Genomic DNA, 144,179 nt, shown 5'->3' on the forward strand with positions numbered 1-144,179 from the left:
CATCCCTTGCGACTCTGAGCAAGTCACTTAATCCCTCCAGGTATCCAGGTATCACAGATTGTGAGCCTGCTGGGACAGATAGGGAAAATACTTATGAGGACCTAATTTCGCCACTTTGGGCGAATCTCTTCATGAAAAATGCAGTTAATAAATTCAAATAAATCTAAAAAATTAAAATTGATTTGATGAGTGCATTTATGCATATAGGCATGTGGTTACATTTACATGGGCCTTTGAACCTTTGCATGCTCTGCATATCATTAACTTATGTGTACTAAGACATGTGTGATAATTTTAGTGTACCAATCTTTAGCACACTTTTAGTACATGGGCCCCATAATAAGTCAAGATAGGCAAATTTTGTTTAAGGACCATGATTGCTCTAAACCCCCCCCAAAAAAAACAGCAATATATCGGGGAGCTGTCCATTCAGCACCATCCTAGAGGCCAGCTGCCCCATCACAAAGCAAAACATCCAGAGTATGATATTCACAAACCCTTATGTAGTTGGTAGTGGTCCTGGCTACTTACATGATTTTTAGAAAAACATTGCCAGTAGATCTATATATAACATTAATCATTTTAATAAACAACAAACAAACAGCCAGAGTTATGTACTGCAAAAAGGGAGAGTGTTTAATCACAGGCTGAGGGTGAAATATTCCCAGCAGAATATCCTTCCGTTAAAATTCAGTCCACAGCAGGCTAAATTAGTCCTCAGTTTTCAGTGCTGTGTCATATCCAGTTCTGTCACTGAATATTTAGGATCTGTTGCGGCTTCCAGAAGATATCCAGGTACCACATATTGTGACAAACCCAGCACCAGCACTAGTCCGGTCCCTGATAGGATCGGATGCAGAAGAGCAGACCAGATCGATTCTGGCACTCACCTTGAGGCTGACCTCCCTTGCCCCCATAACCAAAGAGATAGTGAACTGGAACAGAGGCAGGCAGATTGGCAACAACAGCCTCCTGTCTTTAGAGCAGCTAGAGAAGCCACGAGGAAGGTAGCTGCAGTAGAAAAACCTAGGCAGAGAAAAACTGCTGTAGAGCCAAAACCCATCCCCCGCTACAGGCTGAAGGGGATTGGCTCTGATCTGTTTAAAAGCAGGCTGAGTCAAGCAGGAGGAGGAGGAGCGAGTGAACAGGGCGAGTCACTCCCACAGCTCAAGGCAGGTGAAGAGCTGTGGAACAGAGCAGGAGAGGAAAACGTGCTGGATTATTCCATGCAGGATTTGGAGGAAATCCTGCCTACTTCAAACTACCAGGTTCTAGATCGTGTGGAAGGCATGGAGATAGAACTGGCTGGCCCTATGTTAGAAAGCCAGACGGAAGGTATGGAAGTTGCATGAAAGAATGCAGCAACTGAGAAACCATTAGTGGTTTGTGTTTCTTTCTTTCTTTTGCTGATGTTTGGTTTGTTTCTGCTGTGCAAACTATGCCTGCAGAAGTTAGGATATGTTTGAACTTTATAAGTATTTTGAGAGTAAGAATAATACTTGCTTCAAACTGAGGAATGGATTTAAAAGCAAGTTTATGAACCTGAAGCTCAAACTGACATAGTTAAGTTTGGTTTTTGGAACTTTAGAAATCCTGCTGTGACTCCCGTTCTTGAAGCTAATTAGATTATCTGTCTCAGCTGTGTGATTTTGCCTGCATGTGGGAGCTGAGAGAAAAGCTGAACTGTTACCAGAGTTTGCTGTGGCTATGTTTGCCTAAGGAGTTTTGATTTATTTTGAATTTGCAGTAAAGCTTTATTTTTGCAAATCTACTATTTTTGGTGAATGACCTGCAAAAGTGATGTTTGTTTTCTGTTGCATACTTTTGACCTGTGGGTCAGAATAAACAACTTATTCTTTCCTAAAGAACTTGTGTTGGCTGGTGATATGGTGAAACCTTGTTACTTACCTTGCATCTCTTAGGCCCAGGCAATTGCCTAGGGCCACCTGAAAAAGTCCTGAAGGTACCCCTGGTTGTAGGGGACACGCCAGAATCCCTGTGTTTGTCACCCGGCAGCCCTACACTACGGAGGGTTGGTGACAATTTGGTATCAGGAGTGCGGATCTGGTACCTCTTCAGGTGAAGATTAGGGAGTGCAAAGGTGGAAAAATTTTTTTTTTTACTTACTTTCTACAATTGTGTGGTTCAACGGAACCAGGATTACAACTGCTGTTGAAGGGAAGCGGCTTAAACAGTGCAAGGATATCGGTTCCAGTGTCCTGAGTTTGGCGGCTGCAGGAGGTGCGGATAGCAGACCGGGAGACGAGGCCATCGTCCGGAGCTGGCGAGGAACAAAAGGGGGACCAAGAGGTCTCTGAAGAAGGGTGGTGCACCCTGTAATGAGCACGCAGGCGATGATTCATCAGTACCTCTGGTAAGCATATTTTACAGAGGGTCTGGTGAAGATAGTTCTGGGGGGAAAGAAACTGAGTGGTATCGCACTTGGATTGTGTGTTTGTGATTCCCCTACAGAGCCTACATGGAGCCGGCGGCGTTAGCAGTGGTGGCTGGAGAACGACAGCGGCAAAATGAGGACTTAAAGAAGGTCCTGGAGACTAGTCACGGACTATGGCAGGCAAGCCAGAAGGCTAGTGAACGTCATCACAGTGACTTTATGCGAGCCATGGAGCAGCAGTCTCAGTTAATGGCGCAACTATTGAAGCCTACGGCTGGTGGACAGATACATATACCGGTATTGGGGACTGGTGGTACTCTACCCACGGTAGGACAAAACTCTCTAAATTTATTGAATTTGAGTAAAATTACACCACAGGATGCCCCAGATGACTTTTTAAACTCTTTTGAGAGAGTTGCTGCTGCAGCAGGTTGGCCTCCAGAGCAGTGGGCGGTTCGCCTTCTGCCATGTTTGGCTGGCGAGACCCTTGCGGCTTTTCAGACCATTGCTGCGGATCAGGCCAGTAGTTACCCAGCTGTGAAAGCACATATCCTAGACTTTCTGGGGTATACAAGAGAATATTACAGGCAAACCTTTCGTGCTCTCCAGTTAAAGGTTAGAGAAAGACCTAAGGCGCTGTTACAACGCCTAACGAAAGCTGCAGAGAGGTGGTTACAGCCTTTCTTGGCAGACCCACGAGCGATGTTCGCTGAGTTAGTCAGGGAACAATTCCTAGAAGCTCTGCCCCAGAACATAAAGGGGTGGACCCAGAAACAAGGATGCCAGGATCTGACACAGACATTATCTGTGGCAGAAGCTTATCTGGACGCCCAGGGACTTCCCGAGAAACCAGGCCCAAGTTATAGACCCCAGACACAGTTCCAGAGGGACACTACACTTCAGGCTCCTACTAATAATAACATGCCACCCAGGAACCCTCAGAATCGTATACAGAAACCCTTTAATCCAGCTCCCATCTATTGCTTCAGGTGTGGGGGAAAAGGTCACCGACAGGGGGAGTGTGTTGAAAGAAAAGGTTTTACGGTAACCTGTGACCTAGAAAAGGGTAAGATTACACCAGGGGGGAGATATCTGGTGGTGGTATCAATAGGAGGCAAGGACATGGAGGCCTTACTTGATACAGGGGCGGACCAGTCAATGTTAGCCCACCGGTGCTGGAACACAGTATTTCCTAGGGAAAAGGGGCATGATTTTATCGGGAGAGTAAGAATCAAGTGTATTCATGGGGACACGAAACAATACCCATTGAGGCCTACCACAGTGAAGTATAAAGATAGAGTGTATCAAACTTCCTTTGCGTTAGTGCCGGAGGCACCTTATGATGTGATACTGGGGAAAGATTGGAAAGGGTTCCCTGTAGCATTACAGGAAAAACAGTGTTTAGTTAACACAAGATCACAGGGATCCTCTAATCCTGAACCTGAAGGGAGGTTAGGCAGGATATTTCCCTTTACGGGAGAAGCCTTTCAGGAATATGAACAAAGGCAGGAGCGTAGGACCCGGGCCCAGAACAAGAGACAACAGCAAGGAAGAAGTAGAGCCATGAATAGGGCGGGTGAAACTAGAGAAGTCCCATGGCTCCCCAAGGATGTTATGGATACTTTTCCTACATTTCGGGAGGAGCAGAAAACTGACCCAACCCTGAAAGAAGAATGGCAGAGAGTAGGAAAGGAGCGTACAGAAGGTAAACGCTGGGTCGAGAAACAGGGCTTGTTGTATAGAGAAGGCCCGGGTGACCTAGAAGGGGAAATGGTACAACAGTTATTGATTCCCCAAGGGTTTAGAAAACTGATACTCAGGATAGCCCATGATCACCCGTTATCGGGTCACAAAGGAGCAGAAGCCACTATCAAACAGATAGAAAGACGGTTTTTCTGGCCGGGATTAAGGCAGGCGGTGATAAATTTTTGTCAGTCCTGTTCCACGTGCCAAAAACTGTCTTTGGCGAAACCGGCCAGGGCACCCCTCATTCCTGTACCTGTGGTGGAGGAACCATTAAGGCGGTTGGCCATGGATATTGTGGGACCCTTGGAGAAAACACCTAGGGGAAATAATTTCATTTTGGTAGTCATGGACGTAGCCACACGGTTCCCTTGGGCTTTTCCATTAAAGAAGGCCACATCTACCATTATTATGAAAGAACTGTTAGGATTGTTTTGCATGGTAGGGTTTCCCCGGGAGATTCTTACGGACCAGGGTAGTAATTTTTTATCTAGCGAAATGAGGATGTTTTATGAGGGATTTGGCATCCGTCATATTAAAACGTCTGCCTACCACCCTCAAGCTAATGGTATGGTGGAACGTTTTAATCAGACAATTAAGCAAATGCTGAAAAAGGGCATAGAAGGAGACTCTAAGAACTGGGATAGGTTTATTCCTTTTGCGCTCTTTGCGGCGCGTGAGAAGGTGCAGAATTCTTTGGGACTTAGTCCTTACGAATTATTGTTTGGGAGACCACCTAGGGGGGTGCTGGACATGTTGAAAGAGAAGTGGGTGTTTCCCGAGGAATCGGGGAGTAATGTTATCACATATTTAGCTCAGCTTAAGGATAGGTTGCAGAGGTCCCTGGAATTCGGAAAAGAAAACTTGGAGTGGAGTCAGAAACAGCAAAAGACTTACTATGACAGAAGGGCTAAAGAACGTGAATTACAGATAGGTGATCAAGTCCTTATATTAGTACCCACTGATCCGCACAAATTCTTGGCACAATGGAAGGGCCCAGCCACCATTGTGGAAAGGATAGGTGAGGTGGATTATCGGGTCAAGGATGATAAAGGGAGACTGCAGACCTATCATGTCAACCTATTGAAACCATGGAAAGATCGGGAGGTGTTGGCCTTGGTGGCACAACAAGGGCAGGAAGATGACCTAGGACCTCAGGTTACGGACTTCAAGGCTGAGGGGGAAGTTAATGTAGGAACTGCCCTCACACAGATACAAGTTCATCAGGTGAAGGAAGTAGTCCGACAGTTTGGGGATGTGTTCTCTTCGGTGCCAGGGAAAACGGGGGTAGTATCCCATGATATTATAACAGTACCAGGGAAGGTGATACGGGTACGCCCCTATAGACTGTCAGAGGAAAAGAAAGCTCTGGTGGAGGAGTTAGTACAAGAGATGCTGACTTTAGGGGTTATAGAAACCTCGCAAAGCCCATGGTGTAGCCCTATTGTGATTGTTCCTAAAGCTGATGGGACACCACGTTTTTGTATTGACTTTCGCCAGGTAAACGAGGTGTCTCAGTTTGATGCATTTCCAATGCCACGGGTAGAGGAATTACTGGATAGATTAGGATCAGCCCAGTTTTTAACTACCATTGACCTTACAAAAGGCTACTGGCAAATACCGCTTACCGAATCGGCTAAGCCTAAAACTGCATTCAGCACGCCACGGGGCCTATTCCAATTTAGGCGCATGCCATTTGGCTTACATGGGGCGGCGGCTACTTGCCAGCGCCTAGTCCGCGAGGTGCTACGGGATCACCATGGGTACGCGGACGCTTACATTGACGACATAGTGATCCATTCGGGTACATGGGAACAGCATGTGCAACACCTTAAGGCGGTCCTGGAAGCTCTGAGGGGAGCCGGCCTCACAATAAATCCAAAAAAATGTTTTATAGGTCAACAAGAAGTAAAGTACTTGGGATATATTGTGGGAAAGGGGCAGATAAAGCCTATAGTGGATAAAGTGCAATGCATTCGGGGATACCCGGCTCCTAACAACAAAAAACAACTCAGGGCTTTCTTAGGATTGGTAGGATACTACAGGAGGTTTATCCCGCACTTTTCGTCCCAGGCAGGACCCTTGACTGACATGTTGAAAAAAGGGAGCCCAGAGACACTGTGTTGGGACAATGTGAGTAAACAGGCTTTTCAAAGATTGAGGGCTAGTTTGTGTGAAAGGCCCGTGCTCAAAGCTATTGATTTTGACCAACCATTGATCTTACAAACTGATGCTTCTGGCACTGGATTAGGAGCAGTCCTAAGTCAAGAAAGCCAAGGATTAGAACATCCCATTATGTATCTGAGTCGGAAGCTCCATCCTAATGAACAAAATTATGCAACGGTGGAGCAGGAGTGCTTAGCGGTAAAATGGGCTGTTCAGACTCTTGAGCATTATTTACAGGACAGGGAGTTTACACTGGTGACGGACCACGCAGCCCTGAAATGGTTAAATACCATGCGAAACAATAACGCTAGACTTACACGATGGTATTTAGCCCTTCAGGTGTTCAAATTTAAGGTGGTGCATCGGCCAGGAAAACTTAACACCAATGTAGATATTCTGTCACGCATCCCCGAGAATATAGGGACTCCTCAGGGTACAAGCGAGGGTCATCCTTTAAGGGTGGGGGAATGTGACAAACCCAGCACCAGCACTAGTCCGGTCCCTGATAGGATCGGATGCAGAAGAGCAGACCAGATCGATTCTGGCACTCACCTTGAGGCTGACCTCCCTTGCCCCCATAACCAAAGAGATAGTGAACTGGAACAGAGGCAGGCAGATTGGCAACAACAGCCTCCTGTCTTTAGAGCAGCTAGAGAAGCCACGAGGAAGGTAGCTGCAGTAGAAAAACCTAGGCAGAGAAAAACTGCTGTAGAGCCAAAACCCATCCCCCGCTACAGGCTGAAGGGGATTGGCTCTGATCTGTTTAAAAGCAGGCTGAGTCAAGCAGGAGGAGGAGGAGCGAGTGAACAGGGCGAGTCACTCCCACAGCTCAAGGCAGGTGAAGAGCTGTGGAACAGAGCAGGAGAGGAAAACGTGCTGGATTATTCCATGCAGGATTTGGAGGAAATCCTGCCTACTTCAAACTACCAGGTTCTAGATCGTGTGGAAGGCATGGAGATAGAACTGGCTGGCCCTATGTTAGAAAGCCAGACGGAAGGTATGGAAGTTGCATGAAAGAATGCAGCAACTGAGAAACCATTAGTGGTTTGTGTTTCTTTCTTTCTTTTGCTGATGTTTGGTTTGTTTCTGCTGTGCAAACTATGCCTGCAGAAGTTAGGATATGTTTGAACTTTATAAGTATTTTGAGAGTAAGAATAATACTTGCTTCAAACTGAGGAATGGATTTAAAAGCAAGTTTATGAACCTGAAGCTCAAACTGACATAGTTAAGTTTGGTTTTTGGAACTTTAGAAATCCTGCTGTGACTCCCGTTCTTGAAGCTAATTAGATTATCTGTCTCAGCTGTGTGATTTTGCCTGCATGTGGGAGCTGAGAGAAAAGCTGAACTGTTACCAGAGTTTGCTGTGGCTATGTTTGCCTAAGGAGTTTTGATTTATTTTGAATTTGCAGTAAAGCTTTATTTTTGCAAATCTACTATTTTTGGTGAATGACCTGCAAAAGTGATGTTTGTTTTCTGTTGCATACTTTTGACCTGTGGGTCAGAATAAACAACTTATTCTTTCCTAAAGAACTTGTGTTGGCTGGTGATATGGTGAAACCTTGTTACTTACCTTGCATCTCTTAGGCCCAGGCAATTGCCTAGGGCCACCTGAAAAAGTCCTGAAGGTACCCCTGGTTGTAGGGGACACGCCAGAATCCCTGTGTTTGTCACCCGGCAGCCCTACACTACGGAGGGTTGGTGACAATATTCAGAGCTGGTACCGGGACAGTAGTGTGGGTGAATTAGGAATGCTAATTAAGTCTGGCTCAAAGAGTTAACTAGGCCCTGCCATTGAATGCCAGCAGTTCCTAGGTAACTTCCAGCTCCTCCTTTGCTCTGCCTCCGGATTGCCCTGGCACTAATCACATATTTCTGTGGATGTCTGGTTGGATATTCAGTGGTATTGTCCATTTAAGAGCTGCTGAATATCATGTGAGGTGCAGGTCAAGAGCTTCTCCTGCCCAGATTGCCCTGGCACCAATCACATATTTCTGTGGATGTCTGGTTGGATATTCAGTGCTACTGTCCATTTAAGAGCTGCTGAATATCATGTGAGGTGCAGGTCAAGAGCTTCTCCTGCCCAGATTGCCCTGGCACCAATCACATATTTCTGTGGATGTCTGGTTGGATATTCAGTGCTACTGTCCATTTAAGAGCTGCTGAATATCATGTGAGGTGCAGGTCAAGAGCTTCTCCTGCCCAGATTGCCCTGGCACCAATCACATATTTCTGTGGATGTCTGGTTGGATATTCAGTGCTACTGTCCATTTAAGAGCTGATGAATATCATGTGAGGTGCAGGTCAAGAGCTTCTCCTGCCCAGATTGCCGTGGCACCAATCACATATTTTTGTGGATGTCTGGGTGGATATTCAGTGCTACTGTCCATTTAAAAGCTGCTGAATATCATGTGAGGTGCAGGTCAAGAGCTTCTCCTGCCCAGATTGCCCTGGCACCAATCACATATTTCTGTGGATGTCTGGGTGGATATTCAGTGCTACTGTCCATTTAAGAGCTGCTGAATATCATGTGAGGTGCAGGTCAAGAGCTTCTCCTGCCCAGATTGCCGTGGCACCAATCACATATTTCTGTGGATGTCTGGTTGGATATTCAGTGCTACTATCCATTTAAGAGCTGCTGAATATCATGTGAGATGCAGGTCAAGAGGAGTTATTAAGCAAGAGCTTCTCCTGCTCAGATAATGCCCACTGAATATCGATCCTCTAATTTATGCTTGTAAGGTATTGACATCTCCCTGAATACTATAAAGCTGCGATACGTTTCTGTGCGTGTTCCATAAACCCACCAATTTCTTGCTTTTGAATAAAAGTGAAATGCCTGCAAGGAGGGGGCATTAGTGTCAAAATTCAGCAAGATAAGGGGGTGAAAGGTCTGGTTCCAAACCCGCCAAATACTCATTTCACCACCCAGTGTTGCAAAGATATCCAGCAAGGAAAAAGAATAAAGGAAGCATGTATTAATGTCGGATCTTATAACAACCGTCAGGTCTTTAATAAAATTAACGTAAGCAAAGAATATCAAGCATTTCTTGATATCCTGAACAGCAAACATTAAACTGTGTTGTAAATTATTTTTCTTTGCCCTGTGACTGTACAACAGGTCTATTGCTCCTGTTAATATATTTTCCACATTGGATGCAGCTATTTAAGATAAATTCTTCATTTTACATGCTTTTTGATAACTGATTTTGCTGTGCATGCCTTTGGATTTGAGTAATACTTTTTAGGAAGGATATTTTTTTTCTGGTATGTCATTATTACGTTTAAAGGCCGGATGCTGTATCCGAATGTAATTCGCTTTGAGCTACAACTGATAAAAAAATTAATTAAGATTACTTGTTTGCATGTGTATTTTTCACTTTTCATTTGTTCAGGAGTTTATGATAGATCTTTATGTTTAGTGGAAAATTTATTTTTCTTTATTTCACTACAGATCCAATTTGTTGCTTGTATGACAGGTATAACAAATTAACGCATGCATCTGAGATCATATTGTATTGTCTAAAATGTTCTTGGATTTCAGACCTGTAGGACTCTTAACTGGATTCTTTCTTCAAAAGCAGAAAGATCACGTGTTGCACCGAATTACGTCAGGTTAGGGATTTGTAAAGAAGGTTATCATGCTGCTGTACCGGGCCATGGTGCGCCCTCACCTGGAGTACTGCGTCCAGCACTGGTCACCATACATGAAGAAGGACACGGTACTACTCGAAAGGGTCCAGAGAAGAGCAATTAAAATGGTTAAAGGGATGGAGGAGTTGACGTACAGTGAGAGATTGGAGAAACTGGGCCTCTTCTCCCTTGAAAAGAGGAGACTGAGAGGGGACATGATAGAAACATTCAAAATACTGAAGGGAATAGACTTAGCAGATAAAGACAGGTTGTTCACCCTCTCCAAGGTAGACAGAACGAGAAGGCACTTTCTAAAGTTGAAAGGGGATTGATTCTGTACAAACGTAAGGAAGTTCTTCAAGTTTATTTAAAATTTATTATACCGCCCACTCGAGCCTTCTAGGTGGTGTATAAAAATTCCATATCAATATACCAATTAAAATGTAATTTAATCAAAAACAAACCAGGGTAAAAGACAATTTAAGGAAACCCAGAAAGTGGTAGAACACTGGAACGCTCTTCCGGAGTCTGTTATAGGGGAAAACACCCTTCAGGGTTTCAAGACAAAGTTGGACAAGTTCCTGCTAAACTGGAACGTACGCAGGTGAGGCTGGACTCATTTAGAGCACTGGTCTTTGACCTGGAGCTGCCGCGTGAGTGGACTGGTGGGCACGATGGACCACTGGTCTGACCCAGCAATGGCAATTCTTATGTTCTTATGACACTTTGATTGTTGACTGTGGTCACCTGATTAAACATTCTTTTCAGTATTTAAAATGTATTTGCCTTTTCTGTTTCCGCCTTCTGCTCTATCCTCAGTCTGTACCCAGCACTGACCTCTGTATCTCATAGGCTTTGATGGGAATTCTAATAATGGTGCCGAAGGTTAGGAGCTAATTCTGGGCTCAGATTCTGGCATGGAAACGCATTCCGATGGATGCAAAGCACTGAAATGGGACACTGGTGCAGAAGTAAACTTACACTTAGCTCCGCTGTTGGGAATTCCTATTTTCATGGGCTATGGTTGTGCGCTCTTATTCAGGATTTTTGCTAGAGCCCTTGCCTCTTTTTTGGGGGGATAGGGGTGGGGGGGGTTCAGAAGCCGCTTGCGGTGGCTGCTCTTCCCATGTTATTTTCCCAGTTTTCTGCGTGGTCCATGCTCACCTCTTCTGAGAGCGTGTTCTTGGGCAAATGTTAAGTGCTCGGGAAGAAATGTATCTTAAATCATTGGATGTCCGGGGAGGCTCCCTCTATGTAGCATTGGAGGAATAAACTGGATGAATTGATGGGATGGGAGGCTAAGATGGCGTATCGATCTTGTAGGAGAAGTCGTGACGTTGTCAAGATTTGGAATCCATATTTACATATCTTGACTCCGAATGCCTGTGGTCGTATCGTCAACTGACTTCAGTTGACTGCACACTGACCTGGGGGTGGTTTGTTTTGTGGGTGAGGGGTGGGTTAGTCTTTGTGGCTGGTTACCTTTTATGTGTGGGTGGAGTGGAGGGGGGGGTTGTACCAGGGGAGGAGGAAGTTGGAATGGTTTACCTGTACAGTGGTACTTCGGTTTACGAGTGCAAGACGAGCAAAACATTTGCAAAATTGGTGCCTCGGAAACCGAGCATGGCTCGATTTACGAGTGCCCCCCCCACCCCCGCGATACGGCACCCTTCCCCCATGATCCAGCACCCCCCCGACGCGATTGGGCACCCCCCCGCCACAATCCACACCCCCCTCCACAATTGGGCACCCTCCCGCCAAGATCTGACACTCCCCTACACAATTGGGCACCCCCCTGCCGCTTCTTACCCTCATCTGGGCACCCCGAAGATCGGCCTCCTTGTCTGCTGGGCCTTGAGCATCTGCGCATGCTCAAGGCCTGCGAGTTCAAGAGGAGGCCGATCTTCGGGGTGCCCAGATGAGGGTAAGAAGCGGCGGGGGGGTGACCAATCGTGTCGGGGGGGTGGGGGGGTCTGGATCATGGTGGGGAGGTGACAGATCGCGTCGGGGGGGGGGGGGGGTGCCGGATCTCAGGGGGGGCCTTCGAGGAAAGCACTGCCGGTTCTCGGGGGGGGGGGGGGGGGAAACGCATCAAAGCAAGTTTCCATTATTTCCTATGGGGAAACTCACTTTGATAAACGAGCATTTTGGATTACGAGCATGCTCCTGGAATGGATTATGCTCGTAATCCAAGGTATTTTGTTACACTTGGTTTTTGTTATTACCTGTATTTGTTTTCTTGTGCTGTTGAGCTCTCATATCTTTGATTGTATGTATTACTTGGAGAGGGTGAACAACCTATCTTTATCTACTAAGTCTATTTCCTTCATTATCTTGAATGTTTTGATCATGTTCCCTTTTAGTCTTCCCCTTTTCAAGGGAGAAGAGGCCCATTTTCTCTAATCTCTCACTGTACGGCAACTCCTCCAGCCCCTTAACCATTCTAGTCGCTCTTCTCTAGACCCTTTTGAGTAGTACTGTGGCCTTCTTCATGTACGGCGACCAGTGCTGGACGCAGTATTCCAGGTGAGGGTGAGGGCGTATCATGGCCCGGTACAGCGACCTGTTCGTGATCCCCTTCTTAATCATTCCTAGCATTCTGTTTGCCCTTTTCACCGCCCACATTGCGCAGACGGCTTCATTGACTTGTCAACCAGTACTCCCAAGTCTCTTTCCTAGGGGGTCTCTCCAAATACTGCATCAGACATCCTGTATTCGTGCATAAGATTTTTGTTACTGACATGGATCACCTTATATGTGAAACTCACTGCAGGGCCCCCGCTGCTCTGCTGAGGTGTCTGTGTAGCCACTCTTATGTCCCAAAGGCTGGTTTCTGTTCGTTTTTCATTTGGACATTTTGTTTTTAGTAAATGGCTCTGTAAAATAGAAGCGCTGAGGACAAACTGAATTAAAAAATGGTCATTTTTGAAACAAAGAGTTGGATGTTTTTCTGATTTGAAAATGGCCATTTTCTCTGCTGGATTCGTGGACATTTTTTTTTCCCCCCAAATGCCCAAAATCGGATTTAGACGTCATATTGAAAATACCCCTCTACATTTCCTGGCAGAGATTCTTTGCTTTGAGTCTCCAAAGTCATAACCAGGTCTGCTTTTCAGATTATGCAAAATATGCAAATCGTTCCAGATCTTGGGTTAGGTCTATGCAAATAAGTCTGATAAATATTCATTCTAGATTAAATGGAATTTGAAACACCTTTTGTACAATGGGGCTCCCCAAACGAAACCCTGTGACTCCACAGCCATCTGGAGATCCAGTATGCAAATTTATCTCATGCATATTCATCATGGATATCCTAAACCTTCTCCTCTTCTCATTAACTGTGGTATTTAATAAGAAAAATTCGGCAAGCTTGAGGTAAAGCTGAAAGGCTAAGCTGCAATTGACAGTGGCTTTTTTATTGCACACTCATAAAATGTGCACACATGCCAACTGTGTTTAAGTAACAGATCTTTCTTTGCTTTTGAATGGTCTCTGTATTATTTTATTTAGAAACTAGTCTTTAAGCCCGTTACGTTAACGGGTGCTAGAATAGATGTGTCTGTCTGTCTGTCTATGTTTCTTTCTCTCTCTCTCTCTCTCCTTGGCCGCTGTCTGTATCCTTCTGTCTCCCCCCCCCCCTGAGCAAAGCTGTCTGCCCCCAGGACACACCTCCCCCCCCAAAGCAGGCCCCTTTCCCTCTCCCTCTCCCTAACTGTCTCTCCATGGCCCTCTTCTGTCTTCCCCCCCCACGAGCAAAGCTGTCTGTCCCCAGTACACCTCCCCCCAAAGCAGCCCCCTTTCCCTCTCCTTATCTCTCCTTGGCCCCTTCTGTCTCCCCCCCAGCACACCCCTCCTCCCAAAGCAGCCCCCTTTCCCTCTCCCTATCCATGGCCCCTTCTGTCTCCCCCCAGCACACCCCTCCCCCCAAAGCAGCTCCCTATCCATGGCTCCCGGTATTGATTCCCTTCTTACCCTCCCAACATCCAGGCGTCTTCTGGCCTGCTCCTCTTCACCAAAGCAGCCTGCGATCGTGGTGGCCGGCTTTAGCGAACCTCGCAGGCTGCTCTCCAACTCGGTAGCATGTTCCCTCTGACGCGATCCCGTGCGTCAGAGGGAGCGTGCTACTGAAGCTGGAGAGCGGCCTGCGAGGTTCTTTAAGGCCGGCCACGATCGCAGGCTGCTCTGAAGAGGAGGATCAGCGGCGGCAGCGGCGAGTGAGGGCGGGAGGTGACCCGGTGACTCCTTCTTCTGCACGGAGGTGGATAGCGGCTTGCGAGGTTCGCTACAGCGGCTGGCGAACCTCAGCAGGCCGCTTTGAAGAGGAGCGGGAGGGAGGAGTCGCTGGTGTCTTCTGCACAGTCACGCGCAGGCGCCGTGAGGACTGGCACAGAAGCACACCTCACGGCGCCACAGCTCATGAATTTTCAAGAGCGCACGCGCTTCTAGCATTTTATTATTATTGATGATCTGGCAGGAAGAGAACAGGGCTGGCTCATCTTCGCTAAAAGTAAATTTGACCATGTCTCCCCGCTCCTGGCCAAGCTCCACTGGCTTCCGATAATCGCCAGGGTCCACTATAAATGCGCCTGTTTAATTTTCAAAATCCTACATGGTATCCTCCCTCCCTTTATCCCTCTTTCTTGGAATTCCTCAAACCCTAATACCACCAGATCCTCCCACAAATTAAAACTATCCGTCCCCTCGCTAAAAGGCATTTCCCACACAGGAAAGCTAGGGACCTCCCTCCACTTCAAAATCACTGAGCTCTGGAACAACCTTACCTCCCCTCTTCGGAACTTGAGCTCTCTCCAAGTTTTCCGCAAACATCTGAAAACCTGGCTTTTCTCAAAAAATGTAAGTCTCCCTCCAATTTAGGAATCAAGGAAACTCTTATATCTTGGCTTCCCAAGTCCTCTAAATTTTCTTCACACTTTTACCTTTAACCCTCTGTTGTAGTTCCTTCCTATTTCTCCTACTGTAAACCGCGTCGAGCTCTACGAACGTGGAGATGATGCGGTATACAAACCTAAGGATTAGATTAGATTAGATTAGGTGTAAGGCTATAACCAGGGAGCAATTAGTCTTTGCTTTCTAATTAGCAGCTCTCACCTAGTGATAATTGGGTGAGGCAGTCCAGCTTTCAGCAGAGTTTGTGACTGCAACAGAATTAAAAAGGAATGAATTTGAACTCTAAAGTAAAAGGAGTATATGATATTCAAATTACTGGTAGCATTAAACTATCAAATATATCATTAGCATACCAGCTTCTATTCCTATGCTTTAAAGCTTATATCATTATCATCTATAAATGTATAAAAAACATTAAATAAGTTATAAACTAAATTTAAAGATGGCATTTACTATTCACTCAGGATGGGAAGTTCAAGTTTCAAGTTTATTATTTCTCTTGATTAATCGCTTAATCAAATTCTAAGCGATGAACATTTTAAAATACATTCAATAAGAGACAAACAATACAAACTTTAAATAATAACATCGGGTAAATAACTAATACATGTTCTCATTACATAAGGTAAGATAGGGTTTTGAAATACAATTGATTAAAGAAAAGCAAAACAAAGGAAAAGCACAATAGGGAAACATATAACGCTAAAACATAAAATAATAAAGTCACTGGCCTTAAAATTATTGAATTAAATATTAAAAGCATCATTAAAGAGAAATGTTTTTAGATTACTTTTAAATTTTCCTAAATCCTGCTCCTTTCGTAAATAAATTGGAAGAGCGTTCCAAGTCTGTGGAGTGGTTACCGAAAAGATAAACTGCCGTCTGGTATTAATAATTTTCAATGAGGGAATGGTCAATAGATTTTGCTCATTAGATCTTAAGGTTCTGCTTGGGTGATATGGTATTAATAGCTTGTATATGAATGCTGGAGTCTTATAGAAAAGAGATTTAAAGATAAGCAAACAAAGTTTATATGTTATCCGATGGATAACTGGAAGCCAATGTGCATTTTTTAAAAGGGGTGTAACGTGATCAAATTTTCTGGATTTAGTGATGAGTTTTATGGAGACATTTTGGATAATTTGTAGGCGTTTGAGTTCGGTTAGTGATATACCTTTAAAGAGAGCATTACAGTAGTCTAATTTAGAGATCACTAAAGAGTGAATAAGAATGTTTAACGATTTTGGACATAAAAATTTTGAGATAGATCGAATCCTACGTAATCTATAAAATGTGGTTTTAACAGTATTACTGATATGATCGTGGAAATTTAGTTTGGTGTCAAAAATCACCCCTAAAATTTTATCCCCACATTGCACACTTTTGCACCATTTTGAAATGATTTGAACAACTCTTTTTTCACTTATTATTTGAATTTTTATCTGCTGAGCCACTACAATAGACCGTCTTACAAAGATAAGTGCAATCAATAATAATAAAATGCTAGAGGCGCATGCGCTCTTGAAAATTCGTGAGCGGTGGCGCCGTGAGGTGTGCTTCTGTGCCAGTCCTCACGGCGCCTGCGTGTGACTGTGCAGAAGACACCAGCGACTCCTCCCTCCCGCTCCTCTTCAAAGCGGCCTGCTGAGGTTCGCCAGCCGCTGTAGCGAACCTCGCAAGCCGCTCTCCACCTCCGTGCAGAAGAAGGAGTCGCCGTGTCACCTCCTACCCTCACTCACCGCTGCCGCCGCTGATCCTCCTCTTCAGAGCAGCCTGCGATCGTGGCTGGCTTTAAAGAACCTCGCAGGCCGCTCTCCAGCTTCAGTAGCACGCTCCCTATGATGTATGGGATCGCGTCAGAGGGAACGTGCTACCGAGTTGGAGAGCAGCCTGCGGGGTTCGCTAAAGCCGGCCACCACGATTGCAGGCTGCTTTGGTGAAGAGGAGCAGGCCAGAAGACGCCTGGATGTTGGGAGGGTAAGAAGGGAATCAATACCTGTAGCCAGGGGGAAAGGGAAAGGGGGCTGCTTTGGGGGGAGGGGTGTGCTGGGGGGAGACAGAAGGGGCCATGGATAGGGAGAGGGAAAGGGGCTGCTTTGGGGTTGGGGTGTGCTGGGGGGGAGACAGAAGGGGCCATGGAGAGATAGGGAGAGGGAAAGGGGGCTGCTTTGGGGGGGAGGTGTGCTGGGGACATACATCTTTGCTCGGGGGGGATACAGAAGAGGGCCATGGAGAGACAGTTAGGGAGAGGGAAAGGGGCCTGCTTTGGGGGTTGTGTGTGCTGGGGGGGAGACAGAAGGGGCCATGGATAGGGAGAGGGAAAGGGGCCTGCTTTGGGGGGGAGGTGTGCTGGGGACAGACAGCTTTGCTCGGGGGGGGAGACAGAAGAGGACCATGGAGAGACAGTTAGGGAAAGGGGGCTGCTTTGGGGGGAAGGGTGTGCTGGGGGGAGACAGAAGGGGCCATGGATAGGGAGAGGGAAAGGGGCTGCTTTGGGGTTGGGGTGTGCTGGGGGGGAGACAGAAGGGGCCATGGAAAGATAGGGAGAGGGAAAGGGGGCTGCTTTGGGGGGGAGGTGTGCTGGGGACAGACATTTTTGCTCGGGGGGGGATACAGAAGAGGGCCATGGAGAGACAGTTAGGGAGAGGGAAAGGGGTCTGCTTTGGGGGTAGTGTGTGCTGGGGGGGAGACAGAAGGGGCCATGGATAGGGAGAGGGAAAGGGGCCTGCTTTGGGGGGGAGGTGTGTCCTGGGGGCAGACAGCTTTGCTCAGGAGGGGGGGGGGGGGTGGAGACAGAAGGATACAGACAGCGGCCAAGGAGAGAGAGAGAGAGAAAGAAACACAGACAGACAGACAGACACATCTATTCTAGCACCCGTTAATGTAAAGGGCTTAAAGACTAGTATATTCATATTTATATATTTAACATATTTAAGATATTTATCATTTTCTACTATTTAATATAAAGATTTCAGCAATATTTATTAGAAGGACAGAAAAGTGAAATGATGGTCCTGGTATGATCTTCATGTGGCTCGCATGCGAGACAAATGACACTGAACACTTTTCACCATCTTTAAATTTAGTTTATAACTTATTTAATGTTTTTATACATTTATAGATGATAATAATATAAGCTTTAAAGCACTGGTATACTAATGATATATTTGATGCACCTGAATTTGAAGCCACGAAACTGTGTACATGAAACTGCAAGATACACTTATTGTATGCAAGTACATTTAAGTGGAAATTAAAATAGATATGTCATCTCTGTAATGCAAGAATGTGTTCAATTAGATGACAATACAGTATGCTTTGTGTAGTTTAATTATCTGGTTACCATTATATATTGTTAATAAGATTATATTGTGCGTATTCAAAGAATAAATGGAAGAAATGGCGTTACAATTAGTACTATTGTTATGCGGATGGGGTCGGGGGAGAGCTTTTGGGCCCCCCACAGACCAGGTGAGGCCCTTGCCCAGGGCATTGGTGAGATAGGGCACCAAAAGCCCACTCTGAGCTACCTTCAAGCTCTAGTTGGCTCAGAGCCCCGCAATCCCTTGAGCTGCCCCGTTTTTCACAACCACTCATAGACCTGCTGCCCATTCAATAAGGAGACCTTCATTTGAACTTGTTTTCTCTGTGCGGTGTGGATTTCCTCCTGTAACGGAAGGGCCGTGGCTCCCTGGTAGAGGTTGTAAGATCAAATCCTGGTGCTGCTCCTTCTGACCCTGGGAAAGTCACTTAATCCCTTAATGACTTTAAAGATGGAAACAGTGAAAAGTACTCTTCCCTTAGACTTATCTCAGACTGGGTGACTACTTTTCACTGTTTCCATCTTTAAAGTCATTAAGAGTGTAACAGAGAGGTATTTTTGTTACTAACTCGAGTCTTGGAAAATTAATTAACCTTAAATTATTGCTACGTGAGTTATTCTCAAGCATTTCAATCTTCTTCCTTAGGTTAATATTGTCTTTAACTAAGATCTCTTGAATTTGTTTCGATGATTCAATTTCTTTTTCTATTTTTTGAATTGATGAATTAGAAGTATTTGTTTCTTCTCTTAAGTTCTTCAGTTCTTTATCATTTCCAAGACTCGAGTTAGTAACACCTAGAGATATGCTTAAGAGATATCTAATGGAAAATTTAGAGATATCTGAGGATTCATTACCACCATTTTCAAGGGTTTATTATTTGCCTGATAAAGAACAAAATCAACAACCAAAAGTAAAATCTTCAGATCAAGAACCTTTAAATATTTCACAGGTTTTAGAAACATCTGAGAAGGATTTAGCATCACCAGCCACTATGATTATCACTTTAGCTTTGCCAATTGACAAAACATGGTTGTTAAAACTTTACTTTAAAAATAGACAAAAAAGCTTTCTTGGTTATAAAATATTAATGTTCCCAGATCTGGCACAGGAGACGCAAAGGCGCCACCGTGAATTTCTTCTTTTGAAACCTGGGGTTTTATCTTTGGGGGCAACTTTTTATTTGAGACATCCGTGTAAGTGTATTGTATATTATCGTATGTTTAAATATTTGTTTTTTGAACCATCACAACTGACCAACTTCGTGGCTATGTCTCGTCTGAATGTTAACAATCTTTGAGCCCTATAATTTAGATATTGTGACCCCTATCTCAATGCTATAGCTCTCAGTTTTCTGTTATTATTACTGTTCTTTTTTTTTTTTTATTCGCCAAGTTTCTTTAATTCTTGGATCTTAATTTGTGGACTTGAGCATAAATAGTATATTTGTTAACTTAGGAATTATATTACTATTGTATTTGATATCCATTCTATTCTTGCTTTCTGTACAAGTGTAATACTTGAAATTTAAGTTGAAAATAATAAAAATATAATAAAAAAAAGAGAGGTATTTTTGTGAGATTATAGATTGATCTCTCTGCATCCTATATAATTTTCGATTGATAAAGTCACTTAATTCCCCCATTGCCCACCGCTTTGAAATTCCAAAGCCACAAAAGGGCGGTATACAAGTCTCCATTCCCTTCCCCTTTCATCAAGCCCAGTATTCAGTTTCCAACAGTGGCTAACCCAGGTCACAAGTACCTGTTAGAAGCCCAAAGAGTAGCAACATTCCAGAGCTGAGCTTGTGATGTCATAATGCCTCATTCCACCAATGCCTAAGAGCCAACCTCAGCAGTGATGTCACAATGGCTTAGTTATCCTATACTCAGCTCACATAAGAACATAAGATTTGCCATACTAGGACAGACTGAAGGTGTGGCTCACTGGTTGAGCTGCTGCCTCTGCACCCAGAGGTTGTGAGATCAAATCCCGGTGCTGCTCCTTGTGATCCTGGGCAAGTCACTTAATCCTCCAGTGCCCACTGCTTTCAATGCCAAAGCCACATAAAAAGTCCCTTTCCCTAAATGGCTGCTTCCTGAAATCAATATTTACATTTGTACGTGACATACATGTAGAAATGATACTATTTACATGTGAACTTGTATGTTTCTAGATCAATAGTGTTTACCAAGGTGCCAATTTACCCTCCCAAACCAGCACCCTCTCAATGATACATCGATGGGTGGCATTAACTGCGTCACACAGTCCCCTAAATTCTATAAATGGCTTGCCCAGTTAGAGTAGGGTCAATTAGCTAATTGGTATGAAATTTGCATTTAGTTGGAGACAAGTATCAGTAATTAGCCTGATCAAGCACTAATTAGCAGTTGCTCATAACTGATTTGCATCCCCTCTTCTACAAACTGACATCCTAACTTCTCTCGCATATAACTTCACAGGGGGAGTGGCCATGGGTGGGGCTTGGGCAGGTCAGAGACATTCCCAGGGTTTACGTATGATATAATAGGGCAATGTAACATAGTAATATAGTAGATGACGGCAGATAAAGACCCCAATGGTCCATCCAGTCTGCCCAACCTGATTCAATTTAAACTTTTTTAAATTTTTTCTTCTTAGCTATTTCTGGGCAAGAATCCAGAGCTCTGCCCGGTACTGTGCTTGGGTTCCTACTGCCGAAATCTCCATTAAAACCTACTCCAGCCCATCTACACCCTCCCAGCCACTGAAGCCCTCCCGAGCCCATCCCCCACCAAACGGCCATACACAGACACAGACCGTGCAAGTCTGCCCAGTACTGGCCTTATTACGCACCCATTAGTTAAGCACTTACAATTATACCCAAAGTTCGTAGAAATTAAGTGGGTACCGTCCCCCAACCTTTTGTTTCCTTACCCATCCTTTTTATTTATTTGTGAATTGTATTTAATCCATTTGTTTTTTTTCCCCCTCCTCTTCATCTGTGTTTTCACATCATAATTGTCTTTAATGTCCTGTTTGTTGGAAATTTTTTATTTTTTCTATTTTTTATTTTGTAAATCGCATTGGATTTGGATACTGCGATTATATCAAATATTTTAAATAAGCTTGAAACTTGAATAAACTTGAAATGTGCACTAAGCCAGTGTTCGGTTGTCCTGTATGGTGCATCCTACACAGAATACTGGCTTGGCACAGAACTTACGAGTACCTAATTCTGGCAACATTTACTCAGGGGGGGGAGAGGGGGCAAACAGGGCAGCCTCCCTGGGCTCCATAGCTCCAGGGGGACCCCCATGGCCTGGGATGTCCTTCCCTTCTCCTCACCCCATTCTGAAGTCCCCTCATCTTTTAAAACGCAAAGGTGCAGCAGCAAATTCTCTAGCTCTGCTCGCAGCCTCCTTGGTGCAATTCCTCTGCCGTGGTCCGCTCAAGTGGAATCAAAGGTGCGGTAGAGGGGGCTAGACCGCGGCAGAGGAACTACATCCAGGAAGCCGTGAGCAGTGCTGGAGATTTGCTGCTACGCTGACGACCCCTTTGCATTTTAAAAGATGAAGGGGGGCTTCATAGAAAGACATCTCGGCCCAAGGGGACCCCCCCAAGCAGCTGATTTTTAAATGAAGGGAGGGATGCTGGATGGGAAGACATATGGTGGACGTAGGGGGGGGGAGAGAAGGAGGGAAGATAGGGACAGATGCAAGATGGGAGGGCATTTAGTGGGTGAGGAAATTGGGGGGAAGGGCACGGAAGAGAGAACTTGGATCAAAAACTCTCCACTACCCACCAACCCAGCCAGCAGATTAACCCTTCCCCTTAACTGTATCCATGACGTCCTGTTTGTCTGTCTTGTCTGTTTAGATTATAAGCTCTTTTGAGGAGGGACTGTCTCCTTCCTGACTCTGTATGTCTGGTAGCGCTATAGAAATAATTCATAGTAGTAGTGTGAAGAGTTTCAGTCTTTGGGAAGCAGAGGTGAGATTGTGATGTCATAATGCCTCATTCTACCAATAAGAGCCAACCTCATCAGTGATGTCACAGTGGCTTGATTGTCTCTGCCCTCCAACCCAGCCAGCAGATTAACCCTTCCCCTTAACTGTATCCATGACATCCTGTTTGTCTGTCTTGTCTGTTTAGCTTGTAAGCTCTTTGAGCAGGGACTCTGTAGAGCACTGCATGAATCTGGTAGCACTATGGAAATAATTAATGGTAGTAGTAGTAGTAGTAGTAGTAGATTCTCTTCTTAATTTCTGCCCTTGGCCCCAGCATGTCTAACATCAGCCCTGCATTTACTGAATCTACCCCAGTACGTGGCAGTGAATTATTTCTGCATTAACTGGATGGGAAGATGTTGTGGATGTCCTGAGCAGGTAATACCGTGTGTTTATTTTGGCAAATTAATGTGCTGTACTGTCAAACGTTTTACACAGCGTAGAGAAAGAGAGAGAATTATCATCTTTAATCAACCACTTTTAGTTGTTCTTTCAACAAATTTGTTTCCGCGGCCTTCACTTCTGTTTACGTTTTCCCACTGCCGAATTCATTACATTTGCAACTGACACTTTAAATTAGCAGAAGTAAAAAGTAGAAAACCATCTCAACAAAATGCCCCTTCCCCATTTGCTGCCAAGACATGTACAAGGGGAAGTGATGCCTCATTAAAATTCTTCCTTCAGACCCTCCTCTCGGTAGCGGTGACAAGGGTGGTGATCGTTTCGCAAGTGAGAAGCTGCGGCCTTGGAAACATCATTTTCAGGCTTCGTTCATTTCCAATGTAGGAGAAGGAGACAATCAAAACATCTTTTCTCACTTCCTCACACTGTTTTATGTTTAATGACCTCAAGTTAATAGGAAGATTCTAGAAAGGAAAACACTCTCAGATGAAAAGGGCAGTCTAGGATCCTCGTCTGCTTTTCAGAACAGCTGCGGTGTGGTGCAGTCAGCGGTTACAGCGATAGCGTTGGCACCAGTGGTGTAGTAAAGTTAGGAGGTATTCGGGGTGGTGGCGCCCCCTGCGCCCTCCTCTCCTTGCCCCCCCCTGCTCCGTCCCACCCCACACTTGCGCTCTCTCTTCCCCCATACCTTTAAATCTTCGCTGGCGCGAGTGACTTTTCTCCAGCATGCTCCTCGCATCTATGTTGGATTTCCCTCTGATGTCACTTCCTGGCCCCCATGACCCAGAAGTGATTCAGAGGGGAACCAGGCTGGTGCGAGCAACAGGCAGGAGAAGTTGCTCGCGCTAGCAAAGATCTACAGAGGTACAGGCTGTGTGGGGGCGAAGGGATGGCGCGAGTGTGGTGTGGTGTGGCGAGGTGGGGCAGAGAGGTGCTGACGCGGCGACGCCCCCACTAACATGGTGCCCGGGGCAGTCTGCCCCCATGTCCCCCCCTTACTAAGCTACTGCTCAGCATCCTGAGGTTGTGGGTTCAAACCCACGCTGCTCCTTGCGACCCCCGGGCAAGTCACTTAATCCCCCCCATTGCCCCAGGTACATAAGATAGATTGTGAGCAAACCAGGACAGACAGGGGAAAATGCTTGCGTACCTGAATAAATTCATGTAAACAATTCTGAGCTCCCCTGGAAGAACAGTATAGATTAACATTGAATAAATAGTGTGCAAAGTTTCAGCCTCTGATAACCAGAGCTGGTATTGTGACATCATAATGCCTCATTCCACCAATAAGAGCCAACCTCATCAGTGATGTCACAATGGCTTGATTGTCCTAGACTTGGCTCACTTTTACTACACTTTGATTTCTAGAGTGGCGCAGTGGTTAAAGCTACAGCCTCAGCTGTAGGGTTGTGGGTTCAAACTCACACTGCTCCTTGTGACCCTGGGCAAATCACTTAATTGCCCCACGTATATTAAATAGATTGTGAGCCCACCGGGACAGGCAGGGAAAAATGCTTCAGTACCTGAATAAATTCATATAAACTATTCTGAGCTCCCCTGAACAAATAAAGAAAAGGTAGTTAAGCGGAAGGAGACAAAGGATAGTGGTAAATGGAGTTTGCTCGGAGGATAAGGATGTTATTAATGGAGTGCCACAGGGATCTGTCCTTGGGCCGGCTCTATTTAACATCTTTGTGAGTGATAGTGCAGAAGGACTGTCTGGTAAGGTTTGTCTTTTTGTAGATGATGCCAATACTGTATCTTTATTTTATATGCTGAAACTAGTTTTGTTGGCATTGTTGATTGTTGTGAAGTCATGATGTATGTTGTACTGGAATCCGTGCAGAATTGTATGTGGCGGGTAATAAATTGTGGTTCCTTCCCCCCTCCCCCCCGATAGCATTATTTCTTCAATGGGAAAGGATTTTTAAGAAAGGGGTTAGGGAATTATTTTGTAAATCCTTTATTATAGGTCAAAAATGTATTTTACCACATTGGTTGGAAGAAAGTCCACCCTGATTTTGGCATTGGAGGGCAGCGTTTCATGCTCTTATGATTATGGAAGCTAGGGCGACCCCCCCCCCCATCTTATAAAAAACAGAGTAAATTTGGGATGACCTGGGAACCTTATATACAGCAATTATCAGCCAGAGGAGGCAGTTTTGTAATCAGAAAGTGAAGCACTATTTATTAGTAATGTTTGGGAATGGGGGGATGGGAAGGGGGAGGGAGTGTTGGGAGGTACTTTATCGTGTCTGTATTGTGGTGATAATTGATTGTTGATTTCTTGGAATTTATATATCTTCAATGCATTAACTGAGTTGAGATGATATTCTTTGTAAGATTTTTGTTATGCATATTTTATTCTTAAAACTCAATAAAAAATGATTGAACATAAAAATAAATAAGAATGTTATAACAGAATGGCTTAACGTGGTCATGTAATACCCCTGGGGCTTAACGACCTTTAGTAAACATATCCCCACTTTACTTAACCTCAGGAATAAGCAGTGGCTTCCCCCAGGTCTAACTTGATAATGGTTTATGGACTTTTTCTCCAGGAATTTGTCCAAAAACCCCACTAGGTTAACTGATTGTACTACTTGCTCAGGGGTAGAGTTCCAGAGCTTAACTGTACATTGAGAGGAATTGCTATTGAGACAGACATGGGGATGGGGGGATGGGTAGCGTGGAATGTTGCTACTATTTGGGTTTTTGCCAGGTACTTGTGACCTGGATTAGCCACTGTGGAAACAAGGTACTCATTGGTTTGACCCACTAAGGCTATTCTTATGTGAGCCAAGTATAGGACAATCAAGCCATTGTGACATCACTGGTGAGGTTGGCTCTTAGGCATTGGTGGAATGAGGCATTATGACATCACAATCTCTGGAATGTTGCTACTCTTTGGGTTTCTGCCAGGTACTTCTTTTTTTTTAAGTTCAAATAGTTTTATTGAAATTTCACAAAAGTAGAATAAACTGTGAACAACAAGATCAATCATCCAAAAATGGCAAAGCAACCGTATAGACTAATACATAGTAAGTATTCTGAAATGAAACATTGCAATGCGCAATCTAATAATAGTAATAGCAACATAACATGTAACTAAAGAAGAAAATGAAGGAGAAAAAAAAAAGAAATAAGGGGACTGCTTGGCTATTATGTGCATGGTGCATCATCAATTCATAAGCATACTTTAATTTGAATTAAATCCATATCAATCAATACAATAGTCCAGGAACGGTTGCCAGATAGTGTTTGTTTTATGCAAAAATCCCTTCCTTTCAGCTGCCACTAATTCAAACTTAGCTGTGAGACATGCTTGATTCCACCACGCTGCATAGGATAAGGTAGATGAAGAATTCCAGTTGGATAATATCTGTTTAATAGCAATGGACAGTAAAGCTTGGAGCAACTTGGCTTGCGGTTCAACAAGAGGAGTCTGAAGTCCATGATGGCCATACATCACTATCGCCAGTGTGATGGGTTCCGAAATGTGTAGTACGGCACTGATAGTACGCCAAATTTGAGACCAATAATGTCTTATGATGTCACATTGAAAGATCATATGATCTAAAGTTCCAGGTGAAGAGCGACAAGACCAGCATTTACCATCCACTGAGCTGTCTTGGTGTGCAATCTTGGCAAGTTTTATTGGGGTCCAGAATGCCTTATGTATAAGGAAAAAAAGAGATTGAGTAATAGCAGATGAGGCAAGTGCTGAGTGGGACATTTTCCAAATGTCGTTCCAGTCTCTGACGTCAAGTTCAAGTCCTGTGTCTGTACTCCAGAGAGAATAAAGAGTAGTGAGTGAGAAAGTGTCATGTTTTCTCATAATTTTATACCATTGCGATGATTCGTGTCTGGCACGAGAGATCTGATTGCACAATATCAAAATGTTAGGGAGTTCATCTGTAACAGGTTGTTGCTTCAGGTGTGCCGTAATGGCAGATTTTAGTTGTATCCATTTGAAGAAATGTGATTTTGGCAAGTTGCAATTCTCCGCCAACCTCTGAAAAGGGGTCCAGGTAGAGTTTGAGTAGAGATGACACAATCGGTGTATTCCTTTAGTTTTCCATACAGAATTATAGGTCGGTGCATTTTGAATGCGAATTTTATTATTTCCCCAGATAGGTATTTGCGTAGTTTCACTCCATTCTGGTGAGAGCATAGCATCCACGTGTCGAATAGCTGTACGTGTGGATGCAAGAATTGGTTGCATTTGCAAGAGATCCGACTGTCCAATGAAAGGTAGATCCTCTAAAGGTATGGTTGTAGATAGAGAGCGTTCCAGCAGTAGCCAGCGAGGCGTAGAGCTATCATCAGTGGTATGGAGCCATCTAGAACCTTGTCGAAGCAAGAAGGCGATGTGGTAGTTTTTAAAATTAGGAAAGTTCACACCACCTGATTCTTTGTCATTCCTCAACTTTTGTAGGCTTATACGTGGTGGGTTTGTTATTCCAGAGGAAAGTAGTGAGAATTTTGTCCAATTTGGCATAGAATGAAGGTTTCATCAATACTGAGGGTATAATTGATGACAGGAGAGATCATCATTTTGACTGTATCCAGTCTGCCCCACCAGGATAATTTCAGTGGGGGACCAAGATGACGTTAACTGTCGAACTGAATCAAGAACATGATCCGTATTATGTTCCGAGGTCTCATCTAAATCCGGTGCAAAGTAAAGTCCAAGGTACTTCAATTTATTGGGCGACCATAAAAGTCCAAGCTCTTTAATGGATGGGCAGACTTCCGGACAGTTCAAAGGCATCGCCTCCGATTTAGAAAGGTTCAATTTGTATCCAGAGTGAATAGAGTATGTTGATAGCATTTGGAGCAATGGAGAAATGGAATCAGGAGTGAGGTACAGCAAGACGTCGTCTGCGTACGCTGAGAGTTTGATGTCCACACCAGCATATGAGAATCCCTGGATGTGGGGTGACGTACGAATTGCAATCAGGAGGGGTTCCAATGCTAAGTTAAAGAGTAAGGGAGATAGAGGACACCCCTGACGTGCGCCTCTACTAGGTTTAAAGGGCAAGGAAAAATATTGATTAGCATAAATTTTGTTAGTCGGTGATGTGTACAGTACTTTTACCATATTTATAAATATAGGGGACATTCCAAACCAAGATAGGACAGTAAACGAATATGGCCATTCCACCCGATCGAATGCTTTTTCTGCATCCAATCCGACTGCAACTACAGGATAATCAATAAGTTTGGCAAGTGAAATTACATGAGCAAAAAAGTTCTTGTGTTATCACTAGATAATCGATTGGCCATAAAGCCAGTTTGATCCGGATTAATCAATTTAGGTAAGATCAGTTGCAGCCGATTGGCCAAGATTTTAGCATATATTTTGGCATCTGAGTTAATCAGGGATAAAGGCCTGTAGTTGTTTACTTTAAGCGGATCTTTATTTGGTTTGGCCAGTACAATAGTAGTGGCCTCAGTGAAAGAGCCCCTAATATCTCCAGTGTTTTGCAAATATCGGGAAAACTCCAATAGGTAGGGAGAGAGCCATTTTCGAAACACTTGATAAAATTCAGTTGGTAGGCCATCTGGACCAGGTGCTTTCTTAGTGGACATAAGATTCATAGCTTCATCGATTTCCTCTATAGTAAAATCAGCATCTAACCCAATATTATCTGTTTCATGCAATATATTGTGAGTGAGGCCCTCAAGAAAAGGGATAGATGTACTGTCTGGTTGAATTTCGGACGTGTACAAGGTTGAGTAAAAGCTATGAAATTGTGTTAGGATCTCATCTGGCCCAGTAACTAAAGTGTCAGTATCAGTAAGAATGGCAGAAATTGTAGTCTTATTCCTCTTCCCTTTTAGATAGGAAGCAAGATGTTGGCCACATTTATTGCTATCAGAATAGTATTTAGCAGAGGTCATATATACTTGTGATGCAGCTGTTTTACTAAGGCAAGTGTTATATTGGAATCTAAGATGTTGAAGTTTCTTCAAAGTTTGCATGTCAGTAGGATTCGTTTGATGTAGTGTCTCTAAGTGTTTAAGTTTAGATTCATAAGTGTCTAATTCCTGTTTGTTAACTTTCTTTAAGTGAGCATTATAAGAAATAATGGTTCCCCTTATGTACGCTTTAAACGCATCCCACACTGATATCCAGTTACTGCCTTGGGGTGAGTTGAAAGCGCAATATTCCTGTATTGCAGTCGTTACATGGGTGCGGAAATTCTGATCCTGTAGAAGGGAGGAATTTAATCTCCGTGTGCTTTGTGGAGAAGTAGCAGGTAGGGTGTCCAGTGACAGTAGGGCAGCCGCATGATCAGACACACGGATTGATTTGATTTCAGAGGGAATAACTGATTTGACTAAAGAAGGGTCTATCAAGAAATAGTCAATCCTAGTATACGAGGAATGAGGTGCAGAGAAAAAGGTATAGTCTCTGTCTTCTAAGTGAGTTGTGCGCCATGGATCAGATAGGAGAAATTGGGCAATGATATCTTGAAGACATAACCATGTTTTTGAATTTTTGTGTTTATATACGGATTTTCTATCCTTTGAGGGATCAATAATCAGGTTAAAGTCTCCTCCTAGCACGAAGGGGGTATCCTGATAGCCATTAAGCTGAAAAAAGAGCAGTCTTCTGTATTTGGACCATATAAGTTTAATAGATATAAATTTTGGGCGTTAATACGTATTTTTGTGGACACCCATCTTCCCTGGTTGTCAGTAGTATGAGAGAGAAGTTTTATGTGATTTACATTTCTAATAAAAGTAAGAACACCATTGTTTCATATGTTAAATTTATCAAAAAAAATGGATGAACCGGCTTTTACAGTTTCATTAGATGCAGAAAAAGCGTTTGATAGAGTTGAATGGAATTTTATGTATCAAGCTTTAGAATGGTTTGGTATAGGTTCTGGATTTATACAAATGGTAAAAACATTGTATAGCTTCCCGATTGCAAGATTAAGTATTAATAATATAATATCTGAAGGTTTTAAATTGCAGAGGGGAGTTAGACAAGGTTGTCCATTATCTCCTTTGTTATTTGATGTTGTATTAGAACCCTTACTATTATCAATACAGCAAACAGGGGGAACACAGGGTATTCCATACTCTGATATGGAATATAAAGTTTCAGTATATGCGGATGATATTTTACTTTATTTGAGAAATCCAGAGTCTACCTTACCATGTCTATTAAAATTAATTGATATGTTTGGTAAATTTTCAGGTTATAAAATTAACTGGAGTAAGTTGGAAATTATACCTTTAAATGTTCACTGTGTAAAAGGACTATTTAAAGATTTTCCGTTCATATGGAAGGAAGAAGGATTTAAATATCTTGGCATTCAAGTTAAAAATACTATTGAAGATACCGTAAAAGAGAATGAAAAATTTGTAATAAAAGTAAGAACACCATTCTTTTTGTCAATGGCAGGTGAGAATAGAGGCGGATGTGCCCAGGGGAGAGATAGTTTGGAAGAGGAAACAGCGTCTAAATGTGTTTCTTGGAGAAATATTACATCTGCGGACAGAGAGGAAATGTAGTTTAGAATTTTCCTGGATTTGATGGGATTATTTAATCCTTTTACATTTAGAGTAGCACATGTAATAGGCATATAGTATAGAGATATATATAGGATCAGGTAAGTCTGTAATATCACACAGGTATAACCATAAGCATACAAACCATGTACTAGCAATGATATTATATAGAATAGCCAAGCAGTCAAAATAAAAAAGAAGGAAACAAAAAAAAGAAAAGTCATGTAAAGTGAGAAACTGGACAATTTACCACGGGTCAGTGAGCCAGGTGGAACTCCAAAGCAGCACTGCCCAGCAGAATCAAATATCCTTCAATAGGTTGAACCCCTGCAATATAAAGGCACAGTAGTATAACAAAAGACCAACTGTTTGATATGCTGTAATTTTCCTGTAGAGTAGGATAAAGCTGTTAGCTTATGGCTGGGTTCCTCTCTTACTCACATTGTTTATTTCCTCCCGTAATTCAGCGTTTAACTCTTGCATCCTGTTGAAATTTTAATATCCTGTATCTTTATGTAAAAATCCTGTACCGGTCCACTCTGTAAATCACTTTATCCTATGGTAAACCTCCCCGGTACCTGCTCACTTTGTATTAACCTGTATCGCATTGTAATCATCTCCTGTTCCTGTATCTCACAGGTGTCAAAGTCGGTCCTCGAGGGCCGGAATCCAGTCGGGTTTTCAGGATTTCCCCAATGAATCTGCATGAGATCTATTTGCATGCACTGCTTTCAATGCATATTCATTGGGGAAATCTTGAAAACCCGACTGGATTCCGGCCCTCGAGGACCGGAGTTGTTCATCTCTGCTCTAGATTTCCCCAATGAATCTGCATAAGATCTATTTGCATGCACTGCTTTCAATGCATATTCATTGGGGAAATCCAGAAAACCCGACTGGATTCCGGCCCTCGAGGAGGGACTTTGACACCCCTGCTGTATCTTGTTCCTGCTCTCTTTGCAATATCCTCTCCTCTCTGTAAACTTCCCCCATTATCGCTTCCAAATTGTAATTCCCTGTATATTATTCATTGTAATTCCGACTTATTATGCACACTCTTCAACTTAGCCTATGTATCTCAAATCCCTGGTTCCAATCCCTAGCTTATTTCCTGTTCCAAACATATGTATCTTGTTGTAAACATATGTCTCCTGCTGTAAACACTGCACGACCTTCTTTGTAAACCGCTTCGAACTTATGGTATAGCGGTATATAAGAAATAAAATTATTATTATTATTATTATTATTATTAATGAAGACAGAGATTAAGCCATTAGTGGAAAAGTCAGGTACAATCAATTGTACTCGGGCTCAGAGTTTCCAAGTATTCAGCCAATTCCGTAGGATTGGTAAAGTCTTTCGTGTGATTGTTATAAGTCACCCTCAGGCGAGCCGGGTACATCATGCCAAATTTCAGCTTAGGGCGGTATTCCAAAAGCTGCTTTCTTAGTTTGGCTCTTTGCTTTGCTAGGTCTGGTACAAATAAGAGTGTGTTACCCTCAAATTTGATCGGCACCTTAGCGCCTGCTTGCTGCATGATCTCCATAACTTGTGCATGTCTCAAGAGGCGCACTACCGTCGGTCTGGGATATTGCCCTGCTCTATTAGGGAGCGAGTTGGAGGGGACCCGGTGTGCCCGATCAATTTCGAATGGGAGATCAAATTTAAGATCAAGCAGTTTGGGCAAATTGGTTTGTAGAAATTCAGACATATTGCGCCCCTCACGGGGTTCCGGGATCCCGAGAATTCTAAAATTATTCCTCCTGGAGCGGTTACTATAATCCTCAATCAGCGTTTCTAATTGCTCTACTCGTTTTGTGTATCTGAGCAGCTCTTTTACATTATTTTCAGCCACAGACAGTCTAGTGTCTGCAGCCTGTACCTGGAGCTGTAGCTTCGCGAGTTCCTTTTTAAAGGTGGCAATCTCCTCTTTTAGTTCATCGTTGTCGGCCTTAACTTCCGACCGCATGGCTCTGATTTCATCCAGGATGGTCTGGGTTGAGGCCTCCTCTGTTTTGGAGGATGACGTTTTTTTTGCGGCGATACAGGGTCCGTGTTTCTTCTTTTTCCGGGCTTAGTAGAAGCCATCGCGCTTGAGACGCAATTTATCACCGCGTGTGCCGAATTTGGAGACTTAAATCCTGCAGGGGGATCGATACACAGAGTGATTCTGCAGGAGCTGTGTTGCTAAGCTTCCACCATAGATCACGCTCACTAGCGCCCCCTCTTCTGCCAGGTACTTCTGAACTGGGTTGGCCAATGTATGAAACCAGATACTGGGCTTGATGGACCTTCGGTCTGTCCCAGTATGGCAACTCTTATGCTCTTATGTGAGCCAAGTATGAGACAGTCCAGCCATTGTGACATCACTGCTGAGGTTGGCTCTTAGGCATTGGTGGAATGAGGCATTATGACATCACAATCTCCGCTCTGGAATGTTGCTACTCTTTGGGTTTCTAACTGGTACTTGGGACCTGGGTTGGCCACTGTTGGAAACAGAAGACTGGGCTTGATGGACCTTCGGTCTGTCCCAGTATGGCGACTCTTATGCTCTTATGTGAGCAAAGTATAAGACACTCAAGCCATTGTGACATCACTGCCGCAGCTGGGTCAGACCAGTGGTCCATCGTGCCCAGCAGTCCGCTCCCGCGGGTGGCCCTTAGGTCAAAGACCAGTGCCCTAACTGAGTCTAGCCTTACCTGCGTACGTTCTGGTTCAGCAGGAACTTGTCTAACTTTATTTTGAATCCCTGGAGGGTGTTTCCCCCTAGTTAAATCCCTGGAGGGTGTTTTCCCCTATAACAGCCTCCGGAAGAGCATTCCAGTTTTCCACCACTCTCTAGAACAAATTAAAATTAAGAAGGATAAAAAAAGAAAAAAGAGAGACAGAGAAGGGGGGAGGTGGAATAAGGGGTTGGGACTTATTCAACCACACTCAAAGCGGTTTTACATACAGGTACTTTAAGCATTTTCCCCATCTGTCCAGGGGGGCTCACAATCTCTCTAATGGACTTGGGGCCGCGGAGGATTAAGTGGCTTGCCCAGGGTCACAGGGAGCAGTACAGGATTTGAACTCACACCCTCAGGGTGCTGAGGCTGTAGCTCTAACCACTGTGCCAGTCAATATTCAAATACAAGACAAAGTCAAACGGACTTACACAATAGGGAAGGGTATTTGCCCACACTGTAACAAAATACGTATGATCCGTGCCTAAGGCAGGTGTAGGGAATTACACCAGATTTCAATTGGAATTGACATACTGGGACAGACTGAAGGTCCATGAAGCTCACCCACAGAAACCCAAAGAGTGAAACTTTCCAGAGCGGAGATTGTGATGTCATAATGCCTCATTCCACCAATGCCTAAGAGCCAACCTCAGCAGTGATGTCACAATAGCTTGATCCTATGCTTGGCTCACATAAAAACTGCCGTACTGGGAAGACGGAAGGTCCATCAAGCCCAGTATCCTGTTTCCACAGTGACCGTCCCAAGTACCAGTTAGAAACCCAAAGAGTAGCAACATTCCAGAGCGGAGATTGTGATGTCATAATGCCTCATTCCACCAATGCCTAAGAGCCAACCTCATCAGTGATGTCACAATAGCTTGATCCTATGCTTGGCTCACATAAAAACTGCCGTACTGGGAAGACGGAAGATCCATGAAGCCCAGTATCCTGTTTCCGCAGTGACCAACCCAGGTCACAGGTACCTGGCAAGATCCCAAGGAGTAAAATAGATTTTTTTGCTGCCTATCCTAGGAATAAGCAGTGGATTTTCCCCAAACCATCTCAATCATGGCCAATGGATCTCAGTGCTAAGCATAGTCTATAGATGGCATCCAACTTGGAGCATCATTTATAGACAAACACTTAGCGCCATCTATAAAATGCACCCCTTTGTGTGTTGGTAGCACCTGGTAAAAGCAAAGCCGGGAAGTACACGCAGGAGGCGTGGCCATCACTTGCCTTGCATTTACCACACACGGCAGACACCTAGGACCGGATTCAATAAAAGGTGCTCAGAGGTAGAAGCCATTAAGATCCATGCCAAGAACCCGTTTGGTAAGGTTCAGAGTCATAAGCGCGCGGGAGAAAGCTGCGCCGACATTTGAGAGCAGACAATTGAGCGCAAGACTCAAGCGCGCCGCCGTAAAAGTATATTTTAAAGAGCTCCGACGGGGGATGTGGGGTGAACCCCCCCCAGTTTACTTAATAGTGTTCGCACTGCCATTGTGGGTGGTTTTGGGGGTTGTAACCCCCCATTATAAAGGAAACTTAACTATTTCCTTATTTTTTAGGGGAAGAGTTAAGTTTTCGGTATAATGTGGGGGGTTGCACCCCCCACGCCCCCCCAATGGTAGCGCAAACACTACCCCCCCCCCGTCGGCGCCCTATAAAATAAACTTTTGCGGTGGCGCGATTGAGTCTTGCACTCAATTGTCTGTTCTCAAATGTCGGCGCAGCTTTGTCCCGCGCACTTTTGTCCCATCACCATTTGGTAAAGGTCGCTTAGTGCTAAGCAAGCATCCTAGAACAGCAGTTGGCGCAGATTCCCACGTCCTGCTCTGGGCGCAAAAACTTATGCCTGCTGAAAGCAGCAGCATCAATGGCAGTTGGGTGCATAAACGCCCCCCCCCCCCCTTTTGAATAAGAGACAATTTAGGTACGCAGTATTATAGTACAGCGTATCGTCAGATCTATATGTAAATCCTAATCAGTGCCAATTAAAGTTAGTAATTGATAGTTAATTGTTCATTGGCTAATTAGTTTGTGCATGGATCTGGGATCTGCGTTCAAATTTGGGCAGTCTTCAAAGAGTCTGGAGGTTACAGCTTGTGATTTAACAGTGTATATTACACAATATGGGCCAACTAAACCCCCCCCCCCATAAAACTAACCACAGAACTGTCTTAGTGGCACCCCCCTGAATCTGTCTTCCCATCAAAACCCTCTGATGCTTTGATTCATTCCCCCTGATCCAACCTCCCCAAGATCTGATCCCCCCAAAATTGCCTCCATCTGATCCTCCCAAGATCAAACTCCTCCCCCCCTCCCTCATCTGAACCATTAGCACCCAAGAAAAGGATCTGGGTACCATCATAGACAATACGATTATACTTTCTGCCAAATGTGTGGCGGTGGCCATAAAAGCAAACAGGATGCTATGAGTTATTTTAAAAAGGGATGGTTAACAAGACTAAGAATGTCATAATGCCCCTGTATCGCTCCATGAAGCGACCTCACCTGGAGTATTGCGTTCAATTCTGGCCTCCTTATCTCAAGAAAGATATAGCGGCGCTAGAAAAGGTTCAAAGAAGAGCGACCAAGATGGTAAAGGGGATGGAACTCCTCTCGTATGAGGAAAGACTAAAACGGTTAGGGCTCTTCAGCTTGGAAAAGAGACGGCTGAGGGGAGATAGAATTGAAGTCTACAAAATCCTGAGTGGAGTGGAACGGGTATAAGTGGATCGATTCTTCACTCCATCAAAAATTACAAAGACTAGGGGGCACTCGATGAAGTTATGGGGAAATACTTTTAAAACCAATAGGAGGAAATATTTGTTCACTCAGAGAATAGTTAAGCATTGCCAGAGGTTCTGGTAAGAGTAGATAGCGTAGCTGGTTTTAGGAAAGGTTTGGACAAGTTCCTGGAGGAAAAGTCCATAGGCTGTTATTGAGAAAGACACAGGGGAAGCCACTGCTTGCCCTGTATCACTAGCATGGAATATTGCTACACCTTGGGTTATGGCCAGGTACTAGTGACCTGGATTGGCCACCTTGAGAACGAGCCACTGGGCTTGATGGACCATTGGTCTGACCCAGTATGGCTATTCTTATGTTCTTATCAGATCAGCCACTCCTTTCTGATCCCTCAAGGTCCCCCCAGGTCCAGTCTGATCTCCCCCAAAAGACCCCACCCACCTGATCCATTTCCCTAAAGCGCCTCCCTTCCAAACAGCATGTTTAAACTTAGCTCTGCTCCCATCTCAAACTCCTTCCTCTACAAGCAAGGTGACCCTCCCACATCCAACCAGATCTCCAAGAACCCCAGGGATTTACCCTAGGTCACCTTTGATTGGATAGTGGGATGGGGTGGGAGTGGCCCACCTCTGCTTTTGCCCCTCCAGACTCTGGCAGCAAAATGGCCGGGGGTTTAATTCAGGAGACTCAGAAGGGGCTGATAGGGTGGCTGCACCCATCTACCAGCTCCTCTCGAGGTGATGGAAGGGCAGCTGTGTTATCAGCAGCCACGGCAGCTAGTGCAGGGTCCATCTACCTGTCACAGTAGGTAAATCCTTTGCTTTGCCCCTGCCATGCCCAACCCACTTTAAGCAACTAGCAAGGGAATTTTTAGCTTTCTGGCTGGTTTCAAAGGCTAGGGTTACTAGTCGTCCAGATTTCTACGGACGTGCCCGTCCTGGTTTTGAAAAGAAATCACATCAGGAGGGGGTATAAGCACATGTGTGGATGCAATGAGGTGATGTCACACGCGTGTGATGTCATCACATCAAATCCACGCATGCACGGATGCCTTTCTTCCTGACAAACAGGTAGTGGGGGGGGGGGGGGGCGTGTCTAGGGGGAGTCTGGATTTTACTAACGTAAAATCTGGTAACCCTAAGGCAGGGGTGTCCAATGTCGGTCCTCGAGGGCCGCAGTCCAGTCGGGTTTTCAAGATTTCCCCAATGAATATTCATGAGATCTATTTGCATGCACTGCTTTCATTGTATGCTAATAGATCTCATGCATATTCATTGTGGAAATCCTGAAAACCTGACTGGAATACGGCTCTCCAGGACCGGAGTTCCCTACCCCTGCCACAGGTAGTAGGCACGAGCAATTGTTCTGACACTGTAGCTCAGGGGTGTCCAATGTCGGTCCTCGAGGGCCGCAATCCAGTTGGGTTTTCAGGATTTCCCCAATGAATATACATGAGGTCTATTTGCATGCACTGCTTTCATTGTATGCTAATAGATCTCATGCATATTAATTGGGGAAATCCTGAAAACCCGACTGGATTGCGGCCCTCGAGGACCGACATTGGACACCCCTGCCCTAAGGCATTAGACTAGATCTGTGCTAATGTACCATGCAGTAAAACCTGAGCTGCCAGTTTAATATAAAAGGACTCCTTATGGGTTCACAGTCAGAAGCGCACGCCGACATTTGAGAGCGGACAATTGAGCGCAAGACTTCAGCACGCCGTTCTAAAAGCTTATTTTAAAGGGCTCCGACGGCTCCCCCACTTTACTTAATTACATTACATTAGTGATTTCTATTCGGCTATTACCTTGCGGTTCAAGGCGGATTACATCCAAACTAAAACAATAATTACATTCAAAATTTGAAGGAGTAGAATAAGCGATGACATAAAATTTTTAAGGTAATAAAACGTTTGGTAAAGAGTTACCAACGGGAAGTAGAGGTCTTTAGGAGATAAGAATAGGGTGAATTATGGGGTTTTACATAATGTTTGGTAAATAGAAGAATATTAGAGAGGTCTAAGGGTAAATAGAGTGTTGGATATTGGGTTGGGATTGGTTTTATGTGTTTTTTGAAGAGTATGGTTTTAATGTCTCTCCTGAAGGCTTTGTCGTCTGTAGTCGAAGATAACAGAGTGGTGATTTGTCTGTCCAGTTTAGCTGCTTTGGAGGCTATTAGGTTGTTGGCGCTGCCGTTGGGGGTGGTTTGGGGGGGTTGTAACCCCCCCATTATGCAGAAAACTTAACTTTTCCCCCCCTAAAATAGGTAAAAAGTTAAGTTTTCTGTATAATGTGGGGGGGGGGGGGGTTACACCTCCCACAGCCCCCCTACACGTCAGCGCGAACACCATTAAGTATTTGGAACCCTTTAAAATAAGCTTTTAGAGCGGTGCGCTGAAGTCTTGCGCTCAATTGTCCGCTCTCAAATGTCGGCGTGCGTTTGTCTCGCGCGCTTTTGTCCTGCCACCCTCCTCATGCGCTCCAACGTAAGTCACAAGTACAAGGAGAACAGGTTTGGTTCATTCATTTCTCTTTACACTGAGGAGCAGGTCCAGCAACCGTTACTGTCACTGAGCGGCCTTCCGCTGCGGCAGCGACTGCACGTCACCAACATTGCTGAAGCTTTTCTCCCTATTTCTCTTCAGAAATGCTGCTTTCTTGCATAATAAGAGCTGCAAGAAATAACCAGGAAACACAAAAACATACTTTATTTTTTTCTTCTTTATACAAAATAGGGAAACTTGAAGCAACTGACTTCCAAAACTATGATACATGAGGGCTTCGTAATCTTCTCCCAGTTTCCCAAAACCTTTGGGATGTGACTTCATATTTTCTAAGGACAAATGTTGCAAAGCTTGGTTCTCCTCAAATTATGCATCGGTGGTAGACATTAGATTTCTGTCAAGTGAAAATAAACCCTCAGTTTCCTTGTACAGTACTGTAGTCCTGGAAAGACCGAAGATACCACTAGAGGGCGCCTTGATACCAGGACAATTTTCTCCGCTGCCCTCCAAGCAATTCGTCCTCACCAAGGCATTACACCCTCATCCATCCCAAGCACATAGGATAAAATAAAAATAACAATGGAAAAAGGTCATTATTCTGACCAAGGGTAAAACCAAGACGCAAATCTGGCCGGAAAAATCAAGTCTTTCGAGAAGATCTGAAGATCATTGAACCTTAAAGAATGCAGTTTTGTTTTGACCCACACGACTTCAGCTTTGGTCCATCGGTGCTGTTTTCTGGCTCAGAAACACTTCTGCTCCAGTCCATCGGCACTGTGTCTGCTAGGAACCGACAGGAAGATGCGCCCTTTCCGACTTCTTTTCAGTCCCGACAGTTGGCGGCTTTAGAGGTCTAGGATCCCATTCGCTGAAGGGAGGAGCCAGACGGGCATGAAGAGTGAGTTTTGGTATCAGTGTTGGTCAATCTAGAATGCTTTTGGTTCTGGTTTCTAATCCAAAGGGAGGTGAATATAAGGGCAGACTACCATGGGCTTAAGGCATAAATGCCATGTTCAGTCAATATGCAATCCATACTTTACCATACGGCAGCCTCATTCATCTCCTGGTTTGGATGCGACAGGGGCCCACTGTAGCCGCTATTGCTGGACATAGAGAAGGGTGGGCTGGGGCCACCACTGAAGACCTCTCCTGGGATGGAGTGTAGGGAGCCTGTTATGCCCGGCTCTGGACTGGGGGTGTCAGGGTGCGAGATCATGTCTGTGTACCTTTGGTTTTCTGAAGAGTGGTGACCCGGAAGAGGAGGCTCGAGTGGGCCCAGAGGGGTGGAACCAGGTCCTGAATTCTGTAGGTAGCTGGAATCTGCTGGAGACTGAGCTTGAGAGGAAGGGGGCCCGTGAGGGAAAAAGTCATAATTTCCAGTAGGGCCATAATAATCCCCTTGATAATCTAGAGTTTTAAGAGGAAAAAGATGGGGGAGGGGGGAGAGAGAGAGAGAGAGAAAGAGGGTAAAATAAATACAGTTTTGCAAATCATTAATTCAAAGCCTGCATTCATTAGTAGCAAAATGAAAAAAAGTGTGAAGTCACGCTTTTTCACAGCCTTTCGAAACGCTACCTTCTTATTCAAATCCCACTTAAAGAGGTAAATTGTAAATCTTCCCTGGGTTAGAAAGTATAAATTTTGGGGAGGGGCTGGGGGGTAAATGCTGAGCCCGTCTAGAAGGAGTTTAATGTCCTTTGTAGCGTAAAGATGTCTGAATTTCTTTTCAACAACATATAGCATTTCAGAGAACACATGTAGTTCCAGTTTGCAAGAACGTAGTGCTCTCTTCTAAATCTTTTTTTCTTTTTTTTGCCATGAGCCCCTTAGAAAACACGGTAAAACAGATACGAATTATTTGAAATTGAACAGTAAAAATAAATAAACGTATCCCCCTCCCTTTTAGCAGACCTCAATAGCGGTTATTAGCGCAGGGAGCCGCGCTGCTCCCGACACTCATAAAGTTCTTATGAGCGTCGGGAGCAGCGTGGCGCATTCAGCGCGGCTCCGTACGCTAATAACCGCTATTGAGGTCTGCTAAAAGGGAGGGGGGGGGTTATTTTTTTATAGTAGCATACTAACTTCCCCTTTTACATAACTGTAACATGGTTTTTAGCGCCAGCCGCAGTCATAAGAGCTCCAACGCTCATAGAAGTTTAAGTTTGGTTGCTTCTGCTTTAACCCTTTCAGGACCAAGGGACCTATTTGTCCCATAACTTTAAAATCCTATCAATTTTGATTGGGATAGTCTACAGTTCTAAATTTGATATGTATGGATTCCATATGATACTGCCTTTATGTAAACAAACTGGTTCCGACATTCATTCATTAGCGTCATTGCTAGATTGACGAGAAGATTCACTTGCCACACTGTCCATAAGCCAGAAGTGTGATTTTTTAAATAAAAATAATGATATTTCACAAAAAAAATCAATTTTTTGGCATCTGCAAGCCCTTTTTACCATAAAAATGTCGTCAAAACCACAAAAATTGGCCTACGATCCTTATGGTCCTGAAAGGGTTAAGGCTTTGTGTGGTTTAGCTCCCAAATATATAATTGAGCTTTTCTCTTTTGCAACCAACAGACACAAGAGAAACTTACATCTGAATTTTGTTTTTCCGCCTGTTAGAGCAGTGGTTCCCCTCCCTGTCCTGAAGGACCACCAGGCCAATCGGGTTTTCAGGCTAGCCCTAATGAATATGCATGAGAGAGATTTGCATATGATGGAAGTGACAGGCATGCAAATCTGCTTCATGCATATTCATTAGGGATATCCTGAAAACCCGATTGGCCTGGTGGTCCTCCAGGACAGGGTTGGGAACCACTGCCCTAATGAATATGCATGAGAGAGATTTGCATATGATGGAAGTGACAGGCATGCAAATCTGCTTCATGCATATTCATTAGGGATATCCTGAAAACCCGATTGGCCTGGTGGTCCTCCAGGACAGGGTTGGGAACCACTGCCCTAATGAATATGCATGAGAGAGATTTGCATATGATGGAAGTGACAGGCATGCAAATCTGCTTCATGCATATTCATTAGGGATATCCTGAAAACCCGATTGGCCTGGTGGTCCTCCAGGACAGGGTTGGGAACCACTGCACTAAGGAACCCTCCACATCAGGGGTCTCAAAGTCCCTCCTTGAGGGCCGCAATCCAGTCGGGTTTTCAGGATTTCCCCAATGAATATGTATGAGATCGATGTGCATGCACTGCTTTCAATGCATATTCATTGGGGAAATCCTGAAAACCCGACTGGATTGCGGCCCTCAAGGAGGGACTTCGAGATCCCTGGCGTGGTCCGTCCGGTGATGCGTCCAAAGCGTGCGAGACAACGGCACGCCGACAATCCTGCACTGACACTTGAGCGCGGGACAAATGTGCGCCGGCATTTCCGCCGCTTTTAGGTCTCCGTTTTACGCTCTGAGGGGTGTGTGGAGGGGGGGGGGAACCCCCGCTATACTTAGAAGTTCTCGCGCTCCCATTGGGGAGGGGAACCCCCACTACACTGAAAACTCCCAAAGAGCGAAAACGCTGGAGTTTTCAGTGTTCTGGGGATCCCCCCAACCCCCCCCCCCACGGGAGTGCGAGCAGTTCTAACTGTAGTCGGTGGGGGTTCCCCATCCACATCCCCCTCAGAGCATAAAACGGAGGCCTAAAAGTAGTGGAAATGGCGGTGCGCCGTTGCCTCACGTGCTTTTGAAGGTGTAGCGGTCCATCCGGTCACATATTTAATAAATGTTTATTCCTATACAGGGCAAAGTAGTTGAAGATTGCTAAGGATCAAGTGTGCCAACAATTTCCCGTGAGACACGTAGGCCTGGATTCTCCAAAATCTGCCGCTGCCTAAAAAGCAGCCACCGGTTGCATGTTTTCCACACGAGAGCACCGTAGGCAGAATCACACCTCCAGGAAAGGTGGGTGCTGAAACGTAGGCCGGGGTTTTCCGGGCCTACATCTCTGTCACCTGTCTTTCCCCCACCCCCACCCCCTTTTACGAAACCACAGCTCTGTTTTTAGCGTCGGCCGCGGCGGTAACTGCTCCCACGCTCATAGAATTCCTATGAGCGTCGGAGCTGTTGTCGCTGCGGCCGGCACTAAAAACTGCACCGTGGCCCTCTTTTACAAAGGCGCGCTGACGCGTTTTAGTGCGCAATTAGCGCGTGCTAAATCAACACGCATGCGAAACGCTAGTTGGCATTTAGCGCGTGCATAGCGTGAGCTAATAGTTAACGCACGCTAAAAAGCATAGCGTACCTTTGTAAAAGAGGGGACTTCCCCCATAATGGGAAGGGGTCCCCAACTGCTAGACTTCAAGAAACATTATTCTTGGAAATTATAACTGCTTTTCTTTCTTAACTACTTATCCCGTCTTCTATTCAACTGCGCTAGCAGTGGGAGCCGCACTGAATGGCCCACGCTGCTCCCGACGCTCCTAGAAACTCTAAGAGCGTCGGGAGCAGCGCAGAAACTGCTAGCACATTTTAATAGAGGAGGAGGGGTTAGACAAGAAAAGAATACGTACGTTCACATTCATAACATCTAGATCTTAATTCATAGCAAGGGTTGCGAAGACGTAAACCATGTTTGACTTTTCAATGATGTTCCATAATTCTTATAGTTAATTTAATTGTACTAGAAATGAACATATATTGAAATTTAGCTTGCAAAGCCCTGCCCTATGTGTGCTAATCCATGCAGAAGATTGTTGCATTTGCTCTCTGTGATACCTATGCAGGTGTGAAAAACATTATTATTATTATTATTATTAATCTGAAGGCTGGGGAAAATTTATGTAATTAAAAGGAAACAGATTTTGCAGCCTTCTTCCTTGGGGACAAAGAGAAAAGAGGAATGACAAAGAATGGTTTGATGAAGAAAAAGTGAGCAGATGGGAAAATAATTGATTTTTAAGGACTTTTTGAATGCCAAAAAAAAAAAAAAAGATCTCCTGCAAATAGACCAACCAACATTTTAGATATTGTGTGATATGTATAAAACCATTTACCTGACTAATGCTAGGTTTTCTTCTCCCAGCCCCGATTATTTTACTAAAAAATCATAAAGCTCAAAATATTATTTTTTTCAAGATTCCAAATTTGGGAAGTCAAATATTTAAAAAAAAAAAAAATGGTAAAACTTTAAAAATCTTCTTTTAAAACAAAATCCTGAATGTAGGATGGTAAATGAAAAGACATTTTGTTTCTTGGCGTTTACTTGAGTCATTTTAGAATTTTTTAAAAAAATGTTTTTTTATTAGAAATACAGCAACATAGAAACACCAGATGTCTTTTATGTTACAGCAGTTATTTTGGAATATTTTAATACTTCTTCCTACAGACAATCAAACATGTCCCCTATCCGCTGCCCCTCGCCTTCCGCCATGTCCCAAAGAGAATTGACTTCAACATTGCACTTAAAAAAATGGAAAAACTAAATAGAAATACTGGTAGATTTTCTATGTCTGTTTGCATGTTATTAGCGTATGAATTTTCGGGGGCACGTGAAACAAATGGGAGAATTCGCAGTGGCTAATTGTGAATCGCAGAGGGGACTAAACAAATTGCAAACAGAGGGGACCCAGGTCTGTGACAGTGACCTTCCATATGCTACAGGAGTTTAGAGGTAATTGGAACAAATGCCGTCTGAATGAGGTACAAAAGGCTGCAGCTGCAGCTTTGTTCCCTCCAACAGAAGAGGGAGAGAGAAGGGGGCCGAGAGGCAGAGAGGTTTCTCTACAGACAGACAGCTTAATCACAAAAGTCTCTCTTTCTTACTTTCTGCAGGGGCGCAAACTTGGCCAAGGACCGGACGGAATGTTTTACAGCGAAGGGGAGGATTAAAGAGACCTCAACAAGCTAAGACTGCATTCAGGAGAGGAGAGAGGAAAGGGGGAGAGGTGGGGAGGGAAGGGGGGACCACTGAAAGGCTGGCAAAAAAAAAAAAAAAAATAATCATAGCAACCAAACACCTTTTTAAAACCCCTGCAGGAGTTCTTGCTACCTTCCAGGAATTAATTTCTATAGAAATTAAACAAGTGTTTCTTTTTTTTGTTTTTCTAAGAGGGGCCATTATACATCTATCTATCTATCTATATGAGGGGCTGCTGAAAAGTTCTCAGCCCAGCCATGAAACTTACAAGTTATTCTACACTTTTCTAGACACTTCTCATTTCAATGATATGAAGTGTAAAGTAGCAAGAAAAGTGTGGAATAATTTCTACGTCTCGTGGCTCCACTTCATTCTCTTCTTTGTTGGACTGAGAACTTTTCAGCGGTCCCTCGTCTATCAATCAACTACAACAGCAACAAATAGTTAGTGGATGAAAGAAAACAATCTGTTAATAGTTTAAAACTTTCTAGAAAAGGCTGGTTATATCCTGAAAAACTTTAAGCTGTTTGTTTTATAGAAAGAAGGGAGGACCAAGGATGGCATTTATTATTCTAGAGCCAGAATGAAAATAATGCTCTTTAAGTAGATGCATTTCAAATTATAAAGATAATACACCCTGCACAGTCAGTTACAGCAATCTGCAGGTTTTCTGCTAATCCAGTTTCTTCACTAAAAAAGTGTAAGACCAGCCTCCTCTTTTTTAAACATTCCTGTCTGGCTCCGCCTCACAGTAGGGTAAAAATGTGCAGTTTCCCCTTCCTCTCCCTGTCCGTTTGAATAAAGAAAAGATTCATTTAGCTCAAGAATAATTGCAAAGCAGAAGCTTTGATGCTGTAAGTCTGCTCATTTTTTTCTGTCCGTTGTAGCGTTTTGACTGTACAAAGGCTAAATACATTTTTTGTTAAAGAACATAAGAATTGCTATAGTGGAACCAACCGAAGGTTCATCAAGCCCAGATCCCAAGATCCTAAATAATAAAACAGATTTTATGCTGTTTATCCTAGTAATAAGCAAAAATGGCCTACAGACTTCTCTTTTAAGAAATTAGCCAAACCTTTTTTTTAAACCCTGCTAAGCTAACTGATTTCACCACATTCCAGTTCCAATGTGTTTATCATCACAATTTCTGAAATAGGTAAATGTGGATTGATAATAACACTTACAAGGGGTGAGAGGGACTCCAATTTGATGCCCATGGAAAAATCATTAGGAAATCCTGTCTTTTGGGGGCATATTCATATAACATCCATATAAAATGCTTTCTATATTAGATAGACCTCCCACCCTATTCCCTCATCAATCAGGAAATACATCCTAGAACTTTTTCCAATGGAACTTGATACAACTTGAGGAATTCCACAGAAATGTTTGTTGAATTGGAAAGTACCTAAAACCAATGACAGCATATAGGATCGTATGCAGTGGCAAAGTAAGTGGGGGTGGTCCACCCCGGGTGCCTTGTTGGTGGGGGCACTGGTACCCTCCTCTCCTCACTACACGTCTGCCCCCTTCCCTTCCCCTGAACCCTTAGTCGTTCACTGCCCCAAGCAACCGCCAACGTGTTCCTCGCAACCGCGTCATCCCTCCCGCTGACATCATTTCCGGGTGCCATACACAGGAAGTGACATCAGAGGGAAGGCCGACGAGGAGCACGATGAAGTTCTTGTTGCTCGTGGTGGTGAACTAGAGGGAAGGGGGAGCGCGTTGAAACAAGGGCAGAGGAGGGGCACCCCTACCCCAGGTGCCCCTCTGTATCAACTACTGTCCCTCTCTCTACCTTAGAGACCTTATGTGCATGTCCCAGGCTGTCTCAAAATCAGAGAGCGTCTTCATCTGCGCCACCTCCTCCGAGAGGCCTGTCTAGGCATCCACCACCCTTTCACCTTCATCCTAAGCCTTCCCCTTGTTCCAGAGAATCCTTTCAGTTGAAAGATACTCGCCTCCTGTTCATTTATGCTAGGGAGGTACTTAAAAGCCTCTGTCATGTCACCTCCATGCTCCTTGCTTCAGAAATAGGCATACCGAGATCTTTAAATCTGTCCCCTTTTGCTTTATGACAAAAAAACAGTGACCATTTTAGGAGCTAAGCTTGCACTAAGCATCGTTTTAATGGGAGAGTCACCTTCCCTCAGGCTGCAGAAATGAATTTTAAGTATTGGGGGGAGGGGGGCTTTACTATCTAAAGCTGTGACAGGAAATCATCTTTCTATTGTGCTTTATATCCTTAAAAAAAAAAAAAAAAAAAGAGTTGCTTGTCTATCACACTAATATCCTGAATATATCTGACTTCCAAACTTCTCTAATTTCCCCATAAAAAATCACCCTGCATTGGAAATATATCGTTTTACAGTTAAATGATTGGAAAAAATATTCCAAGGCAATCCAACCCATAAGCGCACTCAAGGGATGATTTCTCAAAGCCTGACTTCCTGTCTCTTCTTATGAAATTTCCTCCTTTCGTCTCTCCAATTTTAGAGACACATCCGTATTTTTGTCTGCATTTAAGAAACCCTGGCTTCCCCGTGCAAACGTTGTGCTGCATTTTCACAAGTCCATTCTATATAAACATTTAAACTTAGATTAAATGGGATCTCGCCAAATAAATTCAAAGTGGCATTTCAAAAGTCCGTCATTACCTCCATAGTAAGAGTAAGGTGCTGAGGCCAACATCTCCGACTCGTCCAGCCTCCCCCCCAGGGGGCGCATCCTCCTGGGACTTCGGAAGAAGGCGTGTCTCCGGGCCCCCAGAGCACTCAGCTGCTTCATCCGCCTCTCCTTGGACCTTCTGTTCTGGAACCAGACCTGAGGGAGGAACACATTGTCCAGATCACCAGCTGTCATTCGTCAAAGAGAAAACTTTGTCCCTCTCCCCCATTTATTTTTGAACTAAAAACAAATCCCAGGTGTTCAAATATCTCGGACACTTTGCACCTACTCAACACATAGGAACCAACCAACAACTTAGTAATTTTGGATGGCCAGCCTTTCAGGGAAAGTTAGTCTTTCGTGCGGATTTGATTCTGCTCAGCCTAGCTCATGCTTAAGTTTCGGCTTTTCTGTGCTTTGATGTTGACTTGTCTCTAAACATTGTAATACACTGTAACCCTAGAGCGCCACCTGGGTTTAGAATCAGTCAATGAGAAACGGGGGGAGGGGGGAGCTCGGTGTATCAGTACAATCTGTTGCCCCGCCCTGCACTTGGCTACGTCACTTCCTCTCCTGTGCAGTAGAAAAGCTATGCTAAGACCCCAGAGAGCATCTCTTAAGACTTTCAAGACCTGTCTTCCCTTCCCTTCCGCTCTTTTTGGGTACAAACATGACTTATCCGAGAAAGTTTTAATAATAATAATAATAACTTTATTTTGTATACCGCAGTACCACAAACAGTTCAGAGCAGTTTACAGTGTAAGAGACTGTACATTTACAGCGAAGAACAATGCAGATTTACCATGCAGGAGACTGTACATATACAGCAGAGATATTTATATAGTGGAAAAAAAAAACAGTGCGAGTGACTTATAGAGCAAAATGCAATGCAAGGGACAGAATAATGCGGTGAAGCGGTTTACTATGCAATGATAGTTACATATATGGCGTGGATGTAGGGATGGATTAAATCCTACGCTTGTCTAGTGAATCCGGTTCTTGTAGCAAAAAAAAGTGTAGCAATAAAAGCCATAATGGCATGCGTACAACCCCTCCCCCTAGAAGAACGTGAGACTCAAAGCAATACATTTCACAGAGAGATTGCAAATATGCATTTGAACGTGTGGCTGTCAATCTTGCACGGAATAATCTTCCGAGTGTTAATTAGAAGTCGGTCTCGTGGCAGGCAATCAAGGTGTTTTGCTAACAGAATCCTTTCACTCAGGGCTGCCCGAGTCCGGTCCTCGAGATCTACAGGCAGGCCAGGTTTTCAGGATCTCCACAATGAATATGCAGGAGAGAGATTTGCATGCCAAGAAGGCAGTGCAGGCCAATCTCTCTCACGCATATTCATTGTGGAGATCCTGAAAACCTGGACTGCCAGTCGACCTCGAGGACCGGACTCGGGCAGCCCTGCAACTTTCACTGATCATTTGCAAGCAGAACTTACACTTCATACCAGGGGTCTCAAAGTCCTTCCTTGAGGGCCACAATCCAGTCGGGTTTTCAGGATTTCCCCAATGACTATGCATGAGATCTATGTGCATGCACTGCTTTCAATGCATATTCATTGGGGAAATCCTGAAAACCCGACTGGATTGCGGCCCTCGAGGAGGGACTTTGAGATCCCTGCTTCATACCTGTAAGGTGGGGCGGGAATCAGGCAATAATTATGGCACATCATTTTCCCTCAAGGATTGTTTTAATGCTGAAATAGAACATCTTAGCCCGGCATTTCTTGAGCATCTCCTATGTTTATTCCTACTTTGAAAATTATTCTTATTTTCCAATTCTCCTTTGTTTTACTTCTCTCATTGGCTGAGTTAGGCCACTATATCTGCCTTCTTGGTATGCAAATCTCTCTCCTGCGTGTTCATTGTGGAGATCCTGAAATCGATTCACATTGCATGAGTTCATTTGGGTGTTTTATCAAATTGCTTAGAAATAAACTTGGACGCATGCCTGCGAAGCCGGAATAAAATCCCAGGGAAACGGAGGCCCAGAACCTTTTGGGAATTAAGAACGAGAATCAAAGGTGTGAAGGTGCCCTGGTGGCTTTAAGGCCCATGCTTTACTTCGATACAGATCTGTAAATATATAAAGCTGCGGTTAAAAATTTGCACATCACCAAGCACCCATATAGTGCAATATTTGGCTAGTCTTTTTCTTTTTAATTTTGCTCGATTGACATGGCTGGCTCGCATCTGGCTGAACTGTATTTCTTTCTTGCATTCAGTTGCAGGCTCGAGGCTACAGATGTGCAGCCTGGAGCATTGCAAAAGATTCTTAGACAGAGAGAGAGAAAAAAAAAAAATCCAAACAACGACTAAAAAAATAGCCTCCCTGAACGTGCAGATCTCGCTGCAAAACTTGGCTTAACTCTCAGTGAAAGAAGAAAGCAGGAGTCCAAAATTCATTTGTCTAAAAGCTTCACGACTTGAGAAGGAACTACGAATATTACCGGTTTTACGTACACCGAAGGGCTCTTGATGAGAACCGCCAGGCCTTTAAAATCCCTGTTTGGTCTAGTCACACTATTGGTGATAATTCAAGAACAGTAATGTGTGAAAAACGGGGGTGGGGTTATATTTAACCATAGAAAGTGAAAGTCCACAAGCTTTGTTTTAGGGTTAGAACCTTACGAATGAACAGATAGTAATTACACATACTAGTCAATCAATTACGCCCATCGCAATTGCTGCCTTCCCTTTAGGTCGGTTTTACGTTGTAAGTTTGTGTGAGCTCAGGAACGGCTGGATAAATTACGGCTATACTCACTCGAGGAACGCAGAGAGAGGGGAGACATGATCGAGACGTTCAAATACCTCACGGGCCGTATCGAGGTAGAAGAAGATATCTTCTTTTTCAAAGGTCCGACGGCGACAAGAGGACATCCATGGAAAATTAGGGGCGGGAAATTGCACGGCGACACCAGGAAATACTTTTTCACCGAAAGAGTGGTTGATCGCTGGAATAGACTTCCACTTCAGGTGATCGAGGCAAGCAGCGTGCCTGATTTTAAGAAGAAATGGGATCGTCAGTGGGATCTCTGCACAGAGCTAAATAGGGGAGGGTCATTAGGGTGGGCAGACTAGATGGGCCGCGGCCCTTATCTGCTGTCTTTTTCTTTGTTTCTATGTTTTGGAAGCGCAGAAATGCCAGCGGGATTTGGCTTTCGGGCTATTCCCCCCACGCAACCTTCCCGGCCCTTAAAGTTTCCCGTCTGAAAGGATCAACCTCTGTGGTACCTGAATAACTCTCATGTTGAGCCCCGTCTCCTGGGCTAGTTGCTCCCGGATGTGCCTGGTAGGTTTAGGGGTAGCCGCAAAGGCGGCTTTCAGGGTCTCCAGTTGCTTGGCTTTGATTGTGGTCCGGGGACCTCTTCTCTTGGTGCCTGAATTCTGCTCTTCGTTTTCATTGTTCGTTGTCTCTTTGTCCGAAGAGGTGGAATTGTCCGTCTCCTTGGTATCGTCTTGTATAGGGTCTTGTAAATCTGGAGATAAACTTCTGTCTGTACAGGAGGATACTGTGGAAAGAGGAAAAAGGCAAATCAGTAATGTTCCGAACTAGAAACAACACAGCACATAAGACACCCAAGAGCTACTTGGGTCTAGTTTATCCAACTCTGCAAAGACCAACTGGAAGGCTCAGAACTCCAAAGGGACGTGTCTTTAGTGTAGAAAGAATATATTTTGTGTTTCAAGATTCCCATTCCTCTGGGTTGACCCTCCCTTGTACAGGGAACCCTTCCCTAGAGAAAGAAGCTCAAAATGCCAACCATCTAAGTTGTCCTCCACACCTAAGGAATGAATTTTGGCGGTTCCACCCCTTGTCTGGGAGAAGTATTCGAGGGTTTTATTGTTTAGAGAGGATCTGGGATTTAAGAGGATTGCGGGAGCATATTTATGTTTAAAAGCCATATAAATAAAGTCACAGAGGCCAGTTCAATAATCACTGCAGTGCTGTTTCTGGTCTCCCTGGACTGGTGGTCATGTAGCTATGTAAATGGGATGCATTCCATCGAAGACTTACATTCAGTCCCAGGGAAAACTTAATGACTTTTGTGACTAAGTGTTTCTAAGTACAGAGGCTATTAGTTGAAGAAAGGATGGAGTTTTATTTAGCGATATAGCCAATAGTGGGACATAAGCTAAGTTCCCCCTCCTTCTGCCTTCCCAAAGCTTGATCCCATTTCGTGAGCTGTAAAATTCGTTTAAAAATTAGGTCTCTCTCTCCCTCAGCTTACCAAGAAACGTGTCTCTTTTGTGCAAATTATTAGGTCACGCTTAATTGCTATTTCAAGAGGAAATCCATTAAGTTACCCTACACTCGTTGGCAAAAAAAAAAAAAGTTGCATGCTTATTTAAAATTTCGGTACTTTTTGAGGGTCTGTGAAAAAACCCCAGAAGAGGTTCTGAGGAATTCCAGAGCTGCTCATAACCCCGCCAGACCAGCCTAACACAAGCCAGCTCGAGTTCTACAGTGAGGGAGATTTTAATGAGCTTTAATTAAGGTGGAAGCCGGAGTATAACCATCTAATAATCAGAAAGAACCTTATAGAAAAGGTCTGATAGACTTTGCAAACGACTTCCTCGCTCTTCTGCAAATGCAACCTCATTATTAAGATAATAACACCAGTAAACACTAGTAAGAGTTAATGATGTTTGAGTTGCAATAATAAAAGACACTTCAAGCATATAATGCGATTTTATAGTAAATAGAATTTATTCGCAGAAGATAAGCTCGGCACAATATGAACGAAAGAAAAAGAAAGAAAGACCAGGGAAGAAAAAAAAAAAACCCCAACACTTTTCAAACGTAATTATGTTTACATTTTTAGGCTTACACGCTCTAGTCAAAACGGTTTTCTTGTTATGAAAAGGTTAAAATCGAGGAAGCAGGCTCTGGACTATGTTTTAGGCAGATCGACTTTCAGTTAGTAATTAGAAAGAAAGGATTTGCGCGAGTTTTTGTTCTGTGCGAAGCAACGCCCCCTTCCAAAACAATCCCTTTCTTTCAATCGGGAAAGGTGCAAAAAAATAATAATTAATAGGATAACGGAAAAAGCAGTAAACAAACCAATGACAAGCACAAGAAACCAAAAACACACACATACATCAACCATGCTCCAGAAATGGCCCGAAAACAAGCACAGAAAACCTTTAAAAAAAAAAAAAATTCTTCCTAAATAATTCAGAGATTCATAAGTGCTCTAGACTAAGTAAACGATATCACTTCTTGTGAGGGTAGAAAAATCGCATACTGTGTTCATTTTTCGGTACAATAAATTCACATTCGAGGAGATCTGCAAACATTTTATTTTTAAGTCATTTATACGTAGTTAATCCATGTTGTAGTGAAGTGGGAGACCTTTGAACTGAGTTTTAAAAGGGTTCCAATTTGCGCGTAATGGCGGGTTCGGTCTTTGCCTGCTGACTTAAATGTCACACACGCCTTCCAGGTAGCAGCCCTCAGGCAGAATATTTATGCACTTAGGATTATGCTGATGTGTAAAACCGTTTTTATACTAATAATAAAAAAAAAGAGGACAATTTCAAAACTCTACCAACCAAAAGATACGAACTGCATTTGAATCGTAGCATTTCTTTGGGAACAACATATTGTTAAAACCCCCTAAAACGAAACAAACACAAAACAGTCTCAGTAGTAAACCCGCACGAATCAGACTTAAAATACTGTCTTAAAGAGGAAAAATTTTACAGTAAAAGTTTACAATAAAAGTTATGTCACTTAAAACTGAGCGTGGCCACAAAGTACAAGATAATTAGAGAAAAGCTCTTGTATAGAAGGGTTTGGCCTATTAATTGCTATAAAGGGGGAACGGGGGGAGGGGGGGGGCTCATACAAAGGATGTCCAAGAAAACGCACTTTATTTCTGTTATATTTATAGTGTTAATCATGAATTATCGTTTTCTAATAGTACAATGGAAGTTAACGTTCTGCGCCTATCAGGTCTCGCTTTTGGTTTCAATATAGCGCGAGTGTGCGCTCTTCTCTTTTAATGGGACTTCCCATTCACTCCTCCCCCTCCCCCGCCTCCCGTTTAGATGTTCACTGTAACCCTAATAGATTTAGCAAAGTTTATTCGAATTAAGCTAACTGCTAACCAAAACAAATAGTCGGAATTCTTATTTTTTTTTTTTTGTTTGAAATAATTTTTATTAATCAGAAAAGCATTGTACAGCCAAGATAAAACATTTCAAGACAAGCAGGACTGGGATTGGGCATGAACATCAAGTCAAAACAGACATTTGGCAAAGCTAAGTTTAATCTTAATGCAGCTTCTTTAAGAAGTAAAAGTTAGTGTAATAAAGACCCCCCCCTCCTTTTTCAGTGAAAATATTGAGTCTATTCCTTATTATTTGCGACTCTTTCAACAAATCAAGGATATTCCTTATCTATTTATCTTTCTGTCTATCCTTGTTCTATTTTATTTTCAACAAAATTGCAAGTTATCCAACTTGTTCAAGGAACAAAGAGTAAAAATCTCGAAAGGAAAACAAAACAACCCCCCCCCTCCAAATATCAACATTAAAAAGAAAACATACAGATGAGAACTTAATCTCTTTCTTAGACCACCACGTCAACAGGGAGAGGGCCTGGAAATAGAGGGAGGGGCTTGTAAATTGTGAGCGGCCATAATCCTGGAAGGACTGTACCGAATCTACTAAATCGACGTTTCGCACTTTGAACGTGTGTCACGCTTGTTTCAAATCGCGTGTATTACAACGCGTTCCACGCTCTCGGACTGTCAGCATTCCCAAATAGTCAGGCCTGATTGATCAGCGGTTTGATGGCTTCCGCTATTCCAGTTCAATGGAGGTTCTTGGATCGCTTCTAAATCTAAATCTAAATCTAAATCTAAATCTAAATCTTGGGTTTATATACCGCATCATCTCCGCAGATGGAGCTCGACACGGTTTACATGGTTAGGGAAGGAACGGAACTCCAGTGGAATTATATAAGTATGAGAGAAGAGAGGTTGGTGTGAGATTCGTCAAATATGGTTGGATGGGATCTTTTTATTACAGGGCCGCAGAAAAAGCTTAAATATGCGTCACCGTTTCCTGAAATTTTGGGGGACGTTTTCACCGTTTCATTGCGCTGCACATCCTGAGCTACCAGGAATACAGAGTAAAAAACATTTGTAGGAAGGAAAGTGCCTCTAATCTGAATATATACCCTGATATAGTATCCGCGCACATAGTTGAACGCCTTGGTATAAACTTTCCACCTGGAAAATATTATTTGGGGTGAACAAGAACAAGTAACGTGAAATCAGTGCTTTGTTGATTGTCTTATAGAATAATTAATTAAAAAAAAAAAACCAACACATATCGCCAGAAAAAAAAAAATCACTGGACACTTAAAATGTCCATTTGAATGTAGTTATGGAATAGAGAAAATATATTTTGGTATATATAGTTGTCTTTTCCGAATTTAATCGGTTATTAGACATTTGGGCAATGAAAACTGAACACAAGTGTGGCCTATGCCCGGGCAAACTCACCCCCATATACGCTTAATCTGGTCCCCTTCTAAACACCTGGATTTTGACAGCTTTATGAACTGGTAGCGTTGGCTTTAGAATGCATGGATTCCCCAAATGGAAGGGAAGGAAGCCGAGTAAAAGGTGGGACGGCCTTAACTGTCTATGAACCAAGTAGGACTGCACCTTCTTCTGTAGGGTTCAACCTGCAAGGGTCATCAGAAGACCTCCCCCCCCCCCCCCCCACATCTGAACATCTGGAATCGGGAACTGGACCCAGCTGTTGGAGGAACAGCCAGACTGGAACACATCAGAGCACAGAAGAACGCAAAAAACCCAAACACAATGGAAAAATCTAGGGTTCTCCCTCCCCCCCAGCCATAAAGGTGTATCATTATTCCTTTTTGAAAAGTGCACTTTAAATAATCCTAATATTATTAGGTGTTTATGCATTGTGAATTTAGCTGTTTGTTTTCCAGCTAAAGGGTTCTTTGTGGGTATAAAAAATGTATTCACACCACAAGCATTACTTTTTGGTACCTTTCGGCTGGAATCAAACATGGACCACTGTGTCACTTAGAAGTCCTCAGTACAGCAAAAACGCACCCATAAAAATTAACCTTACTTTGTTTTCTATCTGTGGTGTTTTAAGGAAGTTTATCCGTTTAAAATCTAGCCAGAAGCCCTAACTATACCTCCCTGCAAAACAGGGATGTCAAAGTCCCTCCTCGAGGGCCGCAATCCAGTCGGGTTTTCAGGATTTCTCCAATGAATATCCGTGAGATCTATTAGCATACAATGAAAGCAGTGCATGCAAATAGACCCCTAGGCCCTAGACCAGACATGGTCCTCACGGAATCCAGTCCTCGCGGAATCCAATCGGGTTTTCAGCAGTGCATGCAAATAGATCTCAGGCATATTCATTGGGGAAATCCTGAAAACCCGACTGGATTGCAGCCCTCGAGGAGGAACTTTGGCACCCCTAGGCCCTAGACCAGACATGGGCAACTCCAGTCCTCGCGGAATCCAATCGGGTTTTCAGGAGTTCCTCAATGAATATACATGAGATCTATTAGCATACAATGAAAGCAGTGCATGCAAATAGATCTCATGCATATTCATTGGGGAAATCCTGAAAACCTGACAGGATTGCGGCCCTCGAGGAGGGACTTTGACACCCCTGCTGTAAAACAACATTATTTCTACGTTTGCGTTTGGGTTTCTGAGTTTACCTCTTTAAGAAACTGAGGGTGAGTAGCAAAAGTCCTGTGGGCTACTGTGATCCAAATCCTTAGGTCCTGAAATTGTTACGGTTGATATAAATTACAATTTTCTAGAATCACTCTGTAATATGTGGTAAGGGTCTTACCTGAGTTTAAGCTTCCTTCTTTCAAACTGGAGGAGTTTACATAATCCTCTTTGCAAACAAATTTATTTTCATCTATGATGTAAAGTTCCTCTCCAGTGGAGAGCTGCTTGTTGCATACCATACAGGTAAAACAGTTCAGATGGAAAACTTTGCTTCTGGCTTTTCTAACGAGGTCGCTGGGACAGATGCCTTGGAAACAGCCGGCACATTTGGTACCAAACCTCCTAAAAAAAAACAAGAGAGAGCAAAGCAGAAATAACAACCCATCGTGTCCTTGTGATTACATGAAAACAAATGCCAACAAATCTCTAATTGCACCTCTCCCACTCCAGATTCATAGAGAAGGAGATGATGTCATTAAAGCTATAGCCAGATAGGGAGGGGTGGGGGGAGAATATCAATTTAAGGCCACCGATTTGGTTTAAGGCAACCGTGTGCAAAATGACCCCTCCTGTTCCTTGTTCCCAGAAAATAGGGTTTTAGGCAGCTGGATGGAAGGTCAAGAATTTGCATATAAATTACCTCTAGGTGGGTTGGCTTTGGTGAAAGTGATGCTTCTTCCAGGCCACTTCCCCAACCAGAACACCTTGAATTGTGGTTGCCCCCCCCCCAAATAAAAAGCGTTCCTCGTCATTATTATCCAGCAATTAGAAACTTTGGGGGAAAACTGTTCAGTTAGCCACATGGATTCGGGTCCATGCAAAAGTACTCTCCGCCACCGGTTTGTTTTCCATTTGGTAACCACAAAGCTGAATGTGTGTAAGAAGGTTGTGGTAAGAGCAGAGAGGGTAGCTGCTTTTAAGAAAGGTTTGGACAAGTTCCTGGAGGAAAAGTCCATAGTCTGTTATTAAGACATGGGAGAAGCCACTGCTTGCCCTGGATTGGTAGCATGGAATATTTTGCTACTCTTTCAGATTCTAGAATCATGTTACTCTCTGGGATTCCCGAATCTTGCTATTCCTTGGGATTCTGTATGGAATGTTGGGGTTTTGACCAGGTACTAGTGACTTGGATTGGCCACCGTGAGAACGGGCTACTGGGCTTGGTCTGACCCAGTAAGGCTAGTCTTATGTTCTTATGGTCTATTGAACTGCCTTTAGGAAATGCATATAAAGACCAGGTTGATTCAAACCCGTTCCAATTTTTTTTTTTTAAAAAAAACAACAGACTTAACACGGCCACCAATGAGCGCGCGCCAGCGTGCACGTGCACGGTATGAGCGACAATTGATAGCGACACAAAACTATGTTGCGTTGTGTTATCGCCCTGAGTCGCAAAGGTGTAAAGCCTGCAAAATGATTATTGCCGACAATTCGCTAGCCAAAAAAGAAGTAATTGCGATCATTTTCTAAATGAAAATCCTCTTTGGATCCTGCTGTTCAAGAACTTTTTGAGCCCGGGATCTCTTTGCCTTAAGTTTCCCTTTAAACGGGGTAAATGTCTCTTTGCAAACGGATTCCAAGTGCCTCGTCTTTTTGCCCATCTTGTTCTCCATCGACGCGTGGCTTGTGCCTAGTTGGGTTTTATTTCTTGTAATAATTCGATTGATTAATAAAAGCAAACGCTGCTTTCTTCCCTCCGCGTTAAGAAATGTGACGGCCAAGGAATCGTTTCCCTATCTTGATTAAAAAAAAAGTCCTTAGCAACTTGTAAAGTAATGACGTTGATTTAGTGAAAGCATTAGAGGTCATAAGTCATTTTTTGTCTTATCCCGAAGCCTAATTGACTCATCTGCGCCTTATCAAAAATCATTAAACGACTTTAAAGAGTCGCTACATTAGGGGAGCTGAATACAGCCGAGGTCATTAAAAGGAGTTTTTTTGCATGTGCAAAGTATCATACCTGACATTAAAACCTATTCAAATTCACCTTCGTTAGGGCCTAAAGGATCAGAAATACTTGCCCAGTCTCTCGGTAATGAAGAACTGCAAATGCAAAGGCTGCGTTAGCCCGATTTTCACACTTTATTAAAGCAACAGCTCGGGGTTAAGCTCCAGGCGGATTTTGTGGCCTTTATCAAAATATTGACAGGGGCGTGTTGAGACTTAGGGGCTGCAGGTACATTTAAGCATTCTAAGAAATGCACGTGCCATTTTGGGTTTGGAAATGTTCCAACTATTCTGGACAAGCAATACCGGATCTTTCTAAGCAAACACGTTTAAATGCTAATTCCAGGGTTTCCCCCCCCCCCCACCTCTGAATGCGGAATCCTGGTAACAGATATCTTTAAACATCTGGAATAGCTGATACATTTTCAGTGTTTTTTTTCAGCAGCCTCGTTAAGGGCATAAGTTTTTTTTAAACCAAGAAATATATAACGGTTCTGTTTTACAAAAAAAAAAAAAAAAAAAAAAGGTTCTTTTCGTTGTTTTCTCGGAATTTTTTAAGTCTAGAATCCCACAGATTTAAGGGGTAAAAATATATAATCCAGCCATGCCCAAATCTGGCCTAGGATGTATTTGGCAAGGCAGTGAAAATAAGAAAGATTTATCTGAATTGGACGATTGCTTCTATTTCGTGCTCCGCGGTGATGGTTCCAGGATGGAAAACCTTACACATAAACAATAGTTAAAATTCTGTTTAGCTGATGCTTCTGAAAATGTGGGTACTCGCAGGGCAGGCTTTTGGGGAACAACAAATTGGTTTGACATCAAAAACAGCCTCAGTAATTTTTTTTTTTTTAAAAATAAAAAGTGTAGTCATTGTAGTTATTTCTCCAGTTTGGCATAACGAAGAAAGTAGGACGGATGACCACTCTAGCTGATTTGCCTCCCACCCTCCCCTTCCCCCCCCATCCCAGGGTTTTCAGTTCTTGGAACATTTACCTGAAGAAGTCGTTTTTGCAATAAAGCTTGCCTTCTCTGGAGAAGCATTTCTCGGTTAGGTTGCATTTACACTCGCAGCACTGCACACATTTGATGTGCCATGCCCTGTCCAGCACATTTAAGAGGAACCGGTCCAGTATGGGCCTCTCACAGCCTGCACAATGCACCATCATGACCACCACCGGCAGAAGGCAAAAAATGGCAACACCTGCCCCCCCCAACTGTCAACTCCTTGCTCTTCTGCTGGGAGCCTTGAAGAACACACCCATTCACCGAAGAAGATGCAGCAGCAAAGCCCCAGATTCCACTCGCCCCGATCCGAATTTCATGCCAAGCTCCTGGGCCACTTTCCTTCGCCCCAAAGTGCAGGTGAGCAGCCAGGTGTGCGGCGTCTCCTTGCGGCCCCTCCCCCCGGGTGTTCAGAGTTGGAAACTCCAGGGTCGTGATGGAGGGGAGGGCAGGGGGGAGGAAGAGAGCCTCGGTGGTAGCCCGGGGAGCAAATCAAACGAGAAGCTCTTGCTTTCTCCGTCTCCCCGGCTGCATTGCACGTTGCCTTCCTTTCGTTCTATTCCCCATCCTCATCTTTGTCCGGCCGCCTAGTAATTCGCGCATCCTTATTCAGATTGGATGACGTCGCCGGCCACGTAGGAGAGGAGGAAGCCAATGGCGAGGCGGTAGCTATGGCGATCACTTAATTTATAGCATATCTACGTTGGCTGCCACATTGTGCCTGGCACAGAGGGGAAAAAAAAACAAGGGGATAGATGTATTGTTGAGTGGTAGGGTTTACCTGGTGCTGCTCACGAGTAAGTATTCACCTTTCATTTCTGTGCAATAAATGGTTATGACTTTTTAACTTACATGCATTTTCTCTCTCTTTTCGTTTTTATGTGGCTAAGTTAAAACTGGCATGGGGAGCTCTTCGCCTATAGGCATGTCTTGTTTCTCTTCGATGTCAACAGACAGTACATTAAGAAGACAATGGCCTGGTTTTTGCATCTCTATAAAGGTTAAATGCTGCCTCTTTGTAACGTGATATAGACGTTGAATAAAAATGGAAGAGAAAACCAACAACAAACAGAATGAGAGGTCAGGCCACCACCAAGTATGTAAGAGGAGGTAGCCCCCCCCCCCCCCAGGGAAGGGATCTCTTGCTTTTTAAACAACGTCTTTGAATGACTAGTTATCTGTTTCGAACTGAATCAATATACATCGGAAAGCGATGGCTTCCCTGTTGAGTTAGGTGGGCTTTCTTAGCCCGGGCTGGTGGCTTCATTCCAAACTATTTATTTTATAATTCCAATAGCCGGCTCGTGTAATGGGAGCATTGAGAAAGGAAGCGAAGGACCAATTTCAGAAAACATTAGCCTTTGTTGTTGTTGTTCTTTCTTGTTCAAGCGTATATTGCATCCTTAAGTTGGAAATAATGGCCTTATGGCCGTCTTCTACTGGTTTGGTGGGACTTTGGGTTTTGGTTTTCATGCCTTTGCTGTTTACATGAAAACAGGCCCCCCATTAAGAGCTGTTTCTTAGGCTATCTTGGGTCTCTTCCTACTCTGGATCTGTGCAAGGGCTTCTGTTGCCTTTGGTGTGGGGCGAGTAACTTGTTTTTTTAAATTCTTTATTAAATTAAGCCGAAGCTGTACCTGTACTTTTCAAGTTCCAAACACATTTCGAGGGTAAGAAAAAAACCCAAAACTGTATTTCATTCAGTCATTTGTAAAAAGTAAATGTACTAGGGTTTTTTTTTTTTTTTTTACAAAACTCATGAAAATGTGATGTGTAAAAAAAAAAATAAAATAAAAAATACCGTAAACACTCAGGGGTGAGATCATCCTTATCTTCCCTCCATTGTAAGGACAATTTAGATGGCTTTCAGACTGCAAACTTTTGACCAGGCTCCCTCATTATTTCCCCAACCCTATAGAATTGAAGCTGACACAGATTGGCCAAGCAATTGAAAATGGGAAAAAGTGTGCACGCCTTTGGCTAATTATTTCATAGAGTCTGGCAATGAATAGAAATATGAACCACGTTTTCCTTTCATGTTTTCTCTTCTTTGCTGGGAAACCTGGCAGACAAAAAAAAAATAATAATAATAATACACGGGAAAGAGGAGAACAGGGCAGGACAACACGATGAGCGCGATCCGTGGAAAATTTGGAAGAGAGGGAAAATCCGAAACAGTATCAACATGTTGCCCCTGAGTTTAAATGTTCTCAGCATTGTTTTGCAGAAATGCAAGCCCTACACCTGAGATGCTCCTGATCTGCCAAACGCAGAGCCATTCGGCATTTTCTCTCCAGTGCAACAGGGGTTGTTGCATTTTGTCGAAAGAGAGAGAGAGCGCGCCTTGCAATCACTTGCAAAGGCGAAGCGCATTTCATGCAGTTTTGAAAAGAATCTGCAACAGGGCATTCATTTGAGAACATTAACCTAAGGGATGCACCTCTCATTCGGTTATTAAAAATTTAAAAAGGTCACTTGATTGTCACTAATATATGTAAAGGGAACAAAAGATTAGCTAAATATTTTTTGGTTGTGGTATGTGAACTGGCAGAACTGTTATGTATTGCATATCAACCAGTGTGGGTGTGTGTGTGTGTGTGTGTGTGTGTGTGTGTGTAGGTTTGCTGGCCTATCTATTGATGTGTTTGTCTGCCTCTCTCTCTCTTTGTGTGGCCCAATGATACAGTATGTCTATTTACACCTCAAAAGCTTTAGCATAATGTGATATGATTAGGTATTTCTTTTTTTTCTCTCTCTCTCTCTCTCTCTAAACTTCCACTTTTTTCTTTAAATAGTCTGTCTCATTAGTAGAAGGTAAATTGTTATATGGAGTCCTGGTGGCATGGTTGAAATCGTAGGAGCCAGCGCTATGGCTGCTGGTGAGCCATGGGTGCAATATTGAGCAAGCTTCATCATTGCGTCTAGGGCGGGGTAATATATCGTGAAATGTTGGCGCCTATGGTTTTGGGCATTTTTATTTGGCCTAGTTCAGGCAAAATGAAAGAAAAGAGACCGAATCGAGGTCTTCATCTTCAGCAAAACGCCTAAAATTTCACACGAGGTACGACACTAGTAGGATGCCATAACTCGGTGGTTCCCAACCCTCTCCTGGAGGACCACCAGCCAGTCGGGTTTTCAGGATGGCCCTAACGAATATGCATGGAGCAGATTTGCATGCACGTCACCTCCATTATATGCAAATCTCTCTCATGCATATTCATTGAGGTTATCCCAAAAACCCGAGTGACTGGTGGTCTTCCAGGACAGGGTTGGGAACCACTGCCAGAATTGATTGGGGGGGGGATGAAAAAAAAGTGCTCTATTCCTATTAGCCATCGCTCATCTAGTATGCAAATTCAATTTTCAGTAGCCATGACGCGGGATATCCCTAGCAGGAAATGAATGGGTGCCATGAACACACTGATTGGGACCATGCCCTCAAAGAAGTAGACCTTTATTTTTGCATTTCGCCTAGGATAAACCTACCTAGCTTTAAATAAGGTGATATTGTAGCCGATAGCATTCTCAGTCTGAAAATTTGTCTAAAGACTAGAAAATTAATTAAAATGCTAGATATATACACAGAAAAACGATTCAACGCGTAAAAAGATGGAGTTGCCCAGCGAGAAGGGCAAGTGATGTCTTAAATGCAGTTCATTGAGAGAGATCATGTGGAAAGATCTAGAAAGATTCTTCACAGCCTCAGTGTTGTTGGTCTGTGGCCTTTTTTAATAGGGTTTGGAAAATTTGTCCGTTCTTAAGGGGGAATGTGTGGCTGAAGTGAGAGGAAAAGGAGCCCTGGTATATTGGGCTCAAGGGATCATCAGCCTCTTAATTTTTTAACGGTTTTTAGCCTAGAAAAAAAAAAAGTATTTAACAATTTTAAACCACTAGGTACTAAATTGTATTATTCAAGAAGTGAACAGAATAAAACACGGAGAACAAAGCTTTTAATTGAGCTGCTAACCATCCTCACCACACGATGACACTGAATTAAAACGAATATATTGTTTTAAAAGCAAACGAAAACAACGAAACAAACTGTAGTCCGGTATATCTATCTATCTCGTTTTCGTTCGCCCCATTCATAATCAGTAGACCCACGGTGCAGTTTGCGTGCGCGTGCAACACGCGCCGCTTTTTCGTTGTCCTTATCAGGTGTCGCTTCCGCCTCTTCACTTCTCACGTGCCAATTCCCGATCTCAGGTCCCAGGTCTGTTCCCTTTCTGGAAACCTAGGTAGGCTGGGGGGGTTCAGATGCAGTCCCTCTTGACTTGGGGGTGCTCCCGCTTCCCCCAACGCTTTCTCTTTCCCCAATGTTTATCCTGCGAGTGGAAACAGACATTACTTCAGATAATCATAAACTCTCTCTATACACCAGCATCCCTTCCGTTACATTCGGGTGGAATTTAGTTAATAAAATCTCTTTTTTTTGCAAGAGCCAGCGTACCACAAGGACATCAGAAAAATCAACAAAACCGAAAGAGAGAGAGAAAAAAAAAGACAAACAAAAGAATAATCTGTTTCCAATCAGTTAAGCCCTTTAGAATTTGCAATATGCGGCTTGCCTAGTCTCCCCCCCCCCCTTGTGTTTTGTAATTAATTAACTGTTAGCATGTGGTTGGATCAGATTCCAAACATTGTTTTCCAATAGGAATGGCTTACCGAAATAGTTCTAGTACAAACAGACCCGCCCGCGCGTGTGCGCGTCTCTGTGTACACCCTCACATTATATACAAATTTTAAATTGTAAAACTATTATTACAACATTAGAATAAATGAATAAAAATATGGGGGAGGGGGGTAGAGGATAAGGGGGGTTGGAAATTGAGGGAATATATTGAGAGATGTATTAGGTAATCTGAAAAATTTATTTTGAAGGAATTTAAATTTAAATGTAATGACTATTTTACTGTATTATATTATTATGCATTTATTGCATTTTTTCCATAAAATGTTATAAATTAAATTGTAAAACTAAGCAATCCTACTTTTACTTCCTGTTTAAAATATTGTGGCTTAAAACTATAAAACACTGGATCGAATTTAAGGTTAATTTATTCAGGGCTGAAAACCTGTCTGTTTGGGTTCAGAGGGCAAAATACAGTAATGGCTCTGGGGAACACTCATTTTTAAAAAGACGTTTATGTGTTGGGAATCTCTTTTTTTTATTTTTCGTTTTCAGTCAGCAGAAACGCGCCACATTTTTGCATGATTTTTAGACCATTAAAATATCCTATTCGCTCCCCCCTCCCCCCCTTAGAAAAAAGGGACGGTGCAGCTTTTTTTTTTTTTTTTTTTTAACATTAAACAAACCCAGCAAGCTTCTAGCTGGGCTCCTGACTCTTTCTGAGTGGCTGCATTACAAATTGTAAATTTAAATTGCTCACAGGATTCATTACCTCCCTCTTTGATTTCAGCCAGCCGTGAAAAATTGTGCTGGTGTACCACTGAGAAAGTGTTTTGCAGCACAGAGCCGGCGCCTAATCACCGGCTTTTTCTCTCCAACAAAAGTGTAATTATTTTGTTTTGGGTGTAAATATAACCCACGGTACAAAAAAAGATAAACCTCCAGCAGAGAAGGAATATATTACAGGAGAGATCTTTAGAGACGGTCGGAAAATGTAACCAAGGTCAAAGGAAATACCGTCTCAGAACAGAAAACTTTAGGTTTTAAAGGGTCATTTCGAGTGTGCAAATGCGCGCGCGGATGCGCGTGCATGTATATATTTACACACTCGTCTGAAACGATGCTTCACCCGTTCACTTGCAAATAACAAGAAACTTTTGGCATTAATAATATTTTAATAATATCTGAATAGCTTGGGACAGAGAGGGAAGTTTTATTTTTTCCCCATTGTGCCTTAAGACTATGCAATTTACACAACTTGTAATCCGCTTAGGTTATAAACGGAATAGAAATGTAATAAATAAATTTGAAAAATAGGCCAAAAGTTTTGCCTAGCATTTAAACCCTCTTTTATTCATTATAATAAAAACTCGCTTCCATTCCTTCACAAATTTGCTCTCCCCCCCCTCAATTGAGAGCCAGAGCGGTTTAACGAAAGCCCCCTCCCCCTTCTCCCAGTGTATTAATTATCTTATTGACCACACGGTGAAACCCGTCCAGCGCCACCCTTAAAGCAAACCACTGGGTTAGAGGCGCCGAGGAGAGATATTTTGGGGCGCAAGGAGGTGGTGTCTTTGCTTTCCCTTTTTTAAATATCACCTTCTGCCGGGCTTCCAGTTGAAAAGAAAAGGGTCTGATAGAATAACTGGAAATAGAAATAACTGAGTACACGTAGCAACCAGGAAGTGCAGCTCATCTGGTAAAAAACCCCACCCGTGGGCCACCACTTCTCTGCCTGGGGCAGGGAGCAAAACGTTTTCATCGAGGCTCGAGATCTCTAAATCAACGAAGTCGACAATATTTTGCCCATCCCCTTAATTTCTTACCACTGGAGCGAAAAACCTCATTCCTCCTGTGAAATTGCTAGCTAAGGTTTATCCTCAAAGCACTGAGGTACAGGTTTACAATCATTTATGAAATATTTTGCGGATTAATGAACATATTTTCCTACGAAGTGTCCGGCGTGAATTTTCTTTCTGCCAGCTGTGTGTACAGTGTAATGCATGCATGTTGGGGTTTTTTTGTGTGTGATAACCTTTCACCTTTTTAGAAATTCCTGTCCAATGGATATAGGGGGACGTTTTTATCCATCTATGAGCTGTCACGTTACCTTGTCCTCGCGGTCAGCCCTTCTCTCTTGCAGATGCCACTGGGCTGTAGCTGCAAGGATGGATATTTGATAGCAGAAAATGTATTCTAATACTCATGCTCAAGATTTTTGTGACTGGAATAGAAAGCATGATTTTGCCAGGAAAAAAGAGACAAGAAAAGGGGCTGGTACTCAAAATATATATACCTGAGTTTTTTTGTGTGGCTGGGTGTATGAGCGATAAAGCTTCCCCCCCCCTCCCTAAAGCATTGCAATGCTCTCTTGATTATTTCTTTCCCAGACGCTCCGGGCTTAACAAAGGCTTCCCCCCTTTCTCGACTGTCCTCATATCCGAGATCGCTTCGGTTTAGTTCTCCAATTAATGCAATTATCATTGTAACTAAGGAAACCTGGGCACATCCTTTCTGCTGGATGGGATAATTTAATACTTCCGAAGCTTCCAGTTTCATATCGTATTATAGAGATTTATTTTCACCGTCGTGAAAACAAGCACGAAGTAGGTGATCCGTTTTATTGGCACAACTCAAGTTGCACGAAGTAAAGGGAGAAAGAAAGAGCTCCAAAAGTTGAAAACAGAATCCCTAGACTTTTGTTTCCAGCTTGACTTTATTTGAGGCGGGCATGGCTTAAATTGCATTTTATTTTCATCGCTAGCGGTTGGATTATTATATTAAAGTAAACTCAGCCCAATAAGTCTTGAGAAGTTAAATGATTGTTTCATGAGTAACACCTATGGCACTGCCTAATTGAACTGCGTCTTAAGGAATGACACCCGAAACTCAGGATAACAACATATAATCGTTTCTGTAGAGGAGGCAGAGATGGGAGAGAGGCTGGTGTTGGCCTAAATGCTATTGAATTCTTCTCCTTCCGATCTCAATTGCTTAACTTAATTGTCCTCAATTGCTACCAACACTTTGTGGCAAATCTTATTTTTTTTGTTCATCTTCCTTTCATTTCTCCTTTCTTATTCATTTTTCTCCCCTCTGCCATCCATTTTTTCTTCTTCTTGCCTTCTTTCTTGCCTTCTCTCGCTGTCTTTCTTGGACTCCTTAGCTTCTTTCTTCTGCTAATGACTGTCTGTTGATATAGCAATGAAATGCCCTCATTTGCCTTTGTTTAGAAGGTGTTGAAAAGAAAATCTGCATCAGAAGGCAGCGGCTTACAACGAATCAAAGCTTAACACAACGTGAAGAAGACAAAATGCATGGGGCTAAGAATTCAACCTCCCCCCTCCCAGGCAAAGGCCACTAGAGTTGGGGGGGTGGGGGGGGGGAAGCGGAGTAGGAAGAAGAGACAGAAGCTTTGCATCCAGAAAACTGTTCCACCTCAATAGTGCCATTCCTTAGAAATACATTTTGACTCTATAAGGAGACAACTTTGCGTCCTTTCCGCTGGAAACGAGAAGACATGATCGCTTTGGAACATTCTTCCCCTAAACCAGGGGTGTCTGTCCCTCCTGGAGGGCCGCAATCCAGTCGGGTTTTCAGGATTTCCCCAATGAATATGCATGAGACCTATTTGTTTGCACTGCTTTCATTGTATGCTAATAGATCCCATGCATATTCATTGGGGAAAACCCGACTGGATTGCGGCCCTCGAGGAGGGACTTTGACACCCCTACCCTAAACGTTTCCTTACTTTTCAACAAGCCTATCCCTTCATATAGAACAATGGTTCCCAAACCTGTCCTGGGGACCCCCAGCCAGTCAGGTTTTCAAGATATCCCTATGCATGAGAGAGATTTGCATATAATGGAAGCGACAGGTATGCAAATCTCTCTCATGCATATTCATTAGGGATATCTCGAAAACCTGACTGGCTGGGGGTCCCCCAGGACAGGTTTGGGAACCACTGATATAGAACTTGGTGTAGTCCAACTTTTCCAATGGGGCAAAAATTAAGGGATGGAGCTATTTTCGTGTTTACAAATCACACCTTTTTAACCAGGAGCAGCATTCTGATTAATTTATAGCCAGATGTATTAAGGTTAAATTTTTTTAATGCAGGATCCTGCTCATGCAGGGTTTTCTCCTATTTCTATGAGAATAAAGGACCATGAAACATTCCCTTTGTGTTTACGGTACAAATAGAAAATCTCAGGCAGCCATTCAGACTCAAAATGATGCCAAATCTGTACTACGTTAATATTTGACTATAGTTCTTGAGCGAGGTTTGCGAATTCTGTTAATTCATCTACACATTTTAAGTCTTCTGTCTCCTCTTATAATGCATTCAAATTAAGTGAATACGTACATTTTTGGCCTTTGTCTGCTGTGTTGAAGGGGATACATGAGGTGTAAGAAAGCAGGATCCCATCAAGTCCTTTCTTGTTATTTAAAAATCTTAGCAATAAATTCTGGACATGTAAAAACATGTCTAGATGTAGAACTTGTAGAAAATCACAGGTTTGGGCGAGTGTTTTTTTCTGCTTTTCCCCTTTGCTATAAGAATCGCAAGGCAATAGCCTTAAAATTAGCACTAAATCTTTTTACTGCAAAATGCATATTTGTTTCTGAAGTTACAATTTTAAAACAGTTGAAGACGTATAACAAGCCATTTTTAAAATGATCATTCATTTTTAAAGGAATTCATGTCTTAATTAATTTTAATGGCGTTGCATGTTCTCTATTTATATCTATGTATAAAGTGAAGGTGGGATGGGAAATCTAAAAAAATTCGAAGAGCGGTAAAAAAAATTTTTTTAACCCAGTAGAAACTGAAATATATATATTTAAAAATAAACCGGAAAAAATGCTGCTAAAAAAATATGCCTTTTTTCCAGGATACCATTCTTCATTTTCTGTAATAATCTTCGTCGTGTAACATATACACGCTCATTTTTGAGACAATTAAAATGAGAAAAAGAGGAAATGGAGCAGAACTGTTAAACCCAAGATCATCTCCACAAAATCTTCTGCAACTAAAGCCTGCAAATCCGATACAGATCGCCTAATTTCCTTTTTCTACTTCATGAAAACGTTCGTTGATAGGCCGATCAAAATCGGTTGATCTTGTCTGCTAAGGGAAACATCAAACTTTTTTTTTTTTTTTTTGAGACGTAAAGTAAAACGGTATAGAAGAGGGTGGAGAGTCACCGAACAGTCCAATCCCGTGCATACGTCTTCGATTTTGCCATAGAAGAAAAAAAAGTCAGCTGGGCGATGGGGCTTACCGTTTCAGCACTAAGGAACTGTCCAGGGTGCTGAATTCTGCTCTAACTTTCCATCGATTGGATTGACGTTTTATTCTATACAAGGGGGGCCGCTGAAAAGTTCTCAGCCCAACCAAGAAGAGATTGACGTGGAGCCATGAAACTTCCACACTTTTCGTTTCAATGATATGAAATAAAACGAAAAGTAAACTTGTAAGTTTTATGGCTCCACATCATTCTCTCGTCTTCTATATGCCTATATAAGTTTGCTGTTATATGTATTCTTCTATCATCTTATCCCTTAAAGCATTAGTTTTGATATTTTTTCAATTTAATTTGCTTTTTTTTTTTTTTGCTATTTCCCTTCTTAGTCCATTCCCTTCTCTCCTGCCCTATGAATGTATATATTCTTTGCAATTATTACAGCAGAATTCTGACGTAGTATATGAGCGTTATATCGTTTATGCTACCAAAAAGTCTATCATCATCATCACCAAAATAATAATATACAAAAATATAAACAACAACCCCAAATAAACCACTGCTTTCTACCTTACCTGGTCAATAACTTTAAACACTTTAAAAATAGGTACGATATATTTATTTATTTAAAGATAAAATATATTTATAGCTCCCACCAGTTCAACAACGGTGGAAAAATAAATGAAACAAGCCGAAAGCAATGTAACTAAAAGCCATAAACGCAATTTATCAATTTCCAAGTGGTATTTTTACAGAACGACCTACGGAAGGAGAAATGTTAATTTCTGTAATATGAGAAACCTGGCAATTTAACTCTTTATCAACCTGAAGATCCCGGTGAAGGGCTTTACCCTCTGTTTTAGGAAGATTCTCGTGAACCTTGCCTATTTTATCATACTTGATGTGGAAGCTAGACAAATTCAATCTTTCAACCTTTCTAGTTCATAACATTTCACAGATATTAAGCATTGCTGGGGGATGGGGGGGGGGCTAAATGTTCCTCTGTCCCATTTCTTGGTATTAACTTGAGCAAAAGAGGAAACCACAGATTTCAATATCTTGCAACTGTGGAACAGTCAATTGATACAACTATTAGGAGAGCAAAAAAAAAAAACCCCCAAAAAACAGGCTTAAAGGGTTCTTTTGAAGATAAATGTAATTATGTCAAAATTAATCATTCTGCTTGCTTCTTCTGCTCCTTGCTCCTTGTTCCTTTGGACAACAGAAACTCAATATTTGTTCTTACCTAGTTGATGCCATCAGACAATAGGAGAGCCATTTCTTAATGAGCTCATCTAATTGCATGATGACATCAGCATTTGAAAGAGCAAGGCAGCCTGAGCTTTGCGTGGTATTACCGTCCAAGAACTGAGCTGTCTCGCACACAGCTAGTGACTTTTATCACCAGAAGATCTTTTTTTAAAAAAAAAACTATTGCTAATCCTTGTAATTTTTTGTTTTACCGATAGTATTGGATTTTTTTATGCAGTTGAATTGCTCCTTAATGACTCATGCAGTCTTTTACATGACAATTAAAGGCAAAAGAGAGAGCGAGAGAAAGGCAGCCTCTGTCATTTCCTTGTGGGACAAAAAAAAAAAAAAAAGGAAAACACAAGGGCACAAATCAGCACAAGCAAATATCAAAGGCAGCTTTGAACACAGATTTATTCTAATGACATTTTAGCAAATCAGCATACTTCAAAGTTTCCAGAATTTATACTGTAGATTAAAGAACTCTGATAATTTTTTATGCATAAAGCCCCGCCCACTTTTGCATACATTTTCTTCTCCATACAGAGGCACACATTCACCCATACACCATGTTCCCACACTTCAATCATCTCTTCTTTAATATGGTTTATTTTTTTAAATCAAAGAAAACATCCAAAATCTGTATGCCATTATCGGCTCTTTCTGACAAGAATAAAATACCAGCTACATTTTCTGATAAGATTATCCAAATTGAAGAAACATTAAATACTGCTTGGCACCGGTGTAACCACCCTGAGGCACAGGGCAGAGAAACTAAAAGGTGGGCCTAGCCTTTGCCAGGTACATGGAAGCTCTGATTGGGTAAAACAAAGAAAAATCCAACAAGACTGCCGTGAAAGGCGAGCACCAAAAAGAAAAAAAAGAGACTGCCGAGAGGAATGTACAAGGTGCAGGAACTTTTATTAAAAATCAATAAAATATTGCAATCCAGAAAATGGCCCTCATTAACATGGAGAATAGAAACATAGAAACATAGAAAGATGACGGCAGATAAGGGCTATAGCCCATCAAGTCTGCCCACACCATTTATCCACCCTCTTAAGTCTACTGACCCCCTAAAGTACAATTGTAATTATACTGTCACTCTACTGACCCGCTCATTCAAGTCCTAGTGACCCTATCCCTTGGCATGACCTCGTAGGGATCCCACATAGGTATCCCATTTGTTCTTGAAGTCTGGGATGCTGCGTGCCTCGACCACCTGTACTGGAAGCTTGTTCCAATGCTCAATCACTCTCTCCGTGAAGTACTTCCTGGCGTCTCCACGAAACTTCCCTCCCTTGAGTTTGAGCGGATGTCCTCTTGTGGTCGAGGGTCCCTTGAGAAGAAAGATATCATCTTCCACCTCGACCCGTCCTGTGATGTACTTAAATGTCTCAATCATGTCTCCCCTCTCCCTACGCTCTTCGAGAGTGTAGAGCTGCAATTTTCTCAGTCTTTCTTTGTACGGGAGACCCTTTAGCCCCGAGACCAACCTGGTGGCCATCCGCTGAACCGATTCAATTCTGAGCACATCCTTACGGTAATGTGGCCTCCAGAATTGCACACAGTATTCCAGATGAGGTCTCACCATGGCTCTGTACAATGGCATCATGACTTCAGGTTTCCTGTTGACGAAGCTTCTCTTGATACAACCTATCATCTGCCGTGCTTTAGATGAAGCCTTCTCCACTTGAGTGGCTGCTTTCATGTCAGCACTGATGATTACTCCTAAGTCTCGTTCTTCCGTAGTCCTGGTTAAAGTTTCTCCATTCAGGGTGTAGGTTCTGCAAGGATTTCCGTTACCGAGATGCATGACCTTACATTTCTTGGCGTTGAAGCCCAGCTGCCAGATCAAGGACCATCTTTCTAAAGTACACAGGTCTTGCTCCATAGCATCCTGTAGATTATAGCCGTTTACTATATTGCATAGTTTGGCGTCATCAGCGAATAAGGTTACCTTGCCTTGAAGCCCTTGAGTAAGATCCCCAATGAATATGTTGAAGAGGAGTGGGCCCAGGACTGAACCCTGTGGCACTTCGCTAGTCACCTCCGACATTTTAGAGAAGGTACCGTTAACCACCACCCTCTGAAGTCTACCACTAAGCAAATCTTTAACCCATGCAGTTAGAGTCTCTCCTAATCCCATCGATTTCATCTTGTTCAGCAGCCTGCGGTGTGGGATGCTGTCAAACGCTTTGCTGAAGTCCAGGTACACGACGTCCAAGGACTCTCTTGAGTCCAGTCTTCTTGTTACCCAGTCAAAGAAGCTGATTAGATTGGACTGGCATGACCTACCTTTGGTGAATCCATGTTGGCTGGGATCCCGGAGATTTCCCTCGTTCAGGATCGTATCTAATTTATATTTAATTAGTGTTTCCATGAGTTTGCACACTATTGAGGTGAGGCTTACCGGTCTATAGTTCGCAGCCTCAGCCTTGCAACCCTTTTTATGTAGAGGAACGACGTTGGCTGTTTTCCAGTCCAACGGAACTATCCCCGTACTTAGTGAGAGATTGAAGAGCACGGCCAACGGTTCCGCCAGAACATCTCTCAATTCTCTGAGCACTCTTGGGTGTAAATTGTCCGGTCCCATGGCCTTGTTTACCTTTAGCCTTGCCAGTTCGTTGTAGACGTCCCCAGGTGTGAACTCAAAATTCTGAAACGGGTCATCCACGTCTTGTTTTATCATCAACTGTGGTCCGTGTCCCGGTGCTTCGCAGGTGAAGACTGAGCAGAAATATTCATTTAGTAGTTCTGCTTTTTCTGAATCCGCCACCGCGTAGTTTCCGTCCGGTTGTCTAAGGCGTACTATACCGTCTGTGTTCCTTTTCCTATCACTGATATACCTAAAGAAGGATTTGTCCCCTTTTTTAATGTTTTTTGCCAGAGTTTCTTCCACTCGAAGTTTGGCCTCCCTAACTGCTGTTTTGACCACTGCAGATCTGGTCTTATATTCTACTTTAGTTTCTCTTCTCTGCGTACGTTTGTAGGAAAGAAATGCTTTTTTCTTCTCCTTTCGGAGAAACACTCCTTCTTCAGGGGTCCAAATTGTCCTATGTTTCATAAGAACATAAGAACATAAGAAGTTGCCTCCACTGAGGCAGACCAGAGGTCCATCTTGCCCAGCGGTCTGCACCCGCGGCGGCCCATCAGGTGTAATTGCCTGAACAGTGTCCCTGACTGATTATGTAACTGCCTCTAATCCTATCCCTATAACCTACCTCTACTCCTATCTGTACCCCTCTATCCCTTTGTCTTCCAAGTACCTATCCAAACCTTCTTTGAAGCCCTGTAGCATACTCCTGCTTATCACATCCTCCGGTAGCGCATTCCATGTATCCACCACCCTCTGGGTGAAAAAGAACTTCCTGGCGTTTGTTCTAAACCTTTCCCCTTTCAATTTCTCTGAGTGCCCCCTTGTACTTGTGGTTCCCCATAATTTAAAAAATCTGTCCCTGTCTACTCTTTCTATGCCCTTCATGATCTTGAAGGTTTCTATCATGTCCCCTCTGAGTCTCCGCTTCTCCAGGGAGAAAAGCCCCAGCTTTTTCAGTCTGTCAGTGTATGAGAGGTCATCCATACCCTTTATTAGCTTAGTTGCTCTTCTCTGGACTCTCTCAAGTACCGCCATGTCCTTCTTGAGGTACGGCGACCAGTACTGGACACAGTACTCCAGGTGCGGGCGCACCATTGCACAGTACAGTGGCATGATGACTTCCTTCGTCCTGGACGTGATACCCTTCTTAATGATGCCCAACATTTTGTTTGCCTTCCTTAAGGCTGTGGCGCACTGCGCCGACGCCTTCAATGATATGTCTACCATCACTCCCAGGTCTCTTTCAAGGTTACTCACCCCTAGCGGTGTTCCCCCCATTTTGTAAGTGAACATCGGGTTCTTTTTCCCTACATGCATGACTTTGCATTTCCCTATGTTGAAGCTCATTTGCCACTTTTTGGCCCACTCTTCCAGCGTTGTCAGATCTTTTTGGAGATCTTTGCAGTCCTCTGTGTTTCGCTAATAGAGAATCATATGGAATACAACAGTGTTGTATAAAGTCCTCAGAGTTCGTCAATTGTGGTAAAAGCTACAGACGTGAAGTGAAAGAAAGAACACCGCGGTGTCCCACATGGTTCTCTATTAGTGAAGCATTATTAAGTATATTAATGACTAAATCTCTCTGCTTTATCAATTTAATTCTCTCAATTTATTGTTTACCCCTCCTAATGTATTTCCCTTGAATTTTTAAACATAATAACTGTATGTAACCTTCGAATTAAATAACTTTCCTTATGTTTTAGTATTGTCAGTTAAATCCCATTTAAGGTTTAATTTTCCTTTATTGTGTTTGTTTTTATTGTAAATGATATATTAATTAATTTTTTGAACAATTTGTACATCGCCTAGAAATGTGAATAGGCGATAAATCAAGACATTTAATAAACTTGGAAACTTGGATAGGACAATTTGGACCACTGAAGGAGTGTTTCTCCGAAACACGGACCGTGTTGCATCCGTTCTCCATGTTAATGAGCGCCTTTTTCTGGATTGCAATATTTTATTGATTTTTAATAAAAATTCTTGCACCTTGTACATTCCTCTTGGCAGCTCTGATTGGGTTACATCGCTTGGCTTCAGGAGGGCTGCTGAACACTGGGGAAGCTAGGTTTCAAAGCCTGTCTCTCACCCATGCTCCTTTTGCCCTTGGTCAAGTTACTTTACTCTCAATTTATTTAGATACCGAATTAGATTGTAAGCCCTTTGTGGAAGGGTCCTATCTGCTATGTGGGCATCTCTTTCACTGATGGGGGGAGGGGGGTTCTTGATGGCAGCAACATTTTTTGACAGGTCTGAGCTGTCAAGGCTTACTTTCCTGTCAGTACCCGAGCCCACTGATCAGAAAGTAAGGCAACGACAGCTCAGACCTGTCCGCAAATTTTGGCCACAAATGTGGCACAACGAGGTTAGAGAATCACTCGGTGACGATAGAGCATCGCCTGGAGAGCTCATTTTAATATTAATGACCTCGTTTTACTACATTTAACTGGCAGTATCGGAGACTGCTAGAAAACTTGGAAAAGACCACGGTAAGCCATTTTGATAATCTGCCGCTAAAATACGTGCGTGCTAAACCAGCGAGCCCGTTAAAGACAGATTTTAGTTTTGAGAATCTGCCCCTGCAGGTGTGGAAAGGCGATAAACCCATGTCATTGTTTGTCCAGTAAAACTGTCCCTGGCATGCAGAGTTTTAAGCAGAAGCTGCTTCTACACCATAAGAATTAGAGACTTCCAGGAACTATAGAGTATATTATTTGGATTCTTTGTAGAATGTGTAAACATGTTCAGTTACATTTGCAATACTGCCCCTTGTGGTCGAGGCATGGTGCTGCAACTTTTGATTAGGAAAAAAAAAAATCCCAGGAAGTTTCAAAGAGATGTCCTGTTTTGTTTCTTTTCATTTAAAAACAAACAAACGAAAGAAAAACTGAAGGCAATTTTATTTGCTTTCATTTTGGTTCATTTAAAAGTCTAGTAGCACTGGCAGCCAACCTTGGGGCCTCCCTCCTCTCCATATGAGATGCTACTATAAAGCGTAACAAATCCCCACTTGAGCTTTTCCTCCTTCTCCCCAGCTTATCCACAATTACAGGTTTCTTCACAGGTTAGAGATGATCCCCAATTACTTCTGCCTTACCAGTGCTCTATCTGAAAATGGCTCTGATTCACCTTTGGGACCTCACCTGTGCTCTGTATAAAGGCAGTGGTGGGGTGGAATAACATGTCAGTTATATGGCTACATACAAGTGACACTCCCGACTACTCTTTCTAAAACAGGGGTAGGGAACTACAGTCCTCGAGAGCCGTATTCCAGTCGCGTTTTCAAGATTTCCCCAATGAATATGCATGAGATCTATTTGCATGCACTGCTTTCAATGCATATTCATTGGGGAAATCCTGAAAACCTGACTGGAATACGGCTCATGAGGACCGGAGTTCCCTACCCCTGCTCTAAAACAATGTTTCTCAAGTCGGTCCCTGAGTAGCCCCTTGCCAGTCAGGTTTTCAGGATATCCACAATGAATATGCATAAACTTGATTTGCATGCCCTGCCTTCATTATATGCAAATTTCTTTCATGTATATTCATTGTGGTTATCCTGAAAACCTGACTGGCAAGGGGGGACTCCAGGACTGACTTGAGAAACACTGCTTTAAAAACAAAAGAAGTCATAATACTGTCAGGAAAAAGGAAGTCTTAAAAATTCATATTGTAATAATAAAGAAAAACCTCAAAGAACAATAATACTGAGGACCAAGGAATTCAGAGATTTCAAAATTCATGCTTTAAAGCAATTCTCAAAGTCCCTCCTCGAGGGCCGCAATCCAGTCGGGTTTTCAGGATTTCCCCAATGAATATGCATTGAAAGCAGTGCATGCACATAGATCTCATGCATATTCATTGGGGAAATCCTGAAAACCCGATTGGATTGCAGCCCCCATGGTAGGACTTTGAGATCCCTGCTTTAAAATGACCCATTTTTAAAATTTATTTATTTAAAACATTTGTAACCCGCATATCAAACATCTATGCGGATAACACCATTACATGCATAATAAAACTAGACAGACTTAGACAGATCAAAATAAAACATCACCATACAATATACAATTCAAAAACATCTGCAAATAAATAAAGTAAAACATCTGCAAATAAATAAGGTAAAACAACCCAAATCCGAAAACGCCAGTCGAAAAAAGTGGGTTTTCAAATTTTTTTTCGAAAGGCCTAAAAGTCAGCGATCAAACGAACACAATCTGGGACTGAGTTCCACAACGAAGGTCCCGCTACTTGAAACATGCGATCACGAGTCGCAATTTTGGTCACAAAGGGCTAGATTCACTAACCTGCCCAAATTGGAACAATCTGTTTCCGATTCGAGCAGGTCTGACGAATTCAGGAACCTAAAATATGCAGATGGGGGCGATTGGAGGAATGCTCCCATCTGCCTGCATGGATCGCGCATGCACAGACTGCACAGACCCGTCCGAGCTGCAATTTTTTTTTTTTTTTTTAACTTTAAACTTTTGTGAGCCTATGAGTTTAACCTGCTTCGGGTTAAAACCACGGGCTTGCACAGGCAGTCGGGGCAGGCATGTTCGGGCCTGACTCTTCTGTTCCTATGCTGCGGCGGCAGTTTCTTCCCTCCTTCCCTTCAGTGCGAGCCCGCAGAGAGCTGGAGAGCCAGGATGAGCAGGCAGGAGAGATCAAGGCAGAGCAGGGCGGCATTCAGCTTGGTTCCGCATCCCCAAAGTTCATTGGAAATCTCCAGTGCGGGGAAGGGTGGGAGAGTTGGGGGAGGCAGGCAGGGGGTTCGGGTTCGGGGCAGGCAGGCAGGTGCATTTGGGGCTGCAGGAGATCAGGGCTGACAGGTTACGAAAGCAGGGCGGCAGAAGGCAGGGCAGTCACAAAGGGCTTCAGCAACTGATCCTCAGCAGTCACTTTTTTTTTTTATTGGCCAGCCCAATCGGTGTTGCAGGGTTTTGTTTAGTGAGTTGCATCCCTGCCTATTTTGCATGCCGTTGCCCTCATTTGCATGTTCGGATCGGAGGATGGTCGGCAGAGAGGTAAGTGAATCGGGCCGGGGACGCAAACCGATCGGTACACAATCGGTTTGCAATTTGTGAATCTAGCCCAAAGTGGATTGAAGGAATAACCAAATCGTCTCAGCCTAGTGATCTTAAACAATCATACGAGGGCACGTACAATTTATGAAATCTCCTAGAATCATGTGGTTTTATTCTCTTGACTTAATCTTGCTCAAGATGCCTCATTTAACCTGGGTGAGTGTCCATGTGATGGAGCCCTGTATATACTTTTAGTTTGTTTAATTATTGGGCTTTAAACTAGGTAAGTTGGGGGAGGGTACTTACTCATGTACTGGTGCGTAAAGGAGCTATCCTGATGGGATGAGTCGACACTCTGCTTCCAAGGTAAGGGCCCACATAGCAGACAGTTCTCTTCTAGGAGCCACACAGACTCAGGTGGAAAACGCCTTACAGCGACCTAGCAAACACAGTGTGTGGAGGGGCATGTATGTTTAGGCAATAAAATTCTAGAGCTGGAAACTGAAATAAGGGATGCCAACCTAGACGTGGTGGCAATAACCGAAACATGGTTTACGGACTCACATGGGTGGGATATGGCTATACCGGGGTACAATCTACTTCGTCGTGACAGAGAGGGCAGGTTAGGTGGTGGGGTAGCACTATGAAGACATAGAGAATATCACTCTACGGGGCGACACTGTACTACTAGGGGACTTCAACATGCCTGATGCAGACTGGAACACATGATCAGCAACCACCAGTAACAGCAAGAGGCTTTTGGCCTCCATAAATGGTGCACAACTAAAACAGATGGTAACGGAGCCCACTAGGGCCCAGGCGTTACTTGACCTGGTACTCACCAACGGGGACAGCGTCTCAGAGGTCTTGGTAGGAGATACGCTAGCCTCCAGCGATCATAACATGGTATGGTTCAACCTTAGGAAAGGATTCCCTAAATCAATCACAAAAACAAAGGTACTTAATTTCCGGGGCACCGACTTCACACGCATGGGAGATTTCGTCCATCAGACGCTGCGGGCCCAAGCAGAGACCGGTAGTGTAGATGCTATGTGGTTGTACCTGAAATCATCCATACACGAAGCTACTAATCGCTACATAAAATCGATAGACAAACGGCAAAGAAACAATAAACCCCAATGGTTCACTGAGGAGATCTCGCACCTCATTAAGGAGAAGAAAACAGCATTTCTTTCCTACAAACGTACGCAGCAAAGGGAAACTAAAATAGAATATAAGACCAGGTCTGCAGTGGTCAAAACAGCGGTTAGGGAGGCCAAACTTCGAGTGGAAGAAACTTTGGCAAAAAACATTAAAAAAGGGGACAAATCTTTCTTCAGGTATATTAGTGATAGGAAAAGGAACACAGATGGCATAGTACGCCTTAGAAGACTGGACGGAAACTACGCGGTGGCGGATTCTGAAAAAGCCGAAATACTAAATGAATATTTCTGCTCGGTCTTCACCTGTGAGGCACCAGGACACGGACCACAGTTGAAGACAAAACAAATTGCGGAAGACCCGTTTCAGAATTTTGAGTTCACACCTGAAGATGTCTACAGCGAACTAACAAGGCTCAAGGAGAACAAGGCCATGAGACCGGACAATTTACACCCAAGAGTGCTTAGAGAATTAAGAGATGTTCTGGCGGAACCGTTGGCCGTGCTCTTCAATCTCTCACTAAGCACGGGGAAAGTTCCGTTGGACTGGAAAACAGCCAACGTCGTTCCTCTGCATAAAAAGGGTTGCAAGGCTGAGGCTGCGAACTATAGACCGGTGAGTCTCACTTCAATAGTGTGTAAACTCATGGAATCACTAATTAAGCATAAATTAGATACAGTCTTGAATGAGGGGAATCTCCGGGACCCCAGTCAACATGGATTCACCAAGGGTAGGTCCTGCCAGTCCAATCTTATCAGCTTCTTTGACTGGGTAACAAGAAGGCTGGACTCGGGAGAGTCCTTAGACGTTGTATACCTTGATTTCAGCAAGGCTTTCGACAGCGTCCCACATCACAGACTGCTGAACAAGATGGAACCAATGGGGTTAGGAGTAACACTAACTGCATGGGTTAAAGATTGGCTAAGTGGCAGACTTCAGAGGGTGATGGTTAACGGTACCCTCTCTAAAACATCGGAAGTGACCAGCGGAGTGCCGCAGGGCTCAGTCCTGGGTCCACTCCTCTTCAACATATTCATTATGGATTTGACTCAAGGGCTTCAAGGCAAGGTAACCTTATTCGCTGATGACGCCAAACTATGCAATATCGTAAACGGCTACAATCTACAGGATACTATGGAACAGGACCTCCGTACTTTAGAAAGTTGGTCCTCTATCTGGCAGCTGGGCTTCAACGCCAAGAAATGTAAGGTCATGCATCTCGGAAATGGAAATCCATGCAGAACTTACACCTTGAATGGAGAAACTCTGACCAAGACTTCGGCAGAACGAGACTTGGGAGTGATCATCAGTGCAGACATGAAGACTGCCACTCAAGTGGAGAAGGCTGCATCTAAGGCACGGCAGATGATGGGGTGTATCAAGAGAAGTTTCATCAACAGGAAGCCTGAGGTCATGATGCCATTATACAGAGCCATGGTGAGACCTCATCTGGAATACTGTGTGCAATTCTGGAGGCCACATTACCGTAAAGATGTGCTCAGAATTGAGTCGGTTCAGCGGATGGCCACCAGGATGGTCTCAGGGCTAAAGGGTCTCTCGTATGAAGAAAGACTGAACAAATTGCAGCTCTATACTCTCGAGGAGCGTAGGGAGAGGGGAGACATGATTGAGACATTTAAGTACATCACGGGACGAGTCGAGGTGGAAGATGATATCTTTCTTCTCAAAGGACCCTCAAACACAAGAGGACATCCGCTCAAACTCAGGGGAGGGAAGTTTCGTGGAGACGTCAGGAAGTACTTCTTCACGGAACGAGTGATAGAGCATTGGAACAAGCTTCCAGTACAGGTGATCGAGGCCCGCAGTGTCCCAGACTTCAAGAATAAATGGGATACCTATGTGGGATCACTGCGAGGGTCATACCAATGAATAGGGTTGCTAGGATATAGACTTAATAGGGCAGGTCAGTAAAGTTTAGGGGCCAGTAGACTTAAAAGGGTGGGTCAATGGTATGGGTAGACTTGATGGGCTGTAGCCCTTATCTGCCGTCATCTTTCTATGTTTCTAATTAAGCACCTTTTTTTAATGAAGAGTTGGGTAGATGAGAACAGTTTTCAGATAGGTCAATCTACCAGGTTTAATGGCTTTGAAAATTGCATTCTGTCCTTTTGCAATGATTTTCATCATTGTTGTACATGAAATACATGTTATGTTAGATGAGGTTTTCTATTCCGTCTTTACCTACTCAATTCAAGGTCAGATTACATTAGAAGAGGTTGGGTCAATGGAAGTTACAATCGACACTTTGAGTTGCTAGTACAGGTAGATCAATACAATTATTAATACAGTTAGGGCATTGTTACCAATATATTACTTTCTCTCCCCCAAATTATTTATGACGTGCTGTAGAAACCCAGCAAGGATGAATTGGAAGATCCCATAGCTCAAAGCAAGGTAATGACATGAATGCAATATGCAAATGTTTCGGGTAAGTGTCACCAGTTTTGGTATTTCATTTCTCTACATGCAAGGACTGAGGGCATGGAACTCTGCATGCCATCCCAGGGCCCTGGATGCAGCCACTAAAATGTCAGATCTGTGCTTTGCGTCTTCATTGTGTTCATCATATTAATTCAGCCAACAGCTGGTTAGTAAATATTTGTTAAAAGCGCTTTGCTTCCCTTTGGGGAGAATGTTAGCAACAATTTTACTGTTAAGGAGAAGGGAAGGCCTAAAGAGGGCAAAGTGCTAACTGGCTGCTAATCACTTTTCACGTACTGTGATCACATTTTTCTGGTGTGAACTAGGTTCAAACTCAACACAAGTTGTTGGATTTATGGCAAACTCAAGTTTCTGTCATTCACACTTACATGATTTGCAAGATATTGAAATATACTACAAGGAGAAATCTATACATCTTTTTCTGAGATATGCAAATGGCGAAGAAAAGTCGGCAGAAATATGCCTGGAGATTTGCTGAAACTAATTGACAAAGCAGAAGCCAGGAACTATTAAGATGTTTCATACCATGCCTCTCATCTAAAGAAGATCTCAGGGTGTTGTACAATCAAAATACTCCAGAAGGTAACCCAGGCCACTTGTGGGCTGAGCACCTCAAAAGCTGGATGTGGAGAAGAAGTAGCTTAATGGTTAGTATAATGGGCAAGACCCTAGAGAGCTGGGTTCAATTCCCGCTGCAGCCAGGGCTGGTTTTAGACATGCTGGGGCCCGGGGCAGGAATTAAGGAGGGGGCCTCTCTTCTACCTGCCCATCTCCCAATTTCTTCACCCACCTGTAAAGGACTTCTTCACACACAAAACACAGACTGACAGTCCTGGTTTGAATTTGATTGGCTCAGCGGCATCTGCCTGTTGCCTGCTCAAACAATAAAATTCAGAGCAGTGCCCTCAGGGCCTTTAGGAGGAGGGGCGAATCCCTTGAAGGCCCTGATTGCACGCCACCTACCCTAGGTTGTCTTCTAAGATGTTTTAATGTGTATTGTGTTTCACGTTGTAAATAGCTTCACTGGAATGCGCTCCCGAGAGAGGTGGTGGAGAGGAAAACGGTGACGGAGTTCAAAGAAGCGTGGGATGAACACAGAGGATCTAGAATCAGAAAATAATAGTAAATATTGAACTAAGGCCAGTACTGGGCAGACTTGCACGGTCTGTGTCTGTATATGGCCGTTTGGGAGGGATGGGCTGAAGAGGGATTCAATGGCTTGGAGCATTTAGATGGGCTGGAGTAGGTTTTAACAGAGATTTCGGCAGTTGGAACCCAAGCACAGTACCAGGTAGAGCTTTGGAATCTTGCCCAGAAATAGCTAAGAAGAAAAAATAAAAAAAATTTAAACTGAATCAGGTTGGGCATTTGGGTCTTTATCTGCTGTCATCTACTATGTATGTTTCTATAACAATAATGCTCTATGACCTCACAATGCAGGTGTAAAGAGCCTTAGCCAATAGGGAGAGGAGGAGATAGTGGATGCTGTGGATGGGAAGACTAGATGGACCATTCGGGTCTTTATCTGCCGACATCTACTATGTTACTATGGAATGCTCTCCCAGAAGAGGTAATTGCGGAATCCACCGCATAGAGTGGCATAGAGTGATATGGGTAAGGGTAAACTAGAAGCACATCTCCTTATAAGAAGCACAGAGTGATATGGGGACTAAAACTATGCCAGGGTACACTTGGGTGTGTGGATCGCCGGACTTGATGGACCTAAGGTCTGATCCGGAGATGGCAATTCTTATGTTACTATGCCATAAAACCTTGGATTCTTTATATGTTTCTCCTGAGTGGGTACAAGTGGATCGATTTTTTACTCTGTCAAAAATTATAAAGACTAGGGGACAGTTGATGAAGTTACAAGAAATACTTTTCTGTTTAAATTCTTTATTCATTTTTGATATCAAATGCAAAGTGCAAACCCATGAACATTCAAGTAACGTACCACATTGCACTCTATTCTAACAATAAAATATAAAACTGTTTTATCCCCCCTTCCCACTCTAACCCCCCCCACCTAGATATGTATAATGTTCATTCATGAAACAAAGTAGTAATAATAATGATAATAGTTCATATTCATATCTTACAATATTTTGTTAACGGGCCCCAAATTTCCTTAAATTTACTATGATGTCCCAACTGTAAAGAATTAATATTTTCAAACTTATAAATCTGGCCTAGGGATTCCCACCAGAAACTATAATTTAATTTATCACACCTTTTCCAGTTTTTCATTATCAATTGCATGGCTATTCCTGTCATGATGAGGAGCAATTTGTTTTGATTTGCATTAATTGATTTTTTGGGTAATACAATCGTTCCAAATAATACTATATCATATGATAATGCTAGTGGAAAGTCCAATATTTCCCAGTAAGGCTATTCTTATGTTCTTATGTCTTATGAATTTATCTCGTATATATACTACTCCAAATACTTGGGTACAGAATTGCTTTTCACATGTATAAGATCCCTGGATATATATATATATATATATATATATATATATATATATATTTTTTTTTAAAAGCACAATACATAATGTACAACACTCGCCAGCACTCATTTTGGTGCTTCAAATGTTAGACCTGTTTCTGGATATATTTGACCTGCTGATTCAAAAAATGGCACCAGTTTTCTCCTATCAGCTCTAGTTTTTGAGGTACAGAACATTTGCCATATACCACTCTTCATTCTGCTCATCTATTAAAAAAATCAGGAAATTGTAATGCAGTGTTTAGATTAATATCTTTTAAGCATGAAGGAAACATATTAAAAATTAAAAGAAAATTGTATAACATGAAAATCTACTTATTTCATACGAAAAGCACAATTTTATGATACAAACTTTCGAGTCATTTGACACACAAGAAGGTCCTTTTGTAAGATTTCCGAGAGTGGGATCTGCCAGGACAATCCCGCATAAGATTCCAACAATAGTCTGCCATCATAAGAAAAACCTTCACAGACTCCAACGGATTCAGAATGCCGCGGCCAAGCTAATCTTCGCTAAAAGTAAATTTGACCATGTCTCCCCGCTCCTGGCCAAGCTCCACTGGCTTCCGATAATCGCCAGGGTCCACTATAAATGCGCCTGTTTAACTTTCAAAATCCTATATGGTATCCTCCCTCCCTTTATCCCTCTTTCTTGGAATTCCTCAAACCCTAATACCACCAGATCCTCCCACAAATTAAAACTATCCTTCCCCTCGCTAAAAGGCATTTCCCACACAGGAAAGCTAGGGACGTCCCTCCACTTCAAAATCACTGAGCTCTGGAACAACCTTACCTCCCCTCTTCGGAACTTGAGCTCTCTCCAAGTTTTCCGCAAACATCTGAAAACCTGGCTTTTCTCAAAAAATGTAAGTCTCCCTCCAACTTAGGAATCAAGGAAACTCTTATATCTTGGCATCCCAAGTCCTCTAAATTTTCTTCAAACTTCTACCTCTAACCCTCTGTTGTAGTTCCTTCCTATTTCTCCTGCTGTAAACCGCGTCGAGCTCTACGAACATGGAGATGATGCAGTACACAAACCTAAGGATTAGATTAGATTAGATTAGATAGCGGATGCTGCGGATGGGCAGACTGGATAGGCCATTTGTCCTTTATCTGCCATCATGTTTCTCTTTTTCTATAACCATAAAGCTCTATGACCTCACAATGCAGGTGGAAAGAGCCTTAGCCTATAGGAAGAGGAGATGCAAATGTTAAGAGCCTTAGCCAATAGGGAGAGGAGGAGATAGCACTTCTACCTCTAACCCTCTGTTGTAGTTCCTTCCTATTTCTCCTACTGTAAACCGCATCGAGCTCTACGAACGTGGAGATGATGCGGTATACAAACCTAAGGATTAGATTAGATTAGATCATGTGTGCCTCCACAGTCACTCCTGCTCCAGCTCCATTTTCGCTGCACAGATTTCTCTCTTTGTCCGATTTTGCCTTTATTTTTTTCAGTTACTTCCTTGGAAAAGCATATTGGTTTTCCTTCATCTGGCTTGTATTTGCTTTCCATACTTAAAGACCACCTGCCATTATTACAGCTTCTTTTGGCTTGACCCATTGTTCTACTTCTGATAAGAGGTATGGAAAACCTTTCATATGCTGAGAGACTGGAGAAACTGGGACTCTTTTCCCTGGAGAAGAGGAGACTTAGAGGGGATATGATAGAGACTTACAAGATCATGAAGGGCATAGAGAGAGTAGAGAGGGATAGAAAGAGAGAGAGAAAGGGAGACAGAGAGAAATATATATAGAGAGAGAGATAGAAAGGGAGACAGAAATAAAGACAGAGATAGAGAAAGATTGGCGAAACTGGGACTCTTTTTCCTGGAGAAGAGGAGACTTAGAGGGGATATGATAGAGACTTACAAGATCATGAAGGGCATAGAGAGAGTAGAGAGGGACAGAAAGAGAGAGAGAAAGGGAGACAGAGAGAGAGAGAGAAAGAAAGAAAGAGAGAGAGAAAGGGAGACAAAAATAGAGAGAGAGAGATAGAGAAAGATTGGAGAAACTGGGACTCTTTTTCCTGGAGAAGAGGAGACTTAGAGGGGATATGATAGAGACTTACAAGATCATGAAGGGCATAGAGAAAGTAGAGAGGGACAGATTATTCAAACTTTCGAATAATAAAAGAACAAGAGGGCATTCGGAAAAGTTGAAAGGGGACAGATTCAAAACGAATGCTAGGAAGTTCTTCTTTACCCAATGTGTGGTGGACACCTGGAATGCGCTTCCAGAGGACATAATAGGGCAGAGTACGATACTGGGGTTCAAGAAAGGATTGGACAATTTCCTGCTGGAAAAGGGGATAGAGGGGTATAGATAGAGGATTACTGCACAGGTCCTGGACCTGTTGGGACGCCGTGTGAGCGGACTGCTGGGCGCGATGGACCTCGGGTCTGACCCAGCGGAGGCATTCTTATGTTCTTATGGGAGAGGAGGAGATAGTGGATGCTGCGGATAGACCATTTGGCCTTTATCTGCCATCATGTTTCTATGTTACTAAAGTTCTGTGACATCACAATGCAGGTGCAAAGAGCCTTAGCCTATAGGAAGAGGAGATGCAAATGTTAAGAGCCTTAGCCAATGTGCTTCCAGAGTGTAATAGGGCAGAGTACGGTACTGGGGTTCAAGAAAGGATTGGACAATTTCCTGTTGAAAAGGGGATAGAGGGGTATAGATAGAGGATTACTGCTCAGGTCCTGGACCTGTTGGGCCACCGCGTGAGCGGACTGCTGGGCACGATGGACCTCAGGTCTGACCCAGCGGAGGTATTGCTTATGTTCTTATGTTCTTATCTGCCTCTTCCAATCTACCGGCTTTTCCATGAATAACACAGATATTCTGTTTACATCCTCCCTCCCCTGTGTTTACTAAGCCACGGTAGAGGTTTCTTCCGTGGCCCATAGCGCTAAATGCTCCAACGCTGCTCCGAAGCTCATAGACTTCTAAGAGCGTTGGAGCATTTAACGCCCTGGGCTGCAGTGAAAACCTCTACCGCGGATTAGTAAAAGGGAGCCATAGTGAGCTACTTTGCACGGAAAACATGTTAAGCCATTGGCAAAATACAGCTTTGTACATAGGGCCAGAAATTTGCACCAGAAGCAACTAAGGGTGAATCAACTTGCTCAAAGTCACAAAGAACGAAATTAGGCGATTCGAATCCTTGTCCCAAGCTGCCGCTCGATACGTCAGAAGACGATGATATTGTCTAAATTTACAGCCTTTAACAGATGGAAAAGTGAAGAGAGCATGTGAATGTCTGAAATGTTTTGAACTAGCAAATGTGAACGAATCCAGGAGATAGTTGGGTTTGAGGCCTGCGAACACCTTGAAGCGAATGCAACCAAACGTAAACTTTACACGGGCCTCGACCGGCAACCAAGTTGAAAATCAAATGAACAGCTGCGTTCCGGTGTAGTTCCTTGTGCCTAAATCAGGATTCTATAATATGTGCGTATCTTTCGGGAAAGTCCCTGATCCGCCCTTCCCTCCTATGTGTACCCCTCCTTTTCAGTTATGCCCTAAACAATGTACAGGTATATCTTTTTAGAATACCGCCTAGCAAGATGTACATGTCAATTCAAATTGTTGGCATTTATTGCCAGTAATTATCACCACCCAATATTTGGTGCTCGTTGGCCAAGTAATTCCATCAGCTCACATGTAGGCCACAGTTTTGAAGGCCGATTGGAAAGTAATGAGACAATTTCTGGTTTTCTTTCCAAGAAGTAGATGGGGCGATGCTGTGTCGGTTCTTATTATGCTCATACACTGATGTGTCTTGGACCTGCATTTGGACTGCCGTAGCCTTTGTATAAAGCGGGATATAAATGAAAAAAACCATAAACATGACCATATTACAGAAGCATACATCAACTCACATTGGCTACCAATCCAAGAAAGAATACTATTTAAATTCTACTGTATGTTATTTAAAACCTTAAACGGAGACAACCCAACCTACCTGAACAACCGCTTCATCCAAACCACCTCAATCAGACATAGAAAAACACACACCCCATTCACACACCCCTCGATCAAAGAAGTAAAATGGAAAAAACTATACGACGGCCTCCTGGCCACTCAAGCAGCTAAACTAGATAACCAAATCTCCAATCTACTGATAACGACACCAGACTACAATTCAGAAAAGAAATAAAAACTTACTCTTCAAGAAATTCCTGGAACAGCCCTAACTTCAAACTTACCGTCCTTCCCCCCTCCCTCTTCCTGCCACACTGAAACTACATAACCTCGGGGCTCAAGGGTCTCTCGAGGAACGTAGGGAGAGGGGAGACATGATCAAACATTTAAGTACCTCACGGGACGTGTCGAAGTGGAAGATGCTATTTTCTTTCTCAAGGGACCCTCGGCCACAAGAGGGCACCCGCTCAAACTCAGGGGCGGAAAATTTCATGGCGACACCAGAAAGTATTTCTTCACAGAGAGAGTGGTTGATCATTGGAACAAGCTTCCAGTGCAGGTGATCGAGGCAGACAGCGTGCCAGACTTTAAGAATAAATGGGATGCCCATGTGGGATCCCTACGAGGGTCAAGATAAGGGTCATTAGGGCATAGACAGGGGGTGGGTAAGCAGAGTGGGCAGACTTGATGGGCTGTAGCCCTTTTCTGCCGTCATCTTCTATGTTTCTATGTTTCTATGTTTCTATGATGGGTCATTTGGCCTTTATCTGCCATCATGTTTCTATGTTTCTATAATCAGAAAGTTCTATGACATCACAATGCAGGTGTAAAGAGCCTTAGCCTATAGGAAGAGGAGATGCAAATGTTAAGAGCCTTAGCCAATAGGGAGAGGAGGAGAGAGTGGCTGCTGCAGACACCAGAAAGTATTTCTTCACAGAGAGAGTGGTTGATCATTGGAACAAGCTTCCAGTGCAGGTGATCGAGGCAGACAGCGTGCCAGACTTTAAGAATAAATGGGATCCCCATGTGGGATCCCTACGAGGGTCAAGATAAGGAAATTGGGTCATTAGGGCATAGACAGGGGGTGGGTAAGCAGAGTGGGCAGACTTGATGGGCTGTAGCCCTTTTCTGCCGTCATCTTCTATGTTTCTATGTAACCTACTCTTTCCCTCTCTAGAAAGGACAAATGTTCTTCCATTGTAACCCTCCGTTTTTTAATCTCTTTTGTAACCCGCCTTGAACCGTAAGGTAATGGTGGAATAGAAATCTCAAATGTAATGTAAACCATAGCAAGAGGAAAATCTTTGTCCATTTTGTCGCGGCAGATGAGGAAGACGTGTCTGTGAGAGTACGCTAGAGGTGTGTGTTTGAATTTTGTGTTAAACTTGGAAATTGTGGTAACGAAACTCTTGAAAAATGTTATGGCAAGTGTGCCCAACTGTGCAGAAAGAAGTTCTCTTCAGATGATGAAGTGAAAAAACAAACAAACGCCACAGACGCGGCACTAAAAGTGATGTCGCAAAACAGCCTGTGGCACATTTTTGAATCATTTTTGAAACACTGCAAAAAAATGTATTGAATGTGAAAGACACCACTTTGAAAAAGAAAGATGTTCAGATCCTGTGGAGTCGTCTGATTCTAAATAAAATAATAATAAAAAAAAAGCTGACTCATTACTTTTCAGTCAGCCCTTGCAGAATTTGAGGGATAGGGTGGTGACTGCTACTGCTGGTACAAGCTGATTTTAGGTCAGCTATTCAGGAGCTAAATATCGCTCATATCTGGATCAATTTTCAGTACTTCCCATGCTCTACCTTGCTTAATTATGCAGTTAGAGTGATTTTCAAATGCTGCTGAAAATACATCGATAGTTGAATTATACATTTACCAGGTGTTATAAAAGATGATACAAGGAATTTCTTAAAGTGCAAATTGTAATGTAGATTCAGATTTTCCAAAGTATTAATGAATTAATTTTATTTAATTTCAACTTATTATTCTGCCTTACTCAAACTCAAAGCAGTATACAGGGAAGGGGTAAAACGCGGACCTCACGGATCTGACGGACCTCGCGGATCTAAACCCGTACGGCCTTAAAAATCTGAGGTCCGTGTCAGTCCGTGTCCCTGCCGCTTGTAGTTTCTGTCGCTGACAGATCTTGATTGAGATTTTAGCACTGACGGATCCGTCTCAGCCTAGGGAGGGAAAAGTGATAGGATCCGTCAGTGCTAAAAATCTCTTCGAGGTCTGTCAGAGCCAGAGACTAGTGCTGGAGTTTGGAGACTTCTTTTCCCCGCTATCTTGGCTTCTGCTCTGCCGCTCCAGCACTAGTCTCTGGCTCTGACAGACCTCGAAGAGATTTTTAGCGCTGACGGATCCTAACACTTTTCCCTCCCTAGGCTGAGACGGATCCGTCAGCGCTAAAATCTCATCAAGATCTGTCAGCGACAGAAACTACAAGCGCCACGGACACGGACCGACACGGACCTCAGATTTTTAAGGCCGTACGGGTTTAGATCTGCGAGGTCTGTCAGGTCCGTGTTTTACTCCTTCCCCAGTATACATAAGAATTATAAAAGCATTAAGAAATGGGAAGGGAAGAGGGGGGGAAGGGGGGACAGGAAGGGGGGAGGTACTTTATCGTGTTTGTGATAATCGATTGTTGATTTCTTTGAATTTATATATCTACAATGTATTAACTGAATTGAGATGATATTCTTTGTAAGATTTTTGTTATGTATAATTTATTTTTAAAACTCAATAAAAATTATTGAACATTAAAAAAATCCAATAAAAATGTACCCAGCAAAGATTAAATACATTTTAAGCAGCTTGTGCAAACAGCTGTATAGGAAAAATTGGCAAATTCATAATACAACGAATATAGGATGGCAACGTATTCCATACAAAGATGCCAGACAACTAAAAGGTGGACCAATTCCATGTCTTTAATTAAAACAATGCAGCAGGTCTGTACTTCAACCACCTAATACAAACTTGCTTTCACTTGGTCTTGAAGCAAATTTTCACTCTCTAGTACTTTGTCTAAAAACCTTGGGACATTCTCAACCATTCAGGTTGTCAGGAGAACCAGAATAAGAACATTAGAGCTGCCATACTGCGACAGATCAAAGGTCCATCAAGCCCGGGATCTCGTTTCCAGCAGAGGCCAATCCAGGTCCCAAGTACTGGACAGAAACCCAAAGAGGAGCAACATTCCAGAGCTGAGATTGTGATGTCATAATGCATCATTTCACCAATGCCTAAGAGCCAAACTCATCTGTGATGTCACAATGGTTTGATCCTATACTTGGCTCGCATTGAATTGCTGTACTAGGACGGATCAAAGGTCCGTCAAGCCCAGTGTCCTGTTTCCAACAGTAGGCAGCCCAGGTCACAAGTACCTGGCAAGATCCCATGGAAAAAACCAGATTTTATACTGCTTATCCTAGGAATAAGCAGTAGATTTTCCCAAGTCATCTTAATAATGAGATAGATTTGCATCCATCGAAAGTCGTACTCATAGACACACGATGGCAAATAAAGGCCAAATGTCCCATCCACTCTGCCCATCCGCAGTAACCATTATCTCTTCCTCTCTCTAAGAGATCCCATGTCCCTATCCCAAGCTTTCTTGAAATCAGACACAGTCTCTGTCTCCACCATCTCTTCTGGGAGACTGTTCCACGCATCTCCCACCCTTTCTGTAAAAAAGTATTTCCTTAGATGACTCCGGAGCCTATCACCTCTTAATTTCATCCTACGCCCTCTCATTCCAGAGCTTCCTTTCAAATGAAAGAGACTCGACTCATGCGCATTTACGCCATGTAGGTATTTATACATCTCTATCATATCTCCCCTCTCCTGTCTTTCCTCCAAAGTCTACAGATTGAGATCTTTAAGTCCGTCCCCATACGGCTTATGATGAAGACCACATACCATCCTCTGGACCGACTCCATCCTTTTTATGTCTTTTTGAAGGTGAGGCCTCCAGAATTGTACACAATATTCTAAATGAGGTCTCTCCAAAGTCTTATACAGAGGCATCAATACCTCCTTCTTCCTACTGGCCATACCTCTCCCTATGCACCCTAGCATCCTTCTAGCTTTCGCTGTCATCTTTTCATCCTGTTTGGCTACCTTAAGATCATCACATACAATCACACCCAAGCCCCGCTCTATTGTCGTGCTCATAAGTTCTTCACCCCCTAAACTGTACCGTTCCTTTGGATTTTTGCAGCCCAAAAGCATGACCTTGCATTTCATAGCATTAAATTTTAGCTGCCAAATTTCAGACCATCCTATCACTGATATATCTAAAAAAAATGAGCAGTGAATATTCCCAAGCCATCTTAATAATGGGATAGATTTGCATTCAATGAAAGTAGTACTCATACATGCAAAGTTTCAAGTTTCATCTTTATTTTGATTATACTATTGTATATTAAAATCAATAAAATCTTCGAACTTAAAAATAAACAAAATAGGGATTTGGGAACTCTCTCAATAAAGGAGAAACATAAAACATCCACAAAGAGAAATCTAGGTTATGTTGTCAAATAAAATGTTAATGTCATGATTTAATAAGTTAACAATAGTTTCTAAGACACAATAGATGATATTTCTTGTGAATGCCCTGAAATCTCAATGATTGGGTGTGTCTCAAGGACTTGAGAAGCCCTGGTCTAAATGATCAGCTAAGGATTTTTCCATTCTATCAAGGGTCCCTCTAATGTCACCAACTTGGAATCTATAGTCCATGCGATTTGATCTTCCATGTTGAATCAAGTTTATTTAAAAATTTGATTTGATCACAAAATCATAATCCAATGCGATTTACAAATAATGATAACATCGGGGAAAAAAAGGATTGACTACAATTTGTAAGCAGAATAAAAAGGTCATAGGTGATGAAACAATAGGATGGGAAAAGGTTGCCCACTGAATTTTCACTTATCAGCATTATTAGTCCTCTAACACAGTGTTCTTTAACCACTGGTCCATGGACCAGTGCCGGTCCACAGAAATTTCCTGCCGGTCCACAGGGCCAGCACGTGCATCAGGCCCAAAACAGTATTCTTCAACCACCGGTCCACGGTGCGATCGATGCGGCGTTATCTTCGAGCCAGCTCCCTCTTCCTAACTGATTCAGTGCACAAAGCCAGAGGCAGTGGCTCCTACGGGCATCCTGCGCCTGAACCGGAAGCCTTCTCTCTGACGTTGCAACGTCAAGGGAAGGCTTCCAGATGAGGCAACGGGACGTGCAAGGTGCAAATAGTACTATTATGGGGGCAGGGTCTGGGGTGCAGATTGGGTAGAGATGGGCGGGGTCCAGCCCACGACTTAACCCCGTGTTCTTCACCCGCTGGTCCACAGAATAATTCTTTTATTTCTGCCAGTCCATAGGTGTAAAAAGGTTGAAAAACACTGTTCTAACACGTCTCCTGATTATATAGAATTTGAATAACTCAGCCGAAGGTGTCCTTAAAAAGCCAGCTTTTCAGGAGACCATTGAACTTACTAAGTAATTTTTCTTCCCTTATATTGATTGGGAGCGAATTCCAAATTTGAGGGGCCGTGACAGAAAAGATCGTGTCCCTCCTTGAATAAATGAGTCTTAATGAAGGGACTAAGAGGAGAGATTTTTCTTCAGATTTTAAAGACCTTGTGGGGATATAAGGGATTAAAAGCCTTTCTAAAAATGCAGGAGCTTTGTTCGTTAACGTTTCGTGTGTAAGTAACGCTATTTTATATGTAATGCCATGATTTACAGGTAACCAATGCTTTTCCTTTAGGAGTGGAGTCACATGATCACATTTTTTCCTTTTGGTAATTATTTTTATTGCAGTTCCTAGTTCACTCAACCTACCACCCTAAACTCTTACTTATGTCCCAGCTATCATCCCGTGCAGTGGTAGTATTATCCACATCAGTGACCCGTGTTTTGCCATCTCAGCCACTTTACTGTTTCCTGGTCTACAAGGGGCCTTGTAAGGCTTCTGAGTTGCTCACACCAGACCCTTCTCCACCAAACTCCACCCTCAAAGCAAATAGGAACAAAAAACCTCATCACGGTCTTCTGAGAAAGGTCTGGGGAGGACTGCAAAGGCCTTTAAACACTGGCTTGGGATTAGGAGCTCATCTGTATAACTGACCTCACGACAATCAGGTCACATATAGGCCAGATTTTCAGGATATCCCTACTGAATATGCATGAGAGAGATCTGGGATCCTGCCTGATACTTGTGACATGGACTGGCCATTGTTGGAAACAGGATGCTAGATAGAGAATGACATGGAGACAAATTTTTCCCCTTCCCTGTAGGAACTCATTTTCCCTGCCCCATTCCTGAAAGTTCTGTCCTCATCTGCACAAGCCTCAAACGCTTTAAAATCCTAAGTGGCAACATTCTAGAGCTGAGATTGTGATGTCATAATGCCTCATTCCACCAATGCCTAAGCTCCGTCCTCATCCGCACAAGCCTCAAACGCTTTAAAATCCTAAGTAACAACATTCTAGAGCTCAGATTGTGATGTCATAATGCCTCATTCCACCAATGCCTAAGCTCCGTCTTCATCCGCACAAGCCTCAAACGCTTTAAAATCTTAAGTAGCAACATTCTAGAGCTGAGATTGTGATGTCATAATGCCTCATTCCACCAATGCCTAAGCTCCATCCTCATCCGCACAAGCCTCAAACCCTTTAAAATCCTAAGCAGCAACATTCTAGAGCTCAGATTGTGATGTCATAATGCCTCATTCCACCAATGCCTAAGCTCCGTCCTCATCCGCACAAGCCTCAAACACTTGAAAATCCTAAGTAGCAACATTCTAGAGCTCAGATTGTGATGTCATAATGCCTCATTCCACCAATGTCTAAGCTCCGCCCTCATCCGCACAAGCCTCAAACACTTTCAAATCCTAAGTAGCAACATTCTAGAGCTGAGATTGTGATGTCATAATATCTCATTCCACCAATGTCTAAGCTCCGCCCTCATCTGCACAAGCCTCAAACCCTTGAAAATCATAAGTGTTCAAGGCTTGTGCGGTTAAGGCCAAACTCACAGGGACGGGGACAAATATGTCAGTCTCTAATGCTGGACCTGATGAACCCTTAACCTGACCTAAGATGTCAAATCTTACATTCACATGGATCTTGCTGTCTGGGAGCTTATATTAATTTTAGTTAAGTTTATATAAAGCCAGAATCGGAATGGGTTGAATTTTAAGAATTGTCCCCTGTCTGACAGAAGAGGAGAAAATACATTTCTGCAAGCGAACAGTCTGGATGGTAAATGGCTTTATTTCAGCCAATTTGTTAAGTGGTTTGAAATCACTTTACATTCCATCTTACGTTTACAAACACACCTGGGACATGCAACGGTCGAACTGAAATGTGTAGAGCATTGAATAATAATAATAATATAATGATGGTAGTTATAATTATCCCAAGAATGCTGACTAAAGTCACAGTTGGCAGTGACAATTACACACCATAAGACCAAAAACAAAATGATTTGGGAATGTCATTTGAAGCTGGAGATGCTGATTAAAATTTTAATGATCTATATTTGTGTATAATTTTATTATTTACAGATAACTACATTTGCATGGGCAGCCACCCTTTTGTTCAGACCGCAACATTGTGTGCTGCGGCCGGGGGAGTCTTCATTGTAAAATGTGTCTGTTGAGGCAGGCTGGGGGGTCATTCCTGGGGAGGGATGGAAGGTAACTGACGCTCCGGTGGTGTCCTCTGCCAATCATACAGACTTCCTGGTATCATCTCGGCATAAGAACATAAGAATAGGCTTACTGGGTCAGACCAATGGTCCATCAAACCCAGTAGCCCGTTCTGACGGTGGCCAATCCAGGTCCCTAGTACCTGGCCCAAACCCAAGGAGTAGCAACATTCCAACATCTCAAGAAGTAAGCAAGATTCCGGAACCCCAAATAGTAGCAACGTTCCATGTGGAATCTCCGAGTGGCAACATTCTATGCTACCGATCCAATAACAGACTACGGGCTTTTCCTCCAGGAAATTGTCCAAACCTTTCTTAAAACCAGCTACGATATCTGCTCTTAGCACAACCTCTGGCAACGCGTTCCAGAGCTTAACTATTTTCTGAGTGAAAATTTTTTTCCTCCTATTGGTTTTAAAATTATTTCTCTGTAACTTCATCGAGTGTCCCCTAGTCTTTGTAAGAGTGAAAAATCGATCCACTTGTACCCGTTCTACTCCACTCAGAATTTTGTAGACTTCAATCCTATCTCCCCTCAGCCGACTCTTTTCCAAGGTGAAGAGCCCTAACCGCTTTCGTCTTTCTTCTTACGACAGGTGTTCCATCCCCTTTACCATCTTGGTCGCTCTTCTTTGAACCTTTTCTAATGTCGCTCTATCTTTCTTGAGAGAAGGAGACCAGAAGGTGGGCCTTCTGGCCGGCCAACTATGCCAGGTTAGGGGGTGGGGGTCCAACTGGAGTGAATGTACCTCTGCGAAACACTGGCTGCGTTGGTCATAGCGGCAAACCTGTACGTGTGAAAGAGAAAGAGATTCAAGAGCCAATTGAAAAAGAATCTAAGATAAGTCTAACTCTTTAATATAGCAACACAAAGGAATTTTTGTTTGCTTTTTGAAATTAGTGTTGTTCTTGGGGCAATAGTCGAAATGGGAGACGTTGCACCATTGTTATATTGACACAATTGAATGGAATCGAGGAATCGAGAATGCAGAGATGGTAAAAATGATTGTGGGGAGCAATAATAAATAATGGATGAACAAGAAATCCAAAAAAAGATAAAAAGAAAATATACTGTAGGTCATTTTTGCCTATGACGTGAGCAGGAGCAAAGTGAGTCATCATGATTAAAACCCAAACTGGGTACAACAGCTCCATATTCTGAGGCTTTTTCACCCCATTAACACTTGAGTATAAAACGCTAGTCTCTGTGCTTGTTACTCTATTAATCATTAAAATTGTAATTACAATTAGAATTTTAAAGGATCAAAGTAAATAATGACATCATAATACCATAATAGGGTGTGTTTCATTCTATGTTATCTATTTTTGGACCATGTGGTCAGACCAATATACAGTATTTTTGTTTTGTGAGATGAAAGGAATGCCATTTCCAACAGTACAAGGCAAGAGACATATAAAATGACCTGTTTGAATATTGCAGGAAGGACAGGACCTGGGAATATTCCTAGAGAATGACACGGGGACAATTTTTTCTCCATCCACGTGGGAACTCATTTCCCCATCCCAGCAAATTCTTTTCCTGTCCCTGCCCCATTCCTGCAAGCCTCAAACGCTTGAAAATCCTAAGTAGCAACATTCTAGAGCTCAGACTGTGATGTCATAATGCCACCAATACCTAAGCTCCGTCCTCACCTGCACAAGCCTGAAACACTATAAAATCCTAAGTAGCAACATTCTAGAGCTGAGATTGTGATGTCATAATGCCTCATTCCACCAATGCCTAAGCTCCGTCCTCATCTGCACAAGCCTCAAACGCTTTCAAATCCTAAGTAGCAACATTCTAGAGCTGAGATTGTGATGTCATAATGCCTCATTCCACTAATGTCTAAGCTCCGCCCTCATCTGCACAAGCCTCAAACACTTGAAAATCCTAAGTAGCAACATTCTAGAGCTGAGATTGTGATGTCATAATGCCTCATTCCACCAATGTCTAAGCTCCACCCTCATCTGCACAAGCCTCAAACACTTGAAAATCCTAAGTAGCAACATTCTAGAGCTGAGATTGTGATGTCATAATGCCTCATTCCACCAATGTCTAAGCTCCGCCCTCATCTGCACAAGCCTCAAACACTTGAAAATCCTAAGTAGCAACATTCTAGAGCTGAGATTGTGATGTCATAATACCTCATTCCACCAATGTCTAAGCTCCGCCCTCATCTGCACAAGCCTCAAACACTTGAAAATCCTAAGTAGCAACATTCTAGAGCTGAGATTGTGATGTCATAATGCCTCATTCCACCAATGCCTAAGCTCCGTCCTCATCTGCACAAGCCTCAAACTGTTTATAATCCTAAGTATCAACATTCTAGAGCTGAGATTGTGATGTCATAATACCTCATTCCACCAATGTCTAAGCTCCGCCCTCATCTGCACAAGCCTCAAACGCTTTAAAATCCTAAGTAGCAACATTCTAGAGCTGAGATTGTGATGTCATAATGCCTCATTCCACCAATGCCTAAGCTCCGTCCTCTTCTGCACAAGCCTCAAACACTTTCAAATCCTAAGTAGCAACATTCTAGAGCTGAGATTGTGATGTCATAATGCCTCATTCCACCAATGCCTAAGCTCCGTCCTCACCTGCACAAGCCTGAAACACTATAAAATCCTAAGTAGCAACATTCTAGAGCTGAGATTGTGATGTCATAATGCCTCATTCCACCAATGCCTAAGCTCCGTCCTCATCTGCACAAGCCTCAAACTGTTTAAAATCCTAAATAGCAACATTCTAGAGCTGAGATTGTGATGTCATAATACCTCATTCCACCAATGTCTAAGCTCCGCCCTCATCTGCACAAGCCTCAAACACTTGAAAATCCTAAGTAGCAACATTCTAGAGCTGAGATTGTGATGTCATAATGCCTCATTCCACCAATGTCTAAGCTCCGTCCTCATCTGCACAAGCCTCAAACGCTTGAAAATCCTAAGTAGCAACATTCTAGAGCTCAGATTGTGATGTCATAATGCCTCATTCCACCAATGCCTAAGCTCCGTGCTCATCCGCACAAGCCTTGAACACTTTAAAATTGTAAATGTTTGAGGCTTGTGCGGTTAAGGCAGAGCTTGCAGGAAAGGGGCAGGGATAGGGAGCGTGAGAAAAGTCGTGGGGATGGGACAGGAAAATTGAGTTCCTGTGGGGATGGGGACAAATATAATAATAATAAATGTATTCTTGTATACCGCCCAACCACAAAGTTTCAGGCAGTTAACAACAAAGAAGAACTGTACAATCAGTGGAAAAATACATCAGGCAAAAGAATAAAAGAAGATGATAAAAGAAAATTACATAATTATTTGACAAACTTATCAAACAAATGTGTTTCAAAAAATTTTCTGAAAGCGTTATAAGAATCCACTTGACAAATAAGCGGACTTAATCAGGAGTTCAATTTGCCTAGCTGAAAAGCAAATGTCCTATTCAGAAATTTCTTGTAACGACAGGATACTGGAAGGTCCCAATCGCCCGTCCCCCCACCCCCACCCTACTCTCCCACCCCATCACCCCCCACCACCACGTACAAGAATTACCAGACACCATTTTCTGGAAAATATAGGCCGCAGCCCTGTTTATTGGAATAAACAACAAATAACAATCCACAAAATATTATAACATCCGAGCTACCATGTAAACAATCATAAGAACATAAGCAATGCCTCAATACCCCAATTCCCCGCCATCCTCAGCTAGGGCCTGGGGGTGGCATGACCTTCATGCCCCTTAGAATACCATTCTCTGACACTCGCTCCCCACCGAGCTCTTGTCCTCTTAAGGCTCATTGCCGGATGAGCCCACCCCTCAAAACGCTTGGTAGCTCTGGACACCGCCGCTGCGACATCCCTAAACCCCAGCGCCAACCGAACCACCAACGGAAGGGCGGGAGGGAGGGAAAAGCCGCCCCCAGGAGCCAGAAATCCTTGACTCCGGAAGGTCCCAGCTTTTATACCCCCCTCTCTCGAACCTTCCATGCCCCGACCAATCAGAAGCTCAAACAGGTTGGAGCGGGAAGAAACTCACCCCTTACCTTTTCCCTACCTGCTAGCCTACACGTGGGCCCTCCAGCCCAGTATTAAATTTCGCCCATCGAGACTAGCTCTCAGGCTTATACATAAACATTAACTTATTGTGAATGTTTTTTAATGAGGTGTAAAAATGAAATTTTTTAAAATATATATATATGAGGGTAATGAGGGTAAATGTTGAGATATGTGTTTGAAATTAAACAAATGCCAAAATGTAAACTTTAAAAACAAATTCAGAAGACTTTTAAAAAGTGCAAAACATAATTAAAATGCAATGCCACCTAAGTAAATTGTGTAAAATGACTTTCAATGCCGTTTGCTAAGTCGGGAATAATACACAACAGGATGCATTAAAGGGATATCGAAGCACACCCTGAGTTTATTGTGAGGCATGAAGCCAAAGGCAACTGGGAAGGGTGCCAAAACCTTTTAATGCAGGTCCTGCAGCTTGTTATTGCACTCAGCAAATGTCCTGGGACAACCCCCCACCAAACCCACCACATAAAAGTTGGTTTAATCCTTTTTTATTGTATACTCATTCAATTCAGTTGAAATATTAAAAGAGCCAGAGTACATTGTGATGTCAGCAAGCATTGTTAGCGCCGACTTACTATTGGTTGATAGAGCATGATGAACTGACCGTGTATTAAAGGATTTGAAGCATGGTCACGTGACCGACTTGACAAAAAAAAAGAAAAAAACTCTGAATTACTTTATGAGTAAAATTAGAAGACGGATTTAAGGCAAAACCAATTTGAGCTGAACCGGTACAGTCCTTGAAAATGCTACTTGCTAAAGACGATTATAGTTAGCACTTTAGAAACTGGCTTTTGGTCTGAGTACCGGAAAGATACGGGTGAGAACGAGTGGGTTCAAAGATAAGAGAGCAATTATCACAGCAGAAACGGTAAACCATGGACATTCTGTATAGAAGAAAAAAGGTTAGGAGGATATGATAAAGCTATACAAGTACTTAAAAAAGATCAGACTTAGATTTTTATGCATGAAAGTTTTTACATTAAGAAAGATAACATACATAAGAACATAAGAATTACATTACAGGATAAGAGTAAGTTACAGGAACCGTAAAGAATTATGATACTTCAATTTCACGGAAGATAATACATATCACAGAAGATAATATATTATCTTCTGTGATATGTATTATCTTCTGTGATATGTATTATCTTCCGTGAAATTGAAGTATCATAATTCTTTACGGTTCCTGTAACTTACTCTTATCCTGTAATGTAATTCTACTGGAAATGCCCAGATATCTTCTATATTGTAATCCGCCTAGAACCGCAAGGCACAGGCGGAATAGAAATCCCTAATGTAATGTAATGTAATAAGAATAGCCTTCCTGATGGTCCATTAAGCCCATTCTCACGGTGGCCAATCCAGGTCCCTAGTACCTGGCCAAAACCCAAAGAGTAGCAACATTCCATTCGGAATCCCTAATGAGTGACAACATTCTATGCTACCAATCCAGGGCAAGAAGTGGCTTCCCCCACGTCTTAATAACAGACTATGGACTTTTCCTCCAGGAACTTGTCCAAACCTTTCTTAAAACCAGCTACGCTATCCGCTCTTACCACAACCTCTGGCAATGCGTGACCAGAAAGTGATCAAAAGTCAATTTTACAGTGATAATCTACCATCTAATTTCAATAAGGTATCTTTTATAGGGATTTTAAATTGTAAAGCAGATATAATTTTACATGGATAAAAAAAAGCACCTTTCCTGCTGGTTTAAGCTGTGAATTAATGACGTAGCTTGAGAATTCTGAGGTGCAGAATTCTAATAAATATTTTTTTTCTCGAAGAAACTAGCTTTATGGTAGCTTGTGATCCCCTACATGGGACTGACAGGAAAATTATGCCCTTAAGCTGTTGGAATGACATACGAGTATTTGGGGAGGGTTTTATTCAAATTTGTGGATTGTTTATTTTAGTTTTTATAAGATAGGGCATCCTAGGGGAAGTTCTCAGTCCAACTAACCAACTTCCTAAATCCTGAGCGTTATTTTGCCAATGGAGCTGAAAATAGTATTATCTTAATTCGTTAAGTGTCAATTTGCAGAAACAAAATTCTCTATTTTGACATTGTTTCAGATCATTGATTGAACCATATCCACCACATTCTCTTCTCGGTTGGGCTGAGAACTTTTCAGCAGCCCCTGGTAGTGGTTCAGCTTCTGATGGATTAATGTCTCCATCTTAAAAAAACAAAAAACATGATAAGTGTTTGGTAGCAGCCTAGTTGCTCCTTCAAATAGTTCCATACAATCAGACCACAGATGAGATAACAACCTATTGGGTCCTAATTGCACCTGCTCTGGACCAAGGATACCAATATGTCATGTTAGAAACATAGAAACATGATAGCAGATAAAGGACAAATGGTCCATCCACAGCATCCACTGTCTCCTCCTCTCCCTATTGGCTAAGGCTCTTAACATTTGCATTTCCTCTTCCTATTGGCTAAGGCTCTTTACTCCTGCATTGTGAGGTCAGAGAACTTTATGGTTATAGAAACATGATGGCAGATAAAGGCCAAATGGTCCATCCACAGCATCCACTGTCTCCTTCTCTCCCTATTGGCTAAGGCTCTTAACATTTGCATTTCCTCTTCCTATTGGCTAAGGCTCTTTACACCTGCATTATGAGGTCATAGAGCTTTGTGGTTATAGAAACATAGAAACATGATGGCAGATAAAGGCCAAATGGCCCATCCGCAGCATCCACTATCTCCTCCTCTCCCTATTGGCTAAGGCTCTTAACATTTGCATCTCCTCTTCCTATTGGCTAAGGCTCTTTACTCCTGCATTGTGAGGTCAGAGAACTTTATGGTTATAGAAACATGATGGCAGATAAAGGCCAAATGGCCCATCCGCAGCATCCACTATCTCCTCCTCTCCCTATTGGCTAAGGCTCTTTATACCTGCATTGTGATGTCATGGAACTTGATGGTTATAGAAACATTGTTCACTCACTCACTAGGGAGATACTTATAAGTTCTGTGATGAATATAATATAATTCACTGATATCACAGCTCTTGTTAAGGATTCAATATAAGTAAAGTGCTCAGACCCTTCAACCAAACAGTGTTTAGTGATAACACCAAACTATGGCTGCCACTGGGACCATCATCGCCTTTACTGTCCCGGCCTTCCTGATAATAACCGTCTGGTATCTGTATATATGTTGGAATTCTTAAACATCTATGAAACTCGGAAAACAAACCCAGAGTTATCTTGGATTGTAGCTGGGAAGGCTGAATGGAATGTGATTAGGTGGCCAGAGACTTATCTTTGGGCTGATACTGGTGCGAAAATCAAATACAGCTGAAATTTTCAGTTGAATGAAAGGCATCCCGAGTTTCGTACTCTTCCTCAGGAGGGGTCACTATCAAATGAATACAAACATATAAGAAAACTATAATATCTTTTCAGATTATTATCGCTTAACACTGCCTCAACGATGACTCCTACCCCCTTAAATTAACAGCAACCATTTCATAAACCAATAATAACTCTTACATACCTCCTCGTGGCTATTTCATTCTCGGAGAACAAGAAAAGCTGAGCTGCAAGAAAACGCTCATAAGTACCCTCCGCGCCGGCCGTACCGGAAGTGAATCACCTCCGAATCCCGGAACAGGAAGTACCCAAACAAATTGTTTTACTAACCAAACAAGGAAAAATAAACAAAATAAAATATATATCTACATAATTAATTAAATAATGATTTGGAAAGGCGAAACCCGAAAAACTGGAACCGGTCTATTTCAGCATTTAGTCCCAGCGGATACAAAGTTTTCCAATTAAAAATAAATCTGTGTTCCTTAATGGACAAAAATTGAGACATACCTCCTGACTTCTGTTTGGCATGGAATAGGACTGTGGATTTGAGAGAATCAATGGAGTGTTCCTTGTCCAACCAATGCGATACCAGGGCTGCCGTAATCCTGCTCACTCTGATATTACTCAGATGTTCCGTGAGACGGACCTTCATTTTTCTGGGCGAGTTATGCAATATACGACACCACTGGAATCACAATTGGTATTGGAACGAAGGAAATATCGTTTGCCACCACTAAAAGGAATCTCAATAGAATCTGCTTCTAACACATATCGGCATTGGCGACATCCACTACACCTCTGATGAGGGAACGAGGTAAAACTAGAACTCTCCATATCCCTATATTTGAGGATTTCCCCCATATTGCGAGCTCGAGACAAAGCAAATATGGGGAACTGAGAAAAAAACTGAATGATACTGTAAATCTGGCCAATGTTTCCTAATATCCCAAAATGAGTAGTGAAGAGGGCTAGAAATTGTCAGCGTCAATGGTTATTTCACACTGCCACTCAGAAAGTCTATGACAATCTTGCGTGTGTGCTTCCTTATACCGGCAATGGATCATCCATAAAAAGAATTACTGTATTAGGAAACACTGGCCAGTTTTACATATGTATTTAAATACCTCTATCATATTTCCCCTCTCAAACAAAAGAGTAGCCCAAGAGCCCGTCTCGAAGGGCGAAGGGTAACACGGGGCTGGGAGCCCCTAAGTTGCCCATGAGGCAGGTTAGCAAGGGGAGAAGGTTAAGAATAGGAAGTCGTGGGGAATAGAGGGGGCATGGTTCGTGCTAGGAATTTAGCGCGTGATTGGAGGAAAGGAGCGGGAGTGGCTTTGGAGGAAGTTTTTAAAGCCAGGACCTTGGAGGACTCAGTTTTTTCTGGGTCCTCCTGGGCGGCTTTTTCTCGCCCACCCCCCCCCCTTTATTGGTGGCCTTGGTGGCTCGGGTTGGCGGGTCTCCCGAGCTACTGGGTGCTGGGGCTCATCCGGCGATGAGCGGTGGGCTGGCGAGGAGCCGTGCCTGGGGGTCTACTGACTCGGTTAATGGGGCATGAGGTCATGCCACCCCTCAGACTCTTGCTGTTTATGGCGGGGTTGGGGGAAATTTATTGATGGTTACACCAGGTAGCTTGGGAGGAGCTTGCAGATTTGTTATATGGAAGTTAATGTTTGTGGATGTTAATTTATGCAAATTATTACCTGTTTTGTTAATAAATTGAGCTGCGGCTATAAAACAAATATGTGTGTGGTCTATTAGTTATTTGGATGGGATACAGGGAGGGGGCGTTTGGGCGGTAGTAGGGGCTATCCAGATCCCGCTGTTAACACTTCATTGCAACAAAGACGGATAAACAATGTTGCAACTTATTATGTGTCTGGATTTGCAACAAGCATCATCAAACAATACGAAGCCAATCTTTCCTGGAAAAGAAAGAAACAAGTCAGTCAAATGGACAGTGGAGAAATAGTGAGAGCTAGGAATTCTGGGAAAGATAAAAAAACGGAAAGGCGTTCCGAGAAGGAAGGAGAGTGGGATTTAAAAGGAATGGAAAGCATATCAGAGGCAATGGGACTGTTCCAGAGCAACACATCCCCCTGGTGCCCCTGCCCTACCCACTATGCCAAGAAGAGAAGAAAATGGATCGGGAATAATTTTGATGCCCCTTGTTCCTTATGTCCTGTGTGTTTGCACCTCTTGCACAGCCCTCAGGGGCTGATGCAGAAAAGCTCACGGTAGAGCCAGATGCAGAGGTTGGAGTGCACGGGTTCTACTGCGTGAGTGACATGGCCACGCAAGAGGCTAATTGCAAGCAAATTTTATTCAAGGAAAACCTGTGGCATGTGTGAGGGGGGATATCCTGGGTGCAGGTAAGTGCAACTTCTTACGCGCATGCCCAAACAAAAAAATGAAACTGTCCGCACACCTCAGTTCTTTGTTCTTATGAACCTAAATATGAACCTCACAAAAACTGGGGACTGGGTAAAACGAGGAGCCCACACACCCCACGGTGAGCGGGCTCTGTGAGGTCCATGGGGGTTAAAACGAGGATCCTTGTGGACCCCATGCCAGGACCACTTTCTTTTTAAGGCTGTGCGCTTTGGTTCTGCGGGGCCCCCGGATAGAAGGCATTCAGGGCACTGGGGTGCAGGAAAGCTGGGCACACCAAAAGGGAGAGCGAGGATGAGAAGGCAGGACATTCATGCGGCATCCCAACCACAAACAGAAAAGAAACCAGCCAAAGGAGAAGTCACAACGTGGACCCCACAGAAAAAAACGCATGGCCTTAAAAAGAAAGTGGCCGTGATCCCTGGGGATCTTCGTTTTTTAACCCCTGCAGACCTCATGGATCCTGCTCACTCTACAGATCATCATTTTAACTCCTACAGCACTCGCAGACCCTGCTGGAGGGAGGTAAGATGAGGATTTATGAGGTGACCGGGAGCCATGAGGTCCGCAGGAGTTAAAACGAGGATCCCTGTGGATCCCGTGCTTTTTTAAAGGATGTGCGATAGAGATCCACAAGGTCCGTGGGAGACTGCTCCTACTACTATGAATTATTTCTATAGCACTACCAGACACATGCAGCACTGTACAGAGTCACAAAGAAGAAAACAGTCCCTGCTTCAAAGAGCTTACAATCTAAACAGCCAAGACAGACAAACAGGATGTCATGGATACAGTTAAGGGGAAGGGTTAATCTGCTGGCTGGGTTGGAGGGCAGGACAATCAAGCCATTGTGACATCACTGATGAGGTTGGCTCTTATTGGTGGAATGAGGCATTATGACATCACAGTCTCAGCTCTGCTTCCCAAAGACTGAAACTCTTCACACTACTACTATGAATTATTTCTATAGCGCTACCAGACGTACGCACCGCTGTACAGAGTCACAAAGAAGACAGTCCCTGCTCCAAAGAGCTTACAATCTAAACAGCCAAGACAGACAAACAGGATGTCATGGATACAGTTAAGGGGAACGGTTAATCTGCTGGCTGGGCTGATGGGCAGACGGTTAAGGATTGAAGGCTATATCATAAAGGTGGGGTCTCAGTCTGCTTTAAAACAAGTAAGGCAAGGAGCTTGGAGAACAAACTCGGGCAATTTATTCCAGACATAGGGGGCAGTTAGATGAAAGGAACAAAGTCTGGAATTGGCAGTGGAGGAGAAGGGTAACGTTAAGAGTGACTTATCTGAGGATCGGAGTTCTCTAGGAGGTAGATAAGGAGAGAGAAGAGAGATATTGAGGGGCAGCAGAAGGTCAGCAATAAGATCTTGAACTGTATGTGATGGCAGATAGGGAATCAGTGGAGTGACTTAAGGAGAGGGGTGACATGAGCGTAGCGAGGTTGGTAGAAGATGAGTCATGCAGTAGAGTTCTGCACAGATTGCAGGAAGGAAAGGCAGCACTGCGGGAGACCAGTTAGAAGTAGATTGCAGTAATCTAAGTGTGAAGTTACGAGAGTGTGGACAAGGGTCCGGGTAGTGTGCTCAGAGAGGAAGGGGTGGATTTTGGTGATGTTGTAGAGAGAGAAGCGACAGGCCTTAGCAGTTTGTTGGATGTGCGTAGGAAATGAGAGGCCGGAATCGAAGATGACTCCAAGGTTGCGAGCAGAGGAGACTGGAATGATGACAGTATTATTTACCGAGATGGAGAAAGGAGGAGGAGGAGCAGAGGGTTTAGGAGGAAAAAGGAGCAGCTCAGTCTTGGACATGTTTAGTTTCGGATGACGGCAGGATATCCAGGCAGCAATGTCAGCCAAACAAACAAAGACTTTTTCTTGGACTTTGGGTGAAATTTCAGATGTAGAGAGGTAGAACTGGGAGTCATCAGCCTATAGGTGACACTGGAAGCCATGGGAGGAGATCAGGAGGGCACCGAGGGAAAAGGTGGAGAGAGAGAAGATCCTTGTTTTACCCAGTCTCCAAAAATTGCTTCCACGTACATTTTTTTGTGGGGCTCCAGTGCGCGCGTTCACTTTTGGCTTTGTTCTGACACGTTGGAACGTGTTCCTTTCCATCTGCCTTTAAACCTTGCAGGGCTTCTTACTCGCAAAACAAGATAAAAGCCGGCAGTTACACTGGGAAGAGCGGCAGGAAGTGTTCTCCACAAAACCTTTTACATCACCCTAGTGGAAGAATTCTTGCATTGTGTCCACATCAAAAGCGGGCAGCGTTCCCTCTGCAGAGCACAGAATACCTGAGTTAGCCCATCAGCGCACAAGCCCTCTTTGGGTCGCTTGGCACGAGCAACCTGCATTCAACTCGCGGTAGCTCTGTGGCCAAGCCCACGGTTGCTTTCTGCATCTGCTCCTCGGCAATAGAAAGGGAAGTGGGGGGAGGGAGAGAAAAGGAAGAGAAGCATGTGTGTGTGTATGTGAGGGGGGGGGGGAAGGTTGGCAGACACAGGTTCATTAATCTGCTGTAAAAATGATGAACTGGATGAGATAATGAAGCCACAGCCTGTTTATTTGCCATGCAAACTCCTGGGCCAGCGTGCAGTCACCTAATGCAGGAATAGAGATAATTCCAGGGAAATTACAGCCTCATTAATATGCTAATCTAGCTGGGGGCCTGGAACGAGTTTTGGGTTTGTGGTGCTTGGGGGAGAGGGGGCGGCTCCCTCTGTTGCATGGCAACGGTTTACTCCAGGTAACCCCTCTCTCCTTGCCCTTGATATCTCCGAAGGCCTAAAACGTGCAAAAGAGGTACAGCGTCCCTATAGTCACAGAACATTGAGCAAAATAATAATAAAAAAAAAAAAGCAAACAGAGACGCACCCCCAGGCCCTGCAAATGCATTCACGGTGTAATCATTCGAGGGAGAGACTCAGAGAAAGCTATATGCACAACTAGCCAATGCCCACATTACCACCCAAATACCAGGGAACGCAACATCCACACGCGCATTCACTGTGCGTAACTGACTTTTACGAGGACATGCCGGGAAATTTCGCCGCTCCGGAGAACATCAGAACTCACTGTAAATATTTCTGCAGTGAAGTGTTTGAAGGAATGTCCCACTAAGGCTGGCAAAGAGTCGTAGAATCTCGCTTAGATTATATCCCAGGGTTCATGAAATTTGCAAGTCAGAGACCTACAATGCATTTCACACTGTAAACATTTGTAACACTTTTCATTCCAGCGGTATCCTGTAACCTTTACAAGTGGTTTTGGCAGCCATCTCTGGAGTGAAATCAAGACAGAAATGACAAGCATGCCAACATAATGACAGAGAGAATGGGGAAGTGGATGAAACAAGCTCACAGTAAAGGGAAGAGAAAAGAGAGATTAAGGAAGGACAAAGGAGTAACTTAAGTTCACATGATTAGTGGTGAAGGTAGGATTTAAACCTGGGTCTCTGGTTGTTCTAGTAAGCTAGAAACATCGATGCTTTCTTTTATCAGTGCTTCCGCCATTTTTCCGGGAACCGAGGTCAGACTCACTGGTCTGTAGTTTCCCGGGTCACCTCTTGATCCCTTTTTAAAGATGGGCGTGATGTTGGCTGCCTTCCAATCCTCCGGGATCACGCCTGTTTTCAGGGATAGATTGCATATTTGCTGCAGAGTAGTCTAAGGAAATACTTTAATACAGAAAAGGTGGTTGATAGTCGCCTGGTAGAGGTGGTGAAGACTAAGACTGGATCTGAATTTAAGAAAGTGTGGGACAGGCACTTGGGATCGCTTAGGAAGAGGAGGAGATAGTGGATGCTGCGGATGGGCACACTGGATGGGCCATTTGGCTTTTATCTGCCATCATGTTTTTATAACCATAAAGCTCTATGACCTCACAATGCAGGTATAAAGAGCCTTAGCCAATAGGGAGAGGAGGAGATAGTGGATGCTGCAGATGGGCCATTTGGCCTTTATCTGCCGTCATGTTGCTATAACCATAAAGTTCTATGATCTCACAATGCAGGTATAAAGAGCCTTAGCCAATAGGGAGAGGAGGAGGTAGTGGATGCTGCGGATGGGCATACTGGATGGGCCGTTTGGCCTTTATCTGCCTTCATGTTTCTATAATCATAATGCTCTATGACCTCACAGTGCAGGTCTAAAGAGCCTTAGCCAATAGGGAGAGGAGGAGGTAGTGGATGCTGCGGATGGGCATACTGGATGGGCCATTTGGCCTTTATCTGCCGTCATGTTTCTATAATCATAATGCTCTATGACCTCACAGTGCAGGTCTAAAGAGCCTTAGCCAATAGGGAGAGGAGGAGGTAGTGGATGCTGCGGATGGGCATACTGGATGGGCCATTTGGCCTTTATCTGCCGTCATGTCTCTATAATCATAATGCTCTATGACCTCACAGTGCAGGTCTAAAGAGCCTTAGCCAATAGGGAGAGGAGGAGGTAGTGGATGCTGCGGATGGGCATACTGGATGGGCCATTTGGCCTTTATCTGCCGTCATGTTTCTATAATCATAATGCTCTATGACCTCACAGTGCAGGTCTAAAGAGCCTTAGCCAATAGGGAGAGGAGGAGGTAGTGGATGCTGCGGATGGGCATACTGGATGGGCCATTTGGCCTTTATCTGCCGTCATGTTTCTATAATCATAATGCTCTATGACCTCACAGTGCAGGTCTAAAGAGCCTTAGCCAATAGGGAGAGGAGGAGGTAGTGGATGCTGCGGATGGGCATACTGGATGGGCCGTTTGGCCTTTATCTGCCTTCATGTTTCTATAATCATAATGCTCTATGACCTCACAGTGCAGGTCTAAAGAGCCTTAGCCAATAGGGAGAGGAGGAGGTAGTGGATGCTGCGGATGGGCATACTGGATGGGCCATTTGGCCTTTATCTGCCGTCATGTTTCTATAATCATAATGCTCTATGACCTCACAGTGCAGGTCTAAAGAGCCTTAGCCAATAGGGAGAGGAGGAGGTAGTGGATGCTGCGGATGGGCATACTGGATGGGCCATTTGGCCTTTATCTGCCGTCATGTTTCTATAATCATAATGCTCTATGACCTCACAGTGCAGGTCTAAAGAGCCTTAGCCAATAGGGAGAGGAGGAGGTAGTGGATGCTGCGGATGGGCATACTGGATGGGCCATTTGGCCTTTATCTGCCGTCATGTTTCTATAATCATAATGCTCTATGACCTCACAGTGCAGGTCTAAAGAGCCTTAGCCAATAGGGAGAGGAGGAGGTAGTGGATGCTGCGGATGGGCATACTGGATGGGCCGTTTGGCCTTTATCTGCCGTCATGTTTCTATAATCATAATGCTCTATGACCTCACAGTGCAGGTCTAAAGAGCCTTAGCCAATAGGGAGAGGAGGAGGTAGTGGATGCTGCGGATGGGCATACTGGATGGGCCGTTTGGCCTTTATCTGCCTTCATGTTTCTATAATCATAATGCTCTATGACCTCACAGTGCAGGTCTAAAGAGCCTTAGCCAATAGGGAGAGGAGGAGGTAGTGGATGCTGCGGATGGGCATACTGGATGGGCCATTTGGCCTTTATCTGCCGTCATGTTTCTATAATCATAATGCTCTATGACCTCACAGTGCAGGTCTAAAGAGCCTTAGCCAATAGGGAGAGGAGGAGGTAGTGGATGCTGCGGATGGGCATACTGGATGGGCCATTTGGCCTTTATCTGCCGTCATGTTTCTATAATCATAATGCTCTATGACCTCACAGTGCAGGTCTAAAGAGCCTTAGCCAATAGGGAGAGGAGGAGGTAGTGGATGCTGCGGATGGGCATACTGGATGGGCCATTTGGCCTTTATCTGCCGTCATGTTTCTATAATCATAATGCTCTATGACCTCACAGTGCAGGTCTAAAGAGCCTTAGCCAATAGGGAGAGGAGGAGGTAGTGGATGCTGCGGATGGGCATACTGGATGGGCCATTTGGCCTTTATCTGCCGTCATGTTTCTATAATCATAATGCTCTATGACCTCACAGTGCAGGTCTAAAGAGCCTTAGCCAATAGGGAGAGGAGGAGGTAGTGGATGCTGCGGATGGGCATACTGGATGGGCCATTTGGCCTTTATCTGCCGTCATGTTTCTATAATCATAATGCTCTATGACCTCACAGTGCAGGTCTAAAGAGCCTTAGCCAATAGGGAGAGGAGGAGGTAGTGGATGCTGCGGATGGGCATACTGGATGGGCCATTTGGCCTTTATCTGCCGTCATGTTTCTATAATCATAATGCTCTATGACCTCACAGTGCAGGTCTAAAGAGCCTTAGCCAATAGGGAGAGGAGGAGGTAGTGGATGCTGCGGATGGGCATACTGGATGGGCCATTTGGCCTTTATCTGCCGTCATGTTTCTATAATCATAATGCTCTATGACCTCACAGTGCAGGTCTAAAGAGCCTTAGCCAATAGGGAGAGGAGGAGGTAGTGGATGCTGCGGATGGGCATACTGGATGGGCCATTTGGCCTTTATCTGCCGTCATGTTTCTATAATCATAATGCTCTATGACCTCACAGTGCAGGTCTAAAGAGCCTTAGCCAATAGGGAGAGGAGGAGGTAGTGGATGCTGCGGATGGGCATACTGGATGGGCCATTTGGCCTTTATCTGCCGTCATGTTTCTATAATCATAATGCTCTATGACCTCACAGTGCAGGTCTAAAGAGCCTTAGCCAATAGGGAGAGGAGGAGGTAGTGGATGCTGCGGATGGGCATACTGGATGGGCCGTTTGGCCTTTATCTGCCGTCATGTTTCTATAATCATAATGCTCTATGACCTCACAGTGCAGGTCTAAAGAGCCTTAGCCAATAGGGAGAGGAGGAGGTAGTGGATGCTGCGGATGGGCATACTGGATGGGCCGTTTGGCCTTTATCTGCCGTCATGTTTCTATAATCATAATGCTCTATGACCTCACAGTGCAGGTCTAAAGAGCCTTAGCCAATAGGGAGAGGAGGAGGTAGTGGATGCTGCGGATGGGCATACTGGATGGGCCATTTGGCCTTTATCTGCCGTCATGTTTCTATAATCATAATGCTCTATGACCTCACAGTGCAGGTCTAAAGAGCCTTAGCCAATAGGGAGAGGAGGAGGTAGTGGATGCTGCGGATGGGCATACTGGATGGGCCATTTGGCCTTTATCTGCCGTCATGTTTCTATAATCATAATGCTCTATGACCTCACAGTGCAGGTCTAAAGAGCCTTAGCCAATAGGGAGAGGAGGAGGTAGTGGATGCTGCGGATGGGCATACTGGATGGGCCATTTGGCCTTTATCTGCCGTCATGTTTCTATAATCATAATGCTCTATGACCTCACAGTGCAGGTCTAAAGAGCCTTAGCCAATAGGGAGAGGAGGAGGTAGTGGATGCTGCGGATGGGCATACTGGATGGGCCGTTTGGCCTTTATCTGCCTTCATGTTTCTATAATCATAATGCTCTATGACCTCACAATGCAGGTATAAAGAGCCTTAGCCAATAGGGAGAGGAGGAGGTAGTGGATGCTGCGGATGGGCATACTGGATGGGCCGTTTGGCCTTTATCTGCCTTCATGTTTCTATAATCATAATGCTCTATGACCTCACAGTGCAGGTCTAAAGAGCCTTAGCCAATAGGGAGAGGAGGAGGTAGTGGATGCTGCGGATGGGCATACTGGATGGGCCATTTGGCCTTTATCTGCCGTCATGTTTCTATAATCATAATGCTCTATGACCTCACAGTGCAGGTCTAAAGAGCCTTAGCCAATAGGGAGAGGAGGAGGTAGTGGATGCTGCGGATGGGCATACTGGATGGGCCATTTGGCCTTTATCTGCCGTCATGTTTCTATAATCATAATGCTCTATGACCTCACAGTGCAGGTCTAAAGAGCCTTAGCCAATAGGGAGAGGAGGAGGTAGTGGATGCTGCGGATGGGCATACTGGATGGGCCATTTGGCCTTTATCTGCCGTCATGTTTCTATAATCATAATGCTCTATGACCTCACAGTGCAGGTCTAAAGAGCCTTAGCCAATAGGGAGAGGAGGAGGTAGTGGATGCTGCGGATGGGCATACTGGATGGGCCATTTGGCCTTTATCTGCCGTCATGTTTCTATAATCATAATGCTCTATGACCTCACAGTGCAGGTCTAAAGAGCCTTAGCCAATAGGGAGAGGAGGAGGTAGTGGATGCTGCGGATGGGCATACTGGATGGGCCGTTTGGCCTTTATCTGCCTTCATGTTTCTATAATCATAATGCTCTATGACCTCACAATGCAGGTATAAAGAGCCTTAGCCAATAGGGAGAGGAGGAGGTAGTGGATGCTGCGGATGGGCATACTGGATGGGCCGTTTGGCCTTTATCTGCCTTCATGTTTCTATAATCATAATGCTCTATGACCTCACAGTGCAGGTCTAAAGAGCCTTAGCCAATAGGGAGAGGAGGAGGTAGTGGATGCTGCGGATGGGCATACTGGATGGGCCATTTGGCCTTTATCTGCCGTCATGTTTCTATGTTTCTAAGCATTTGGGTACAGATCATGCATTTACACCGCCTTCTTCCGGTGCATCCAAAGCTCTTTACATATTACACAGGTTTTCCCTCTGTCCTTGGTGGACTTACAGTCTAGGTTTTGTACCTGGTCAGTGGAAGATTAAGGGCAGCTTTTACTAAGCTGCGATAGCGTTTTTAGCGCACGCAGGATTTTAACGCACACTACGCGGCTAGAACTAACGCCAGCTCAATGCAGGCGTAAAGGTCTAGCGTGTGCGGCAGTTCAGCGCGCGCTAAGACCGCTATCTCATCCCCCAATGTTCCCCATGCACTCTAAGGTCAACTGATCAAAAACTTCTCTATATTCCCTCCATAAAAGACTTCTACTATACACGGAAAATAAATTTCGCAGTAGCTGCCCCAACTCTACGGAATTCTCTGCCACAGCAACTCCGCGATGAACAACATCTGGACAAATTTAAGATAAGCCTAAAGACTTTTTTATTTTGTGACGCCTTTGGTTGTGCTTAGACTTATCTTCTTCCTTTTTTTTTTTCCTTCTCTTTTCTTTTTTTTCCTTCCTTTTCCTCTCCAAGCAACCAACCGCTTTAACAGAGCGACCCCACCCTATACGTTTTATCCCATTCCCACTTTCTCCTTTTCTTCTCAAATATGTAACTTTTCTCCTCCCCTCCCTTTTACCCTCACTTTCAAGTTTGTCTTGTTGGTATTATTTATGTTCACACCATTTATTTTAAAACGCCAATTATTTTATTTTTTTATCTTTCTTACCTTAAATTTTATTGTTAACCGGCCAGATATTTGTTGATGGTCGGTATATTAAAAACTACTAAACTTGAAACTTGGTAAAAGGAGCCCTAAGTGACTTGCTCAGGGTCACGAAGAGCCATTTGGGGAACTGAACCTGGGGCTCCCCTAGCTCTCAGCCCACTCTATGTCTAACATATGGGGCTAGATTCTGTATATCAGTGCCAGAAAAAATGATCGCTTGAGCTGGCTGCTGTTTATAGAATAGCCCATGTCAAAGCCCCCTTTTCAGATCCACGTGGACAAAGTTACGCACGCGTGTTTACAGAATGCCGTCAATGATGCACACAAAAATTCTAAATTATGCACAATTAGCAGCAATAATTGGCTCATTACTCAATTAAATTAGTCTAATTGACTGGTTTCTGTGATTGAAGATTTTCCTTTTTTTATTTTGAATATGAATGGCTTTCCATCTCTTTTCCTTGACGCTGGCTTTGTAATTTTCTGAGATGAGTGCTCATTTCACTTGTTTGTAAATTTAAAACAAAGCGCAAAATAACCCACTATCCGCTGTATATCAGCTGGCTAAATTTTAGAGACTAAAAGGTGGATGTCAACAGGGGTGAATTTAGGGTGGGCGGGGGTCAAAGAGTTAAGGCCTTGGCATGAAGTTTTGGCACCAGTCTTCTAAACCTCTGTAAATACCTGGAAGGTCTGAACGGAGAAGCATAGGGAGGTGAGGAGTGTCTTAGAGCAGCTGTCTCAGCACCCTGAAGTTGGGGGGATCAAATCCCAGCACCGCTCTCCGTGACCCCGAGCAAGTCGCCCACCTGCATGCAAGGGCGGTTTGGAAAGTTTCCTTAAAAAGCAAATGAAACAGTATCGTCTCCAGCAATGGCTATATACTTAGTAACATAGTAGATGACGGCAGATAAAGACCCGAATGGTCCATCCAGTCTGCCCAACCTGATTCAATTTTAATTTTTTAATTTTTTCTTCTTAGCTATTTCTGGGCAAGAATCCAAAGCTCTACCTGGTACTGTGCTTGGGTTCCAACTGCCGAAATCTCCGTCAAAACCTACTCCAGCCCATCTCCACCCTCCCAGCCATTGAAGCCCTCCCCAGCCCATCCTCCCCCAAACGGCCATATACAGACACAGACCGTGCAAGTCTGCCCAGTACTGGCCTTAGTTCAATTTTTAATATTATTTTCTGATTCTAGATCCTCTGTGTTCATCCCACGCTTCTTTGAACTCCGTCACCGTTTTACTCTCCACCACCTCTCTCTCTCTCTTTCTTTGTCTCTCTCTTTCTCTTTCTTTGTCTTTCTCTCTCTCTCTCTTTGTCTTTTTCTTTCTCTTTCTCTCTTTGTTTTTTCTTTCTTTCTCTTTTTCTTTCTCTCTCTCATAGTAACATATAGTAGATGACGGTAGATAAAGACCCAAATGGTCCATCCAGTCTGCCCAACCTGATTCAATTTAAATTTTTTCTTCTTAGCTATTTCTGGGCAAGAATCCAAAGCTTTACCCGGTACTGTGCTTGGGTTCCTACTGCCAAAATCTCCGTTAAAACCTACTCCAGCCCATCTACATCCTCCCAGCCATTGAAGCCCTCCCCAGCCCATCCCCCACCAAACGGCCATATACATAAGAACATAAGAATTTGCCTCCGCTGGGTCAGACCAGAGGTCCATCGTGCCCAGCAGTCCGCACCGTGCAAGTCTGCCCGGTACTGGCCTTAGTTCAATATTTAATATTATGTTCGAATGCTAAATCCTCTGTGTTCATCCCACGCTTTACTCTCCCAGTAAGGGCTCCTTTTACTAAGCCACGTTAGGGCCTTAACGTGTGGAATAGCATGTGCTAAATTGCCGTGCACGCTGGACGCTAATGCCAGCATTGAGCTGGCGTTAGTTCTAGCCGTGTAGCGCTAAAATTCTGCATGCGCTAAGAACGCTAACGCAGCTTAGTAAAAGGAGCCGTAAGTTTCCAGTTTTTTTTCATAGTTATCCTCTCTGATAATGGCGTTCTTTTTCTAATTTTTTAAATTTTTACTTGTATCGTATTCTATAAACCGCTTGGACCAGTAAAATGAACGAGCGGCATAAGAAGACTAATAAACCATAAACAAAGTTGTCTGATATAATGTATCTCCATTTGTACAATATCTAAAGATAATTCTAATTTGCATAGATCCAGGAATGTGAGTCGTAAACCACAAACGAGAACTTTATTTTGCAGATTTGTTCAAGATAGAAAAGATCAGGCAAAATGTTCTATGCGAAGGGAATCTAAAAAAGCTAAAGTTACATCTTGAATGTGATTGATTTAATATTATAGTTCAGATATTCCAAAAGAGGAAGAGGGCTTCATCCCCAAACATAATAAAAAGAGTTCATTCTCTGGTTTTTTTTTGCGGGGGGGGGGGGGGGGGTCTTGTCAATGGTGAAATTGAGTTATTGACGGTTCCACCGAGTGACTGACAGAATGACAGAATTAGTTATCGATGAGTTAATAGATTGCTGACTTTTTGGAAAGCTAGACAGCTGGTTTTCTTTAGGAGGCAAAACAAGAAGCATGAGGGGCAGGAGTTGAGAAAGACAGGAAGACGGAATAAAATGGATGTGTGGGGACGGGGGATGGGGGATTCGGGAGGGATGGGCTGATTCAGCGAAGGAGATATCCTGGCCATTTACTCTAAACACAAAGGGTTTCAGAATCATTTCATTTTCTCTTTCAATTTTTTTTTTTCAAGATAAGAAGCTATTTTCTGTGTAATTACAATTTAGGCTAGCATTCTCTGGGAGCAGCAAAGAGACCATTTGTCAGTGCCCCAGTTACGCAAAAGCCAAGGGGATTATTGCTTCAAAAACATCTACAATTTCAGTTGATCACTGTGAAAATAAGCTCCTTTGTAACTCATATACCAAGAAAGGAATAGGAGACCCAAGCCATCCATCGGTTACATGAATACTGAGAAAATGGCCTCTCCTGTCTGTCCATCTATGATCCAGAACCAGCACTGCCACATGTGAATACATGTTCCTGCCTTGAAGCTCCCCTTCCAACATACGATCTTCTCATATTTATGTCTAAAGGGTTTACTACCATCTTAGAATTGTATATATGTCTTCTAAAAGCCAAGTGATGTGCTCTTTTCTTTATCCAAATAGTTCTTTTTTTTACTCTTGGGTTTAACTTTAAAAAGTGCTTTTATGCTTTTTAGGAATCATTAAAGGATTTTTTTTCACACGTGCAGTTTCACCATTTATTTGACTGTAAGGTCAGTTCTGAATAATAATAATAATAATAACTTTATTCTTTTATACCGCCATAACCAAAAGTTCTAGGCAGTTTACACTACAAAGAGCTGGATAATCAGCGAAATACAATAATACAGTAAAAAAAATACAAATATTTGTAAAATAGAATTTCAGTAATAAAACTCACTAAGTAATAAACTTATCGAACAAAGTAGTTTTAATTAATTTCCGATAACATAGCTTGCTGAATACATTTACCTAACCAAGATTGTTGCTAGGGTCCTATCGAAGAAGGTCTTATATCTACACCCATTAATTTTTGGATAAGCAAATAAATAGAAGTTTCTAGTTTCTCTTGATGGTCTACGCAATACAAAATGAGGAAAAAGGTAACCTGGAGACAATCCCGATATCAGCTTAAAGCAGATACAGGAACCACAACAACAGCGCTCAACTTCAGAAAAGGGAATTATGATGCAATGAGGAAAATGGTGGGGAAGAAACTCAACGGCAGCACAAGGAAGGTAGAGTCCGTAGAAAGCGCCTGGACCCTGCTCAAGCGTACGGTGCACGAAGCACAGAACCTGTACGTCCCCAGGTTCAGAAAAGAGTGCAAGAAAAATCGAATAAAGAACCCAGCATGGATAACGGCAGTTGTAAAAAAGGCGATCAGTAACAAGAAAGCATCGTTCAAAAAATGGAAACAGGATCAAACGCAGGCCAACCAAAAGGAACACAAGGAAAGCCAGAAGGAGTGCCACCGAGTGGTTAGGAGAGCAAAGAGGGAATATGAAGAGAGACTAGCGGGAGAGGCAAAAAATTTCAAATCATTCTTCAGGTACGTAAAGGGGAAGCAACCAGCGAGGGAGGAAGTGGGGCCCTTGGATGATGGGGATAGAAAGGGAGTAGTGAGGGAGGAAAAAGAAATAGCTGACAAGTTAAATGACTTCTTTACGTCGGTCTTCACGAGGGAGGACACATCCAGCATTCCGGAACCAGAGGAAATAGAAAATGGAGATCAAGATAACAAGCTGGTCAAATTAGAGGTGAGCCAGGAGGATGTCCTCAGGCAGATAGACAAGCTAAAGAGCGACAAGTCGCCAGGTCCGGATAGCATTCACCCAAGGGTGCTCAAGGAATTAAGGAATGAAATAGCAGAGACACTTCAGCAAATATGCAACCTATCCCTAAAAACTGGAGAGATCCCGGAGGACTGGAAAATAGCTAATGTCACGCCCATCTTCAAGAAGGGTTCGAGGGGCGACCCGGGAAACTATAGGCCGGTAAGCCTCACATCGGTCCCGGGAAAGATGATGGAGGCACTGATTAAGGACAGCATCTGTGACCATATCGAAAAAAATGGACAGCTAAGGTCGAGCCAGCATGGGTTCTGCAAGGGTAGGTCGTGCCTCACAAACTTGTTGTACTTCTTTGAGGGGGTAAACAACCAGGTGGACAAAGGAGAACCCATAGACATAATTTACCTAGACTTCCAGAAAGCCTTCGATAAGGTACCACATGAGCGGTTGCTCAGGAAGCTATGGAACCATGGGGTGCACGGGGAGGTCCACCGATGGATCAAAAACTGGCTGGCAGACAGGAAGCAGAGGGTTGGTGTAAAGGGCCATTACTCGGACTGGCAAGGGGTCACGAGCGGGGTTCCTCAAGGATCGGTGCTGGGACCGCTCCTGTTTAACATATTCATTGACGACCTGGAGGCGGGAACAAAATGCGAGGTCATCAAATTTGCAGATGACACCAAACTATTCAGCAAGGTTGAAACCACGGTTGACTGCGAGAATCTCCAAAGGGATCTTACGACATTGGAAGAATGGGCGAAAAAGTGGCAAATGAGCTTCAATGTAGGGAAATGCAAGGTCATGCATATAGGGAGAAGGAACCCGATGTTCACTTACAAAATGGGGGGATCAATGCTAGGGGTCAGTAATCTGGAAAGAGACTTGGGAGTGATGGTAGACACGACATTGAAGGCGTCGGCACAATGCGCCACAGCCTCGAGGAAAGCAAACCAAATGTTAGGTATCATTAAGAAGGGTATCTCGACCAGAACGAAGGAAGTCATCCTGCCACTGTACCGGGCTATGGTGCGCCCGCATCTGGAATACTGTGTACAGTACTGGTCACCGTACCTCAAAAAGGACATGGCAATGCTTGAGGGAGTCCAGAGAAGAGCAACTAAACTGATTAAGGGTATGGAAAACCTTACATACACTGACAGACTGAAGAAGCTGGGGCTGTTCTCCCTGGAAAAGCGGAGACTCAGAGGAGATATGATAGAGACCTTCAAGATCCTGAGGGGCATCGAAAAGGTTGACAAAGACAGATTTTTCAATTTGAAAGAAACCACAAGAACAAGGGGTCACTCGATGAAATTGAAGGGGGACAGGTTTAAAACAAACGCAAGGAAGTACTTTTTCACACAGAGGGTGGTGGACACATGGAACACCCTTCCGGAGGCCGTGATAAGAAATAGCACAGTACAGGGTTTCAAGGATGACCTGGATAGGTTCCTGGAAGACAAAGGGATTGAGGGGTACAGATAAGAGCAGTGGAAGGTTTAGAGATAACTGTAGAGGTAGGCAATAAAATTAGTCAGGGACCGCTGACCAGGCAATATGCCTGATGGGCCGCCGCGTGAGCGGACCGCTGGGCTGGATGGACCTCTGGTCTGCCCCGGCGGAGGCGACTACTTATGTACTTATGTAATTTGAATAATACTCTTGCCTCGACACTTTCTATGTGTTCTGTCGGTTACTATTAAGGTGTGGCTCATTTGAAGCCCAGGCTCATTCAGCTCCTTCTTTGGATTCCTTCTCTTTTCTCGACCACCATCCACTTTTTTTCCACTCAAGGAACTTCCCAGGTTCATCCTGTTTACAACTAATTATTATTTCTATTGCACTACCAGATTTACGCAGCAAAATATATTTGGGTACCTTCTCTGTCCGTTCAATTTACCGAAATTTACTCGTAATCCCATCATTATGAGAAATTGCATTTTCTCCGTCACCGCCCCACACTATGGAACTCAGCGCCAGCTTATAATCGAGAAATTAATTCATTAGACAAATTTAAATCCAGCTTAAAAATGATGCTCTTTGAAGCTGCTTTTGCAGTGTAACCGTCCTTTTAAGGATGTTCTCTTTTAACCAAATAGTAGCATTTTCTTCTGATCAGCCATTCTGCTCAAGAAAAAACTGCAGTGTCCACCCTCCCTGTTGTTTTTTCCAGTTTTGTTCTTTCCTTGCAAAAATATTGTAGTGAGATCCTGTTTCCGCCAACAACATTGCGCTGTCCTTGTACAATCAATCATTCTTTCCAGACTGGACTATTGTAATTCCATCTATCTAAGTCTAACCAAGAAAAATCTTCAAAGACTTCAGCGGATCCAGAACACTGCGGCTAGGTTGATCTTCACAAAAAGTAAATTCGATCATGTTTCCCCGCTTCTGTCAAAACTTCATTGGCTTCCGGTGATTTCTAGGATTCGCTTCAAATGTACCTGCCTAATATTCAAGATCCTACATGGCATTCTTCCTCCCCTAATCCCACTATCCTGGAATTCTTCGAGACCTGACACTACCAGATCCGCCCACAAACTCAAACTATCTTTCTTTTAAAAAAAAAAAAAATTCAGTAGAAATCATTCCTAATCTAACTAAGGGGGAAGTTATCAACAAGAGCTAAAGATTGGTTCTCTTTTTTTTAATGTTCAATCATTTTTATTGAGTTTTAAAAATAAAATATACATAACAAAAATCTTACAAAGAATATGATCTCAACTCAGTTAATACATTGTAGATATATAAAATCAAAAAATCAACAATCAATTATCATCACAATACAGACACGATAAAGTATCTCCCAACACTCCCTCCCCCCTTCTCATCCCCCATTCCCAAACATTACTAATAAATAGTGCTTCACTTTCTGATTACAAATGTAATGAGTTCACTACAAAACTGCCTCCTCTGACTGATAATTGCTGTATAAAAGGTTCCCAGGTCATCCCAAATTGACTCTGCTTTTTATAAGATGGGGGGGTCGCCCTAGCTTCCATAATCATAAGAGCATGAAACGCTGCCCTCCAATGCCAAAATCAGGGTGGACTTTCTTGCAACCAATGTGGTAAAATACATTTTTGACCTACAATAAAGGATTTGCGAAATAATTCCCTAACCCCTTTCTTAAAAATCCTGTCCCATTGAAGAAATAATACCATCTGGGGGGAAGGAACCAGAATTCTAGAAATAATTGATCCAAGAAAAACACAAACAGCATTCCAAAATTTCTGAATTTTGGGACACAACCAAAAAGCATGACCCAATGTATTATCCATGTATTGTATTGTGGGTTCTTTTAACACAAGTTGTGCTATTTTAGCACAGGGTCTCATTGCTTAAAATGAAGCCCTGTGCCCACATGGCACAACTTGTGGTATGTCAACCCAGATTAACATTAGCTCACAGGGCACGGTTGTCAATTTTAAAAAAAATGGTGCCATTTGTTGTTTTAATTCTGCCAACACATTCGAACATTAGAAAATTAACAGGTACCTTATTCAAAAGGATTTTTATGATTACCACAAGCTGGTAAACCATAAACATTCTCTATCCACAGAATTTTACACTTCACGTGCAAAGATGCAAACACTGCCAATTACAGGTGAGACCTCATTTAGAAAAATGTGTACAATTCTGTAGACCGCACCTTCGAAAAGATATAAAAAGGATGGAGTTGGAGCAGAGGAAGGCTATTAAAATGGTGCACGGTCTTCGTCATAAGGCGTATGGGGGAAAGGCAGCAGAGGGGAGATATGATAGAGATGTTTAAATACCTATGTGGTGTAAATGTGCATGAGTCGAGTCTCTTTCATTTGAAAGGAAGCTCTGGAATGAGAGGGAATAGGATGAAGTTAAGAGGTGAGAGGCTCCGGAGTAATCTGAGGAAATACTTTTTTACAGAAAGGTGGTAGATGCATGGAGAGGTGGTGGAGACAGGGACTGTGTCTGAATTAAAAAGGGCCTGGTATAGGCATGTGGGATCTCTTGGAGACAGAAAGAGATAATGGTTACTGCGGATGGGCAGACTAGATGGGCCATTTGGCCTTTATCTGCCATCTTGTATCTATAACCATAAAGCTTTATGACCTCACAATTCAGGTGTAAAGAGCCTTAGCTAATAGGAAGAGGAGATGCAAATGTTAAGAGCCTTAGCCAATAGGGAGATGAGGAGATAGTGGATGCTGTGGATGGGCCATTTGGCCTTTATCTGCCATGTTTCTATAACCATTAAAGCTCTATGACATCACAATGCAGGTGTAAAGAGCCTTAGCCAATAGGAAGAGGAGATGCAAATGTCAAGATCCTTAGACAATAGGGAGAGGAGGAGATAGTGGATGCTGTGGATGGGCCATTTGGCCTTTATCTGCCATGTTTCTATAACCATTAAAGCTCTATGACATCACAATGCAGGTGTAAAGAGCCTTAGCCAATAGGAAGAGGAGATGCAAATGTCAAGAGCCTTAGACAATAGGGAGAGGAGGAGACAGTGGATGTTGCAGATGGGCCATTTGGCCTTTATCTGCCATCATGTTTCTATGTTTCTATTTGTACTTCTATTCCACTTTCATTGGACATCTCTCTTTCCTTCATAGCGCTGCCACTGACAAACTGTTGCTGCTGTCACAGGTCGTCTACCCCTGGGGTGTGCTGCCCAGAGCAAGTGAATGGTTTGCATATCCAGAAGCGCCAGCCTTACAGTCAGTGGTGCACGCTCTGTCTTGAAACTGTTTGCTTCCTCTTCCCTTTTATTCATTGATTAAGTGGTGATATTACATTTCCCCCCCCTTTTTTTTTCTGGTGTGCACAACAAGACCCATTGTTCCACCTGCTGGAATACCCAGAAGACAATGGCGAAATGGAACGTCTCCAGAGCTGTGACAACGTGTCTTTGAGTTGTTGCCAAGACCAGAAAGCCTGACTCCAGAGCCGTCAGCTGTATCACAGCAGCGAAGCAGCCCGAGTCTCGGAGAGATCCCGGAGTTTCTGAACTTAATATAACCTCATTACGAATTGGATTTTAATCTGCTGTAAATAGTCCCACTATTATAGTGTCATGAAAGCAAATTAGGCCCCCTACCCTCTCCTGCTTATTTCTGTGCATGAGAGAAATTTCAACACTGATTGTTTCTCTACAAAATATTATCTAATATAATAAAACACTAGCCGCGCATGTGTACTCCCGCCTGCGTGTTCCGTTTTCCATGCGCTGTAGGGCCCCGCAGATAGGAGTGCACATGCGCGGCTACTATTTTATTATATTAGATATTGGCTGCTGGTAGGGGCTAGAGTGATGCTGAATCTCAAGGTATTGCATGGAATGGGTTCTGTTTAGGGTTGTTTTTCGTTCTGTTCGGTCTGGCCTGCTCCCTGCTCGCCTTGCCATATTGTATTTTTAAGTTGAAAGACGCGGCGGTGGCTCCTCTCATGATCCCCGCTTGCGTCGGACTTCAGACGCAGATGGGGATCATGAGAGGAGCCGCCGCTGCGTCTTTCAACTAAAAAATACAATACGTCAAGGCACGCAGGAAGCAGGCCAGACCGAAGCTCTGAATTGAACTGCCAGTTGGCCGGCTCCCTTGCCGGAGTTATTTTTCAGTTTACAGGTGCCGCTGCGGCTCCTGTCACGAGCCGCACCTGCTTCAGAGAAGACTTCCGATGCAGGCCGGGATCATTAGAGGAGCCGTGACGGCACCTTTAAACTGAAAAATAACTCCGGCAAGGGAGTCGGCCAGACCGCGGGAAGATTAGGGGGATGGAGAAATCCTGCTGCTGCACAGGGAAATGGAGGGGGAGGGAATGCTGTGGCTGCTGTATAGGGAAGTGGAGGGAGGGGAAAAAATGCTGCTGAACAGGGAAATGGAGGGGGAGGGAATGCTGTGGCTACTGCACAGGGAAGTGGGGGGATGGGAAAAATGCTGCTGAACAGGGAAATGGAGGAGGAGGGAATGCTGTGGCTGCTGCACAGGGAAGTGGGGGGAGGGGAAAAATGCAGGTGAACATGGAAATGGAGGGGGAGGGAATGCTACGGCTGCTGCACAGGGAAATGGGGATGGAAAAAAAATGCTGCTGCACAAAGAAATGGAGGGGGAGGGAATGCTGCTTCGGCTTTTGCACAGGGAAGTAGGGGAGAGGGAAAAATGCTGCTACACAGGGAAATGGAGGGGGAGGGAATGCTGCTTCTGCTTCTGCACAGGGAAGTGGGGAGGGGGAAGGGAAAAAAATGCTATTGCATAGAGAAATGGAGGGAGAGGCAATGCTGCAGCTGCTGCACAGGGAAGTAGGGAGGGAGACAGAAAGAAAGGAAGAAAGACACAGGGGCAGGGAGAGAGACAGACAGCCAAAGGGGCCAGGGAGTGAGTCAGACCAGAAAGAAAGACATCCGGAGGGAGAGAGACAGAAAAAAAAGACAGGGGTAGGGAGAGAGACAGAAAGAAAGATAGACATATATTCTAGCACCTGTTAATATAACGGGCTTAAAGACTAGTTACTACATATTTCCATAGCGCTGTGCATCGAAACATAGAAGAGGCAGTCCCTACTCAAAAGAGCTTACAATCTAGTCAAGACAGACAAACTGGACAAGAAGGTGCATTTGTACACAGTGCTCAGGTGGGGGAATGATAAGACAGATACTGGTGCTTAGCAGGTATATTCAGTGGTGTGGTAGGGGGTGTGTGAGGGGGGAAGTCTGCAGGAAGCAGGAATCTTTCCAGCTGGATGAAACAACACTGGATAGACAATCAGAGTGGAAGATAAGAAACAGACGATCATGACAGCATCTGAATATTTGGAGGAGGAGGTAAGAGAGCAATACCCATGATGGCGAATAGAGAAAAGGAGACGTAATCAAGGAACTTGATAGAGAAGAAATTGTTCACCGGGACCCAAAAAGGAGAAGTTCAGCAAAATAAAGCCAAATCATTCCCATGGAACAATTTGAGCCACGGTATCGAATGCAGTACACATGTTGGAAGAATAACGTAGAATGGCCCAGTTAGGAAACGGAAAGGTGATTAGACTAAAGGCATAGAACAGAGTCAGGGAATGGATAAAGAAAATATCATTGGTGGAGCCAAAGAGTCTAAAAGAGGTAGTACACATTAGAGAATGATACGGGGACAAATTTTTCCCCGTCCCTGCAGGAACTCAATTGCCCCATCCCGTCCCCGTGAGTTTTGTCGCTGTCCCATTCCTGTAAGCTCTTCCTTAACCACACAAGTATTGAACACTTATGATTTTAAAGTGTTCGAGGCTTGAGCGGATGAGGGCGGAGCTTAGGCATTGGTGAATGAGGCATTATGACATCACAATCGGAGCTCTAGAATGTTGCTACTTAGGATTTTAAAGGGTTTGAGGCTTGTGCAGATGAGGACCGAGCTTAGGCATTGGTGGAATGAGGCATTATGACATCACAATCTGAGATCTAGAATGTTGCTACTTAGGATTTTAAAGTGTTCGAGGCTTGTGAGGATGAGGGCGGAGCTTAGGCATTGGTGGAATGAGGCATTATGACATCACAATCTCAGCTCTAGAATGTTGCTACTTAGGATTTGAAAGTGTTTGAGGCTTGTGCAGATGAGGACGGGGCTTGCAGGAATGGGGCAGTGGCAGGAAAAGAAGTTGCCGGGACAGGAAAATGAGTTCCCGCGGGGCCGGGGAAAAATTTGTCCCCCTGTCATTCTCTAGTACACATCAATGCTGAGGACTTTGGGAAGAAATGGGAGCAGATAGAGTGGATGGAAAGGTAAATGGGGAGGGGGGGGAGAGATAGAGGGATTGTGTATTCTTAATCTCTTAGAACCCTGATTTCCTGTGGACGATTAGGCTACAAGGATCAACATATTTTGAGACCTATATAGGTAAACAGAGTAGGAAATATTTCAAGATGGCAGGGAGTTAGGCTGCCCGAGGACCCCAGAATAAAGCATTCAGAAACACGTGGTCCTCTGTTCTTAATGGATAAGCACATAGACTGACAAAAGAGAGATTGGCAAAACTGAATGATCATATTCATGAAGTCATCTGGCCATGCTAATGCAGAGCAATGGGTTTCCACATGTAGGACTGTGCGGGCAGGAAGCAAAAGCAGCTTCATTTTGTAATTATAGAGTTTCAGACAATGCTAAAATGATAATGGCCGACTCGTGACCCGAAGGTAAGCAAATCTGCAGAGTTGTGAATTAAGTGTACTGGGAACTAGGGCAGGGGAGTTCCTGGCCCGGGTAACAGCTGAAAAGCCAGTTTCACAAACAAGACTTCACTTGGATGCAAACATCTAATTAACCTTCTCACGCAGGCTGAGTCGGATTGCTCCAGCAGCGTTGTTCTGGCTGCTAATTCCAAGCCATCGCAGACAGGCTTTCTGTTGGTCCTGCCTCCTCTTCTAATCGGTCCTGGTGCTTATTTTCGTAGAGGTTGGATTTTAAAAAGTCATGGTAGACGCAGACTCTTCATGTGACGGCAGGTCACAGCAGCTGGGCTTCAGGACACCATTTTTAAAAAAAGCATTTGTTTTTTCTTATTACATAGGATTTTTTGGACTCCAGTTCGTTTATGATCATGCTACTCCTCTTCTGAAAGAAGCCCACTGGCTACCCATTACACACCGTATCACATAAAACCTTAATGCTTGCCTTTAAAATCAAACTCTCGCATCTTCCACCTTTTCTTGATAAATTCATCATCCCTCTCTGCCCTTCTTGGACCCTTAGATCAGCAGATCAGAACTTATTGACCAAAGAATTCTACTACACTAGGAAAACTAACTTCTCCGTAGTTGCTCCAACTTTATGGAACGCCATGCCACCTCAACTCCGCCATGAAAATTTTCTTGACAAATTCAAGGCTAAACTAAAAGGGTGTCCGGTCAAAAGTGCGCCGGGACAAAGGCGCGCCCAGACAATTGAGCGCAGCGCGCGCCGCCGCGCCGCTCTAAATTACTGTTTTTAGTGCTCCGATGGGGGGGCGTGGGGGGGAGGGGGGAACCCCCCCACTTTACTTAATAGACATCGCACCGCGTTGTGGGGGGTGTGGGGGGTTGTAACCCCCCCACATTTTACTGAAAACTTTACTTTTTCCCTGTTTTTAGGGAAAAAGTTCAGTTTACAGTAAAATGTGAAGGGTTACAACCCCCCACACCCCCCACAAAGCGGTGCGATGTCTATTAAGTAAAGTGGGGGGATTCCCCCCTCCCCTGCGATGTCTATTAAGTAAACTGGGGGGGTTCCCCAACAAAACCCCCCGTCGGAGCACCTAAAAACTGTAATTTAGAGCGGCGTGGCGGCGCACGCTGCGCTCAATTGTCGGCACGCGCTTTTGTCTTTCACGCCGTTGTCTATGAACCACTAAAAGCGTTCTTATTTCAAGACACATAGTATGCTGCGATTGTCGGGAGGGCCGTTGGGGGGGTCTACAGGAGGGGTTGGGTGCCCTCCTGCCGTGATCGCTGGGGGGAGGGGAGACTTGCAGCCGTAGCCGCGGTCACTATGCTAATCACGGCAGGGAGATCTTTGCCGCGATTAGGTACAGCGGCCGCGTCTACTTACCATATAGGCTAACATTGTAAGCATTTAAAGTACATGTCGTGTTTGTTTTTGCATTGCTAGCCCCAGGGGTGGTGGAAGATTAGTGATTGAAAAACTGTATGAAAAATAACTATTTTAAATTTAGTGATCAAAATGTGTCAGTTTTGAGAATTTATATTAATTAATTTTTTCTCTGCGTGTTTTGTTTTTGTATAGTTATTAACTAATATTTAACTAAGTTTTAAAGTTTTAAAGTTTTAAAGAATGTTTCCTTTATACGTAAATAAAGAAAAGTGAATGGGATTGCAGTGGCGGTGACGGGGCGGTGAATGGGGTGGCAGTGGCGGTGACGGGGCGGTGAAGAGGATGGTGAGACGGGGACGGGGCGGTGACGGGGATGGTGAGACGGGGACGGGGCGGTGACGGGGATGGTGAGACGGGGACGGGGCGGTGACGGGGACCAATTTTTTCACCGTGTCATTCTCTAACACATACCACAGCCTTTAAATACTTCCTCTCCAACAGCTAGCAAAATTTATCTCAACCGCTTTTAAGAAGCGACCCCCCTTCCTGATGTTATATCCCCCTCATCCCTTTTCTTTTAACTTTGTTTTTAATGATATAATTATTGACCCCCCCTTCCCCTTTTTACCTTCAAGTTCACGTTTGTATTTGTAAATTGTCTTTTTGATGTTCACTCTTCCCTCCACCTATAATTATTATTTTAACCTTTTATGTTTAGCAGATACATGTTTGATGGTCGGTATATTAAAAATAATAAAACCTGAAACTCGTTTACAAAAGATAGACAGTTCTAAGTCTAATAGATGCTGGCATTGTAATGTTAGCATAGGGACCTTGGATCATCTGTTGTTCTATTGTCCATTGATACTTAATTTTTGGAAGTCAATTTGGGGACAAATTAATCTTGTATTCAAATTCTACTGTCTATTATTCGAAGCATTAAACGGCTCCGCCCCCTCCTACCTAAACAACCGCCTAAATCAGATCCTCACCACAAGACAAAGAAGAACCCTGACCCCATTTGCCTACCCACCGCTCAAAGGCACTCAGCGCAAGATGTTCGACAACCTTCTTGCAACGCAAGCAGCGAAACTTGACCACTCCATCTCCAATCTGCTGACGGCAACGGGCGACCTCAAAACATTTCGAAAAGAAATCAAAACCCTGCTCTTCAAAAAATTTATCCAGATACCTTAACCCTCTTCCCTCTCCTCCCTGGTAAATTCCCCTCCCAAAGCCTCCACTTTGGTAATCTCTTCCTCCTCAAAATATCAACCAAGAATACAGATACCTAAAATGTAATGTAATCTTATTTGTAACCTATTTGTAATATTACCTAGAAATGTCCAGTCATTTTACTATCCAATTTGCAAGTTCTCCTGGAAATTATCCAGCTATCTCACCTCTTCTGTAACCAAAAAAACAATTGTAACGTTACTGGAAATGTCCAGTTAGCTCTTTTGTAATCCGCCTTGAACTGCAAGGTATAGGTGGAATAGAAGTCACTAATGTAATGTAATGTACATGAGGCATCAATTCCGTTAACTTATGAAGCCATAATTTGCGGTACTATATTACATCTTAAACCGTCTTTGGATCGGTATAAAAGCCGACTTTTCTTAATAATGACTGGAATAGCTATTCAGATGGTTACACGTAACTGGATGAATTGCGATAGACTTAATTACACATTTTGGTGGGCAAACTTAGGTTCAACCTATAAGTATCAGAGAATGAACGCTGAATGTTTAGGACATAGTAATGCATTCAATAAGACGTGGAGTCCATTAACTACATATATAGGGTCACATTAGCTGATGTACTTTTTCTTATTAGATTACATCCTTGCAAATCCAGGGTGGGAGGTGAAATGAACAGGATCCATTTCTTGGTCCCGAAATCGTCCTGCAAACATTCTATCATCTATTACAGACGTCTGGAGGCAATTCCCCTTAGAAAGAAAAATACACAGGCAGAGTTCTAAAGGGATAGCCTGTTTTATTATTAGTCTGCATTCATTTATATATCCTTGAACATGGGTCAGTGGTAACCATCACAGGAAAAGGGGGATGGACAAGAGATGGGAGGGGGTGTGTGAGCAGGATATGTACATGGCAGGGGGGTTTGAGTCTTCATTGTCTTAGAAACTTTGTTAACATGATTAAATGACCTCTTCTCAAACCATTAAGAAAGTAAACACAAACATTCTGCATTTGATTACCTCCAGCACAGGCAGGAACAAAAGACATAAAATATGTGTGTCCTTTTTAAATGTGTCCTTTCATAGACAGAGACAGAAAACCTATCCTTTCCTTTCAATCCCCTCTTACGTCATGAAAATGACATCATAAATGCACAGCATTAGCGTGGAGGGAGAGATGTCTCTTGAGGAGGGGTTTTAGGGGCTGTAATATGAGTCAAACAGCGCAGGAACAGTCTAAAATTACATAAGCAACAAGAGTGCAGATAATAATAAAGATTATAACAATAAGAAGGTCTTTCACCCACCCCTGCATCCAAATAAAATACAGATCCCAAGGATTAGATAAACCAGAATTACGTTTAAGTTCAGCAGAGAGGTCTTCTAATTTTTTAATGGCCATAGTAACCTTACCCGTGGGACCTGCATTGTCAGGAATAAAGGTGCAACAGGATAAAGTATTTTTGACACCCAACAAAGTGTTGCTGATTATAATAAATGTAATTAATCCAATCAACGTTCTTATTGATAATAATAAGGGACTCAAACCTAGCCTTAACCTGGTCTCGGGCCTTGAATTCATCTGGGACCCCTCTTGGGACCCCTATCTCATCTATGTATAGCTAAAGCGCACTGGCCTATCTACTGGCTGAGTAGTTTAACACGGAGCCGGAGGTCTCCACAGAGCCAGTAAATATCGCCTAAAGCAAAATCTAATGCGGCAACAGTGAAGCATACCTATAATTTCCAAAAAAGAATACTAGGCTGTAGTTAAATTTCCAGTATGCCTCGGACAATAGTTTCTGATTAATACATTAACACATTTTAGTTAATCATGATTTAATCAGGACTACTTGAAACCGTCTTCCTGCCCTCAGGGTCTATCTGCATCCCCATGCCAGAGTCAGATTGATACAATTTCCCATAGGCCTTGAGTGACACCAGCTATGCCAACCAAAATGCTGAACGCCTGCAACAGCTATGCTGACATCTTCCATATTCTTTGAAATGAAAGCAAACTTGTGGTACCCTTAGCCAGCTTGCCTCGCTTATGCCTTGCCAATCTCTAACAGTATATCATAGCTGTCCTCCAAGCTATGAAGATGAACAGTTCCCATTATGAGTTCAAACCTCTGTCTTAGGTTGCATAGGTCGTATCTATATCTTACCCGTCGTTGAGTGAATGAACGGTGCATAAGGGATGCAGGAAACTTTCTCAGGAGGCCCAGGCAAAAAGGTACAAAGATGTCATAAGAGAGTATGTAAGTATGGGATATGGGATAATATTATCTCTGACCCTGGTAATGGTAATGCAATAGGCCATGCCAAATTGAAACCAAATTAGAACCAAATTAGCAAGTGTCAGAGAAGATACTGGAAATTCATGTATAACTGCCTTACAAGCTAAAAGGAACCTTGTGAGAAAAGAAATGTACACGTGTTTCACTCTACAGCAAAGGAGAATCATAGCAAAATTTGTAGAATAGTTAAGATAGGGTGAATCAAAACATTAAATACATGGTCTGCAGTGGGCGAATACTCAAAGAAAAGTTCCCAAACTTGAGACAGGAGCGTCTCGTAGCAAATTTTGTGCAATCTGTCCTTTTAAAAAAGTGATAGTATGATTCACTTCTTTGGAGGTTTTCTTAAGTTGTTCAATGTAAGAATGGAGTTCAGTAAAGTTCAGCAGCTTTTGAAATGTCTCGTTGCCCATACCAAGAGGTAGTGGATATACAGCATATGAAATAAAGTCTGGAATGTCCATAGAATAGGTTAAATAGGTGGAATTGTACAGCAAAGCGTTCTTAGGAAGGTGGCTATATCCGATGAACAGGAAACATTGTGTAAAAGTCTTTGCAGTCAGGGTGCAGGAAGATGAATTACAGTCTCTTTAAACTGGTGAGATGCACGCTTGGGATGAAATGATGTTTGCACAGGATCTGTCAGTTACTGGAAACTAGTAGTGTTCACCCTTGAGATGAAATGATGTCTGTGCATACAGGGAGGGATTTGAAAAGAGTCCCGATATCATTCAGCAGCTGTACTTCAGTGTGATCCAGATAAGAGATAGAAAACGGGAGAGAAACCATGTTGCCTATACTGAATGTAGAGAGAGAGAGAGAGAGACCAGGTTGCCTGTACTGAATGTGGCAACATGTGACAATATTAATGCATTTACTTGTTATAGTTATGGCAAAAGAGAGACAATATTCAAGTACTTAAGGTTCTTAATCAGACATTCCAAAAATATATATTTTTGTGTGCTGCATATAACTATTATGGCAATTCAGAGAGACCATAATTCTGTACTGAATGTATTTAAAAAATTATGTCAGAAATGTGTACTGAATGGTTCATATCTAGTGAGCACCATAGAATAAACACTGTATAGATATAGAATAAAACCTTTTCTTAAAATATATAACCCCTAACTAAGCTACATTTAGCATATGCAAGTTATAGGGAAAAAAGAACATTGCGCATTTGGGCTAGTAAAAAGTGGGAAAAGAGCTAGCTCTAGAAATGGCCAATATTATGTATCCTGGGGTACCCCTCAAACCAAAACAAGTAGACAAAACACAGACCACATGGCACAGACAAAACACAAAACACATAGCTCTAGGCTTCAAACTATTCTTCCATCGGTCAAGTGTTCAGAGCTGAACTTATCTCTGGAAATATCAAGTTTATCAAGTTTATTAAGTATTTTGATTTATCGCCTATTCAAAGTTCAAGGCGATGTACAAGTAAATAAAATTTTTGGTAACATACTTACAATTATTAAATTAAAAAATTAACACATTAAATTAAAAAATAAACACATTGTTATAGAAAAACAAAACAGAGATGAACACATGAGTAAAGTATATGGACAAATAATGCATAGCATAACCATCTCATATTTAGAAAAGCTAATGTCTCTTTGGATCGTCTTTATCTCTGCAGTGACAAAGAGGATCCCTGGAAAACACCAGAAATATCCTAGTGCCAAAACTGGGATGGGCATGCATATATCCGAACCGCTGCTAAGAAAAAGAAAAGAAAAACACATTTTAATTTTGCAACATCCTAATTTCAGCTAAAACAATAGGAAGGAATTTTTTTCCATTCACAAATGTGCCAGCTGTGGCTTTCCAGATTTTATCTTTAATAGTCCTGTTCATGCGTTCGACAATACCGGAACTCTGTGGGTGATATGGGAGATGAAATTTCCACTCAGTGTGGAGTGCGATAGCTAAATCTTTGCATACTCTGGCAGTGAAAGCAGGACCATTATCTGAGTTGATGTGTGTGGGACATCCCCACCTAGGGATGATTTCGCGAAGTAAAATGTTCACCATAGTCTGAGCAGTTTCATTTGTAGTGGGGAAAAACTTCAGGTTATCGGGAGAACATGTCAACAATAACAAGGGCAGCTGGTATACAGGGTTTCCCCTCTTTGCACCAAAGTCCGTCCGAAGGGCGGCTTTGGGCACCGGCCAGATGGGCATTGATTAAGCCAGTGACCAGGGTCTCCGCAATTAAAACATCCAGTACTTCTAGATGGATTATTACCATCTCAATCGGAGACAGGGGCCCGCCCGCTACGAAACCCGTGACCCCCCTCTTCCGCGAGGAGCGGACAGGCGCGGTCCCCAGGTAGGTAGCTGGCCCTGATAATGCAGGATTTCCCGAGGCTTAGAGATCTCAAAGCGTAGGAGAGTGTTGTGTAGTGGTTAGCGCTACAGCCTAAGGATTTCCCGAGGCTTAGAGATCTCAAAGCGTAGGAGAGTGTTGTGTAGTGGTTAGCGCTACAGCCTAAGGAACCTGAGGTTGGGGGTTCAAACCCCGCACTGCTCCTTTTTCCAATCTGAAATTATGCACGAGAACTAGTGGGCCATTCTGAAATCATTTGTTTGACCAGAATCTGCAAAGGAGAATGGAGGTTAGAAAGGAAAGTCTGAATAAGTAGGGAATCCATATTTGCATGGGCACTAAGACCTGCCTCTTGGGTCCAGGTTTCATTAAACCTCTTCAACACCTATCAAGCTCTGTCTGCAATCCTGATCGAATCACATTGGATTCCTGTTGCTTATCGCATTACCTTTAAAATCCTACTTTTAGTTTTTTTAAAACACTGTCTTTGAACGAACCCCAATTCATTAATAACTACTTATTCCCCATAGTATATCACGTTCTTTAAGATCCATTAATAAAAAACTCTTAACAATTCCATCACTGAAAGTTATCGGAACTCATCATCATGATATCTTCTCTGTAATGGCCCCATAATTATGGAACACCTTACCTCAGCATTTAAGAGAAGAAAATGACCTAAACCATTTTAAAAGCAATCTGAAGAGCTTCCTTTTTAAAGACGCCTTTAATTTATTTATTCCCTATTCCTATTGTTTTCACCCTTCATGTCTTCTTTTGTGCTTTATTAATACAATTGTAGTTCTGCCCTTTTTTCCTTATGTATCTGTTAGTTTGTATGTCAATATGTCAAACTCATGTAATTTACTATAAATAAGCATATGTGTACACCTTTTGCTTTTTATTTGTAAATCGCTTAGCAAATTAAATTAAGCTATTCAATAAGTTAAAAATAAACTTGAACTTGAATCTCACAAATTTCCATTTTTTTTTTTTGCTCTATCTGTAAAACTGATTCTGGCCCCTGTATTAATTAAAGTTAATTTATCCTGACCTTCTTTGGTAGTATTAACATTGGGGCGGCCGCAAGTGCCCAAAATCAAAGGTGCCACATACCTCAAGCTGAATTCTTTCCCTTATCCTGCGTCTCCAAAAATAAGTCCACAGGAAAGTGATAGGAGTCCAGCAGGGCTGTGAAGGTTTGAGTGACCTTGGTATTTAGATACAGAAAGTCAGGACATCCCTATGCACTAACACTGTTTTTTTTTCCTGGCTGTCAAATCACTTTTTACTCTTTCCAATTCTATCTGCATTGTATCTCGATCCTGTTGCAATGCATTATATAAAGGCATCAGTAAGAAAGAAAGATAATGCCTCCAAATTATTCAAAATACTGCCATTAAAATCATTTCAACTTAAAAGCTCGAAAATTTGATCATGTCACACCACTTTTGATTAACTCCCATTGGCTTCCCATAGATCATCGATTTACTTATAAAATAATGTTACTGATACATAAAACCATAGCTTCCGGTCTACCTGATTTCATCAACAGGTTATTAATCCCCCACAACCTCCATCGCACATTACGTTCTTCTTATCAAAAACCTGTTATCCATTCCCTCTTTAAGACACATTGGCACCATGCATACTAATATCTTTTCTGTGATACCTTCTGGAAATCAGCACCAAACTATATAAGAGAAAGTTCATCACTTGATAAATTTAAAACTAGCTTGAAGGCCTTTCTTTTTAAAGACGCATTTGAAGTATAATAGTCCTTTTAAGGACTGTAATGGGACTTTGCTCCTTGCTTTTCTTATTCATTTTAATATTTCCTACAAAGTGCTAGATTATTTTTTTTTTCCTCCCTTTTGTTTTGATCCTTCTCTCTTTCTTTTTCATTATAATTAGTTTTGTTTTTAAATATATGCCTTTCTGACTGTCTGTTTTAATAATTACACAAATGTATTTCTACCCTTTTTCATTTTGTTTCGGTAAGTTCCCCAAACAAACCTGAAACCTACTTACAGGGAGCTCTTCTACGTTTAAAAGTTTTAGAAACCATATTTGTTCTGTCCACTGAATATACATTAACATTTTATAACATTTCCAATATTCTTTTATCATTCTTAAAAACTTATTTCAGACAATTTATCTATGTATCAAACAAGCTGCTGAAAAGTTCTCAGCCGGCCTACAAACAGTGCTGAAAACTAGTCAGCCTGCTTGTCACTACAACAAAGGAGAAGGAGGAGCTGCCCTCCCCCTCTTCCCGCCAAAGACTGCCACAGAATCAGAATCAGATCTCCGACTCCAACTCAACCACTTCACCCATACCACACATCCACAACCTGGTTCACTCACATTCAATTCATATTAAGCCCTACAGGGTTCACCACTTTCACTTACCCTATTCAACATTTACATATCCTCTCTAGGACACCCACTGCAAAAACCAAACCCGATCTATTACATATATGCAGACGACATCTCCATCCTAATCCCAGTGAATAGCATAACAAATGAAACCTCAAAATACATTACTCATATAATGACCGAAATAGAACATTGGACAAGCAACTTCAAACTGAAACTTAACACAGAAAAAAACAAAAATCTTCCTTGCAAGCCCAACAGATAAAATTGCCAATTCAACGCTACATATAAAAGACCATGATTACCCAATTACCAACACAATAAAAATATTGGGAGTCACATTGGACACACACACCTCACTATGATTGAACACACGAATATTGTGGCAACAAAATGTTTCACGATGTTATGGAGATTAAAGACCATCAAAAAATACTTCGACCCACTATCGTTTAGATTACTAGTGCAATCACTAGTGCTTTCTACCCTGGACTATTGTAATATCGTTTATTTGGGTATCATTCAGAACTCAGCTGTCCGCTTGATATATGGATTAAAAAAGAATGACCATGTCACCCCCACCACAAACCACTGCACTGGCTGTCAGTCGAGGCAAGAATATTATTCAAGTTCTCCTGCATATGTTTCAAGCTAGTTTGGGGACTAGCACCTATGTATCTACAAACCCACTTTGCACTCCACAACCCAACAAGACAAACCAGAAACAGCTATCTTTTTTGCATACCCAAGCATAACCAATTGTAAATACAAAACCTTTCTGGACAGAACCTTCTTGCTCCAAGCAAATAAACAACAACATTGGCTAGACAGTCACATTAATAAAGCCGAACTGACCTACAATGCCTTTAGAAAACTCATAAAAACTACCCTATTCGACAGATACATCACCTAAACAGAACCTCACCAAGTACTCTTTCTTTTTCACAATGCTCTCTGAAATCCTAATTCTTGCTGTTTCTGAATCTCTAAACAAACTGTACATTGTAATTTTTTCCATTTTTTCAGGAAAGCTGTGATTTTTCTTTACAGGTCCGTTCCGAAATTCTTAGCAAACATATATTTTGTAATTTTGATTCCTAATAGTCTCTGTACTCTGTCCTAATAGTCTCTGTACTCTATCCTAATAGTCTCTGTACTCTGTACTCCCTCCACATATTGTAAATCGCTGAATGTTCAGCTCTCTTAAATGTAAACCGCCTAGAAGTCGCAAGATTGTGGCGGTATAGAAGAATAAAGTTATTACCATTATTATTATTATTACTGAAGCGAACAAAGTCTCATCTGTCTAGGAGATGGAGAATCCTAAGTTCCTTTATGACCCATTAGAAAAACAATATCACAATGCAGGAATTTTTTCAATAACAAAAACAATATAACAATGCAGAAATTTTCGCTTACCTTACCTTATAAGCAAGGTACATTAATAATATACAATATAATCTTATACTCTATAAAATCTTATCTAAGCGATAGAAGAGAAAAGCGCATGCAAAGAATGGTACAGATGACAGAATGGGCAGACGTAAATCCACAATAGAGACTTTCCAAAAGTCTTCACTTAATTTCATTCTTCCCGAAAGAATGGCAGCTGCTTATTTTCGCGGCAGGAATTTACCGAAAACTCCACATTAATATTTGTCCTTGCCAAAAGAACAGTAACCGCGGCGGGTTTACCAAAAACCCTACAATAAATAAAGGGTTGGAACATGACTCCAATACCTGTGAGTATTAAAGAACAGAATTCAAAATTCAGAAATACTCACAAAATATTGGTAATGTCAAGTCCATCCCGGACGTAGCCCCCAAATTGAAACGAACAGGATCCATTTCTTGGTCCCGAAATCGTCCTGCAAACATTCTATCATCTATTACAGACGTCTGGAGGCAATTCCCCTTAGAAAGAAAGATACACAGGCAGAGTTCTAAAGGGATAGCCTGTTTTATTATTAGTCTGCATTCATTTATATATCCTTGAACATGGGTCAGTGGTAACCATCACAGGAAAAGGGGGATGGACAAGAGAGGGGAGGGGGTGTGTGAGCAGGATATGTACATGGCAGGGGGGTTTGAGTCTTTATTGTCTTAGAAACTTTGTTAACATGATTAAATGACCTCTTCCCAAACCATTAAGAAAGTAAACACAAACATTCTGCATTTGATTACCTCCAGCACAGGCAGGAACAAAAGACATAAAATATGTGTGTCCTTTTTAAATGTGTCCTTTCATAGACAGAGACAGAAAACCTATCCTTTCCTTTCAGGAGGGAGGATAGTAATATTATGTATGCTATATAGTTTATGGAAACTATAGTTATAAGTATATATTTCTAATATTTGCTGGTTAAGGGAAGGGGGGGGAGAGAAAATGATTTGTTTTAAAATGTTTGTATGTGTAAATTGCTTTTTCTGATTTGCTCTTGATAATTCATTGTAGTGCACTGTTATTATTTAAAAATCAATAAAGAATTAAAAATAAATAAATAAATAAATAAAAGCATTTGTCTTTGCAGCAAGTTATTTACCGAGTTTGAAAATTGCCCTCCTCAAACGCCGTGCACATGAGTCCTAAAGCGAATGTTCTTTAATCACAGGAGAAAGAAGCAGTTCCAGAATGGCATGCAAAGAACGGGGAAGAAATCAGCTGACGTAGCTTCAATGTTCAAATGCATGCAAGTCTATTTTGGACTCCCCTCCCTCCGTATCAAATGCGGAGAACTTCTCTTTGAAAATGAATGCAACATGCATGCGTCTAAAACACCTGTGAAGCTTGCAATTATGCCGAATATTTGAGAAGTGACGCCAAAATGGCTCAAGATAGCACCAATGGCTCTTGGACCTCACTTGAGTGGTCAACATTATTTTCCTTTGTCTATAATGTGGTGGTGTCTTTCAAGCACGGCAACATTCAAGAGACAGAGGATAAAGTGTATATTGTTAAAAACATTAAGGGCACCTCAAGGGCGTGTACTTACCACCAATCCTATAATGCCTTCTTGGCACCAAGATTCCATTATAGAATGCTAACGAAAGGCCATCATTGGTGCTTGCGGGCACGCCCTCTTATGCCATATCAACGGCAGCTGCATCAAATGACATGCAAAGTTTATAGAATTCTATGACCTCTGGGGCTGATTCTATAAAGGGCGTCTAAAGTTAGATGTCTCTTAGGCGTCTAACTTAATTGTCGAAGCACCCTTAATAGGCTCAGCAATTGTTAAAAAAAATGTAATTGGACGATAGGCGCCTATCCGATTCTATAAAAGATAGTTGCCTATCGCAAAGCGCTTAGCGGTGCCTAACGCCTAAGTGGGCATTTCTATGGGCGGCGCACAAGTCAGGCACCGCTAAGCGCGATTCTACACAAACTTAGGCGCCTGAAATGTAGGCCTTTAAAACCCTTGCCTACATTCCAGGCGTCTAAGTTTTCATATCGGTGATGCTAGCTGCGATTCTGTAAACGGCGTCTAAGCGTGATTGGCACACGGCCTGCGCCTATTTTTGAAGCATCGGCCAATTTAGGCGCTGTTTATAGAATCAGCCCCTGCATGCCTCACTGGGAGACATGGTCATGGCCTGCTCATGCTGTGCCCATGTGGATGCCCCTCTTACAATTACAGGCAGATACCACACTACCTTATAAAATGGCTCCTGGTGAACCTAGGTATCAATTTGGCGGTGCCTTTAAAGTGAGTAAGTGGCACCTACCTCTAGGTACCACTTTCTAGAACTGCCCCTTTGCCATTTCCTTTGCCTCTGAAAACCATTGCTGCTTTCTCTGGAACATGGCAGATGAGTAGAGGAGTAGAGGTAGATTATAGAAATAGTCAGGGACCACTGCTCAGGCAATAGGCCTGATGGGCCACCACGAGATGGACCTCTGGTCTGCCTCAGCGGAGGCAACTTCTTATGTTCTTATGAGAGTAGGAAAAGACCAGTTGGTCCATCCAGTCTGCCCAGTTATTTTGTCCACACTGCTAAGGATACATCCTAGCCATGCAGTGCATGGTGTCATGGCCTGTGGGATTTATCTATCCATCTACTGTGTTTTCCCGAAAATAAGAAGACAGTGTAGCTAGTTTTAATAAAGGTTTGGACACTATCCGCTCTTACCACAACTTCTGGCAAGGCGTTCCAGAGCTTAACTATTCTCTGAGTGGAAACATATTTCCTCCTATTGGTTTTAAAAGCATTTCCCTGTAACTTCATCGAGTGTCCCCTAGTCTTTCTAATTTTTGACGGAGTGAAAAATCGATCCATTTTTACCCGTTCTACTCCACTTGATGTTTGATGAAAAAAAAAAAAAATTCAATCACTTACTCAGGCCTTCCTTGATGGTATCAAGTGAAAACTCCTTGAATGGAGAAATTCTACAAAGTCATCTGTAAAACCCTCTCCTCGGGTCTTGTAATGCGAACGGTCTACGAAAAGGGAGGTGAGAGGGAACTTACCACACATAAAAACACAGGTATTCTTGATTTAAACAATTTGTCAGCTGTACTAGAAGAATCTTCTTCTGAAATGACTGAGAAAGCTACGTCGATAGTTCCATTTTGTTTTTCGTAATGCTCAGGCTCTATTTCATGATCATAAAATATAGATATATCCTGATGTGACTATGGTCACTCACGATGAGTTATTTCTAGCCATGAGGCATTAAACAAAAGATTTAGATGCTTCTTTCCTGTTAGCATATCCTTGTAAATATATTGTTAAATTTGGGGAGTCAAATACGAGGGTCGTTTCATAAATAATGCACACTATTTTTTTTTTTTTATTTACATGTTTTATTTTTTTTATTTTCAAGTATTTCTTTACAATCCTTCAATATAGTCTCCCTGCTTTGCAATGACCGAGTCCCACCGTCTGGGAAGCTTCATTGTTCCATCCAAGACACCGTTTTTTTTTTCCCTAAAAAATTTTTTTATTCATTTTAAAACTTTCAATAAGTGCAATACATGGTGAAAACATTTTACACTTTAAGATCACTTAATATTGTATCAAAAACTATTTCAAATCAAATATCCCACCCCCGAAAACCCAACAATTATCTTCAGTTTTAAGAAAACAAAAATTATCTCCACCCTACCCCCATCTTGGACGTGTATGTTCAAAGGGAAAAAGTAATATTCATTCTTTACAGTATTTTGTTAATGGCTCCCAAACATCCCTAAATTTCTTAAAATGCCCCTGTTGAACAGCTATAGCATGCTCCATTTTAAAGATATGGCATAAAGAGTTCCACCAAAAATTATAACATAGCCGATCCCAATTTTTCCAATTTTTTGTTATATGCTGTATGGCAACCCCTGTCATAATAAGTAGTAACGTAACTTATTATTCTCACACAGACTTACTAGTTAAAAAATGCTTTATAAATTAATTTAATTAAATTAAGTTAATAAATTGTTTATTGGAAAACCATGTAGCGTTATCTTATGATACTGTGATATTTGGAATGTATATGAGAAAAAAGAGTCAGATATCATCGTGTAATAATAAACTTTTATTGATCATGACAGGAGTTGCTATCCAACATATTACTAATAATTGGAAAGATCATAGTAGGCTGAATTTTAATTTTTGGTGGAATTCATTATGTCTCATATATAGAATGGAAAGATCAATAGCGATACAAAATGGAAATTATAATAATTTTATTAAAATTTGGGAGCCATTAATGTCTTTTTGTCATGATTAAATTCCATTTTTCTATTAGTTATACACCATATAGTATTGGGAGGGGGAGGGATACAAATATAGATTTCTTATTATGAATGAAGGGCTTTGAGGGAGGGTGGGGTTACATTTGTATTTTTATATTATAATGATAAGATATGCAAGTGCTCTGATTAATTGTGTTTATTATGATTGTTGTACACTTGATGAAAGTTTTAAAAATGAATAAAGAATTATAAAAAAAAAAAAAAAGCTTTTCGGTTCTATGGAATCTCAGAACCATCAGAAAATACTTTGATGCACCATCCTTCCGCTTACTGGTTCAATCTTCCATCCTGAGCTTGCTCGATTATTGCAACATTATTTACATGGGTTCCTTCAAAAAAACCATTCTAAGAGTCATTCAAAATTCAGCAGTTTGACTGATCTTTAGGCTGAAAAAATGGGAACACATAAGCCCCTACTATCAAAGACTCCATTGGCTGCCCCTAGAGGCGCAAATCCTATTTAAGTTCGCTTGTCTATGTTATAAATCAATATTTGGTCTGGCTCCCACTTACCTGGTTTCCTCCTTCAATCTGGCAAATTATCTTAGGCCCACACGAAGAATTCATCTGTTCACCTATCCGACAATAAAAGCCTGCCACTACAAAAAATTCTTGGACAGAACTCTTGCCTTCCAGGCAGGCAAATGGAACGACTGGCTTAGTAACGTTTTCACGCTCTCTTCATCCTACTTCAATTTTAGAAAACTATTAAAAATGAGTCTGTTCAATCGATTTGTTAACTACGAATCTACTCAGCACTGCTTATTCAATCCAGTAACCCTAAGAACTATATAGCTTTCCAATTCTTTCATTATGTAAGATTGTACTCTTGACTTTGATTGTAACCTCTTCGCTGATTGTCCAGCGCTTCTTGCTGTAAACCGCCTCGAACATATATGACTTTGGCGATATATAAGAATAAAATTATAAAATTATTATTATTAGACAAAATTTGGCTCCTCGCTCTCATTGATGTACCGAAAAGCACAGTATCATACGATAAAGCCACCGGATTTTCCAATAAATTATTTACTTGACTCCATATGGATTCCCAAAAAATATGTATCAATGGACAATAGACTTAAAAATGATCTAATGTTCCAGCTTCAAAGATGACAATATCAGCATCTATTAGACTTAGAGCTGACTAATTTTTGTAAACGAACTGGGGTCCAAGACACGGTTTTTGTTCAGTTGTCGAATGGCTCTTCCAGAGTTGCACAACGATGTCCACGCCTAGGTTGTTTCAACTTTGGAAAAAGGTCGAAGTCTGGTGGACTCATGTCTGGACTGTAGGGAGCAGGAGGTAACACCTCCCGGCCGTATTCTCGTAGTTTTTCAATGACGACATTCCCTATGTGCGGGCAAACGTTGTCATGAAGAACGAGTGGCCTAGCCAAGAGCAACTGAGGTCGGGTTTTGTGCATTTTTCTGCACGTTTGCAAAAAAATTCACAAAAATACACTGCTGTGACACTTCTTCCACAATGAACTTTGTCTGTGACGATGCATCGGCCACGAGTTTCACACATCGTTCATCAGTTCTTGATTTCAGCCTTCCTGGTCTGGTAACATCATCTATGCTCACACGACCACTCCGAAAACGAATTGTCCACCGAGAAACTGTTACTACGGTCCACCGTTAACTCACCACAAACTTCACGTCATGCACTGTGGATTTATGTCGGATTTTTGCCATATAGAGTTTCAATTTTAATGTACGACCTTTGATTGTCAACAGACACAGCACCCAAGACACCGCAGAGTTCCTCCTAAGCACACGTCCTGCTGCTTCAAGCCCCGAAGTGAAAGTGAAACAAAGTTTACTGCAACTGCATCATCCACTCCCGAATGTTGCCAACCTGTGCATTATTTATGAAATGACCCTCGTATATATTTTTTTACACCTGAACAACTTAGAACCTTTTATGGATATGAAAAAGATAGTAGCTAGGGATGTTAGATCAATGGTGTATAACACAGGTGTCAAAGTCGGTCCTTGAGGGCCGGAATCCAGTCGGGTTTTCAGGATTTCCCCAATGAATATGCATGAGATCTATGTGCATGCACTGCTTTCAATGCATATTCATTGGGGAAATCCTGAAAACCCGACTGGATTACGGCCCTCGAGGAGGGACTTTGACACCCCTGGTGTATAAAGTAGATGGATCACGAAATACGCAAGAGTCTTGCTTCATAGTTTTCCTTAAATTTGTCTCCTAATTGTTTGTTTCATTCCCCCCCCTTCATAGTTTTCTTCTTTTTTTGAGGTCGAATGACGATGTCTAATTCTTTTGTTTGTTTTCTTCTTATATGAATTTTTCTTTCTGTGTTGCTTTAACAAGTTGAAATACTTGTGATTCTATATTTGAAATGACTCTATCAC

At 43.0% G+C, this 144,179-nt stretch overlaps 2 protein-coding genes across 2 annotated transcripts; one reads left to right on the top strand and one right to left on the bottom strand.

Annotated features, from left to right (window-relative positions):
• The first annotated feature begins 2,183 nt into the window (after positions 1-2,183).
• Positions 2,184-18,001, top strand: LOC117365533. The gene is made up of 3 exons (XM_033956015.1): positions 2,184-2,374; positions 2,473-6,737; positions 17,964-18,001. Exons 2-3 carry the CDS (start codon positions 2,480-2,482, stop codon positions 17,999-18,001), a joined length of 4,296 nt encoding a protein of 1,431 aa, XP_033811906.1. The 5' UTR covers positions 2,184-2,374; positions 2,473-2,479.
• A 20,249-nt stretch (positions 18,002-38,250) lies between these two features.
• On the bottom strand, positions 38,251-107,783 carry LHX5 (LIM homeobox 5). Its single transcript, XM_033956642.1, has 5 exons — positions 107,764-107,783; positions 55,492-55,715; positions 49,861-50,138; positions 46,603-46,768; positions 38,251-39,476 (listed from the first exon to the last, which is right to left on the bottom strand). Exons 2-5 carry the CDS (start codon positions 55,610-55,612, stop codon positions 39,106-39,108), a joined length of 936 nt encoding a protein of 311 aa, XP_033812533.1. The 5' UTR covers positions 55,613-55,715; positions 107,764-107,783; the 3' UTR covers positions 38,251-39,105.
• Between the last annotated feature and the right edge of the window lie 36,396 nt (positions 107,784-144,179).

Source organism: Geotrypetes seraphini, chromosome 8 (genome assembly GCF_902459505.1).
Source record: "Geotrypetes seraphini chromosome 8, aGeoSer1.1, whole genome shotgun sequence".
NCBI classification, from domain to species: Eukaryota; Metazoa; Chordata; class Amphibia; order Gymnophiona; family Dermophiidae; genus Geotrypetes; species Geotrypetes seraphini.

Coding starts and splice junctions, on each gene's coding strand:
- LHX5 (XM_033956642.1), bottom strand. CDS start 55,612: ATGGTATGCAACAAGCAGCTCTCCACTGGAGAGGAACTTTACATCATA. Junction 50,139..55,491: donor AGAAGGAAGCTTAAACTCAG/GTAAGACCCTTA, acceptor CTCTTTCCACAG/TATCCTCCTGTACAGACAGA. Junction 39,477..46,602: donor ACCTTACTCTTACTATGGAG/GTAATGACGGAC, acceptor TTAAAACTCTAG/ATTATCAAGGGGATTATTAT.
- LOC117365533 (XM_033956015.1), top strand. CDS start 2,480: ATGGAGCCGGCGGCGTTAGCAGTGGTGGCTGGAGAACGACAGCGGCAA. Junction 6,738..17,963: donor GAATATAGGGACTCCTCAGG/GTACAAGCGAGG, acceptor ATACATTTATAG/ATGATAATAATATAAGCTTT.